We start from the raw sequence: 144179 nt of genomic DNA, 5'->3' as shown, positions 1-144179 counted from the left end.
GGGGGGGAGTCTGGCCCCCCCTCCCCACCGCTGTTTGCCTGCTGCTCCCCCTTCCAGGCTACCTATACTGGGGACTCCTATAGCTAACTGCCTATACTGGCGGCACCTATACCTGGCTACCTATACTGGGAGAACCAACCTACCTGGCTACCTTATACTGGGGGAACCTACCTGGCTAACCTATACTGGGGTAACCAACTTGACCACCTTATACTAGGGGAACCTACCTGGCTAATGTATAGTGGGGGAACCTACCTGACTAACCTATACTGGGGGCACCTACTTGGCTAACCTATACTGGGGGAACCTACCTGGCTACCTTATACTTGGGTAACCTACCTGGCTAACCTATACTGGGGGGGTTTGGGGGGGGGGGGGTTCGGTTGCACCTCAGTTATAACATGCAGTGCAAATTGTTGAGTGCTGCGCAGTCATTAAAAATCGGGGGGATGGGCAAAAAAAAAGACACTAATAATGCTAGTATCTGTATTATTATTATTATTTAGTATTTATATAGCGCCAACATATTACGCAGCGCTGTACAGTGTATATATATATATCTTGTCACTAACTGTCCCTCAAAGGAGCTCACAATCTAATCCCTACCATTGCCATATGTCTATATTATGTAGTGTAAGTACTGTAGTCTAGGGCCAATTTTAGGGGGAGCCAATTAACTTATCCGTATGTTTTTTTTTTGGAATGTGGGAGGAAACCAGAGTGCCCGGAGGAAACCCACGCAGACACGGAGAGAACATACAAACTCTTTGCAGATAGTGCCCTGGCTGGAATTCGAACCAGGGACCCAGCGCTGCAAGGCGAGAGAGCTAACCACTACGCCACCGTGCGCTTTTCATCTGTTGGACCCAGAGCTGCAGCCACTAAATAGGCCACCTTGCAGTATTAGGGAGGCTTGCCCAAGGACTCCTTACTAAGCAAATACTGGCTTCATCTATGATTCAAAGCCTGTTAGAGGCGGAGCCCTTAACCAGTGCGCTATCTATTCAGCCAAGATCATGACTGCACCAGATTGTGTACAGTATAATGTATTTGTGCAGTGCTATTAAAATTCATTAGATGCACTTTCAATGGGGAAAAATGCAAAATCGCCTTCAAAAATACATCCAAAAAGCATAATGTGCAATCATGCATTCAACCTTATTCAAACAATCCCCATCACTGAAAAAAAAGAACTCACTGTTTGCCAGCAGAGGGCAGCAAAGCCCTGTTATTTGCAGCTTAGTCAGGCCTAGTAGTGTTTTTCTACCGCGCAAAGACAATTTATTGCTAGAGAGATTTTAGAGATTTTGTAAGCTGATCAAATTTGGACTGAAAAGCAGTGCTGGGCCGAAATTACGCATTAGCGTAATTACGCATCGTAATTCACTACAAATGCACCGTAAGCGTTACGTGTAAGGCTACGGTATTACGCGTAATTAATTACGCATAGACCGTTGGGTTACGTTTTACGCGTAACAAATTACGCGTAAGACAGTAAACTCCCATTGAAATTACACAGTCTGCCGTAATCGCGTAATATTACGCTTCCGTATAATATAAAAAAGCCGCCGACTTTAAGGGTTAATAGCAAAGCCCCCTTAAGTGCTAAGAGCCTCAAATTTGGAGAATATATTAAGGAGATCAGAAGGAATAAGAGGAAAATTTTTTTTTTCAAAAAGACCTTATAGTTTTTGAGAAAATCGATGTTAAAGTTTCAAAGGAAAAATATATACATTTAAAAACCCGCCGACTTTAACGGTTAATAGCAAAGCCTGCTTAAAATTTAGGAACACCAAATTCACAGGGTATATTAAGGGGATCAGTGGGAATAAGAGGAAAAAAATTTTTTTCAAAAAGACCTTATAGTTTTTGAGAAAATCGATTTTTAAGTTTCAAGGGCAAAAATGTCTTTTAAATGCGGAAAATGTCAGTTTTTTTTGCACAGGTAACAATAGTGTTTTATTTTCATAGATTCCCCCAAGTGGGAAGAGTTTTACTTACTTCGTTCTGAGTGTGGGAAATATAAAAAAAAAACGACGTACAGTCCCCCCTCCCAGACCTCTTTAACCCCTTGTCCCCCATGCAGACTGGGATAGCCAGAATGCGGAGCACCGGCCGCGTGGGGCTCCGCACCCTGACTATACCAGCCCGCATGGTCCATGGATTGGGGGGTCTCGGAAGGGGAGGGGCAGCCAAGCTTTCCCCTCCCCCTCCGAGCCCTTGTCCAATCCAAGGACAAGGGGCTCTTCTCCACCTCCGATGGGCGGTGGAGGTGGAGGCCGCGATTTCCTGGGGAGGGGTTCATGGTGGCATCTGGGAGTCCCCTTTAAAAAGGGGTCCCCCAGATGCCCACCCCCCTCCCAGGAGAAATGAGTATAGAGGTACTTGTAGTACCTCTTACCCATTTCCTTTAAGAGTTAAAAGTAAATAAACACACAAACACATAGAAAAAGTATTTTAATTGAACAAAAAACATAACCACGAAAAAAGTCCTTTAATATTCTTAATTAACCATTAATACTTACCTGTCCCTTTAAAAGCCAGTTCCCACGCAATATCCTCGGAAATATACTAATCAGTTACACTGTAACAAAGTTATTACAATGTAACAACTTTGTTACTTTGTAACACCACCGCACCCGACGTCACTCGCCGCTCACCCGCCGGCCGCCGCATACACGCTAGTCCCCGCCGGCTCCCGCCGTCCACTCCGCCCACACCTGTCACTCATATACATGCTGGCACCCATGGGTGCCAGCATGTATATAGGTGACATGTGGGAGAGGCGGGGAGGGCAGCGGAGCCGGCGGGGACTTAGCGTCCTGCACCCGACAGAGCTCTGAGCTATATTAGCTCAGAGCTCTCGAAAGCATCTTTGTATTTGGGCTCCAAGGAGCCCCATTGGTCCTTAGCAGACCAATGGGGTTCCTTCAAATCAGAAGGAACCCCATTGGTCTGCTAAGGACCAATGGGGCTCCTTGGAGCCCAAATACAAAGATGCTTAGAGAGCTCTGAGCTATAGCTCAGAGCTCTGTCGGTCCGTGCAGCGCAGACGCGGTGAGGCGGCGGCGGCGGTGAGTGACGTCGGGTGCGGCGTAGTTACAATGTAACAAAGTTGTTACATTGTAATAACTTTGTTACATTGTAACTGATTAGTATATTTCCGAGGATATTGCGTGGGAACTGGCTTTTAAAGGGACAGGTAAGTATTAATGGTTAATTAAGAATATTAAAGGACTTTTTTCGTGGTTATGTTTTTTGTTCAATTAAAATACTTTTTCTATGTGTTTGTGTGTTTATTTACTTTTAACTCTTAAAGGAAATGGGTAAGGGGTACTACAAGTACCTCTATACTCATTTCTCCTGGGAGGGGGGTGGGCATCTGGGGGACCCCTTTTTAAAGGGGACTCCCAGATGCCACCATGAACCCCTCCCCAGGAAATCGCGGCCTCCACCTCCACCGCCCATCGGAGGTGGAGAAGAGCCCCTTGTCCTTGGATTGGACAAGGGCTCGGAGGGGGGGGGGAAAGCTTGGCTGCCCATCCCCTTCCGAGACCCCCCAATCCATGGACCATGCGGGCTGGTATAGTCAGGGTGCGGAGCCCCACGAGGCCGGTGCTCCGCATTCTGGCTATCCCAGTCTGCATGGGGGACAAGGGGTTAAAGAGGTCTGGGAGGGGGGACCCCACGTCGTTTTTTTTTTATATTTCCCACACTCAGAACGAAGTAAGTAAAACTCTTCCCACTTGGGGGAATCTATGAAAATAAAACACTATTGTTACCTGTGCAAAAAAAACTGACATTTTCCGCATTTAAAAGACATTTTCGCCCTTGAAACTTAAAAATCGATTTTCTCAAAAACTATAAAGTCTTTTTGAAAAAAAAAATGTTCCTCTTATTCCCACTGATCCCCTTAATATACCCTGTGAATTTGGTGTTCCTAAATTTTAAGCAGGCTTTGCTATTAACCGTTAAAGTCGGCGGGTTTTTAAATGTATATATTTTTCCTTTGAAACTTTAACATCGATTTTCTCAAAAACTATAAGGTCTTTTTGAAAAAAAATTTTTTCCTCTTATTCCTTCTGATCTCCTTAATATATTCTCCAAATTTGAGGCTCTTAGCACTTAAGGGGGCTTTGCTATTAACCCTTAAAGTCGGCGGCTACCTAACATTGATCCATGCGTCAACTTTTCCGCTTGGCAGCATGACCTTCCGCATTAATTGCTAGTAGAATTTTACGCGTAAACCTATAACGTAATATCCTCAATTACGGTATACTTACGCGTAATTGCGTAAGTGCTATGCGTAATTATAGACATGTATCGAAATTGACTGTCTATGCCGTAAGCGTAATTTCGTAATGCGTAATAGCGTAAAATTACGCGTAATGATCCGTAAGCGTAGCTTTCTCCATTACGACCAGCACTGCTGAAAAGGGCTACAATGTCATTTGATTGGTCCAGTTTTAAGATGCATGCAAATCTGCATCAAGTTTAAAATATTCTTAGGTGTTTGAGCATCTATATCAGCATGCTCCCCAAGTGTCCCGAATTCTGCGGCACTGTCCCGATTTGGAGGGGGGGGGGCTCTCCCGCTACCCCGGTATGACCCCATCCCCCACCCCCAGTGTCCCGGCCGGCAGTGGGCAGAGAGGTTGAATAAAATGATGGAGGTAGCGCGGAAAACTTTTCACCCCATCTGCCAGCAACTGGCCCAAAACAAAAATGATGGAGGTGCCAGCCGCACCAATGCGGGATGCCTGGCATCACTTTTCTCCCTCCCTCCCTCCCTCGGAATGTGCCCCCCCCCCTGTGTCCCCCCTGCTAGCAGAGTGTGCAGCGGAGCGGGCTGTCCTCTTACCGTCCATCCACGCGTACGGCATCCGACTTCACTCTACTTCCTGTGACAGGAAGCCGAGAAGAGCCAGATGCCAGTACTGTGGATGGACGGTAAGATGACAGCCCGCTCCGCTGCAAACTCTGCTAGCAGGGGGGACACATTCCGAGGGAGGGAGGAAGGAATGTCATGCCAGGCATCCCACATCGCCATGGCTGGCGCCTCAATCATTATTTTTTTTTTTTTACTTCTCTCCAGTGGCACCCTCCTTCCCACTCACGGCCATCCTCACCCTCCTCCCCACTCACGGGCAGGGTATATGAGGGGATATTAATTCAAAAACAAAAAAATCTTCAAAAATCTTTATGGTAGGTGTGACTAGGGTGTGTGGTTAGGGGTGTGGCCTAAGTGTCCCAATTTCCAATTTAAAAATGTTGGAAGGTATCATATCAGTTCTTGCTATGTGACACAATACAAAGGCATAGCTAGGGTGTTCAGCACCCGGGGATGAAGTCAGTTTTTGCACACCCTTGTGACCATAAGGGGGTGTTACCCATAAGGGGGTCCATCATGCTTTTCCAGAAATATTTGAGTTTTAGAATCATTTTCTACATGTCTGATCAGCACCTGAAAGAACAGGATTTATTTTCAGATCAGCACTGCACAAAATCTTTCCTGTTCTTGATCAGTAGCAGATTGGACAAGCCGGAAATGATTGATTTGACCCATCTGGCAGGAAAGTGCATTGTGTGTACCAGGTATTAGAATGTTGGGAGATATACAGAAATAAACATAATCTACTTTGCTGATGCAAACATGGCAAGCGCTGATTACAGCAGGGAGATAAAATAAAACAAAATTCTGGGCGGAGAGCAGGAGGAAGCAGGGAAGAAGATCATATCCTTTCTCTTCTTTCACAGATTCTTCGACACGGACGCATCAAGGAAAGTCAAACCTGTAATAGGGATGCTCATTCGGATTCCGCGGAAATGCAATTTCCGAAATTCCGCTCAGAAATTGCATTTCCACATCGGAATGCGGAAATCGGTAAGGCAAGTGCGGTAGGCGGATTTCCGCCGGAAAGAGCAGAAATTTCCGCCGGAAATCGCGGAAATTTCAGCCAACTTTAACATCAATCTTCTCAAAAACTATAAGGTATTTTTGAACACTTTTCTTTGCATTTTGTTCACAAGATTTAGTTTAATAAACCCTGAAAATTTGGCGTTTCTAGGACTTTACGGGGGCTTTGCTATTAACCGCTAAATTACGCGGATTTTTACTGTAATGTGAAATGCAGAGAATCTGCATCTGCCTATTTTCTGCATTTTACATTACAGTAAAAATCCGCCGACTTTAGCAGTTAATAGCAAAACCCCGTAAGCCTTAGAAACACCAACTTTTCAGGGTTTATTGAACAGAATCTTGTGAACAAGATGCAAAAAAAGTTTTCAAAAAAACCTTATAGTTTTTGAGAAAATCGATGTTAACCCATTCAGGTTCCGTGGTTTTCACGAGAGAAATGTTCACCTCCCATTCATTAGCCTATAACTTTATCACTACTTATCACAATGAACTGATCTATATCTTGTTTTTTCCGCCACCAATTAGGCTTTCTTTGGGGAGTACATTTTGCTAAGAGCCACTTTACTGTAAACGCATTTTAACAGGAAGAATAGGAAAAAAATGGAAAAATTCATTATTTCTCAGTTTTCAGCCATTATAGTTTTAAAATAATACATGCCTCCATAATTAAAACTCACGTATTGTATATGCCCATATGTCCCGGTTATTACACCGTTAAAATTATGTCCCTATCACAATGTATGGCGACAATATTTTATTTGGAAATAAAGGTGCATTTTTTCCATTTTGCATCTATCACTATTAACAAGTTTAAAATAAAAAAAATATAGAAATATTTCATCTTTACATTGATATTTAAAAAGTTTAGACCCTTAGGTAAATATTTACATGTTTTTTTTTTTTTTTTATTGTAATGGTTTTTTTTATTTATAGTAAACATTTTATTTGGGTAGTTTTGGGAGGGTGGGGGGTAAGCAATAGATTTATAATGTAAATGTGTGTTGATTTTAATTTATTTTCATTTTCAGGTGTAGTTTTACTTTTTGGCCACAAGATGGCGGCCATGAGTTTGTTTACATGACGTCACTCTAAGCGTAACACACGCTTAGAGTGGCGCATCAGGAAGGGAACGGCCAGAAAAGGCGCAGCTTCCGAGAGAAGCTGTCGCTTTTTCAGCGGGGGAGAGGAATCAGTAATCGGGCTTCATAGCCCGATGTATTGATTCCCTGACTACCGAATCCGCGGCCGGGAGTGTGCGTGCACGCGCGCGATCGGCCGCGGGGGCGCGCGGTAGCGCACATGGTTTCTGGACGTAGTTTCTACGTCCAGAAACCAAAATAGGTTAAAGTCGGGCGGAATTTCCACGATTTCCGGCGGAAATTCCGCATTGGAATGCGGAAATTGGTAGCGGAAAGCGAAATCAGTAATTGGCAATGGCGGAATGCGGATTTACCGCGGAATCGGAAATTGGCATTTCCGACCATCCCTAACCTGTAACAGCGCCCCCTAGATGCTGCACCCGGGGACAGATGTACCCCTTGCCCCCTCTATAGCTACGCCTCTGATGCAAAATAGACAATTTTACAGTGTAATGCAACTAGTAGGAATGGACAATGGGATGCAAATAATTGATGCAGGATTTTGCTATTTTTTTTTAAATGTAGTTTAAGCGACAGACGCACAATGGTTCCAGTGTGACTGCCTGTGAAACACCTAGACTTTCTGCTGCCTGAGGCAAACTTGTGAGGATGCTCCCCCACCACTCGGAATGATGGCACAGCACCCGACAATTTACTCTGCTTCATTTAATGTTCTCACATGACATCCTGCAGCTCAACACAATAGCACACAAACATGCTGTCAATGTAATCTCTGCACCGGATGCAAATGTTTCACCTTGCTTCATGAGAGAACCGGCCCTGGACACACTAATGAAATTCTACCTCGCCATAATATGATTGGTCCATTTTCAAGCTGCATATATTTGCATACCAACTTTGCATAGTCCTGCATCAAATGGAAATAACTGTCATGTCATTAACTATCCCTAGTAAATAATAGTTGCTATCCAGATCTCAGCTGAATGCAATCAGTAACCTGTAGCAACCAGAACCTCGTGGCAGGGCCGGTTCTCCCATGCAGCGAGGTGGACCATGTGCTTTGGAGGGCAGTGGTGCAGCACTCCCCAAAGTGTGTAGTCGGTGTGATGCTTGTGCTTTCTTTGGTCTCTGCCTCCCCTCCTCACAGACACACACACAGCACAGCCAGGCACAACAGTCATGCATGAATGCTGTGCCTGGCTGTGCTGTCTGTGAGAAGAGGAGGCAGGGAGACCCGGAAGAGCAGCAGCGTGTGGCAGTCAGGATAACCGTCTGCCTGCCGATCCCAGTGAGCTGAAGGAGACAACCAGCATAGCTCCCAACTGTCCCTTTTTCGGAGGGACAGTCCCTTTTTGGAAGCCCTGTCCCTCTGTCCCTTTTTCCCTCTCATTTGTCCCTCTTTCAGGACTTTGTCCCTCTTTCTATGTAAGTATATATATTTCTATACTAAAAATGTGTTTTATTGAGTCTAAACTTTATTCACATCCTTTAAATTGATATATTACTAATTTTAAAATGTTACTATGAAGGAAAATGAACCAGGACAGAAAGAACCAGTGTGGTTTGAATGATAAAACAACATATTTTTCTTATGAAATCTTTATAGTATGCGTGACTAGGGATGTGGTGGGGCGTGGCCAGGGGTGTGACATGGGCGTGGCTTAAGTGTCCCTTTTTCTCATCTCAAAACGTTGGGAGGTATGAACCAGCTGTGCTGCCCTCCTGTCCGAGAGTTAGTGTGGGGGGGGGGGGGGGGTTGTATCATCCTCAAAATGTTTGCTAGTCTAGAACCAGCTGTGCCTCTTGTAGCATGTTTAGCTTTGCTTGGCAACAGTGGCATAGCTGCATGGGCCTCACTGCAAATTGTATCTCCCCTTGCCCTATCTCCACCACCTTTCCCTACCTTCAGCAACCTATATAGTAAAATACTAGGGTAGCTGCTTCCGCCTGCATCCCTGTCAGAACTGATCCACTCTGAAAATGTTGCCTCAATTGCGTTTGTGATTCTCATTCAAGTGAATGAGAATCACTGCAGAAGCAATTTTGCCGTGAATGCGTTTCACCTTGTTCAGGGTCTATGGCGAAACGTCATAGAGGCAGAGGATGAGTAGGATTGCCAGGCAACTGGTATTACTAAGGAAATAAATATGGCAGCCTCCATATGCATCTTGCTTTGGTTCATTGAGTGAATGATAATTATTTCAGAATTGTTGCATGCAGCATTTTTAAAACTGCAAATGCATCACAAATGCAGCCAGTGTGAATCAGCCCCTGGAAGTAGATGTGCTGGCCACACGTGCGTGCGCACAACAGCCAACCATGGCGGGTGTGCTTCTAGTACCTGTTATTTCAACGGTCCAAGGGTCTAGATGTATTATAATAATGTAGAGTGAATGTAATGGTTAACGGAGGTCCCCTGGTTGGTCCCTCGGGTACAAACCAAAATCACCCACAAGGCAAGTTAGGAGGGTGCCTGGGTTTGATGCTATTCTCTACGAAATCTAACTAATAAAGGTCAGGTTGTCATCAGGGAATGTTGCTAGCTTGCCTAGGGCCTCATTTCACCTTAATCCATCTGTGCTTTGGTCCAGGGCAGAGCAGAATCAGCCACCAGGCAAGCCTCATTTCACCTTAATCCATCTGTGCTTTGGTCCAGGGCAGAGCAGAATCAGCCACCAGGCAACCTAGGCAGGTGCTTGGGGTTTAGTGGTTGTCAAGGGGCCCACCTACCACCTTCTCTGACCTCTGTCCACTTCAGCTTACCAAAAAGAGCACAAGGGGGCCCCAAATCTACTACCTTGCCTAGGGCCCCATTACATCTCTGGTCCAGGGCCCCAGTGCAATCACAACCTCTACATTACCTATTGCTACTGCCTGGCAAGTTTTACTTCCCTGTCATAGCTTGTCCAGTAGCCTTTGTGTGCTATACAGTCAGCGCAGTGGATCATGAAAAATAATATTCCACCACTGAATAACTAAGTGTGTAAGAAAACAGGCATCAGCGGATGCTGGTGCTTGTAGTTCCTCAGCAGCAGGTGGTCCGCAGGGTGCCCTGGCTTCCCCAGACAGCAGATAAGGTGTCAGTGACATCAGCTAGTGACACATGTGGTGACAGATAATTGTGTCTGGTTGGAGGCTGGAGAATGTGCGGCTGGGTGGTCTGTCTGTGTCACTATCACACATACACACGTGTGTTTACTGCTACTTCCATCCATATATCACACACAAGCACCTTACTGACACATGGAAAGCTGCCCCGGACCACCCACAGCCTGCCTCACCTTCCATTGCCTGTAACTAGGCTTCTGTCCCGCACCTCGCTTCTCCACCTCTACCAGGAATATGTCCTGAAAATAAGCCTCCCATTCCCCCTAATAACTGTCACAGCACTTTATGGCTTCCTATTTTAACTTTGGAATCTTCTCTCCAGTTCTGTCCTGCAATCTTCTGAAGTTACGTATCATTTCCTTCCCTTTAGGATCTCCTCTTGTGGGTCGCTGGATTTTTCTGGAATCCCAGTGGACACAGTAATATACTGATACCTGGAGATACCACAGTAAACACACCATTATTCGCACTGACAATTGAGGGATCATGCATTATATTTTAAGATCCCCAAAAAATTACTCGAGATGGTCCCAGAACTTTGGCATGTCATGGGACAGCTGTGTTGAGGCAAGACTTTTACAGTCACTCAAGATGATTTACGAAAATGATCTCTACTGAGAATTAAAATCTAGAGGCTGACACCAGATAGTCATTCATTCATTTACAAGCTGGATATATTTGTTTGCAAAATTTAGCATACATCTGCATCAGCTTGGATTTATTTACATCTCATTGATCATCCCTAATCAGAACAGTAACAAACTGGCACTTGGGATAATCATAACAGTATTAAGCCTGGTACACACTTTCAATTATGATTGGCCAATCACTAGGCCCGGATTTACCTCACAGGAGCTTATAGGCACAGATGTGTTGGCACTGTAGACTTCAATGTACATGAACCTACAAACCCCACCAAACTGCTCTGCAAGGCTATCCCAGTTGTCACTTCTCCCAGACTTCCATTGCCCATCATAGGTAGCTACATTTGCCACTTAGTATTAGGTAGCCAGAAGTACCCTCAATATTAAGTAGTTAGAGGTGCCTTCAAGTATTAGGTAGCTAGAGTAACCTGACCTCTGCCACCACCAAACTCCTCATCCATGCCCTCATAATTTCCCGCCTTGACTACTGCAACGCCCTTCTGTCTGGTCTCCCTATGACCCGAATGTCCCCACTGCAGTCTGTCATGAATGCAACAGCCAGAATTATCCACTCCTCCCATCACGCCACAAGCCGGCTCCCCTTTGCAAATCCCTCCACTGGCTTCCTAGTCCAGTTCAGAATCAAGATACTGTGTCTAGCCTACAAATCTGTCCACAAAACCTGCCCAACCTACATTTCCAATCTTACCCAGATGTAAACACCTAACAGCTCACTCTGCTCCTCCAATGAACTGCGCCTGACTTTACCCTGCATCACCCAATCCATGCACGCTTCCAGGACTTCTCAAGAACTACTCCAACACTATCAAACTCCCTACCTCCCCCCATTAGGGTTTCCCCCTCCTTCAACATCTTCAAGGCGGCCCTCAAAACTCACCTTTTTACTGTAGCCTACCTACCCCCCCCCCCCCCCCCCCCCTTTCAATAGTGCTCTAAACCCGCAGCTGAACTCTGGTCCCCTACTTTTTTGTGTCCCCACCTCTCCCTCTAGATTTGTAAGCCTTCGGGCAGGGTCCTTCTCCTTATGTCTCCTACTTGTTCACGCACCTCCATACGTACGTACGCCCATCCTATGGATCTGAGTGAACTCGACTTGCCTAATCTCCATGCTCCCATCCAGTGACTGACTAAGCATTACCTTGTACTCATACTGTGCTGTGTGATCTGTTTTTTCTTGTATGCCTGTATTGTCTTATTGCTCTATGTCACCCTAAAATATTGTCTGTAACCTTAATGTAGAGCGCTGCGTATGTTGGCACTTTATAAATACAATAAATAAATAAATATAGAGGTGCCCCTGACTAAGGGGAGATCTAGTCAGTTGAATGCCAAAAGTAGGTTTAGTAACTTCTTATTACACTCTCATCAGGACTCTGCATAGGTAAGGCGAGAGGGAGGCACTTGGGGAGGGGAGTAAGCTGTCTTTCATCATCAGGCGCCTGTAGGCATGTGCCTACACTGCCTTATGGAAAATCCAGCCCTGCCAATCACTGACCAATTTTACCACCTCTATGTAGTATGAGGGTCAACAGAATACTATGAGCAGATTGTGTAGGTCGGGGGTGCCCAATAGGTTGATCGCGATCTACCGGTAGATTCGCGACCGCCTAACTGGTAGATCGCCGGCCGCGTCACATACAATTTTGAGAAGCAGGAGAGGCGGCGTGGGCGTGACATCATGGCTGGGGGCGGCACCGAGCACAACGTAACTACACACGGAGCCCGCCGCCCCCCGCCGGAGCGTTCCCTCAGCCACCGCTCTGCACTCCAGCCTGCCGCGGCTGAATTAGGGAAGACAAGGACGAGCCACACCGCCGCTGGAGGGAGGTAAGTGGCACTTTCGCTAGCTACACTGAGGGCACATCTACCTGCTACCTACACGGAGGGCACAGCTACCTGGTACCTACACTGAGGGCACATCTACCTGCTACCTACACTGAGGGCACATCTACCTGCTACCTACACTGAGGGCACATCTACCTGGTACCTACACTGAGGGCACATCTACCTGCTACCTACACTGAGTGCACATCTACCGGCTACCTACACTGAGGGCACATCTAACTGCTACCTACACTGAGGGCACATCTACCTGCTACCTACACTGAGGGCACAGCTACCTGGCTACCTACACTGAGGGCACAGCTACCTGGCTACCTACACTGAGGGCACAGCTACCTGGCTACCTACACTGAGGGCACAGCTACCTGCTACCTACACTGAGGGCACAGCTACCTGCTACCTACACTGAGGGCACAGCTACCTGCTACCTACACTGAGGGCACATCTACCTGCTACCTACACTGAGGGCACAGCTACCTGCTACCTACACTGAGGGCACAGCTACCTACACTGAGGGCACAGCTACCTGGCTACCTACACTGAGGGCACAGCTACCTACATTGAGGGCACAGCTACCTGGCTACCTACACTGAGGGCACTTACACCTGGCTACCTACACTGAAGGCACATACGCCTGGCTACCTACACTAAGATAGAGTGACCAGACGTCCCGGATTGCCCGGGACGCGTCCCGGATTCGGGGTCCGCTGTCCCAGGCTTAATGAGGTCCCAGGAAACGTCCCGCTTTCAGCAGCGGGACGTCCCGGCCTCGGGACTCTGGCCACTCTCTCCTCAATGAACTGGCAGCGGCGTCCCAGTTCATTGCCTGCAGCCCCGCTCCAGCCTCCTTCTTCCGGTGTCTGTTTCCGACACCGGCAGGCGAGCAGGGCTACGGCAAGATGGCTGCCGAAGCCCTGTACTGGAGACCTATTTGTACAGTACAGGGCTTCGGGCGCCATCTTGCCGTAGCCCTGTCAGCGCGGGAGAGAAGAGCAGGAGGAACAAGACGGTCCCGGGACGGAGCAGCGCGCCAGAGGCCGGACACTTCTGCCAGGTGAGTAAATGCTTTCTTTTCCAGGTGAAATGTTTGCCCGCATTAGGTTTCTTTTCCAGGTGAAATGTTTGCCCGCATTAGGTTTCTTTTCCAGGTGAAATGTTTGCCCGCATTAGGTTTCTTTTCTAGCGAAATGTTTGCCCGCATTGCGTTTCTTTTCTAGCGAAATGTTTGCCCGCATTGTTTCTTTTCTAGCGAAATGTTTGCCCGCATTGTTTCTTTTCTAGCGAAATGTTTGCCCGCATTGCGTTTCTTTTCTAGCTAAATGTTTTCCCGCATTGTTTCTTTTCTAGCGAAATGTTTGCCCGCATTGTTTCTTTTCTGGTGAAATGTTTGCCCGCATTGCGTTTCTTTTCTGGGGAAATGTTTGCCTGCATTGTTTCTTTTCTAGCGAAATGTTTGCCCGCATTGCGTTTCTTTTCTGGTGAAATGTTTGCCTGCATTGTTTCTTTTCTAGCGAAATGTTTGCCCGCATTGTTTCTTTTCTGGTGAAATGTTTGCCCGCATTGCGTTTCTTTTCTAGCGAAATGTTTGCCCGCATTGTTTCTTTTCTAGCAAAATGTTTGCCCGCATTGCGTTTCTTTTCTGGGGAAATGTTTGCCTGCATTGTTTCTTTTCTAGCGAAATGTTTGCCCGCAGTGCGTTTCTTTTCTGGTGAAATGTTTGCCCGCATTGTTTCTTTTCTAACGAAATGTTTGCCCGCAGTGCGTTTCTTTTCTAGCGAAATGTTTGCCCGCAGTGCGTTTCTTTTCTGGTGAAATGTTTGCCCGCATTGCGTTTATTTTGTACCGACATGTTGCCCGCATTGCAGTTATTTTGTGCTGACATGTTGCCTATTGCGTTTATTTTCTGGTGTCCGGGGTAACCGTTACTACATTTATTATTTGATTGGTCATAGATGGCTATGTTTGCTGCTTTGTGGTTACGGTATACTATTAGCATCACACAGTTTCTGCACACCCATGATGCAAAGTCTCTTTTGTCCACATCATGGCGTAAACACTGCTTTCTTATGCCTCGCTGTTACATCATTACGTTAGCTCCGCCCATACAATGTCATGGCCACGCCCATTTTTCGGCGCGGCGCAACCCACCCCCCCCCCCAGTCTTCGCCACTGCGCGCTCAGTCCTCCCCACTTTTCGCCCCCCCCCCCCACGTCCCAGGTTGGACCCACAAAAATATGGTCACTCTAACTAAGGGCACATACATCTGGCTACCTATATTGAAGGAACCTATATCTAGTGGAGGGACCAATACCTGGCTGCTTATACTGAAGGGACCTAGTATACCTAGCTACATATACTGGAGGGGCACTTGTACCTGGGGGCTGTTCATGACAGCAGGGGGGGGGGGGGGGGTAGGAGTCTGCAATATTTGAAATGTTGGTAGATCTCCTGGACTCGGCAAGCTTTAAAGTAGCTCGTGAGCCGAAAAAGTGTGGGCACCCCTGGTGTAGGTCAACCTCATACTACATGGAGGGGCTAAAATTGGTCAGTGCTTGGCCAATCATAATTAAAAGTGTCTATCAGGCTTTACTGACACCTGGGATCCCAGAATGATAACATAGCAGTGTGAAGACAAAAACACATGACGCGTGAGATAATAAGGCTGGGTTCTACACTACGACAGATCGATGAACAATGGTCCGTCACATGTGTGTCGCAGGCGGTCACACTGGCACCATTGTGCATTGGTCACTGCACAGTGCTCAGGTTTCTCTGCCACCGCTTACACAGCCATCAAGCACAAACGCTGCAATACGGATAGGAGCCCTAGCGGAATCATACTGCTGGGGATCTCCAATGGACTGAAGCAAACCAATAGGAATTCTCCCTTCCCAGGGAGGCTTCTCATTGGTCCAAGAACCAGTTATATAGCTTGAAATAAACCAGAGTCTTTGCTATTTTTGTCGCCTTTGCCTAACTATCATCCTCTTCCTGAAGTATACAATAATATATTATGTGTAACGTGTGTTTAATTTTTTTGAACAATTGCTGCAATAAAAGAAATAGATGCAGATTGTCTTGTTCAGAAAGATTGTTATATCTTTATACTAAATATACTCTACAACAAGTACAGCCATGTTTCCCTACAACAAATACAGCCCGGACTCTTCTGTAGCACTTGAAGCTATAATGTCTCTGTAAAGCTCGGTTTCCGCTTGCGCCAGATCCAGAACAGGATCATTCACCAGGCAACCTAGGCAGGGGCCTGGGGCCTAGAGGGTGTCAAGGGGCCCACCTATCACGTTCTCTGTCCTCTCTCCACTTCAGCTTACCAAAAGGGCCACAAGGTGACGCCAAATTTAATACCTTGCTTAGGGCCCCATAACATTGGCATGGAGGCTACAGCTGCTGAATGGATTGGCATGGAATGTCAATGCGGGACCAGGGCTACAGGGGGCTGGAGGAAGCCCTAGGTAAGTTAAAGGACAACTGTAACGAGAGGGATATGGAGGCTGTCCTATTTATTCCCTTTTAAACAATACTAGTTGCCTGGCTATCCTGCTGATCCTCTGTCTCTAATACATTTAGCCATAGACCATGAACAAGCATGCAGCAGATCAGATGTTTCTGACATTACTGTCAGATCTGACAAGATTAGCTGCATGCTTGTTTCTGGTGTGATTCAGACACTACTGCAGCCAAATAGATCAGCAGGGCTGCCAGGCAACTGGTATTGTTTAAAAGGAAATAAATATGGCAGCCTCCATATCCCTCTCGTTACAGTTGTACTTTAAACTGGGGAAATTGATTTCACTTTAGGCTTTCTTTAAGTAACTTACGTATTCAGGTTCCATGACTTTTATTTTCTAATTTCAGTACATATTATGATAGGTTGAGCGTGACAAGTTCAGATAACCCTCAGACCAACATAAGTCCTAGTTCCTAGCACATTAAAGGATACCAGAACTGACATGTGACATGATGAGATAGACATGTGTATGTACAGTGCCTAGCACACAAATAACTATGCAGTGTTTCTTTTTTTCTTTCTCAGGTATGTAAGTTGCTGACTCAGTCCTGACTCAGACAGGAATTGACTACAGTGTGATCCTCACTGATGAGAAATTCTCCTTTTTATCTCTTTTCCTCCTCTCAGAAGCCATTTTCTTCTAGGAAAGTGTTTTATAGTTGGAATTTCTTATCAGCAAGTGTCACACTGTAGTCACTTCCTGTCTGAGTCAGGACTGAGTTAGCCACTTACATACCTGATATTTAACTCTTTCAGGCAGAGAAAGAAAAAATGAACACAGCATAGTTATTTGTGTGCTAGGCACTGTGCATACACATGTCTATCTCATCATGTCACATGACAGTTCGGGTATCCTTTAAGCTATCCATTTAAATCTACCTTGTGTTTTTGTTGTTTTTGTATTTTTATTTGAATATAGCATAACCCAGACAAATGTGTAGAAACATCCATTTGCTGTAATATAAATCTGCCATGTCAGTGTGTCAGAGTGAGGCTGGCATTACCCAGTGTCACGGCTACATCTCCTAAACAGGACCTGTCACTCTACCAGTATAATCCAATCAGCAGTTGGTAAATAAGTCCAGATTCCTGAATGGGTCAGATCTGAAGGCGGCCCCCCACCCCCTGCCTGCTGGGGGCCCCTCTCTGGCTCCACAATCCATGTCCTGGAAGGGGCTCTATTGACAAGCTCAGAGTGGAAACAGCCAGGACACACAATGCAGACAATGGTCTAGGTGGGTTGTTTGGTATTAGTTACATTAGTAACATCCCCCCTCCTCTGTTAGTAACCTGTCCCCTGGGGGGGAGAGGAGTAGTGACAAGACAGTTAATTAGAGAGCAGACCACCCAGCAAGAGGCAGCTTTCACCCAGCGGCACAAAACACACAATACTGGGGGTCACAGGGGCTCAGGAAGGCACATTAACCCTGCAGGTGCCACACCGCATCCTGACCACAGCGCAGTCCGCACAACAAAATAGCATAGAAAATCCATCCACCTGGGGGGGCCGACGAACCCCCAGCCTACAGTCTGGACCACCAGCACACAGCAGGCTAAATATGTCAGCCAATGTATGCAGATAGATAGAAATGATGGTACAGCACAGCTATAAAACATGACACCAGTCGCTGCACATTTAAGAATCCGCCGGTGTCACGCTCTGAGCCTAGTGGGGTTTAAAGGGGATTGGTAACCAAAATCACATGTTGTCACATAAATCTGTATGACACATTTCAGCTAGAGATGGCCCGAACCTCCGATTTTCGGTTCGTGAACCTCCCGTGAAAGTTCGGTTTGCGCGAACTTTCGCGAACCGCAATAGACTTCAATGGGGAGGCGATCTTGGAAAACTAGAAAAATTTATGCTGGCCACAAAAGTGATGGAAAAGATGTTTCAAGGGGTCTAACACTTGGAGGGGGGCATGGCGGAGTGGGATAGACGCCAAAAGTCCCCGGACAAAATCTGGATTTGACGCAAAGCAGCGTTTTAAGGACCGAAATCGCATTGAATGCTAAATTGCAGGCCTAAAGTGCTTTAAAACATCTTGCATGTGTATAGATCAATCAGGGAGTGTAATTAGAGTACTGCTTCACACTGACACACCAAACTCACTGTGTAACGCACCGCAAACAGCTGTTTGCGTAGTGACGGCCGTGCTGGACTGGTGCGCACCATGGCCAGAGCGCAGGCCGTGGCGGTTTTCAAGCCCATATGGTCGCCGGGTTGAGGTAGCTGAATGACAGAACGGTGACTGTCCAGCTGATCAAATTTGGTCTGTCCACAATGAAGCAACGATCTTATTATCTTGGGTGTGCCCCCCCCCCCCTGAGACACTCATATAGCCAGCGGTCATGCTTCATTGTGATACGCAAGCCCCTTCACCATGGCAAGGTAATGATCACGAAGGGGAATTGGCACATGTACATGCCTTTTGTTTTGTTGTTGCAGCCGCCATGCAGCCAGAAAAATTAGGAAGGCATGTACATGCACCAGAAAAATTATTATAGCAGCCGCTGCTAGCAGCGGCCCTAAACCTTCAGGAATCCGCCTGGAGTCCTGGACCCTGTTGGTGGTGGCAGAGAAGGCAGTCAAGCGGCTTGCAGGCAGAGATGCTGTGTGGGGAGCGACTTAGTCTTCGGGCAGGCCTGACCATGCATTGCAGACCACGTGGTCAGATGGTCCCAGATGACACCACTTGCCTTTCAACATCACGGTACAGTTTGGGTATCGACTTTTTTGAGAAATAATTGCATATCTTCCACTGCGATGTGTGCATTTGCTTTTGTGTGCTGCTTTCCCTCAGGTAGTCATCCCATTGGAGTGTGTGCTTTGTAATCATGTGCCTTCGTAAGGTAGTTGTCCCTACGCGGGTCTTGATCTTTCCATGGATTAATTTTCGGTGGCAGAGAGTACAGATGGCATTGCTCTCATCTGAGGCAGACACACAAAAATTTCCACACCGCTGAGCCCTGGGATGATGGCACTTTGGTGGTGGCGGCTGACCGAGTGTTAAGTGGGGTGCCAGAATCAGAGCAGGAGGAGGAAGATATGTCACGCTTCCGTGCGGAAGCTGAGAAAGATGAGGTGTTCTGTGTTAAATAGTCAACTACATCCTGACAATATTGCTGGTTGATGGCATGTGCCTTCTTCTGAACACTGTACTTTGGTCGCGGGCCGCACGAAATCACGACAGCGCGACCTCAAACAGACCTGCCAGGTGGCCTGCCTCTGCCTTTTGTTTTGTCCATATTGGGGGGGATGAAGTGAAAGGTATGCACTGACTTGACTAATACAATGTGCAGTCAGTCACACAGGTGCAGTTAACAGGTATGCACGGAGTGGTATTATCACACTGCGTGCGCTTACGTAGGTAGGTCGGTGGGTGCACTGAAGTGAACAACAGGTAGTAGGTATATGCAGTGATGGGTATTACATGTGCACCTGTCACACACAGACAGGTACCGGATAGGCACAGTGACACTGCATGCGCTCACGTAGGTAAGTGGGTGCACTGAAGTGAACACAACAGGTAGTAGGTATATGCAGTGATGGGTATTACATGTGCACCTGTCACACACAGACAGGCACAGTGACACTGACTTACATGGCTGTATATAATGCAAGTGGGCCACACACACGGAAAAAAAAATAGATCACAAGAACAAGATTAGCTCTCAAAAGAGCTGTTGAGGGGTGCATTTTTAGCAATAACAATCAGCCAGGGGCAAACTAACAAGCCTACAAGAGCCTAACTAAGCTTTCCCTATGAGAGTCTGCAGCAGTTCTCCCTTCACTAATTACTGCAGGCACACGAGTGAGTCCACTGCCTGACGCTGCCTGCCTTTTATAAGGGGGACTCCAGGAGGGAGTGTAGCCTAATTGGCTACAATGTGCCTGCTGACTGTGATGTAGAGGGTCAAAGCACTATGGATGTGAACCGACCTTCCGGAAAAGATCCCAGTTCGCCGCGATCGCAAACCACGGAAGTTTGCTGGCGAACCATTCGGGCCATCTCTAATTTCAGTGTTACCAAATCCCATTTTTACTCTGCGTAAAAAAAAAAAATGCTAGTACCTCAATTTAATCTCCCAATGTGTCTGGACATGAGAGGTGACATGAGCAGTGGCGTAGCAATAGAGGATGCAGAGGCTGCAGCTGTCTAGGGCCCCTGAAACTGAGGGGTCCACATGAGGCCCTCCTCCAGTCGCAGCATCAGCTCTTCACTGGAGCTGCAGTGCTAATGAGCACACAGCCAGTGTGTAAATGAGATGCAAGGAGAGGAAAAGGAATGGTTTGATAATGGATTACCACTATTGCAAAAATGTAACATTTTTGGAATAGTGGTAATCCATTATCAAACCATTCCTTTTCCTCTCCTTGCATCTCGCTCACACAGTGGCTGTCATAGGGAAGTATGTTTTGATTGACTGTGTCATATGACTATTATACATACAGTGCTAGGAGCGAGAAGGGGGCAGTGTATAATTTGCTCTGGGGCCCATGGCTTTGTAGCTTCACCTCTGCAGATGAGGAAGATCAGACTGCAGGTAGAACGAGGTGGCAAGTGACCAGCTGAAGTGAATGGTCATGGCAGAGTTGTTATAGGGAGGCAGGAGATGACTTGGCTTGTTATGGAGGGGAAAGGGAGTCATGGTTACTGCACTTGTTTTGAAGGAGTGAGGAAGTCATGCCAGATGTACTTTGTATGGAGGGGAAGGGAGTCATGGCATATGCACTGATTATGGAGGGAGAACAGAGCAATAGTCATTGCACTTGTTATGGAGGGTCAAGTGAGTCATGGTTACTGCAGTTGTTGCGGAGGGGGAAAGGAGTCATGGCTACTTGGCTTGGAGGGGGAAGGGAGTCATGGTTACTGCACTTGATATGGATGGGGGAGGGAGTAATGCAGTGGTGTAGCTAAGGAGCTATGGACCCGTTGCAAGTTTTACATGGTGCCCCCCCAAGCACTCTACACATAATAATTTATACGGTGCACCAAAACCTACCGAGGATTTCCACAGTGTCAGAGGTGCAAGTAGGGGATGGGAAACAGTTTGTTAATGCTTACTACTATGCAAAGCCTCTATAGAAGTGATTATTACCAGCACAGTGCCAATAGAGAGCTAATAATGTGCTTGAGGGTAGGCCCTTCAGGGCTCCCCTAGCCCAAGGGCCCCGATGCGGTCGCTACCTCTGCAACCCCTATTGCTACGCCACTGGAGTAATGGCTACTTGTTGTTTTGGAGGGGGAAGGGAGTCATGATTACTGCACTTATTATGGAGGGGGAAGGGAGTCAGTCACAGTTTTTTTTTTTTTTTTTTTGCTTGTCTTGGCTCCTGTTGCAAGCAACAGGAGTCCCGGTTAGCAAGGCTATTAGCCCCGTGCACGGAAAAAGCGTGAGTGCCCTAAAGCACCCCCACAAAACGTGCACGAGTAGCCACGGGCCCCACAATACAGCAGGGCCCTTCCGGTTGTTCCCCGAAGGGAACCTTCCCCCTTTGCCATCGGCTCAGGGGGTGGCATCCTCCAACACCCGAGGGGTTGGAGGATCCTGGGGTCCTCCGAGGAGGACCCCGACTGTGCCCAGTGGTTACCCAAAGGGCCTGGCCATGTGGCATCCCACATGGTCCGGGTGGCTCCCCCGAGGGGGAGCCGGGTGGGAACCGAAGTCCCCTGGGAACCAAAGTCCCCGGTGCCAGCAAGCTGGCCCCGACCTTGCGGCCGGAGTGATAAAAATTCCGCACTCTCCCTAGCCAAAAGGCCGGGGAGCTGCGTTAGTCAGCTCTGCATATGGGCAGTACAGACCAAAGCACCCTACTTCCGCCTGAGATCTGCCACATCTCAGGTTTTTTCAGGTGCACCTGGAGTGCCACTTCCAGGGGCAGTACGCCTAAGCAAAGCCCTCAGCTATTCAGCCTCGACCATTGTATAGATCCATTCAATCAGTCCCTGAGAATTATGAACCAGGACGGACACCTTTACTAGAGGACCAGAGGTTCCCATCCCCCCTGCTCAACTCGTTCAAGGTTCCTTCCCCCGGGTGACCAGGCCGGGGTTCCCAGTAGCATGTCTCCCAAAAACCTCAAGAACAGATACTACACTTGATCTTAGCCAAAAGGCCGAGAAGCCAGTCACAGTTACTGCACTTGTTATAGAGAGGGATGGGAGTGCTGCACTTATTATGGGTTGGGAAGGGTGTCAGATGGCCACCCTTGCTGAGAGGGGGGCTGGTTATGGTGACTTCCCTTGTTATATGACCCCTAGCAAATGGGCCCCCTGGCTGCAGGACCAGCACGGAGGAAAGGGGGGGGGGAGTGTAGGGATGGGGTCCTCATCATAGTTTTGGCAGAGGAGATTATAACAGGTGTACATGAAGTAGAAGTGTGTTTTTTGATTAAACTTGCTCCCAGCATGCTTTGCAGCAGCCTTCCTCTCCATAGGGGTCGGGCTTGTGATATAGATGTGACCAGTGAAGACACACTTACTACCACTGCTGCCCGGGACCCTTTTGAAGATCTCAACCATGCTCCTTTTAATGCACAAGCGCAGCCATGCTACACCCAGGCGAGCACAGCCACACCTATGCAGTAGCAGAGAGTCACCCAGCACACGTGTGTTCCTATATCTCACACTTCACAACATATTCTTTCCCACACTTTGAAAACATTCCAAACATTATGCATACTTTTCCCCACACTCTGCGCAGGATATCAGAGTGTGGGAAATGAAGTGCTGAGTGTGAGAAAAGAGGTCGAGAGTGTTGGAAATTAAGTGCAGAGTGTGGGAACGGCTGTACAGAGTTCCGGAAAGGATGTGCAAAGTGTGAACATTTTTCCTAAAATAAATTTAAAGTCCGTTTTGTCAAACTACAAGGTCTTTTTGAGAAATATTTTTTTTTTCTTGTTCCCACTATTCTGACTAACATACCTTTGCTATTAGCCGCTAAAATTGGCACCAGTGACTTCATTGCAATCTCACAAAAAATGTGTCAGAAATCAGCTGCAAACTATAAAGAAATGAAAAATGTGATTTTAAGCAAAATCGTCTTGCAATTTCATGAAAAAAAGTTTAGTAAGTGAAATTGTGCCGTGAGAACCATTTTGAAATTCTTGTCCGATTTCTGTTTTCTTAAAATATATACAAGACTCGGATCTCGGTCTATATTAAAGTATGCCTGTGAGAAAAAAAGTTGAAGATACTTACCTCAGTAGAGCATATCCTCTGGATAATACAGACGCTTCCCCATCCTCCTCCACTGAAGCAATCTAGCCCTAGGGCCCACTGAACATTTTTGATAACGACATGTAGAATATGTACTTGTGGCCGTAATGTCCAGGCACCAGCAGGGTTCGCACCTGACCAGTAGAACAAAGCCACGTCTTTGTCTTCTGCTATGATGTACCATGTTGAATTTCTGGTAACCAGTATGAGACAGTGTATGAGAGTAATAATACCAAATTTAACACACATGCTCCTCATTCACCCCTGATGCCTTGTAACACATAAATGTAACATGACATAAGGGAGGCAAAGTGTCTAATTGGGCAGAATTTTGTCATTCTTCCCTTAAAGCGGAACCAAACCTAACTTTTTTTTTAATTCAAAATATTTAGTTGCACCACTCTGACACATACAAAGATAAATTAACACTCCTTCAAGCCTATGAGCATTTCAGTGCATGCTTTTCACCCTTCTCTTTTCATAACTAGGGTTATACAGGTGGCAGCCATTAGCAATTCCTCCTTTGCCAGACACTTCCTTCTCCACCAGTCTGCCGGATTCTGTTCCGACAATATGAAAGGAAGGGAGGGGTTCCTCCAATAAATGTAAAATATTTTATATTTGTCATCATGCAGCTGAAAAAGGCTGCTATTTATTATTATAATTTAGAAAATAGATTTCATTTCTGAAATCTTGTATTTTTAATTTGGGTCCACTTTAACGGTATACTTACTTTTGTTGCCAGTGGGTTATACATTTATGGCAGTGTGTTGAGATATTTTGATGGGGCAGTAAATTGACACCTATATGCAAGCTGTACGCTGACTACTTTACATGGTATCAAAGTGTCATATCTTCAGTGTTGTTCCATGAAAAGATACAATACAATAGTTACAAAAATGTGAAAGATGTACTTGCTTTTGTAAGATACTGTAATACCAACCTCCCTCTCCAAGCCCAACACTAACCTCTCTTCTCCAATGTCTAACACTAACCTCCCCTCTCCAAGCCTAACACTAACCATCCCTCTCCAAGTCTACCAGTAACCTCTACTCTCCAATGCTTAATACTAACCTTCCTTCTACAAGTATAACACTCATTTCTCTTCTCCAATCACTAACACTAGCATCCCTCTCCAAGACTTTCCTCCCCTCTCCTCTTATTGCCTAACACCAACCTCATCTCTCCAAGCCTAAAACGAACTAACTGTTTCCAGGAATAACACCCCACCCCCCATGCCTAACATTAACCTCCCTCTCCATGAATAACAATATCCCTCCCCCCCCCCCCCCCCCCCATGCCTAACACTTATCTCCCTCTCCAAGCCTAAGACTTTCCTCTCCTGTGTCTAACACCAACCTCTCCCCTTTAATAGATAAAAAAAGTGTTCCTTGCGCTTTCAACTCCAGGAAGCCTTGACCAATCACATCCAATGAGTCTCTAGTCCACACCAGGCAAACACAGTTTATGCTGCTCCAAGTTAGGGAGTGTGCAAAAAGTATCTAAAAAAGAAGGAGCGCTCTAAGTGCGTTACCCAGGATGAGACTTTTATTGCGCTTAAAAGTGATTACTTACAGAAATGAAGATTAAAAACGCTTATCAGCGGGTGGGCTACCCGCTACACCCCTCAGCGGCAAGGCTGCACGCGCTGTGGCCAGCAGCAGCGTGTCCGATGTACCAGGAAGCTCGTCTTGCGAGGCGGTGGGCGGGGCCTAGAATCGTGGTGCGTGTGACGTCATGACGCGTTTCGGCGCTCTGCGCCTTCATCAGATCAGATCTGATGAAGGCGCAGAGCGCCGAAACGCGTCATGACGTCACACGCACCACGATTCTAGGCCCCGCCCACCGCCTCGCAAGACGAGCTTCCTGGTACATCGGACACGGTGGCAGCCATTAGCAATTCCTCCTTTGCCAGACACTTCCTTCTCCACCAGTCTGCCGGATTCTGTTCCGACAATATGAAAGGAAGGGAGGGGTTCCTCCAATAAATGTAAAATATTTTATATTTGTCATCATGCAGCTGAAAAAGGCTGCTATTTATTATTATAATTTAGAAAATAGATTTCATTTCTGAAATCTTGTATTTTTAATTTGGGTCCACTTTAACGGTATACTTACTTTTGTTGCCAGTGGGTTATACATTTATGGCAGTGTGTTGAGATATTTTGATGGGGCAGTAAATTGACACCTATATGCAAGCTGTACGCTGACTACTTTACATGGTATCAAAGTGTCATATCTTCAGTGTTGTTCCATGAAAAGATACAATACAATAGTTACAAAAATGTGAAAGATGTACTTGCTTTTGTAAGATACTGTAATACCAACCTCCCTCTCCAAGCCCAACACTAACCTCTCTTCTCCAATGTCTAACACTAACCTCCCCTCTCCAAGCCTAACACTAACCATCCCTCTCCAAGTCTACCAGTAACCTCTACTCTCCAATGCTTAATACTAACCTTCCTTCTACAAGTATAACACTCATTTCTCTTCTCCAATCACTAACACTAGCATCCCTCTCCAAGACTTTCCTCCCCTCTCCTCTTATTGCCTAACACCAACCTCATCTCTCCAAGCCTAAAACGAACTAACTGTTTCCAGGAATAACACCCCACCCCCCATGCCTAACATTAACCTCCCTCTCCATGAATAACAATATCCCTCCCCCCCCCCCCCCCCCATGCCTAACACTTATCTCCCTCTCCAAGCCTAAGACTTTCCTCTCCTGTGTCTAACACCAACCTCTCCCCTTTAATAGATAAAAAAAGTGTTCCTTGCGCTTTCAACTCCAGGAAGCCTTGACCAATCACATCCAATGAGTCTCTAGTCCACACCAGGCAAACACAGTTTATGCTGCTCCAAGTTAGGGAGTGTGCAAAAAGTATCTAAAAAAGAAGGAGCGCTCTAAGTGCGTTACCCAGGATGAGACTTTTATTGCGCTTAAAAGTGATTACTTACAGAAATGAAGATTAAAAACGCTTATCAGCGGGTGGGCTACCCGCTACACCCCTCAGCGGCAAGGCTGCACGCGCTGTGGCCAGCAGCAGCGTGTCCGATGTACCAGGAAGCTCGTCTTGCGAGGCGGTGGGCGGGGCCTAGAATCGTGGTGCGTGTGACGTCATGACGCGTTTCGGCGCTCTGCGCCTTCATCAGATCAGATCTGATGAAGGCGCAGAGCGCCGAAACGCGTCATGACGTCACACGCACCACGATTCTAGGCCCCGCCCACCGCCTCGCAAGACGAGCTTCCTGGTACATCGGACACGCTGCTGCTGGCCACAGCGCGTGCAGCCTTGCCGCTGAGGGGTGTAGCGGGTAGCCCACCCGCTGATAAGCGTTTTTAATTTTCATTTCTGTAAGTAATCACTTTTAAGCGCAATAAAAGTCTCATCCTGGGTAACGCACTTAGAGCGCTCCTTCTTTTTTAGATACTCTCCCCTTTAATGCCTACCACCAACCTCCCCTCTCCAAGCAAAACACTGACCTTACCTCTCCACGCCTAACACCAACCACCCCTCTCCATGAATAACATTAACTCCCCCTCCCTCCCCCCCCCCCCCCCATGCCTAACACACTAACCTCCCTCTCCATGAAATAACACTACCCCCATGTCTAACACTAACCTCCCTCGCCAAGCCTAACACTAACCACCCCTCTCCATGAATAACATTAACCCCCTATGCTAACACACTAGCCTCCCTCTCCATGAATAACACTACCCCCCCCCCCCCCCCACCACCCCATGTCTAAAGTCCCATCTACACGCGTAGATGCAGCGACGATGTTCCTTATCAATCGAGCCGCTAATGCGGCTCGATTGAAAAGATCCGACAGGACGGATCTCCCCACCGCCGATTCCCTGCTCGCTCCCCGCGAGGGGACAATGGCAGGGAATCGAGCGGAAGATAAGCGGCGCCGGCGGGGACGAACGGGGAATCGAATCCGGCGAGCGGGGACGCGGCGGGGACGCGGAAGAGGGGATCCGGCGGCTAATCGACGGATCGGAGCCTCATCTACCAGTGTAGATGAGGCTTAACACTAATCTCCCTCTCCCCACACACATGTCTAACACTAACCTCCCTTCTCCATGAATAACACTAATCTCTTCTCTCCAATGACAAACACTAACTTTCTCTTTCCTCTGCCTAAAGCCTGGTAGAGTTGGGCCGAACGGTTCGCCTGCGAACGGTTCCATGCAAACTTCAGTGGTTCGCGTTCGCGTCCCGCAGGCGAACTTTTGCGGAAGTTCGGTTCGCCCCATAATGCACCATGAGGGTCAACTTTGAACCTCTACATCAAGGCTTTTCAACCTGTGGTACGCGTACCACCGGTGGTACTTTGCTGTTGGCCAGGTGGTACACACCAGATTTGCCTGAGACTTTATTGCCCGCATGCCACTTGTCCTGGTCCTGTCCTGCCTCCACAAAGTTTGGCTCCTCCTCCCTCGCTCCTTGCTGTGCTGCTCTGCAGCATACTTCAGACCTCAGGTCAGTGGGGAAGAGACAGCCAGGCGCACAGTGATGGCGCAGATACAGAAAGGGACATCACTGCTCACTTCCTGTACTTGAAGTATACACGCTGTCACTGTGCACCGCTTGCCTGACTGTCACTTCTCTGCGGCTGGGCAAGGAGTGAGCAAGAGGGGAGCCGAACTTTGTGGTGAGTCACTGCCTAGCTCTCAGCTCTCTGATGGTGGGACTAGGCTACCTATAATTATGCAGGGGGGGGGGGGGGGGGGGGGCGAGCACTGTAATGACAGTGCAGGAGATTTGGGCGCAGCCGGCGCCATCATAGGCAGAAATAGGAATTACGGCTATAGCGGTGCACAGTCAGTAACTTCGGCGCCATCAGAAGACAGTGCTGAAGTTGCTTTTAAAACACTGCAATTCGGCTTCCAGCAATAGCCGTATACCAGCTGTATCCTGCGCCCAAGTCTCCCGGCGGGCAGTTCATATGTATGCGAGGGAGGGGAAAGAGAGGAACTTGCAAGGCTACCTATATTGGCAATCTACCTACAGATTGCCAATACTGACAATATGTAGGCTTGCAATCTAATTGTAGTCGTTTTCCCCACCAATGCCTCCTACTTTTCCCCTCCCATATGCCCTCTTCTTTTCTTAAAGTGTAACTGTAAAAAAAAAGTGCCCCGGGGGGTACTTACCTCAGGGAAGGGTAGGCCTTTGTATCCTAAAGAGGATAGTAGAAGGGATCCAGCTCTGGGAGCCCCAAAGTTCTCCTTGCCGGTGTGTGCGCATGCGCAGTGGTATTTGTTTTCCTTGACTGCAGTGCTTGAGTTTAGGTCTTTAAAGAGGTTCTGTGGGATTCTAAAAATCAATCAAACAAGCTAACACTTATCTGGGGATTCTATCGGCCCCCTGCAGCTGTAATGTCCCGTCCCGTCCTCCTACGATGCTCCGTTTCCCGCCGCCGGTCCCGGTTTAATATTCGTCTAAACAGACGAATAATGTTAGCACCTGCTCACGTCATCAGGAGCTTACTGAACAGCCGCAGTGTAATAACTCGTGTGATTACACCAGGACCGGCGGCGGGGAACGGAGCATCGGAAGTGGACGCGTGGGACATTACCTCTTCGGGGGGCCGATAGAAGCCCCAGGTAAGTGTCAGCTTGTTTGATTCTTAGGCTGCAAAAGAACTCCTTTTAAGTGAGAAGAATACGGTGGCTGCTATATTAATTTCCTTTTATACTATATGAGTTGTCTGTCAGCCCTGCTGATCTATGTCTCTGCAGAAGTGTCTGAAACACACCAGAAACAAGCATGCAGCTAACCTTGTCAGATCTGACAACAGAACCTGATCTGCATGTGCTTGTTCAGGAGCTGTGGCTAAAAGTATTAGAGGCAGAGGATCAGCATGATAGCCAGGTAACTGGCATTGCTTAAAAGGAAATAAATATGGCAGCCATAGTTAAATAAATAAATATGGCAGCCTCTCACTTAATTTCTCCTTCAACTACTCACTTTTTTCACCGTAGTGGTCCTTGAAACAGTTGAAATTTGACAGTTGGAAAATGACAGTTTAAATAAGACGGTTAGAAAAGGGCAGTTGAAATTTGGCAGTTGAAAAATTGCAGTTAGAAAATTACAATCAGAAAATGACAGTTGGAAAATGACAGTTGGAAAATGGCAGTTAAAATTTGACAGTTTAAAAATGACAGTTAGAAAATGGCAGTTAAAAAATGACAGTTAGAAAATGGCAGTTGGAAAATGACAGTTGAAAAATGACAGTTGGAAAATGACAGTTAAAAGTTGAACTGTCATTTTTTTAACTGCCATTTTCCAACTGTCATTTTTCAACTGCCATTTTACAACTGTCATTTTCCAACTGCCATTTTCCAACTGCCATTTTTTTACTATCATTTTCCAACTGTTGTTTTTTAACTGCCATTTTCCAACTGTCAAATTTTAACTGCCATTTTCCAACTGTCATTTTCCAACTGTCATTTTTCAACTGTCATTTTTCAACTGTCATTTTCCAGCTGTCATTTTCCAACTGCCATTTTCTAACTGTCATTTTCAACTGTCAAATTTAACTGCCATTTTCCAACTGTCAAATTTTAACTGCCATTTTCCAACTGTCATTTTCCAACTGTCATTTTTCAACTGCTTTTCTCCAACTCTTATTTTCCAACTGCCATTTTTCAACTGTAGTTTTTTAACTGCCATTTTCCAACTGTCAAATTTTAACTGACATTTTCCACCTGTCAATTTCCAACTGTCATTTTCCAACTGCCATTTTCTAACTGTCATTTTACAACTGCCAAATTTTAACTGTTGTTTTTCAACTGTCATTTTTAAACTGCCATTTCTCAACTGTCATTTTCCAACAGCCAAATTTTGTCAGCTTTTGAAGCGGACCTAAACTGAGAGCTTCCTCTCTGCTCTAAGGAGAGAAGCAGCAGCATCATAACTTTAAAGAAAAACATTTCTTTGTTACAACTTACAGGAATCTTACAAAAACCCTGCAGTGTTTACTTTCTGGTGTCCTAGGAACACAAAAGGGTTAACCTCCTGTATTTACATACAGTATTAGCCCAAACTATGGCATAGAGTGGCACACCTGACAACCCTAATTTCCACTTGCTGTTTACTTGTTGATAAGGCCTAATTAGACAGGCTAAGCTATCTAGACCAGGGCTTTGCACCTGTGGTATGCTTGCCACCGGTGGTACTTTGCTGTTGGCCAGGTGGTACACACCAGATTTGCCTGCCACTTTTTTGTCTACCTGCCACTTGTCCTGGTCCTGTCCTGCCTCCACAAAGTTTGGCTCCCCCTCCCTCGCTCCTTGCTGTGCTTCTCTGCAGCATACTTCAGACCTCAGATTAGTGTGGAGGAGACAGCTAGGCCAACGGTGCACAGTGATGGCACAGATACAGAAAGTGACATCACTGCTCATTTGAAGTATACACGCCGTCATTGTGCACCGCTTGCCTGGCTGTCTCTTCACTGCGGCTGGCTTACCAATGATCTGAGGTGCGAACTATTCCGCAGGGCAGCACAGCAAGGAGTGAGCAAGGGGGAGCCGAACTTTGTGGTGAGTCACTGCCTAGCTCTCAGGTGGTGGGGCCAGGCTACCTGTAATTAAGCGCGTGGGGGGGAACTTGTATGGCTACCTATATTGGCAATCTACCTCTAGATTGCCAATACTGACAATATGTAGGCTTGCAATCTAATTGTAGTTAATTTTTTCCCCACCTCCTACTTTTCCCCTCACAAATGCCTTTTTCTCCTAAAGTGTACCTTGTAAGAAAAAAGTGCCTCGGGGGGTACTTACCTCAGGGAAGGGGAGGCCTTTGTATCCTAAAGAGGTTTCCCCCTTCTCCACAGGAGATGGGATCCAGTGCTGGGAGCCCCATAGTTCTCCTCATCGGTGTGCACAGTTTGTTCAGGCTCCAGCAGAAACAGCCAAGTCCGATTGCATCCAATCTACTGTGCAGGCACACTGGTGGTACTTGAAAGTTTTCAGGCAATAAAAGTGGTACAATTTGTGGAAAGGTTGAAAAGCCCTGCTCTACATCACAGTCAGCAGGCCCAGTGTAGCCAATTAGGCTACACTAGCCCCTGGAGCCACTCCCCCCCTAATAAAAGGCAGGCAGCAGCAGCCATTACGCTCACTCGTGTGCCTGCGTTAGTGAGAGTAGGGCGAGCTGCTGCAGACTGTCTCTCATAGGGAAAGATTAGTTAGGCTTAGCTTGTTCCTGGCTGCATACCTGTTCTGTTCAGTGAGCCCACCATACCTGTTCTGTTCAGTGAGCCCACTGGATACCTGCATACCTGTTCAGTGAACCTGCCACTGCATACCTGTTCTGTGAACCCACCACTGCATACCTGTACTGTGAACCCACCACTGCATACCTGTACTGTGAACCCACCACTGCATACCTGTTCAGTGAACCCACCACTGCATACCTGTTCAGTGAACCCGCCACTGCATACCTGTTCTGTGAACCCACCACTGCATACCTGTTCTGTGAACCCACCACTGCATACCTGTTCAGTGAACCCACCACTGCATACCTGTTCAGTGAACCTGCCACTGCATACCTGTTCTGTGAACCCACCACTGCATACCTGTTCAGTGAACCCGCCACTGCATACCTGTTCAGTGAACCCGCCACTGCATACCTGTTCTGTGAACCCACCACTGCATACCTGTTCTGTGAACCCACCACTGCATACCTGTTCAGTGAACCCACCACTGCATACCTGTTCAGTGAACCCACCACTGCATACCTGTTCAGTGAACCCACCACTGCATACCTGTTCAGTGAACCCACCACTGCATACCTGTTCAGTGAACCCGCCACTGCATACCTGTTCAGTGAACCCGCCACTGCATACCTGTTCTGTGAACCCGCCACTGCATACCTGTTCTGTGAACCCACCACTGCATACCTGTTCTGTGAACCCACCACTGCATACCTGTTCTGTGAACCCACCATTCCATACCTGTTCAGTGAACCCGCCACTGCATACCTGTTCAGTGAACCCGCCACTGCATACCTGTTCTGTGAACCCACCACTGCATACCTGTTCTGTGAACCCACCACTGCATACCTGTTCAGTGAACCCGCCACTGCATACCTGTTCTGTGAACCCACCACTGCATACCTGTTCAGTGAACCCGCCACTGCATACCTGTTCTGTGAACCCACCACTGCATACCTGTTCTGTGAACCCACCACTGCATACCTGTTCAGTGAACCCGCCACTGCATACCTGTTCTGTGAACCCACCACTGCATACCTGTTCTGTGAACCCACCACTGCCTACCTGTTCAGTGAACCCACAACTGCATACCTGTTCAGTGAACCTGCCACTGCATACCTGTTCTGTTCAGTGAACCCGCCACTGTATTCCTGTTCAGTGAACCCGCCACTGCATACCTGTTGTGTTCAGTGAACCCGCCACTGCATACCTGTTCTGTGAACCCACCACTGCATACCTGTTCTGTTCAGTGAACCCGCCACTGCATACCTGTTCTGTTCATCAGCCAGGCGACCATATGGGCTGTAAACCCACCAAAACCTGCACTCTCGCCATGGTGCGCACCAGTCCAGCACGGCCGTCACTACACAAACAGCTGTTTGCGGTGCGTTACACGGCGAGTTTGGTGTGTCAGTGTGAAGCAGTACCTTAATTACACTACCTGATTGATGTATACACATGCAAGATGTTTTAAAGCACTTTAGGCCTGTCATTTAGCATTCAATGTGATTTCTGCCCTTAAAACGCTGCTTTGCGTCAAATCCAGATTTTTCCCGGGGACTTTTGGCATGTATCCCACTCCTTCACCTGGGGGTCCAGGTGTTAGACCCCTTGAAACATCTTTTCCATCACTTTTGTGGCCAGCATAATTTTTTTTTTCAAAGTTCGCATCCCCATTGAAGTGTATTGCGGTCCGCGAACTTTTACGCGAACCGAACCTTACGCGGAAGTTCGCGAACCTAAAATCGGAGGTTCGGCCCCACTCTAAAGCCTGGTACACACATACAATTATGTGGCCCGTGCAGTATGAGACATTGGTGATTAGAGAGTGTTAGGGTGAGAAAAGGTTAGTGCTCTTCTAATGAAGTTCTGTCCCTGCCACGTTAAATCAGCTGTTAGCCAGTCAGCTATTAAGTTGACAGGCTAATATGTAAGTACCAAAATCAAAAATTACCAAAACCAAAAATAATGTCCTTCTATTCATAGTCTACTGTCCCTACCATATTCACAGTCTAATGTCCCTGTCATATTCACAGTCTAATTCACTTTGTACAGCACCATGGAATATGTTGTGCTTTATAAATGAATAATAATAATGTCCCATCATACTCAGTCTACTGTCCCAACCATACTATTCACAGTCTAATGTCCCTGTCATATGAATAGATTAATGTCTCTACTATATTAACAATGCAATGTCTCTACCATATCCACAGTGTAATGTCCCTACCATAGTCTATAGTCTTGTTCAGGAGTCTATGGTTAAGGATTGTTAGTGGCAGTAGCTCAGCAGGGCAGCCAAGCAATGTGCATTGTTTAAAAGGAGATACATATTGCAGCCTCCATATCCCTCTTACGTCAATGTCCTTTAGGTGATGGTCACCTGGAATGGTAATTTGCGATGTATCTGTGTAATAGCTGCAGAAACATTAGCTGTACAGCCTTTTCGGTTTTATATAGAGTGGAGGGAAGTAATGAGCAGAGGAGAGCTCTGAGTTTTTGGACACCTGTAGTGATGCCAGATTGTGCCCAGGATGATGGAATAGGATTGTCTCAGGTTAGGGAACTTCAGAGTCTGGGCTGTGGTGTTTGTCTGAATAGGCTGGAAGTCACCATGCAGATAAATCATTTCCAGTCACAGTGAGGAGCTGCAGGAAGTGGAAGGGTTAAAGTCTGTTGACAGGGTGGCAGTGTGTGTGTCTGCGCTGCCTGGGTGGCCTGCAGCCATTGTTGTGATAAAAGGCTGCTTGTCCCTCCCTGGTGGATTATACAGGTCCTCTCTATCACCCAGAGTCCAGGCCTGGGTGGCCAGAGTGTTTACTGAGTCTCATCAACTGCCCACAGGCTACTGTGACTGGAGCTGATCTGTGTTCCCCGATTGCTCAGCAGGGATATGGCTGGAGCTATAACATCTGCTGGATGTGGTGATTCATATGTATGGACCAGAGGACAGTCACCCCTCCGCTCATCCTCCTCTGCAAGTCAATGCAATTATGAGCCGTCATAATTGGAATTGGGATGTACAGAGCATTCAGCCTCCCCCACACAGATCACTGTCATAGCGGGCAGTTTATGAGGATCTGTCTGGGAAGTAACAGCATAGCATTACCTCTGCTGGGACTATTAAATGACCACTATTGCGAAAAGTGTAAAATTTAAAATGCATGTAAACACATTCAAATAAGAAATACATTTCTTTCAGAGTAAAAAGAGCCACACATTACTTTTCTCCTATGTTGCTGTCACAATAGGTAGAAGAAATCTGACATAACTGACAGATTTTGGAGTAGCCCATCTCCTCGTGGGGAGAGGGTTTCTTTATTTTCAAAAGCATTTAGCGTGTGATGTAAAAAAATGTGTTTTTGCATTCTCTTCCTATGTCAGGGCTGGCTTTGGGTGCAGCGGGATCCTGAGTGAAAATGAACAGGGGGCCGAGTCAGACAAAACAGCGCAGGAAATTTGGTTGCACCAGGCACCGCCATAGGCTGTAATGGGAATCACGGCTACAGCGGCGCTCAGACAGTAAATTACTATAAAAACAGGGTAATGCGGCCACCAGCTAAATTACCCTTTACCCCCCTACTGGGACTTTTGCAGTAGCAGTAGCATGTACACATTTCACTACACCTCAAGTCACAACAATGAATTCAAATTATATTTAAATAAAGGGGAGGCTTTGGAAACCAATTGCAAAAAAATAGTCTATTATCTTTAATGTTCAAAAAGAGCAAAAATATCCAATCAGACTCATCAATAGTGATAAACATCCAAATACGATCATAAACAGCTTAGGCCCATTACAGCTTGTTTTTTAGGCGACATGGCTATTTGCAATCTGATTCCACTCAGTTGTACTTGAAGAAGGGCTATCTAGCATGAAACAAGCCAGCGCTGTCGCCTAAAAAACAATTGTAACAATTAGAGCTATAATGGGCCTAAGCTGCACCTGGAGGCACCCGATAAAAAAGCTGGTGCCGGGGTTACCGGCTATGAAAGTTGCAGTTATACATAGCCGGCGCGCGATATAGCCGCATTTTGCATAGTGGGTAGCCCTGGTACCAATTATTTTCAAATGTCCTCCTAATGCCGCTAGTCACAGCTATTCTGGTGCCCAAATGTCTTTGTAATGCCGCCAATCGCAGCTTTGCAGCGGGGAAGATTAAGGGTTAGGCACCACCGGGAGGGGGGGGGGGGGTGTTAAGGTTTAGGCATGGATAGAGGGAGGGTTAGGCATCAGTTGAGGGAGGGTTAAGGTTTAGGCATCGATAGAGGGAGGGTCAAGGGTTAGGCATCAGAGGGATGGTTAGGGGTTAGGCATCAGTAGAGGGAGGGTTAAGGTTTAGGCATCGGCAGAGGGAGGGTTAAGGGTTAGGCATTGGTAAAGGAAGGTTTAGGCATCAGTAGAGGGGGTTCAGGGTTAGGCATCAGCAGAGGGAGGGTTAAGGGTTAGGCATCATTAGAGGGATGGTTAGGGGTTAGGCATCAGCAGAGGGAGGGTTAAGGGTTAGGCATCAGCAGAGGGGAGCGTTAAGGGTTAGGCATCAGCAGAGGGAGGGTTAAGAGTTGGGCATTAGTAAAAGGAGGGTTAAGGTTTAGGCAGAGGGAGGGTTAAGGGTTAGGCATCAGCAGAGGGAGGGTTAAGGGTTAGGCATTGGTAAAGGAAGGGTTAGCCATCAGTAGAGGGAGTTAAGAGTTAAGCATCGGCAGGGGGATGTTTAAGGGTTAGGCATCGGTAGAGAGGGTTAAGGGTTAGGCATCGGTAGAGAGGGTTAAGGGTTAGGCATCGGTAGAGAGGGTTAAGGGTTAGGCATCGGTAGAGGGGGTTAAGGGTTAGGAATCGGCAGAGCGGGGGTTAAGGGGTGTCACCCTTCTGATAGTGACATCTGTGCTGCACCCCCATAGCCACTAACAAGAAGATTTGGGGGCTCTAGGGCCTGCCCAGTCTGTCCTTATGAAAGTTCCAACCCTGTCCTGTATTTATACAGAACTGACATGCTGCACAGTGTTTTACAGAGTTCACAGAACTATTCATTTCAGAGAGGAGATATCAGCAGGACTTCCAAATACAGGCTGCACCTGAGTTGACCAGCTACATAGATGTGCAGAGCCCAAAACACTGGCAAATTACACAACTTGCATTCAAAACAAATGCAGCAAATGGAGGACGTTAGCTTCCAAAACAGACTTGTCCACGGCGATGCCGTGCCCTCACACAAGAGACCTAACCACTAGCTAACAATTAAAACATAGCAGGAATCTGGAGCTGCTAGTCCCCCCGGGGACTTAAATACACACCTTGAATACAAATCAGATGGTTAAGTCTCTTCCGTGTGAGCATGTCATCGCCGTGGGAAAGTCTGGTACTTAGCAACCTGCATTCAAACTGTTTGCAAACTCTTTGGAACATGCTTCATTTGCTGCATCTGTTTTGAATGCAAGTTTTCTAATCTGCCTGTGTGTGTGGGCTCTGCACATCTATGCAGCTGGTCAACTCGGGTGCAGTCTGTATTTGGAAGCGCTGCCAATGGGCTGTATTCAGGGCCGGGCCGAGGCATAGGCTGGAGAGGCTCCAGCCTCAGGGCGCAGTGTAGGAGGGGCGCAGAATTCATTCAGCTGTCATTCCTAATTGTGTTTGAAGCAGAAAGAAATAAGAAAAGGGGATACATAGCAGTGACTGCAAGCCAGATAACTAGATATTAAGGTGCTGGGGAGGTTGTAGGCCCTGTGGCCCTCTTAGTCTAATAGCAATCAGTGTATGATGGCTGGGGTGGGAGGGATGAAGGGGCGCACTTTGGTGTCTCAGCCTTGGGTGCTGGAGGACCTTGTCCCGGCTCTGGCTGTATTCACAATCACACATGCGGTAATGGGGTTTTTTTTTACCGCTAAATCTGCTGCAGCCTCCAGAGAAGCTCACAATCTAGTGTTCCATCCAGTCATAGACACACAAGTCCTGATGAGGCATCTCTAAAGATCTATGGGGATCTCCAGTAATAATATCATAAATATTCCAGAAACCCTGAAGAGAATTTTTGAAAAATTCTCTGTTGGTAGGTGGTGAAGGAATTCAGCCCTTGTCTGGGTCATATAGGAACATAGTCGGGTTTGCTAAAATATTAGTAAATTAGCAAGTCTCGTGCAGGACCCACAGTGAGAGCTCGTTCACACTAAGGGCGTTTTTGCCCTTTTTTTAAGTGCAGGCGTTTTTCAAAATCTCCCACAAAACGCTTGTGCAATGAGTCTCTATGAGAAGGTTTATATCAGCGTGTTGCGTCCGCTTTGCGGTCCACAAAGCAGTGCCTGTACCATTTTTGGGGTGTTTTTGCTATAATGAAGGTCTAGGAAACGCTCACAAAATCGCTTTGTGCAGCTATTGCGTTCACGTTTTTAAGAATAAATACATTGTATTTATTCTTTTCCGGCTCGAGTTCACTTCCTGACTTGCGTCAGGGAGTGAATGAAAAAAAACTCTTTAGAAAAGCGCTTGTAACAAAAAAAGCGCAGTGACGCTAAAAAAACCGCATGCAAAACGCTTGCGTTTTTAGATGTGAACAAGGCCTGAGAAGATTCTATACTAACGCCAGATTGTCCTGGACATAAAAACACTCTAGCTGTGGTTGCAGCTGCAATTACCAAACCTTTCATTTACAAACCTCTACAATCTATTTTGACCCAGGTGAGAGAGGAAAGTCTTAATAACTTAAAAGTAAACAATTCTTAATTAATCAAGCTCATCTTTGCTGGATGACTTAAAGAGAAATTCTGACCAAGAATTGAACTTTATCCCAATCAGTAGCTGATACCCCCCTTTTACATGAGAAATCTATTCCTTTTCACAAACAGACCATCAGGGGGCGCTGTATGACTGATATTGTGGTGAAACCCCTCCCACAAGAAACTCTGAGGACCGTGGCTGTTACCAACTGCCAAAAAAGCATGCAGCAGCTACATCACCTGCCAACAGTAAAAATGTCACCATGTGATAAATGTCAGAATGTAAATCAGGGATTTAAAAGATTTTACAATGGGCAAACACTGACCAAATCATTTATACATAATTATTGTAAAAATGAAGCACATTTTTTATTACATTATTTTCACTGGAGTTCCTTTTTAAACTGTTCCTACTGGAGATGTTTGAAGATCTCCAGAGATTCCTTTGAAAATCAGACACAAAATCTGGCCAGGAGCCCCTGCAGCAGGTATTTCCTTTAGCACAGACCTCCATAGCTGCAAAGCTGTGATCTTCTTACATAGCAGCAACAGCATTCCCTCCCTGCTGGTGAAGCCAGATTCTTCTTTTCTTAGGGCTGGGGAGAGAAGTTTAAATATAGCAAAGAAAGTTAACAACTTCTTCCAGGTTTTTATTGCTGTCTGGGTCCACATATGTAATTTTCAATGTTTATGTTGTTGTTTGCAGTAAAAGAAAGACAGGAAGTGCAGTGCTAGGACAGGAAGTGCAGTGATAGGACAGGAAGTGCAGTGAAAGAAGGGCAGGTGCAGTGAAAGAAAGACAGGAAGTAAGTAGAGAAGTCTGGAACTTTTGACACGCTGGTATTGATTTCTGTGTGTCACTGTTGGGATTTCTGTTGGGATTTGGGAAGATGTCATCCTGTTTAACCACTTGCCGACCGCACGCTTATACCGTGCGTCGGCAAAGTGGCAGCTGCAGGACCAGCGACGCAGTACTGCGTCGCCAGCTGCAGGCTGATTAATCAGGAAGCAGCCGCTCGCGCGAGCGGCTGCTTCCTGTCAATTTACGGCGGGGGGCTCCGTGAATAGCCTGCGGGCCGCCGATGGCGGCTCGCAGGCTAAATGTAAACACAAGCGGAAATAATCCGCTTTGTTTACATTGTACGGCGCTGCTGCGCAGCAGCGCCGTAAGGCAGATCGGCGATCCCCGGCCAATCAGCGGCCGGGGATCGCCGCCATGTGACAGAGGACGTCCTGTCACTGGCTGCACAGGACGGATAGCGTCCTGTGCAGCCCGGATCACTGGGGGGACAGGTAGGAGAGGGAGGGGGAGGGAATGTCGCCGCGGAGGGGGGCTTTGAGGTGCCCCCCCCCCCCCCGCAACATGCCACCAGCAGGAGCGATCAGACCCCCCCTGCACATCATCCCCATAGGGGGGAAAAAAGGGGGGCGATCTGATCGCTCTGCGTGCCCGCTGATCTGTGCTGGGGGCTGCAGAGCCCACCCAGCACAGATTCCATCAAACAGCGCTGGTCCTTAAAGGGGAACTTCAGCCTAAACAAACATACTTTAATCAAATTACATTAGTTATGTTAATTAGAATAGATAGGTAATATAATCTCTTACCCACCCTGTTTTAAAAGAACAGGCAAATGTTTGTGATTCATGGGGGCTGCCATCTTTGTCATGGGGGCAGCCATCTTTTTGGTTGAAAGGAGGTGACAAGGAGCATAAGACACAGTTCCAACTGTCCTGTGTCCTGATTACCCCTCCCAGCTGCACACGCTAGGCTTCAAATGTCAAATTCAAAATGTAAAAAAAAAAAAATTACACCAAAACAGCAGAACGAGAACAACACAATCAGAAATCCCGTCATGCTTTGCACAGCATCAGGGGAAAAAAGCCCGGGCAGTTTTCTTCTGTGCAGCTAAAAATGAGGCTTGTATAAGAGAAACAAAGTTCTGATGCTGTGAAACTGTTAAAGAAACACAAAGCCTTTTCAGTGCTGCTGAGTCGATTTTTAGTCCGGAGGTTCACTTTAAGGGGGGGTAAAGGGTGGGTCCTCAAGTGGTTAAACAATAACAGTAGCCTGGCAGTCCTGCTGATCTCTTTGGCTGCAGTAGTGGCTGAATCACACACCTAAAACAAGCCTGCAACTAACCCATTCTGACTTTAGTCAGAGCACCTGATTTGCATGCTTGTTCGGGGGCTGTGGCTTAAAGTATTAGAGACACAGGATCAGCAGGAGAGTCGGGCAACTGGCATAATCTATATCTTTCTCAGTTTAGGTTCCCTTTAAAGGACAACTGAAGTGAGGGGGATATAGAGGCTGCCATATTTATTTCAATTTAAGCAATACCAGTTGCCTGGCTTTCCTGCTGATCCCCTGCCTCAAATACTTTTAGCCAAAGCCCCGGAACGAGCATGCAGCAAATCGGGTGTTTCTGACATTTTTGTCAGATCTGACATGCTTGTTCCTGGTGGTTTTCAAACACTACTGCAGTGAAATGCATTAGCAGGGCTGCCAGGCAACTGGTATTGTTTTTAGGGAAATACGTATGGCAACCTCCATATCCCTCTCACTTTGGTTGTCATTTAACCAAGAAAATGTCTCTATCCTGTTTTGGTGCTCAAAACATAACACGTGCATAATCTCGGCCAAGCTCAGAGAAGGTCTGTGTGGGAGTGTACTCTTTTTCCTCTCACCCTCTTCTGTCCCACCTGACTCCCGCTCAAAGGACTTATCACAGGCACAGCAGAGAGGATGCTTAGATGAGAGAGAACCCTCAGAGGTGAAGACAGCAGAGTATCTGCCTGACTTATAATACTGGAGTAAAAGCATTTATTGGTGTCTGACAGCTGGACAGGGAGCCCCCAATATTTTTAATATATTAAATGTTAGATTTGAGAAAAAAATCCAGTAAAAATCTGTTAGCAATTAGTGCCACTATCGATCAGACTAAGCATTTTAGTGACGCAGCGTGATGTCAAACTTGCGGCGCTCTGACGGCCTGTAAATCCTCCCCTCCACACACGTAGCAAAAGAACATCGTCCTAGCCTGTAGGCTAGTGGCACATCTGCAGTGTTGTCCGAAGGATCAAGTACCAGTCCCAGCCTGGCAACATGCCTTGTACCTGTGTATGAGGGATAACAGGTAGGCCTTCTCCATGCAGTTTTTGGGTTCTTTTACTTTTCTTCACTAAAACTTGGTGGTCTCTGAAACTGGTTGTTGTCCTGAGTGGAAGTCAAAAGTTAACCAGGTTTCCAGTCTCTTCAGATGCTACAGCAATGTGGTGACATCTCCTTATTGTTTCTATGTTGCACATTTTCCTAATTCAGCTCCTCTTGTGCCAAACAATTGTCTCAGGTTTAATTGTAGCAATCTGTGTTATTCAGAGAAAGCAGCAGGACATGAGTCTGCGTGTGGGGCCAGCTTGTCTCATGTAAATTCGCTGTTCCGTTTAAAAAAGCATCTATTAGTTGTGATCAGTAGGTGGCGCTGTGCGCCAGGGAACTCAGGAAGGCTGATCAGACACAACTAGTGGGTGAAGCCTGGGGAACAGAGCAGGACCATTCACACTACGACCACAAAATGCTAGCGATTAGCGCTAGTGTTTTGCCGCTGCAGTTTTTATGCGCTAATCACTTTTTTTGTTTGTTTTTTTACTAGACATTTTCATGATTTATTCTGCGATCGCGATTGAAATACATTGCAATCACTCTAAAATGCTGCATTAGTTTGCGCTACGCATGTGCATTTAGCACTAATCGCAAACAATTGCGGCAGTGAGATCACTGCCATATAGATTACATTGCACTAGCGCTTTATAAAGCGCTAGCATAACTCCCAACTTTTTGAGATGAGAAAGAGGGACACTTAAGCCACGCCCTTGCCACACCCCTGATCACGCCCCCGACACACCCCTAGTTTACCGCTAATCACTGGCAATCGCTAGCGCATAGCTCCCAACTGTCCCTCTTTTGGAGGAACAGTCCCTCTTTGGGAGCCATGGCCCTCTGTCTCTCTTTCCTCCTCATTTGTCCCTCTTTCTATGTAAATATATATATTAATCTACTGAAAAATGTGTTTGATTGACTCTAAACTTTATTCCCATCCTTTAAATTAATATTACTAATTTTAAAATGTTAATATAAAGGAAAATGAACAAGGATAAAAAAGGACCAGTGTGGTGTGAATTATAAAACATTTTTTATATGAAATCTTTATGATATGTGTGACTAGGGGTGTGTCGGGGGCGTGATCAGGGGTGTGGCAAGGGCGTGGCTTAAGTGTCCCTCTTTTTCATCTCAAAAAGTTGGGAGTTATTGGCCAAAGTGCGGGGATCTCATCTTACAAAGTTAATCAACCCCCAAGTCGGCTAGCTAATGGTACAAGCTGTTAGTCGGTATTTCTCCTGTCTGGCTTTCAGTGAAATTGCTGATGTTGCGGAAACCCAAGAGATGCTGATGACGTGTTTGACACTTACGCTGCCTGGCGGATCACAACATATTGTATGGCTCTCACAGAATTACATTTTAAAATTTGTGGTGTTTATGGCTCTCTCAGCCAAACAGGTTCCTGACCGCTGCCCTAGAGTATAAATGTACATGTATGTGAGCATTTTATTCATTACCTGTCCTGTGTGGCTGTGCCCGTCCGCCTTCTGAATCTGCCGCTCTTCCATTAGCGCTATACACACCGCTGGCGTGGCGCGTGAATGACGTTACATTGTGCTCTACGCCATCGGCATGTATAGGGCTAAAGGAAGAGCAGAGGATTTGGAAGATGGACAGGAACCGTGACCTGTGACACAGGACAGGTAATGTATACATTGCTCACATACATGTACATTTATTCACTGCAGCACCGGGGGTTTCGTTGCATTCGTCGCTCATCTCGATATTGCTCACCATTTCCTCTGTGCACCCGATCGACCACAACATCTTGGGCATGCACTTGGCAGCACCGATTTTCATCCGATTCAATAATTCTCAAATCAGATGGTCAATTGGCCGCCAAGTCGCTAGTTGTATGGGTACCTTTAGTGTATGGTCACCTCTGCTTTATCCAACATACATATCCAACAAACCTCAGTCTCTGTGTTCCCAGGACTGTTTGGTCCTTTGTAGGCCCTTACATGCTCCTAGGATTTCTGGTTCACCATGAGCTTGCTGGGTAGTCTGTAAGGGGCCATTCACACTGGGGTGATTAGCGACCGTTTACCGCTAATCACTGGCAATCGCTAGCGCATAGCTCCCAACTGTCCCTCTTTTGGAGGGACAGTCCCTCTTTGGGAGCCATGGCCCTCTGTCCCTCTTTCCTCCTCATTTGTCCCTCTTTCTATGTCAAGTGACAGGCAGCCTATTGGGCCAATCAAAGTGCGGGGATCTTGTCCTACAAAAACACTGGACCTTACAGGGTCCAGAGTTGAACAATTGGAGCAGCCGTTTGTTTTGGGGTAGTGCGAGTAAGTTAGTAGTGCTACAGCAGTAGTGTGCCTACTTTAAAAATGTTATTTGTGCTGCCACAATAAGCTGCGCTGCTTGAGCAGTGAAGCTTAGTGAATCAACCCTACTGATTTGTATGTGAGCCAGATCTAGCCATCAAAAGAGCCGCATCTGGCTCCCGAGTCATAGGTTCCCTACCCCTGCTCTAGGAGAAGAGCAGCGAGGCGGTGGGCGCAATGGACTCGGCCAATTCCCAAGAGATTTCAGCATGAAAATGATCGGGAATCTGCCTGCGGTGTATGGGCAGCTGATAGATCTCTCTCCAATCAGGGAGAAATTTGTCTCTTCTTGGAACCTGCCCAACATCGCCTGATGTATAGTTACCTTTATAAAAAAGCCAACAGATCCTTCTACACACTAGGCACGCAGTATTCCCTGAAAGCCTCTTTTTGATGGTGCGGTGGGCTCGCCGCAACACAACACTGCCACTAATTTACAGTGTGAAACCAGCCTCAAAACGCTGGCCTTCCCTGCCTCACTAATGCCCTAATCCTCTTCCCTGAGCACCCATTTATTGGTCCCCTACCTAGTGTGTCCCTATCCCCCCTTTTAGTCTGTAAGCCTTTGGCAGGGCCTTGTGTAGCCTGCTTGATCATTCACCCTCATTATCGTGTACCCATCCCATTGACTAACTTGCATGACCTGGTCTCTGAGACCATCACTCCATTGACAACACAGCATTGCCCCACACTCTCCTGTGCGTTCTTGTTCTGACCTAGTGCTGTCACCTCTAGTTATCGATGTCTGTGACCCTATTTGTTGTCCAGCACTGCATAATATGTTGGCGCTTTATAAATAAAGTAAATAGTAATTCCCTTGTTTTCTAGAATGCTTGCAATCAAAAATATATTTAATTAATGAAGTAATTTTGCACTTTCCTCCTACTACCAACTACCCATTCCTACCCATCACTGGAGTCTTGTGGTTTCTAAATAGAGACTAACTTTGTGGCATGACTAACATATAGATACGATCGGGAGAAGCGGTAACTGTTGTGACATAGACAAAACATTCCTCAGCACATTCCTGTGTGATGTCAGCAGTTGGTGTGTCACCTATAGGTGATCAGGACTTCCACACCACTGTAAATCTACCACTGCGCAGCTACGACATGAAAGTTTCCAAGTGAGGTTTTTTTTTATACTGTATACTGGTACCACAGCAAAATGCTTAAAGAGGAACTCCAGTGAAAATAATGTAATAAAAAAGTGCTTCATTTTTACAATAATTATGTATAAATGATTTAGACAGTGGTTGCCCATTGTAAAATTTTTCCTCTCTCCGATTTACATTCTGACATTTATCACATGGTGACATTTTTACTGCTGGCAGGTGATGTCAGTGGAAGGAGATGCTGCTTGGTTTTTTTTTTGGGCAGTTGGAAACAGCTGTAAACAGCTATTTCCCACAATGCAATGAGGTTCACAAACAGAAAACTGTCAGGACCATGGTGCTGACATCATTCTGTGGGAGGAGTTTCATAACAATATCAGCCATACAGACCCCCTGATGACCCGTTTGTAAAAAGGAAAAGATTTCTCATGTAAAAGGGGGTATCAGCTACTGATTGGGATGAAGTTTAATTCTTGGTTACGGTTTCTCTTTAAGTCCCGGTGGCTGTAATTACCATTCCCACTCCAGGCCGCCATGGACTATGGGGTAGGCTGTAATTTGGCTGCCGAATTACGCTATTTTAATTTGAGCTCTGTCTTTTTACAGCGCCCATATTACTGACTGAGCACTATAGCCATAATTCATATCACAGCCTATGGCAGTGCTGTTTTTGCCTGACTCTGCTATACACACGCTAGCTTAGCACGTGTACATATCTCTAGATACTTAACGCTCCGTTATTGAACTCTCAGAGCAGAAGGTTAGGGGCCTAAGTTTTTAGTTTTCCTGTGGTGTAGTGGAACTTGCTGCTACAAAATTCCTTTTGGCTCCTGAATTGCGTGTTACAGTGGTCACCCGTGAACATGAGCAAGCACACTGCCAGGAAGTGCAGCACTGAGGCTTGTGGGCTACACTCCTGCCTTGCAGTGTTAGCGTTCCACATCTGATTCTCACCCAGGGGCGTAACTAGAGAGGAGCAGTCCCTTGAGACTGCAGGGGGGCTCAGAGGTGTAAGGGGGCACCAACTACTACTTTACTCCCTCTGATAAATGGTTACATCCTTCAGATCAGGTGTTTTTGTGGCTACACTTGGGTGTGAAGATCATGATGGCCAAACTTGTTTTATGACCCTTGTGAGATGGACACCAGGCTGTGAGGGTCACAAGGGGTTGGCAATAGGGGCGTAACTAGAGGGGAGCAGCCACTAATGTTTATGGGTGTGAAGATCATGATGGCCACACTTGTTTTATGAACCTTGTGAGATGGACACCAGAGAGGCGCTGGGTGTATTACATACCTGCAGATGTTATATCGCCTACATTATTTCCTGATGAAGCAGGTTTAAACCTGTGAAACGTGTTGCACAATTTCTGGAGTAAATAAAATGTTATCTGTCAAAATCAACAGTCCCTTGTGTCTGCTTGGAGAAGGTTAGTCCACCACTGCCTCCTCTCAATTTTAAGTCTTTTAGTATATTTTATTCTTTTGGCGCCTCTGTTTGCTGTATAACAAGCCCGTGAAGGGTACCCAGGGGAGGCAAGGGAAAGGGTGTGAACATTGGGGGAACCCATTAATGTTTTGCTGGGGGACCCCATGAATTGCAGTTACGCCACTGATCTCACTAATCAGACTTTGTATGTTCTCCCCATGTTTGTGTGCGTTGCCTCAAAAATCAACTAGTTTCCCCTGAAAACGGACCTAAAATGTTGCAGGAACGTTGGATTGTGGTCACTGTCCCAAAAAAGGAAAAGGAAGAACGCACAACACACACACACAACACACATGCACAACACACGCACACGCACACACATGCACACACATGCACAACACACACACACACGCACAGCACACGCACACACACAGCAACAGACACGCAATAAAACACTGGAGCCAGAGATTATAATTATATATAATATATATTTTACTCTTTTAAAAATAAGCCTCAGTTGAACGGCAAACTTCTGTACAAACTACAAAAATAAATCTTTTCTCCTTTTTAATATAAATAATTTATAGAGCACAGTGACCGAGCTTCAGTCTATAAAATAGACACAAACACAGAGAATAACCCTTTGCAGCGCAGGAGGCGGGGGCCACAAGAGGGTCACCTCCGTCGAGATTTCACCGCTGTGGCTCCCACGGTTCACGCGTAAAGGGTTAAATTATTATAAACTTTTAAACAGGTTAGAGAAGCTGCCAGTTCACAACAATAGAAATATATACAGCACGCTAATAATACAAAATAATAATTAATATTATATTAAGTAAAACTGTCTGAATACTATCGGCGTCCCCTAAACAGGGACAAATGTGAGAAAGTCCCAAATGGGACAAAGAGAAGGGGGGGGAATAAGAGGAGGAACGATTTCACAGCGAAGACACAGTGGGCATTAACCACTTCAGTGCTGGAGGAGGGGTGGGCAGTGAGGGCTGGAGCAAGCCGTCATGTGTTACAATTAATGGTAGTTAGCAGTGCTACAAACTCCTGGTGGGGAAGCGGGAGACTAGACCACTTTATACATATAAAAAAAGAGCTTATTTTAGACCAGGATTGTGGTTTTACAGTAACTGGCATTACAGAATATAGGGGGAGGAGTTTGGGGTGTGGATTGCATCCCAGCTGATCAGGATGAGCAATGATTGGCGGTTGTCTTGTCACGTGACATGGGATGGGGTGGGATTCACACCTTTGTGAGAGGCAAGGGTCGGTAATTACTGTGCATTGTAGACAAGATATAAGACAGTCACATGACAAAATACAGTAATAAATGTGGTTTGTGCATGAAATAAGACGCCTCTTGTAAGAAATAGAGTGCTCAGCTGAACATGAGATAATGTAGATGCGCGAGTATAAAGTAACAGATGTTTGTTTAACCAGAATCTCCACTTGGAAACTGATCTTACATGGATGTTTTACCAGATTCATACAACTGTCCACCTACTAAGAAATAATGTAGGGAGACCCCCACATAGCTTATCAGAGACTGGGAAGGAAAACTGACAGGAGACTAGGGCTTGTGCCCACTGATGCAGTGGTGTCAGTTACACATCAGTGTTACAGACACAACTGTGTTAGTGGGCTCAGGCCCTGGGGGAGCATGGTAGTGCTGAGAGTCACGTGATCAGTGGGCAGCCACTGGAAACACGGTGGGATGAGTGGGAGGAGCTTTACCTCAGTAACCGATTAGTTCACCATTTTCAAAAATGAGGTGACAAACCTATTTCTCACAAATATATAGAAACTGGTTGCTGATATTAAAACTAGAGATGAGCACAAATTATTCCTAACATGGTACACGGCTTCACTCAGGAGGGTCACTTAACACAGCTACTGGTTCAGTTGTTATACAGGTACTGAAAGGTTTCATTTACCAATCTTAGCTTCCTGTGTGAAGCTAATGAACATGAGGAGAAATGTTTGCTCATCACTACTTAAAATAAAAAGCATGTGAGTCAATGTGGTTACATGGGCTGAGCAGGAGTAGTCACCAAATATGCAAGTCTCTATCACCTAGGCAACAAGAACCAGCAGTTAGATGATGGAGATTTAAAGTGATAGTACACCTTTGATTTAACAAAAAAAAGACTTACTGTGACATGCATCAGTCATTTTATAATTCAATGTAATTAAATGTGATCATTTTTCAGTCAGCTGTGCATGTACTAAAAGTACAACTTGCACAGTAACTCCCCTCCTGCAGAGAGTAGATAGAATGCAATGAAACTTTGAAGAAGCATCAGCTGTAATAATCAAAAAACTGACACACCCAATCCTCCCTTTGATATCAGGAAGGCTGAGCTGTGCATGTGGTTGTCTCTGTAGATACAACCAAGGTAACAAATTTGAATAGGTCTGACAATTCTCTTGAGATGTAAACATCTGAATTAAGGGGATTGTTTTTCCATCCACAACAGGTGAATATCACTTTAAGGCAAACTCTCTGCTGGCCTCTGGTGGTAAAAATAGTCTGTAGTTAAACATTTTCCTTGTTTTGGTGAAGAAAGTAGCAGACTTGCGACTGATAGTTGATCTCACAGTATCATACATGAAATCTATGTGTGTAGCTAACAGTAGAAAACTGTGCATACAGCCCACACTGACCCTATATATACAGAACATGTTACATTTTACTTGGGGGGGGAGGGGGGGGGGGGTGGTAAGGGGGAAGTGCCCTTTCCCTGTCACTATCAATAACATTTATCCCCGTCATGAAGGCACAATGTAGACAAATGGATCGTTTCTTCTTTCGGATCCACTCCAGCAACAGAGCGTTAACAATAGCAGCAAGTCTGGCAAGTTTGATTTGCGGGTTTGCGTAGGGGGCGAGTGGAGGTGTCGGCGGGGTCATTGCTTGTACGTTGGCTTCCGGTAAGCAGCGCCCCCTACAGTATATTATCATTGTCAGCTTATTAAATAGACTTTTTCTGTTGAATTCCATATTAAAATATATGATAAAACATGTAGTCTCTAATACTTCTCTTGTATTAATAATATTATTATTATAATTATATTCCGTGTCCGTTTATCTCTTCCTTTTATACAAGTCTTTGTGGAGTTTATATACAAGGATGCAGCTTGTCGGAGTTGGAGGCGGAGACTTTGGCTTCCACCTGAAATAGAATAGAAAACAAAAATTCAGAACTGATTCTCTTTACACACATTTATCTTCATCTAAAGCATACATGTCAAACTCCGGCCCGCGGGCCAAGTCTGGCCCTCAGAGCCGTTAAATTTGACCCTCAAGTGGTTTCCCCACTTTACATTATGTTTGGCCCACTCTAGACCACCAGGGAAGTCATATTGGAGGTGAAGCCCTAGAACACCAGGGAAACCGTATGGGGGAGGTAGGGGGAAAGTGCTAGACACCAGGGAACTGTGTAGGGGTTGGTGGGGTCCAATAGACACCAGGAAACCAGGGGTTGGTGTGTGTGGGGAGGGGGGGGGAGGAAGGGGGGCACTAGACACCAGGAAACCTTATATGGGACGAAGGTGGCCAGTGAACATTGAGGTTGGTTCGCGACTAGGTTGCAGTTTAAAATTTCGAACCCACTTTGTATTTGGGTTTGACACCCCTGATCTAAAGTGTGGTAAAGGCTTTGCTTTCAGGGTATAAACAGTTTATGTATTCATTACTTTCCCTTTTAGAGCTGATTTGGTGTCACTGAGCCATACTGGGATGTTGCTCAGGAAAGCAGTGTTGCTTCAGGTGTGCTGTTCTGCAGCATACAGTCATGCCCTTGTAAACTGATGGTCTTGTAGTTCCGCTTATGACCATTTGATGGCAGACTTTGCTCAGAATGGCTACTAAATTTTCATACAGTTTTTATTCATATTAACAGTCAGGAAAGATCCGATTCCAGACAGTGCATTTTTTTTCAATAGTAATGTAGCAAAGGTGCTCATTCATGGTACAATCTCCCGAACGACTACGATTGGATTGGGTACAGTCAGTTGAAGACAAATGATTGTTCTGTTGATCCTTACTGATCAGATCTGATCTGGATCGATTCTATTAGTCTGATCAGATTGCTTATTATTATCCGCACCTATGGTAAGCCCAAACGATTGTTTCCGACCGATCACTATGATTGGATTGTTGATCATTCAGGTAATTGGATCGTTAATGGGCACCTTTAGGATACTCTCTGGAATTGTGTGGCATCTGTTAGGGCTTAAAGGGAACCTGAAGTGAGAGGGATTTGGAGGCTGCCATATTTATTTCCTGTAAAGCAATACCAGTTGCCTGGTTGTCCTCTGCCTCTAATACTTTTAGCCATAGACCCTGAACAAGAATGCAGCAGATCAGGTATTTCTGACATTTTGGACAAGGTTAGCTGCAGGCTTGTTTCTGGTGTAGTTCAGACAGTACTGCAGCCAAAGAGATAAGCAGGGCTGATCTGTATATCCTGCATGCAGGAGAGGCACAGTGTAGCAAATCTGTATATACTGGCATCTCTATATACTGGGACACAGGGCAATACATATCCTGCACCACTGGAGAGACTCTGGGCCAGATTTATCAAAGCATTGCAGACAGTTTTTTTTCTTCTTAAATTGTTCTAACCAGCAGAGGAACTGTTCTGCATGATAATAAGAAACTTCTTAAATCCTACTTAAAAGCGGCAGTTTAGCATGGATTTCTAGAGCTGCACTAGTTAAGAAAAGTGCAAATCTATCCCTAAACTGTCACAGATTAAAAAGTGCTTAATAGCAGTTCTACAGATGGTGCATCAGTGCAGGCTAGGCATGATTTGTAAAGGGCTCCTCCCCCCTGATGAATACCTCTGAGATCCTGCCATTATCAATACAGCAGATGTATTACCTCGGCAACAGCAATTTCCCTCGCACACACTGCACTGGCTGAGAAACCTTCCTAACTCCTCCTATTCCTAACAGTTTAAGAAGGAATCTGCACTATTAAGTGATTTCTTAATATGTCTGAGACAATTCTGCACAGATTTCTAAAATCCTACCACTATATTGTCTCAGACACTTTCGATAAATCTGATTCTGATTCTGATTCTAAATGTCCCCCACAGAGTGGCATACTGCAGCCTCATGGGCCAAACTGCCTATAGTAGTGTGAGGACGGCCTGCATTGTAGGTTTATACTTGCCCTGGGACATTTTACATTTTAGTCACGTTAGCAAACTACCTCCTGAATCCCTCTCTCAAAGCATCTGAGGTAAGAGCTGTGTGCATTGCAATAAAGAGGTAACCACCAGAATCCAACTGTTGTGTTCCAAGTCAGGCCTGGGTATGTTACTGAGGCAATACAGGCACAGAGCAAGCAATATATAAAATGGATGGCTTAGTACAAGAGGTTACTGACGGAGCCTAAACCTGCACCACATAGATTGGCCACAGAGAGCTCAGTATGGAAACTGACCTAGTGCACAGCAGCGGAGCCAACTTGTTTCTTCACTTTCTCCAGATCCTCCAGCTCGAACACCTCAGGGTGCCTATGTTTACTCCGCGCCCATCTGGACTTGTACTCTGTACAGTCTGTCTCATTGTCCTCATAGCCATCATGGCTGTAACTCCGCACTGCTCCCGGCAAGGCGGGATGCACTGCGACGGTCACTGAGGCGGTAGCGGTCACCGTGGTGATGGAGCCGCTTGGCCCAGCAACCTTAGCACAGTAGGCTGGGGGAGCAGTCCTGTGACCTTGAGGCCTACTACTGTGCTGAGTCCTAGAATTGGGGGCCGGTTTAGTCCGTGTATGGGGCCCCTGTGAGGTGGGAGGCTGCTGCTGCCTTTTTCTCCAATCTGTCAGCTCTGAGCCAGAGTTCCTGGTTAGTTCTGATGATGGAAGAGTCTCTGTGTTATTGGTTTCCTGCGTGTCCTTAGCAGGCTCATTCTGGCCCCCTTTACATGGCTTCACCAGCTGCAAGACAAAACATCAAATACACAGGTCAGCTATAATGAAGAGATTCTGGCAATACAACAAAAATGAATTCTATACAAAGAAATGAAGCGAAGAGGTTAAAGAGTCCATTTATTTAAAATGGTGAACATCAGGGCAGGGGGAGAAAAACACCCGACCAACATCCACCCATTCCTAAAATATAAGCCTTGACCCCCAAATTCCCTAAACTTCATTCTGAGCAAAGCAGCTTTGTGTAAAGTTTATACTTGTATGTGAAGATAAATTAGGGAGATGTATGAAGATGAACAAGGAACAAACCTGAAGATTGAAGTACACCTGAAGGCTGCCATATTTATTTCTTTGAGAACAATGCAAATTGCCTGTCTATCCTGCTAATCCGGTGTCTCCACATATTTGTTTGCTATAGACCCTGAACAAGCATGCACATCAGATGTTTCTGACTGAAGTCTGACTGGATTAGCTTCATGTTTGTTTCAGGTGCGTGATTTAGCCACTACTGCAGCCAAAGAGATCAGCAGGATGCCGGGCAACTTGCATTGTCTAAAAGGAAATAAATATGGCTGCCTCCATATCCCTCTCAGTTCAAGAGTACTTTAAGTAATTTGCAAAGTTTTGTAGAAAAATCTGCATTAAAGGATCACTACAGTAAAAAAAAAAGTCAGCAGTTAAAATCTGACAGAACCGACAGGTTTTGAAGTAGTCCAACTCCTCATGGGGGATTCTCAGGGTTTTCTTTGTTTTCAAAAGCATTTCCTGAACGTCACTTTAACTACCAAAATAGCAAGATGCCAGCATTCTTTCTCTTACTTGCACTCTATTTTGGCAATTAGACCTAGCAAACTGCCGTTCAGGAAATGCTTTTGAAAACAAAGAAAACACTGAGAATCCCTCATGAGGAGATGGACTAGTTTAACAACTTACTTTTAACTGCTAACTTTTTCTTTGCTGGAGTGGTCCTTTAATGTTTTCTGCAGCTGCGGATGTGCTTATAAGATAATTGCAGCCTGCTGGCACTTGTAGTTCATCTACAGCAGACAATTCATAGGATTCCCTCCCCATTTAGTAGAAGTAGGAAAATCTCACCATGATTTTGGGGTAGGAGGGGTTCTTGCTGGCCTCCAGCAGGATGTGTGATGGCTTGGGTGGGATAATATAAGTGCTTCGCTCATAGAGTTGAGGGTCATCTTCCTCTATTCCAGAAGTGGCGGTGGTCTCTGAGTAATATTCTGAGGAGTCCTCTATGTCACTGAAGGCTCTTCCCCCAGACTTGTGGGTGACGTAGAAGGCGTGGTGATTCAGGGGTGGCGGCTCCGGGGTGGGGGTTGGAAGGCGACTGCTGTTGTCAGCAGGAACTACCTGAAAACCAAGGCACCGCTGTCAGATACCGTCACATATAACATGCAGAAAAATCCACATTTGTAAAACTCATTGATGGTGATACTGTATATCTTATTACTGCACATCCATGAACCTCCAAGTATTCTTGGACTGATTCTTTTGCTTACAACACTACAACAATCATGTGACATAACAGTGGAGTGTATCTGCATTACTACTGCTGCCCTTCAGGTCATGTGATTTACCTCTGCAGGGGGTCCAATCAGGGAGAGCAGAACCGGCAACAAGACCAGGCCATTGAGCAGTCCCAGGATAGTAAGAATGGTGAGCACAGCAAAGAAATACCTGCAAGTAAAAGATACAAACAGTCAGGAAATATAGTGCATAGATTTCTCTATAGTGACTGTATGAACGATAGGTTTAGTAATAGTAGCAACAGAGCTGATAAATGGTATCATCCTGATTCAATCTACGATCACCCACACACTACGCTTACTTCACCGATCTAACAATGGCGAATGTGCAAAAGCAGCCGTTAGAAACCGTATCCGTGAGTGGTCCACAATTTACTTGTTATTTTTAGCCTTCATATTGCAATAACTCAGAAAGAAGCTGCGTTCCAACACTTTACAATTACACATAAGAATTTTTATGAATGCGGAAAGTGGCACAGTCTCGTAAAGCTATTAAACTGTGGTGGGGAAGTATCATGGAATGTGGCGCTGACATGTAAGGGATGAAGTCCTCACAACACAAACAATTATTGTAAATGTATTCTGACATGCGATTTCCAAACAAATATAGAAATCTGTAGAAATGTGAAAATGTAGATTAGAGGGTCAGAGATTAATACACAGGGCTGGGCATGCCTGTGTTGGGACTGTGTGTTCTGGCGGTGAAGGGGTGAGTTGGAGGTAAGGGGCAGCCCTGTGACTTGTACATTTTAGGTTGGAGTGGAGGGTCTGTGGTGTCCCTAGGGGCTGGATGCCTGTCAATGCTGCTGCCCCCCTGCTTCCTGAACACTCCTCTCCCTCCCCCTCTAGGAGGGGGGGATGGGAGATCATTGGAGCCTGTGAGAGCGGAGGATAAAGAGAACAGGGAGAGAGAGAGAAAGAGGAGCGTCCTTGGCACCATTTAAAACCGGCGAGTTGACGTGAGCAAAACTGGGTCACCTGCTCCCATGCCAAGACAGAGGTCTAGCCAGACAATTTCTGTGGCTTCCACCGTATCGCCAAAAACACACACACACACAAAAAAGGAACAGCTCAGCTTGCACGCAAGCCAGCCTCTGGTTCTAACACACCACCCTAGTGCCGGAAGGGTTAAGTGCGGTCGGTGCCAAGCTGTGAATCAGTATAAGTTCTTAGAAGTGGGATGTGATGTTTATGTTGGGTCGTGTAATCTCCCTCAGTCAGTGTTTAGTTTAGGAGGGGGTCCACATACGCAGGCCTGCTGGGGTGGTGCTGGGGGGGAAGCTGCTTCTCAGATCTCTGTAGGGCTTTAGCTGTTTATACGGAGCTCCGCACAAAACCGTCTGTTTACATGAGGGATAGTTGTGCTATTTCCTGATCAGCTAGGACTTGCCTGGCTCTGTCCTCCTCCCTCTTCTAAACAAGACCTCCCAGGTTGAAAGGAATGGCTCTGGATGAGATTCAGACTGCCTCGTCTTATGAAGAAAAAAAAAAAAAAAAAAGAAAGAAAGAAACTGCACGCAGGCTATCGTCCTGTGCCAGAAAAGCTCGCGACCCCGGAATCACTCAAAGAGTAAAACTACGTCAGAACGACGTGGGGAATTTTTTGTTTCAGGTTCAAAACTGCATTCTAACCTTTCCATTCCTGGGAGATGAAGGAGAATTCTGCGCATTAAGTAATGACATGAAAAGTGAATAGGTTTCCTGCTGGGTGGTTGGCGGGGGTCACCTAGGTGAGGCGATTAGTTAGAACAGTCCTGAGTGGCCCATAGGGGTGGATTTTGCTGATTCTGCAGTGTTTTGCACAGATCAGGGTGTGGACAGGCTGGGAACATAAAGGAATTTGGAATCGTACCTTAAAATGAAATCAAATTCAGATCCGGCGAGCATCAGGACTCCGAGAAGTGTGGATATAGCACCATCCAAAACTGGAGCGAACATGTGTTCCAACGCGAGGACGGAGCGCTGATTCCTGTCACCGATGGCCGTGAGGAAACCCTGGAAGATGAGAGACCGATATTATTAGCTCCTGCAGACATCTACGTGGTTAATCTTTGGTGCCTTTTTTTTATTATTAGAAATTTTTTAAATTCTATGTTTTTTATTTGAGTCGAATGTAACGTATAAACTATTTAGAACATCCTTTAGTGTATGGCCAGCTTTTGGCCGAAAATGTAGTTTACACTGCCAGTGTAACTAGTCTGACAGTAGAAACAGGTATCTGGCCTCAGTTCATCTATCTTTAGGGAATAATAGAGGCTGCCAACTCAATCTCCTTCTAATGGACAACCTTTCCAAAATGATACCTTTTAGTGGTTTTATAAAACAAAACCTAATGCTACAGATCTAAATCTATACATGTAGCTCTATAAATGTCCTTAAAGAAGCCCTGGCCCATATGCAATTAACTCTTTCTCCTAAATTTTCTCCTAAAATATATATATATATATTTTCTTCTATTGAAAATAACTTTTCAGCACTTGCTTGCTGGTGATTTAAAATGCATTTTATTGACAAGTTTAAAGAAAATCACTTAGGAGAAAACTCATAAGAAAAAGTTAATTGTATAAGGGCTCAGGCCCTTATGAAATTCAATTTTTCTCCTAAGTTTTCTCTTGGGAGATAATTTGTCATCATCTGTTCAAAATAACATTTTAGCACCCTGCAACTGAAAAAGTAACAAAAAGTAGGTGAAAAAGTACTACTAAAATTACTGAGTATTTTCTTGCTCTGCAATGTCTATATGCTGGTCCATAGATGAAAGTATGACCATGAACGCAGGCTAAAGTATCATGTCTATGGCCAAATTAAGACTGAAAGGAAAAGATTAGATCTCCAAAATGGTGACATACCAAAGCCACATGGACAGTGAATTCAACACCAATCCCAACCGAAGCAATGAGGATCACCACTGGGATGGCATTAAGTTTAACACCGATGAGTCCCATAATTCCAAAGAGTTCCACTGTCATCATCGCCAGGATAAAGACCTGCAGACACAACGAAACATGTTTCACCATTAATATCCATTTCAAAACTTCACCAAGTAAAAAGTTACAAATGTTGGCACTAAGCAACATAAACATGAACTAGAATGCACTCACAATGATGCCAGCAGTCCAGGGGTTGAGAAGGAGAATGGCGCACACTAGGAAAGTGCAGGCTAATACAATGCTGATTGCCAGGAGAAACCAATGGCGAAGGCCGATGTATTGCTCCCAGAAGAGGAAAGGGTACCCACTGGGGTAACTGTACACCCCTTGCTTCACAAACTCCTCACACACTGAGCGGACGCTCTCAATTGCCTCAATGAAGTCTGAAGTTTGGCGAAGGCCATTCAAGTAGAACGGAAACTGAGCGAATTCGATTGGCTCTGCGGCTGGAACTAAAGAGAGGGAAGCGCACATGAGTGACCTTTATAAAATACAGCTGTGGTCCATTGCTAGTAATCCACATTTCATAAATAAACCTACTTCTCAAGTTCTCCCCAGTTGTATCGTAGCGATCGTGGATCCACTCAGGTGGCTGAGGGTAAAAGTTGGCCTGTGAAGCAGCATAACCCAGGGGATCATTGCTGACCCAAACTGTCAGGTAGATATAGAAGGCATCTTGTGGGATGAGCCCGCTGTCATCCACGAGTCGGCGACTGGTCAGCTGTTTAAGATAAAATACTGGATCAGAAACCGTTCACTGAGAAATGTATATGGGTCAAGTAAGTAGCAGAAGAAGAAACAAAGCTACAATGTGCAATAGAAAATAAGGGGGGGGGGGCATACAACTAGCGATTTTGCGGCCCGATCGGCCAACCGATTTGATTATTTTATGGAATCAGATGAAAATCAGTGCCATGTGACTTGATCGACTGTGGGAAGTTATCGGTCTAAAGCATTGATCAGACATGCAGGAAAATCTCGGTCACACATGGTTGTGCCGGTGGACAGGCGGGAATTTTCATAGCAAGGGCACCGGGGGTACGGGACCTTCTAACACTTGAGGGGCAGCCAGGCAGGCGTGTATGAGCAAGCAACAGATTTCTCTCTGATCATATTCGATCTGAGAAGGATCTGTCTCATGGTTAATAATAATAATAACAACATTTCTATAGTGCTTTTCTCCCATAGGACTCAAAGCGCATAGGCTCGCTCAGATTCAGTAGTTGGTAGTAGGGTGAAGTATTAACACAACAAAAATTATATTTCTGCAAATGCCAAACTGAACAGGTGGGTTTTCAGTCTGGATTTAAACATGTCCAGAGATGGAGCTGTCCTGATCTGAGGTAAGGAGTTCCATAATGTGGGAGCGGCATGACAGGAGGCTCTGGGACCAAAAGGTTCCAGGTGGACTCTGGGTATGTCGATCTGTCCATACATTGCCAGATGTATAAGCACTTCAACAGACAAAAAATAAACATACCTGGTTGAGATTAAAGGGATCCTTCTTATTTCCAGTCTGAATGAGCAACTTATAGGCCAGGATGCCATCTTCAGTGCCATTGCGGTAATTATCCTGCGTGATCCGGCCAGACTCCCAGTCCTTATCAAACGCATTCTGCAGCCCTAAAGGACACACACAAATTGTTTTAGTATACAAAGAATTAAAAAATGGAAGCTCAGAGAATTAAAGACATAAAACCCTGTCCCAACAGCAATAGCAAACTGACAGTGCTTCTAAGCACCAGGACACACCTGCAACCTTTGTCATCCCAAGTGACGGTGATGGATTTGGGAGATTATCCAGAGTGTGTACAGGTGTCCCCTGACATCTGCAGACTGGTTGTTACTGATCAGGCATGCTGGGAAACTACACCCTATTGTTCTTCCCCAACACAGCTCACTCCTGCTCATCTTTCCCCCTCCCCCACCATAGGGCAGAACAGGCTGCCCAGCAGAAAGCCAACAGGCATGCTGGTGTGCGGATTGGTTGTCTGAAAAGATAATCATTTTTGGCTGCCAAGGTGTAGATTGGGCTTAAGCCATTGCTGCTCTAACCAAATCTAAATACATTTTTGGGAGCAGTCAGGCTAAATGTATATGGGGCACCAGTAATTTGGGTGCCAGATTACGTGTACCCCCAAAAATGCAAACTGTAAAAGTCCAACAATCAAGAGACCTGCAAGACATACTGAGATTTGTGGTTCTCAGGCTAAAATACAGGAGGTTGGGTTCCTTATATTCCCCCTCTCACCTCTCAGCCAGTCCTGGAAGTAATGGAGCCACATTTTAGGCATTTCTCTCCCCTCTTCTCGCACCACATATTTGACCGATTCGAAGGATTCGTGAAGAGAGTAAAGTGCAGCCTGGGCTTTCGGGTATTCAAAGCCACCTTTGGTGATGATGAACATGTTGTAGAAGGAGAAATATTTGAACTGCGCAGATATGAAGTTGTATTCCTTGGTCTCGCGGGGCACAATGTCTGTCAGGTAAAGTCCATCATGGACCATGGTGGTTCCATAGAGGCCGAGGCCCAACAGTGCCATAAACAAGGCCACCACAATTCCCTGCACAAGGAAAAGAGCAGAGTAATAAGCATCACAATTCAGTACCATTGCTACCATCACAGCGATTAGACAGAAACTGTGGCCAGTATAATCACCTTGGTTTCTGGCTTGAGCAACAGTGGAGCATACTTCTCACGGGCAAACTCCGAAAGGCTCCACTTCAGGAACGGCAGTGGGACACACTCTCGGCCTTTTTTGGTGTCATCCAGCTGTGCCAGAAGGTCCCGAGTGGAGCTGGAGGAGTTAAACAGCTGAGAGCCCAGAGGATCCATGGTTGGCACAATAACAGAGGGTGAGGTGGAGATCTGAGAGGTGGGTGGAAGAATGGTGACAATATGGTGCCCGGAGGAGTCACACTGGGTGAAGGCCTGCACTGTGGTGGTGATCTGAGTGCTGGTGGTTATGGTAGGGTTTCCATAGGAGGATGGGTGGTAAGTGTGATTATCATTGGCATCAGGAATTTCCTGCGGCTGGATCTGGATTACCCTGGAGGAACACGGGCTGGAAAAAAAACAAAAACAAATACCAGTCACTACAGAGAACAGGGTGACACAAATCTCCAGTTTAGCAGAATAATTTCTCCACTATGAATTTTGATCACTTGTTAGTGCCATTATTTCCCAAGAGTAATAATCAAGTAAGGGGGTTGGCAATATGTTCACCACTTATCCAGTTAATAGTGGGCACTGAACTTGTGAACCAAACACACATTCATCCTGGTTCCACTATAAGGTGAATACAATTATTACACAACCTACCTATAGAAGCAGCAGAGGATATCCAGCCTCTGATCCTCTCGACGCTGCAGGTCCAGGCTCAAGATGGCGGGAAAGATCAGCAGCACCATTGCAAAGTTGAAGACAACCACTATGGCAGCCTAAAGGGTCAAAATGAAGAAAAAATGCTTTAACAAATAGTGTTCTTCATAATACTGTGACACAAATTCTTTAGTACTCGAACCATCAATGTGCCTAAAAGCTGCAGTAAAAACTGATTTCCCAGCCACACTTGGGATACATGTGACACAACTTTGGAATAAATAAAGGGCTTTGGTGCTGACTATTACAGTACAAACAATATATGATCATTTTACAATCAGTTTAGCAACGAGCTGATCCAAAAATGTATGGTTGTCAAAATAACAAAAGGTTGCTTAGGGAACAACTTTAACTTCTATCCATAGTTTTCTTACAAGCTTTGGAAACCTACATTTCTTCGTCAGGCATTATACAGAAGTGGATGGTAAACAGAAATGGTTCTTTATCATGCATGAGAAAACAAAGTCTTTTCATCTTTGACAAAAAACATTTTTAGTTTTGTTTTCAGGGCACTAACAACAGACCACACCTGGTTTGTAACAAGTTATGAATTAGTCAGCAGACAGAGAACACTGTTTGCATGAACCGTGACTATACCACTCAACCCAGGCATTATATATGACTAAGTATACATACATCCCAAGACCTTCTGTTCATCCTTATGTTGTGGCCTTATCTCCCAGACCACCCAGAGAGGTGATCTCATGAGCTAGCCCTCCCCCTCAGCTGCCCCCAGGGAAGTGACATTTCAGTGCACCCAAACTCTTTGTACTAAAGTCACCTTTCACCTGAGCTGCTTGAGCCATTACCATCAGAGACCTCAGGGTGGGTGTCACCTTTCACTGGCTCCAGAGGCACTGAGATAGAAAGATGGAGATGGACATACCCCCTAGCCCTGTCTCTGCCCTATCAGTGCTTGACCTCTCCCCCCCCCCAAAAAAAAAAATAGAATTTCTGAGAGAAGACAATAAATCTCTGTCTGCACACTAAGCACATTAGACACATCAAGCACGCTATACAGTCAGACACAACCTAACAGCCAATATTTTACATCCTCTAAGTGAAAGTTTGGCTTGAGTGATTATCCTTGAGAGATTTATTATGGGATCATTTGTGACTGACCCAAATATCTTCACACATTCAAGCACAAGACCAGAAAAAAAGAGAAAATCTCACTGAATTCAAAAACAAGCCCTAAAAGGTTCTACTCATTGCCTACAATACTGCATGGGTTTCCTCCCAAAAACAAACAGGTACATTAAATGGTTACCTACAAAAAAAACTGGCCTAAAGTTGGCCATACACTTATAGATTTCCACCAAATGTTCCAAAAAGATTGATTCCTTTCTGAAAATAATTGTTTCAGAAGAAATTATATAACTATAAACTATATAAATACTAAATAATAATAATAATAAATTGATTCCTATCACACACTGCTCATCAATTTCTAATAGATTCCAGCAGGAAATCTATTAAAAACTGCTCAAACCCCAGCGTGGCACTATTTAAAGGGATACTTAGGTCAAAAACAAAAAATGATTTTTACTCACCTGGGGCATCCCTCAGCCCCCTAAAGCTGTATGGTGCCCTCGCAGCCTCGCTCCGATCCTCCTGTCCCCGCCGGCGGCTACTTCTGGGTTCGGCGACAGACGCTGACAGGCTGGGAACACGGCTGATTCTCCGCTTTCCCAGCCGCTATATCACCCTCTATGCTGCTATAGCGTATAACCTATACGCTATAGCAGCATAGAGGGTGATATAGCGGCTGGGAACGCAGAGAATCACTCGCGTTTCCAGCCTGTCAGCGGCTGTCGCCGAACCCGGAAGTAGCCGCCGGCGGGGACAGGAGGATCGGAGCGAGGCTGCGAGGGCACCATACTGCTTCAGGGGGCTGAGGGATGCCCCAGGTGAGTAAAAATCATTTTTTGTTTTTGACTTAAGTATCCCTTTAACGTTATAGGCTGAAAATCTACCGCCGCTCCTGCCTCGCCTCCAATTGACTTAGATCTTTCGTCCTGTCTGATCGATACCTTCAATCAATTTTTAGTCAAAATTGACCGAAAGTTGATTGATCAGACATTTTGGGGGAATCGATTCTTTGCACATTGATCAAATCTGCAGGGAATCGAATCGGAAAATCAATAAGCGTATGGGCACCCAAATAGTTTGTACAAAGCATACATTGCGTGGGTTACCCACAAAAACTGGCCTTAGACTATGTTAGGGACATTTGATTGAATATGGTAGAGATTCGATTGCGAACTCCTCTGAGGGACAGTTTAGTGACATCACTAAACACAATAATAATTCTCCTGTAAATATTCTATGCAAAACAAAAAAATAAAAAGTTGTGCTCTATTTTAACTCCTATAAAATGATTTCTTGGCACTTTACACTGGCCACATTATAACCGGACACACTTTCCTGGTAACCCTGTTGGTACACAAGACGATAATGCTAAAAGGGCATAAGATAATAGAAATGATCTTACCTGTAATGAAAATGCCCTCAGCGCTGGGATCGGTACCAAGGCCGCCATAAAAAAAGCAATCATGTTATTGATGGATGTCAAGGCAACGCTGGTACCCGTCCGTCTCAGACACTCTCCTGTTCTTTCCTGACAGGGATGAGACAGAAATATAAGAATCTTGGGCTTGGCAGTGCCAAGGTGGAGTAAAGTCACAGGGTGCCAGATAGATGTAATAACATATATATCCAGTACATACCTTCAGTGGAGTACTGCGGCTGGCCTCGGTGAAAGCATGTGCCAAGAGGAACATGTCATCCACTCCAATGCCCAGTGCAAGAAATGGCAGCACCTGTAAGAGAAGAACAGAGTCTATCAGGGACGTCAGCAGCGCTTGGGACCGTTCTGTGGACCTTCAGTGACTGCAGGTCCACATCTGTATCATAGATAAATCCCAATGCATTGAGGGGAAAATGGCCAGACACAAGCAAGTAGATATTTTCAATCCAAATACTATAATCATTCATCTTTTTTATGCAGTTTTAACCACACTTACATAAAACAAAACAAGATTTGTAAAGCATTAACACACACATAATTTTTTTTCTTAACAAAGTATAACTATACTTATCACATAAAGGCACTAAAGCAGCTCTATACCTGCTGTGTGAATAAAACACAAGAAGCTACTACACACAGCTAACTGTTACTGATTACCCAGAAGGCTCATGGTGACACAGAACCACTGGGAAAGTGTAAAGAGCTCAAGGTGTGATTTGCATATTCAGCAGTAATGCATCGTGGGAGATCTCGCTTGCTTTCATAAAGCTAAATAATAATAGCAAATATCTGCTGTATTAAGAAGGCAAATTCATATTTATATTTACGACATGCTAAGAGCAGCAGTAATGGGACGGGAACGAGAGACACAGGCAGCTGCCAGACCAGCAGGCAGCACCAAAATAAAGGCATAGTACAAATCTAAAGACTGCTGTTAATGGTACTCATATCTTCAGAAGGGCAAAATCAGTGCACTTCTCCTTTAAGCTGATCACATTCACATGTGTACCGTATGTAAAATCTATAGCCCACGTCTCAGGACAGTGTTTCCATGTACCTGGGTGGTAGCAGCATTGAAGGAGATGCCAAGTAAAGAGCAGAGCCCAAGACCAGAAGCCACCGAGAGGGCGACGAGGAGGACACCGGCCAAGCCCACTGCACCTTGAGACTTGCTGCAATCCCAGCGCAGCATGGTGACACAAGCATACGCCAACTACGGAAACAACAAGAGGATTATTAGTCTGTAAATAGAACACAAGTTCCACATTATAAATCTAGTCTGATCACTACTCATGCATGCATTATAGCAACATTACAGCAACAACAATTCATGCCTTGCAATCACTACAGATCAGTAACACTATGAACTAGAAACCACTCTTACCATCAGCAGGTAACCTCCAGCAACCCGGATGGCGCTGACATCAGAGAAGGACTTCATAATGTCATTCAGTGTGGTGGTGGAGAAAGCGTGGATGTTCTGAGATGCATTCTGGGGAATCGACTGCTGCGCTTGCTGCGGGTAGAAAAATGTACAATGTTACAATTTATCAAGAAACCGCTTCCAATTAGAAACCAATAAAACATTTATAGCACAGATCCCAGTGCACTGCTCACCAGTGTTGGACTAGTAGGTGGGAAAGATGAAGAGATCCATTTGCTGACCAAGCGGCAGTAATCTGTGAAGACTTGCTGCAGGTTTCTATTGGGGATGATAGCACAGGGTTTCTGCTGCTTGGCCAGCAGGTGAATTTCCTCAGTTTTTCCACCTCCCAGTCCGACACTGCTGCTCACATTATTACTTTTATTGAGTGCAGTTATCTTGAAATCAATGTTTTGTTCCTGTGTGTGGCCACTTTTGTATATGAATGTATTCCCACCAGTTGGAGCCCCTTGTAATGGCTGTAGCAGGTGGGACTCCTGAGGGCTCAATCACAGGAAGTCCATCATCCACTAAACACTGAACCACCAGTTCTGAGTGGAGTAACCGTTATGACCATCTACGTACATTCTATTGAAGTAACTGATGTGACAAAAAATTTCTTCTCACCTCCACAAACTTTCTTTGCCAAGACTCCAAGATGCAGGCCGCCTTCTCCTCATTCCAGTTGATGTCATGGATTTCGTAGTCATCTTTGAAGTGTTCGTACAGCTGCCCGGGACTCATCAGGAGGTACATGGTCTGCAGAGCTTCAGCACTAAGAAATAAAGCACGTGATGTTTAGAGAAGGAGCAGAAGAAGCAGCAGAGAAAGACAGAATCGAGTTATGAAGCACTTCGCACCTCTTCAGCTCTCCATTTAGTCCTTTGGCCATCCCACCTAAGATGAGTTCCTTTTGCCAGTACATGAACTTCTTGGAGAAACCATGGCAGCCGTTTTGAAGTGTGGCAACAATGTCTGGGCTCTAGAAGGGAAGAACAGACAAAAAAAAATACAGTAAATATTGGACAATTACGTTAACAGCAGTTTCAAACAGAAACCATTAAACTTTATGAAGTTACAGCAGTCAAAATCAAAAACTATTGTTCCTTGGCAACTTGACGATATCGTTAGCTGAGTCTTGATAGCCTATTTAAATATAATCACCTTTTGTGAGCTCTTGTTAGGGGCACTGTCTGGGCACTCCGAGTCAGTGGGGTCAAGGCATGGCCGCTCCATGTAGGCCTGACCCACTTCTGCCTTATCCAACATCTCCTTGAAGCCATCCAGGCTGGTAAACTGCCCCAGCTCCTCCATAAGCTGAATTGGATCCAAGTTTGTCCACTGGATGTCTCGCCTTCCCCTGGAAAAACAAAACATTTTCCTATGAGTACTATCCACATACACTCTGATATCATCTGTGTCTCTATAGGGAGTCAAAACACTGGAAAATGCCAACCACAAGTTAGGAGGACTGCTTGCTTACTACACTGAGGGAAGTCGAGCTCCAGTCCTCAAGTGCCAAGGTCCTCACACATTTTGGAACAGCTCAAATGAATTGATGGGACTTAATCAGGAAAGGTGAACTTCCTCAAGCAAAACACATTTCTCCATTTCTCAGTCCATCCTAAATGCTGGCATGGATATGGCCGTCGAGGACTGGAGTTCGCCACCCATGAGTGTGACTGCCCTTCTAACGCAGAGACTGATGTGACCGATTTTGTGTTCTCTGAAGAGTGGAATGTTTGCTACATACTTGTATAATAATAGTAGTATTAATAGTAATAACATCAATAACTAATCCTCGACTTCTAGAGGGAGACGTACACTTCTATGGAATATATTGGAGCATAACTGTGAATATCATTTTGGGTTGACTATACGGTTAGGAAGGGGCCTGTGTGGATGTCGTTACTTTCTGGAACATATTGGTAATTTATAAATAGCAAAATTAAAATGAGTAAAGTATTCCCTTTATATGCTTAGCTCATGTGGAGACACCAAATACTGCCCCGGGAATCGTCAGTTAGAGTCATGTGATCAGTAATAATTTCCATAGAGATGTAGCAGATACACAGCAGTATGCAGGGCCAGAGCCGACTTGCAGACTGTTTACATTCCAGTTTAAGGACTCTCAGGAAAGTTAAGGTGGAAAAAAATTGATATTTAATGTCTTTGTTATTTAAATGTTCCCCCTGCCGCTCACTCCCCATCACCTCGCAGCATCGGCGTTTGCTTCTGGGGGCCGGATCCCCCCTTAACCAGTGAGGCGTGCCAGATGCCCAAGAAAAAGAGCATGTATTATCCTGTTACACAGAGGAACAAAGCTGTGTGCTCCCATTACTGCAGCGCGCAGCGCAAGTCAGGGCAATTAACAGCAGTGCCGTAACATCTTGATAGAGCCAGGGAGCCTGCAAGGCATGCTGGGTAAGGAGATGCGAGAGGCCAAAGCTGCTCCGATGTCTGGGAAGAAGACATTCTCAGGAGGAAGTGGGACTCGTGCTGATCGCATACATAACTTTCCACGTGCGAACAAACAGATCAACTCATCCCAAAATATTAAAATGCAACATTTCTCATCTAATCTAAAGAAACTTCACGCCTAAATAAAAACCGCCTTCATCAAACCACCCCACCTATACAGAATAGTACAGTGTTTGTCTGCAATCAAAGTGTAGTAAGTTATACCCACTAAGGTCTCTTTTTTTTTTTACCTTCAGAATGCAGTCAGCTTTCTGACTAATGCCACAATCATCAGAGGACTGCCAACTAGATCACTAGACTAACAGATCCAAATACAGCAGAGTCACTTTGAGGAACAATAGTCTTTGCCCGGAAGACAGCAGCTAAAATGACAATGCAGCTTGGATAAGTCTGAGGTTTTCAGTGTTTGTAGCGGTGGCATCTAGGGATGGTTAATGAGATGCTAATATTTCTGACTTACATGCAGATTTGATGCAAATCGGTTGCACTTTGAGACTGAGCCAATCAAATTCCAGCCAATTTCGACTGCATACAATCTGCATTAAATTTCCACGCAAGCCAAAATTATTTGCACCCCTTGATCATTTCTGCTGGCAGCAATCTGATAGCACACCAGATTATATCCAATGGAATTGAAAGGTCGCTTTAACGGGACAAAAGCGGTTTCATTACTTCTACAGAGTTGCTTCTTCAATGAAGGAGATAGCAAGACATTTTAGAAGTGCTCCTTCACTCACTGGAATAGTCGGGGGCTTTCTATGTACCTTGACGTTTTTGTAAATGCCCTAATCTAACTAGCCTGTGTCATCTCAGATGTGACTCTTGATCTGTCCAGTTTGGGAAGCTACTCTGTAAGAAGGAAGAAACGTCTATGAACAGAAATGAATATACTTTATTTTTCTTAGGACGTTCCATGACCTGTATAAACAAGAGCACCCACAGAAACAGCCCTTGCTAACAGCTATGTAGTGTGGGAGCCTATCTGAAGTGTCTATTCAGACTCTATGCAGCCTGGTGCACAGCCACACTGCAGCGCTGGTGTGATTGCCCAATGCACACTGAACCAGATTGCTGCATGTGTGGCCTGCATGAGTCATGTGATTAAAGAAAGTGAGCAGGACCAGTAGGATCCTTGGTCTGAAGAAGGCCCCTAGCTCCGAACCATGCAAACTCCAGCAAGCATGCACAGATCTCATACACCCTCATCCTCAGTCCCGACTATGAGATTTTCAGACCTCCGCGACAAGTGGAACTTCATCTTAGCCTTGAATGAGTTAAACAATGCAAAGAGACTTCACTCATGAAAAGGGGGCTCCAGTGCCTGTTTTCGGGCCCCCCAAACAACCAGCTTAGAGGGAGTACGGGTCCCTGCGTCCTCCTCTTTGGAAGCTGAGAAATTCACAGTTCTTCGCCTCCAAAAGATGTGATGACCCCGCAGGAGAAGTTCTGTGTTTTCTCAAGCCCCCTGATAAAAAGAGGTGAATGAGGGGGGAGACGGGAGGGAGGGAGGAGGTCCACAGAGGAGAAAGAGAGGTAAAATGTGCACCAGCAGGGCGGGGGTCCCCTTTCACCAGCTTACCCGTCCTCCAAAATATCCCCGTACAGGGGCAAAATACCAGAAAATTGGGACCGGCGGCCCTTAAAGGCTGATGGAGATGGTATCTCTGCGAAAGGGACACACAATGTCCAGCCCAGTGCCACACAGCTCGAGAAGAGAGGACCCGGGGACACAAGCGCGCACACTCGGCCAGGAGAGGGAGGGGGCAGTGCAATAATTCATTAAAACTGGCCAGAAAAACAAGGGCCGTTTCTCGCAGGATTCCCACATACCAAGCGGCTGGCAGTTGCTTCCACAGTGAAGCCCCCTTTATCTGCCTTTTCTTGCTTCACTGAAGCCAACTCGCCTCTTTTGTCTTCTGCACACATTACTGCTCCTTTGTTGAGCGGGCTTCTCTCGCTCTCCCCTCTGCCTCTCTCTTAAAAGAGGGAGAGATCCCCGGGGCTGAAGTGAAGCGGAAGAGGGGAACAGCCTCTACCTAACCAAAATACATATAATAAAATAGAAGATCCCCAGTCTGCCTCCATGACAGGCCCTGCAATCATCTGTGCTGACAGGCATTCTTCCATCAGCCTGCAAAGAACTACAGGTCTAAGCAAGCCCGGGGCATTTGGGACTTGTTGCTGATTGGCCGCAGATAGCTGAGTCATCTCACATTTACAGCTACAAGTTTACCAGAATTTGGTGCGCTTAACAAAGTATATTGAACGCATAATTTTTCTTCGTTTTTGTTAAATACGTGACCCTTAAAGGTCAAATCTGGTCTTTTTAACAGACACAAATATGAATATATCAGTTACATGCAAACGTTCTCACTATGCATCAGTTGTTTCTATATGGGTACAGCCATATTGTTAATGACATGTACATGTTCAGCATTTATACCTGTGCTTCATTCATCCCTCCCAGACCTGCTTTATTTAGCTCTAATGATGTAAACATTTACAAAGAGCTAGCTCCTCCCACATGAGCTTTATTATGCAAATACCTCTCTTGCCTAGACATATGGTTAAAGTTTTAAGCAAACTTTTTTTTTAAATAATTGTGACAGGAAAGGGGAACTTTTGTTTTGGTCCTGCGATGTAGTTTTTTTGACATCCTCATATAGATATTGATCCATGGCATCTGTAACAGTATTGCTATATGCGAGAACCATAGCAACCAGTCAGATGTCAGTGTACGGGATTGGATCAGTGAAAGTGGTTTTCAGTGGCTGTTATTCATCACACGTTGCACACCATTCATTTACTGGCTGCGGTTTCAGAGCATCATTTCGATGGAGGTCACGAAAGATGAGGCATTGGGGGGATGAGGGGGGATAGAGCAGCAGTACGGATGGAGCACTGAGGCTGTGACCAGCGCCATGTCCTCTCTCTCTCTCTCTTTCTCGCAGTACCTCCTTTCTCTATCCCATCCTTTATTCCAGCCAGGCTCTGAATAATGGCAGCATTTCAATTTGTTTAGCAACTGCCTGCTATTTGCTGGATCATTAGCATGAGAATACACTGTGTTACCATTTGCTGACAAAGCAGCAGCTCTGCCTGGGCCCCATATAGATAAACACACTTGTAAACAGAAAGAATGAAGGCTTTTGTCCTAGCTTCCATCTTCAATCCCCTCCTCCTCCCCCAACCCTTTCCACTTACCCTCCCCTCCCTAAAAAACCTCCCCAGCCCCTCGACCTTAATAGACACATAATTACCAGAGGGAGAGCCAGGCCCGGTGGCCAGGAGGAGGTGACATTGGCCTGGTCAAGGTGGCTGTGGACTGGAATGCATCCTAAGCTGGGGGGGGGGGGGGCAGAGCGTGTCCGTAATTTCAAGGACTTCCCATAAGCCTTTTGGGTGGCAGCCAGACATACATTTGTTCTTTTATACAGTTTACTCAAAGTTAAATTTAAGTTGTCAAAGCAAAAGGTTTTGAATCAGGATGATGCCATTTATTGGCTAACTTGAAAGAGTGAGCTTTCGGTAGATAAGTTTTCCTCAGACTCTGTTCCTGTATGTCAAAGCAAGTGCCACGCTAGAATGACGGGCAGTGACAGACCTGTTCACCCTGGGCCGATAATGGGTAATGCTGTGACATAGTGCAGCCATTTCCTGATCCTGGCAAGCTTGTGAGAAAGTCATAGATGATAGATGTTTGATCTGGCCATTGTTGCAAAAGTGGAGCAACGACTCAGAACAACCAATCAGGATTCCTGACTTATTTTACAGTTTATACTTAGATGGTTGATTTTGGCAGTGTTGTCTGTACAGTGATTGATCCTACAAATGGTCACCAGACCTACATAGGAGCTTATCAGTTATCCTCTGACTGGCACCCTGCAATCAGCAGGCTGTTTATTTTAACAGGAAATAAATCTTGAGCCCCATCTACACGATACGATTCTTTGTGCGATTCGATTACGATTCTATTTACGATCCGATTAAATCCGACATGTCCGATCGGGATTCGATTCGGCAATGGCAAATCGAATCGAATCCCGATCGGATATGTCAGATTTAATCGGATCGTAAATAGAATCGTAATCGAATCACACAAAGAATCGTATCGTGTAGATTGGGCTTTACAGATACAGATTGTACATATGACACAATAATGAACTTACGGTAAGTAGGCGGAGCCTCCTTGCAGCTGTGAGCCTTCCCAGAAGCAGTCCAGAGGAGTGATGACAACACATGGGAACAGTTTCTCGATCATCTGCAGAAGAATTGTTAAAAATTAAATCTAACTTAACTAAAGCAGGGTGTGTGCAGCCACCGCCCCGACAGCGATACAGAGTACTATCTGCTCCCCGCTTACTAAAAACATCTAGCATGCATTGGTGGTTGTTCTGGCCATATATAGCATGCAAATATTATGTGTAACTACAACAACCTATCTGATGACATACTACAGGTATAAAAAAGCAAACCTACATCCTCCTTGTCTGCTGAGGAACTACAAATTCCAGCACACTTTAAAAGTGGATACATAAGCCTATGGGTGCAAACTGCAACGCCCCCTCCAGTGTACTCACCCTCTCAATCATCCCATTCTCGATAATTGGAACGCCAGATTTGTAGCAAATCTTGTTCAGGTCCCATGACCTATAAAAAGGAAAAATGATCAGCAACAAATTAATGGACGATGATCACAACAACATAAAAGAGGTGATGAGTAACAATTTTGTTTATCAAGAGGTTGTGCGGAAGCTGAGTTCTTAAGGAACCATCGTTTTTAAAGGACATCCGAGGTGAAAATAAACTGATGAGAAAAACAATTGTATTTATCCTCCTCCTCCTAAAAATGAAGTTTTTAGCCATCCCACAGTTTTATTTTATATTTAAATCTAGTTGTTAAGTTTTTACTGTTTCATTGTCTCTGCTCAATGACACATTCATTGAAGTATACCAGAGCTCAAATCTATGAATTATTGACCCTATTTATCTCTCTCCTGCTCTCATAAACCATTTACTGACAGCAAAGTGTTTTATGGATGTAATTACTTATCAGTGAGGGTTATGCTATAGTCTGACCCAGTCCCCACTCGGACAGAAAACTGTCACTTGCATACCTGATGTTTAACTCTTTCAGACAGAGAAAGAAAAAAAAGGAACACAGCCTAGTTATTGGTGTGCTAAGCGCTGTACACACACATGTCTATCTCATCAGGTCACATGTCACCTCGGTTGTCCTTTAAACGGCTCCAGCTGAGGAGATAACAGGGATTGATTTGCAAAACTACCCTTATGAATTATCTTCAAAATAATTTTTTTTAGCACATTATAAGGACAACTCAACCTAGCGCCCCTACAGAAAGAATGCATGTCATCGCTTATGGCACGATTACACCACACAACCTTGTCCAGGAACTGTTGCACTTACTTTCCATACATTGACACCTGCACTTTGCTGGCCGCAAGCGCTGCGTTCAAATGGACAAGCATGGCTTCCTGTGTCAGAATGTTCTCTCCTTCCTTTTTCGGCGTCTGGATGAGCATTTGGGAGGTGTAGATGGATTCCTCTCCCAACTTTTCTTTCGTGTATCGGAGCTCCTGGCTGACTCGGCTCCCAGCTACAGAGGAAAGGAGACAAATTAAGCATTAAGATTTAGCGCCTCTATTTAAGTGGCTCCATATGAAACATAAAGAACTAGAAGACATGTTTTGCACATCACTACACTGGATTTAGGTCATGCCTCACGGCACATGAGGGATTATGGGTACATATAATGATAGTTTTAGGAAGCTGCAGGCCTTAAAGCACACCTGAACTGAGAGGGATATGACAGGAGGAAGGGAGGGAGGATAACATTTATTCCTTTTGAACCACACAGGTTTCCTGGCTGTCCTGCTGAACCTCTGTCTCTAATACCCTTAGCCATAGAACCTGAACAAGCATGCCGAAAGGAGGGCTCTGGCTAATACAGGTTGGTGGCTGGAACTTGCAGCTGCACCTGGAGTGTTGCCCATTGCCATCCTATGGACCCATGAAGACATTATTGTCCCTGCATTTTTCTGTGGTGATCCCCTATTACAGCATGAAATATTTACATTTTACAGGAGGCCCTGGTATGAGGTTATGAATATCTCCCAGCAGCCAGCGAGTTAAAGCCAGTATGTCATAATGAGCTGTCAGTCTATGGGAACCACATCACCCGGGTATTCAGTCCTCCGCTTGCGAACTTTGTGAGGAAGAAAGAAAGTTTCTCGTCATTAGCGCTAATTTGAAGCAGCGCGGGTCCATCTGGGGCTTCAAAGCCCATTGAGAGACGCTGAGGAATTTCAACTCCCTAATTAACCCAGGGAACAGACATGAAAAGAGGAAGGCAGGGGGACCGAGGAGACCAACTTCAAACAGTGGGATCGCTGCAGAGGCGGGAGGGGCCAGAGGACACGAAGGAAGAAGAGACACTAGAGGTGAATATGTCCCTAAATGGGGCCGGTGACAAGTTTAAGTTACACCAGCACCTGTTGGGGACCGTGCGGAGGGACTGACAGATTACACACATAGTAAACACAGAAGGTTCCTGGCTGCGCAACAATTGTTACGGCGCGGGATCCAGGAAGGCCTCCGCTGGGTATATTGAAAGCAGCATCTGGACATTTCACTCACCTAAAGAACTTTTTTTAAAAACTTTTATAAAGTTTTTCCACTTCTTACACTAAGGAGCAAAATAGAATTCTCATCTTTTTAGTCTTGATTGGATCAGGAAAAGGCTCTAAGATTTGGTATGTGTGGATGAGCCTTTTGACAGCTTGACACTGTTGGTTTTGGCACCTGAGTGTGTCAGTGCACTGCAGTGTCGTCCCCCCCCCCCCCACATAAAATACTATTCCACCTCCATGTGCCATCAACTCAACATACCCCCCAAAGTAACATAATACATAAAGCCTCTAACAAAGTATTATTCCCTCCTCTAAAATAAAATGATTGATCTGTCCGAAACGGAGATACACAGCTCAGACGCGGTCTCGTTTGACCTGAGGAAGTGGGCAGGTCCTGTGAAACGCGTTCTTTTAATTAGTGTATAGCAACCAAAAATCTTAACCTCTTATCACAAGGTAAGACTGTTCCCATTATTTACCTTCACTCACTACATATTGCATCTGTGCAGAGGCGCCTGGTGCATCACTGACTACATACTGTTTATACCCGTTTATTGCCGGATGAAGCGGGCTATACCTGTGAAGCGCGTTGCAGCACTTTTTAATAAAGGTATGGCCTTACACCAGGCATGGGCAAACTCGGCCCTCCAGCTGTTACGGAACTACAAGTCCCACAATGCATTTGCCTTTATGAGTCATGACTGTGGCTGTCAGACTCCTGCAATGCATTGTGGGACTTGTAGTTCTGTAACAGCTGGAGGGCCGAGTTTGCCCATGCCTGCCTTACACCATTGGTGTGTGATGGACGTATAAGAGGTCTTTCCTACCAGCACCTCAATATTAAGGTATCCTTTATACAAAATATGCAGTGCAGCCGTAGGGGACACTACAGCTCCAGCATAAAGCCTAGTACACACTGACCAATGCCCACTTCACATTTGCTTGACAATACAATCAAATTACTGGATTGCCTGATAATTGCAATACAACTGCATGTTCTACTGCAGAACGGAAAAAACAAACAGTTGGTGAAAGGAGCTGGAAAGCACTGATCAGGTGTATGTGTGGCACTGTGTGTGCATGTGTGAGCAATCACTCTAATCAGAGGGCACAATGGCCTTGTCACAGGAAATGAATGAGGAACAAAACGGTGAATGGAAGGCCCATTGTACATGTGTGTATGTTGATATGGCATTCCTGTCAAACCATTACTGATCACTACACACATCAACAGGAAAGGTCGATCTCTACCTTATGATGTGGGGACCTGCTCTAATCTCAGGTGTACAGTCGGCCATATACCATACAAAGCTGATTGTAGAATCCTCAATGGCCAGGCCAAACACAGCTCATATTAAGAGTATCCAATGTCCAATCCATATAAGGGTCGCCTGAGCAATATCACATTATGAACAGCTGGCCCTATTTGTTTACTGTGAGGTGCAACAGTTGTAGTGTAAATGGTCATAAAGATGCCAGCAGCTGGGCAAGTTTCCAGTCAAGGTATTTTATGGACAGAGGGAGGGAGTCACGTTTGCACAAATTACATAATGTGCATTAGCTTAGTTGTGCTCTGAAGCAGCCAGAGGAGCCATATTGCTGGAGACGGGCTTCATCCTCTAGCTATAGGCTCTCAACCTTATGAAACATTATATTAAATTCTAAACTTTGCCTTCCAGTGTAGAAAGCACAGCTCTATTTGTTTACCCAATCATAGAACAGCACTTTACAGAGAGCACTGAACCAAACATATCACTAGGTAATTCTAGTTGCGCTTCTTTTACAAGGGTCAGTTTTGAAATTAAGACAGTTAACCTACCAATGTTTTTGGGATGAGGGAGATATCCGCAGTCTCTGGGGAAAAACAAATGCAAACTTGGGAGGAACATACAAACTGCATGGAGAGGATGCCCACACTAGGCTGGATTTCTTGGAAGGCCACAAAGGCCCGGGCCATGAGTCGTTGCAGCCCAAGGGGGCGGCTGTACATGAAAGAGGTATTGCTGCCTAAGGAAGAGGAGCCTGCAGATTGAAAAGAGAGGCTGCAAATGGGGAATAACACATGGAAGAGGGATGCGGTTGCACAAGAGAGCTGTACATGAAAGAGCAGCTGCTGTGCAAGGATGTTACCTATGGATAAGGGGGATGCACAAGGAATGGGGGGACGCTATTACACACGGAAGGGGAGTATCAAGAAAGTTGGCATAGGGGCACTAAAGTATAAATCCACCTGTGCTGGGATTCTAATATGAAACTAGCAAAGTAAGGTGATAGTGCTATGCACTAGTCAGTATGATGTCCAATGTGAAAGGTGACAGGCTTGCACACTATATGGCACTTCCCTGAAGTTCCTGAAGTTATGGCACTTCCCCACGGTTAGACTTACAACCAATAGAAAAAATGTGCAGGGGAGATACAGGACACAAAAAAACCCTTTAGAAAACGTATTAATAGATAGAAAACATAAGTCTCCCCAGTACTAAGCTCTGCATCCCAAGGCTGCAATACGTATCAATCAGACCCACAAACCGCACCAGGGTGTCTCACCTCTATCCGCCTGGGCGCCACACATACGAAGATAAGAAGAAGATTGTATTGGAGGAAACTTAGTAATTACAAGGGGCCTAATGTCACCCCCTCCGCTCTTCCCTTACCCATCTGGACCACCCATAGAGCAGTGTCATCTGCTCGCCATGTGAACTAGACGGGTGTTACAGTCATCGGTGAGATGCAGACACACACTCCCACGCAAGACAGAGCTGCAGCCCAGACCAGGCGGAAAGAGGTTTAATCGTCCAAAACCGAGGAACGAAAGGTCAAAACCCCAAACAGGAGGAATCTCCAGAAATAACAGTAAATGTTTGTGAATGGCAACCGACGGGGGCCTTCCAGAGATGCAGGCTGAACTGCCAGCTGCCCTACAGTGCCTGGGGAACTACAAGTCTCAGCATACCCTGGCACCCAGATAACGTGTAGCTCCATGGCTGCTGAAAGGTTCTTATGACTATACGGCTGTAATAAAGGAAATGTAGTTCATCAACAACTGGCACATCTTTTGGACATGGTGGAAGTTAAAGTGGAACTCCAGAAATTCTAAACGTCTTTTTCCTAGTTTTGGGCAGAACAGGGCAGGACAGCACATCTGTCAGGCTTTTATTACTGTCTGTGTCTCTGATGGAAATATAAATTCTTCCTGCAACATCAGGAGTGACAGAGAGTTAGACCTCTCTGATGGTGACACAGACAGCAATAAAAATCCAGAGGGAGAAGCTAAGCTTCCTTTGTCCATTCGAAACTAGAAAATATTTTTTTCCAGAAATTTGTATTATTGATTGATTCCTATATCTATATGGTACTGAAACGTTCTGCAGCACTTTGCAGGAAGCACTCTGCCCCATAGAAGCTTGCACTCTAATCAGTCCCCACCACAGTTCTTCAGCTACACCAACACTAGGATATTTAATCTGGCAGTAGGTATTCCATGTAAAGCAAACCAACCTCCCCAGACATGGGTTGATGATTGTAGACAGGTTACCAGCTTTGTGAACACACTGTTATCACATACCCCAATGGGGAAAATAATTCTGATGCTTCTCTGAAACTACAAGTCCCACAATGCCGAGCAGATGACTGAGTAGGAGCCAATCAGTCGCCTAGTAACAGCTGGAGCATTATGGACCCTCCAGTTATAAGCAATGTGTCCATCACAGTATCAGAGCTCACTGCTGGCTCTCCCACTGATAAAGCTCTTGTTCCAGTGTCTCCCCACAAACAAGGACACAATAAGACCAACAAGAGATGTGTACAGAACACAGTGTATCAACACAACGATGACTGCCAGCTATACCCGATTCCAGAGAGCAGAGAGGGAGCCATAAGCAATTTCCCACCGAGATGAAAATGTGTAACTTTACAGCAAAATGATACATCTAAAAATCCTTAATTACTACTAATTATAGCATAGTAAATCTTTTCCCTTAAAGCCCAACTCCGGCCAGTGTTTTTAAGGTTTAATATAGAGAAGGAGACTGTTAGTACTAGAGATGGTCAACGAGAAGCTAATAATTGCAGAATGCATGAAAATGTAATGCAAATTGTATGAAGTTTAGAACTGGGCCAATCAACATTTACCTCCTGCTTGGACTGGCCATCTTCAGTTTGTGTCATTGTCAATTTTTAATTGTCTGTGTCCCTGCTGGAGATGTTCTTACTTCCTGTCCAGTGCCACCCAAAGCTGTATCCAGAATTTCCAGACTAGCCCTTCTTTTCTAAAAAAAAAACTGTTTCTGTGCTGCCACTAGAGACATTGCATCACATCCTGTTCCTGTGACAGGAATCATTGGAACAGGAAGTGCGAACAATGCTCTTCAGCAAAAAAACAACAACCCATTCTAAAGGTGCCCATTAAGGGTACAATCTCCTGAATGATTGACCGGATGATTGATCAGATTTGGGATCATTAATGATGCCGACCTACAACGAACTATCGATTGCTCCGTCACTCTATATTTCTGAATGATTCTTTTGGTCTGGTCATATTGCTTATTATTTTCCCCTGCATTAGTGGGCATGAACAATCGTTTCTGATCAATTGCAGTGATCGGATGCTAGATCAATCAGGAAAATGTACAGTTAGTGGTAGCCTTAGAGGTGGCAACACCTTTTAATTCAAGAATTACAATCAATTTTACACACACACACACACACACACACACACACACACACACACACACACACACACACACACACACACACACACACACACACACACACACACACACACACACGCGCACACACGCTAATCTATTGATCTTCATTCAATTTCCATATGAACTGACCAGAAAAAATGCACCACTCCCAATCTTTCATTATCGAAAAAAGGGAAAATTCAAGAATAAAAAAAAAAGCTCTTTCAATTTTCTGTACAACGTATCAGTTTATCGAATTGGCGTAAAATTGTATCATTTTACTATATCGTGTTTGGCCGCCTTTACTCAACACAAGAACAAAATCTGGGGGTGGAGTTGGGCCTTGAACACCCACCAAGGTCATCATAATGGTGACAAATTTGCTTTAGTAGAGCCCTATGGCTCTAACCGCCATCACACGCAGTCACTTGAATTTTTCATCTCGATGTGTGGCCATTCCTCATCAATGTGTCCTGTGTGGTGACACATACTGGCCCCCCTGCAAACAATGGCTGATCATCCGTGGTAGCCGCAAGCTCTATTTCCAACTTAAATAATGCTCCTGACTAAACGTTCTTTCTATTAATAACGGCACATTATTATTTTCTGGAGGCAATGCCACCAACTGTGACCAATTATGAACAACTGCTTGTACACCAACACACTTCCCAACAGAAATCTTCTGCTGCAAACATGCAGTGGTTGATAGGAAGACTTTAAAGAAAAAAGATCATAGAGAGAGGGGGTTTTCCAGAATGTGAGCACAGATGCTAACCAGGCACTAACAATAAAAGCATAGCAAGTGCTATGACAAGGCTATATGGACTACAATACTCAGCATGTCTCGGAAGCCAGTGGTAGGCTTAGGTTTGTAGCTCCTCAGTAGGGAGGCAGCTATGTTTCGGGCGGGTATACTGGGAAACAAGATGGACTCCACCCGCCATTGACCAATAAGCTTTAAGCATAAATGAATAGGCCTTTTTGCTTCAGCCAGTACAAGAATCCGCTATGGTCCACTCCTGGTTGACCGGTTCTCAGGAATGGCTGACATTTCCTGTGACAGGAATCAGCACACGTGCGTATTCTACCCCAAGTGTGTTTTTCGCCATACATCAAATCCCGAAGTGCGTCTTAAAACGGGCAGGTGAGCGTGTTATGTGTACGAGCAGCGCTGCTTTACAGCCGAATTCTGGCTTGGCGTTGTTTGAATTCCCTGCGTCATTAACTCCTTTGTTTCCACAGGGCCTGGGCGGCATAGTTTCAGCGCCCAGTAAAAATAAAGCGAGGGGGAACTTTATACGTTTCCAATATTTGGACATGGCTGCTGCATTAAATCTGTCAATCCCGGGCTCCTCGCAAAATAAACAGTGCATTCCACTGGCTGAAGGCATAAGCAGGGAAAGGCATGGGACAGAAGGGGTTAAGGTGATTTCTTTCCCCCCCTTTTTTTGCTAGTCTCCTCGCACCCAGTCATGTTTAAACAGGAAATATTCCCACCCTACAGTTAAGTTTCCCTTCAGCAGCAGATGTGATAACAAGAAGCCACACACATGCACACTTTCCACGGATCTCTGAGGCACTGCCAGCGCACACACCGTCTTGGCAGACGCTCCAGTCTAATGTAGAAAGAAAAAATACCAGTCAAGGCAGCAAGAGAAATTAGGAACAGCTAACTTATCCTTAATATCCAGAATCTGCTGCTCTGAAATGTGTCTGTGTGCACTCAATAGCAAAGGCATTGCTAATCAAGGCTGCACTGTGATTGGTTGTAGCAAAGTGGCGGCCATGTTTAGCTTGGCTAGGTGGCTAAATATTTAGCCCTGGTTTTGTGGAAGTGACAGAACTAAGTAAACAACGCTCAATGGTATTAAATGTCAATCACAGTTAAGTGGTCAGTCTACTGTGCAGTATAAGTAGTATTTACAAGTGGACCTAGTCCTGTATCTATTGGTGTTCTAGCTGTGAAATCCATCAGCCAGATTTCTAGGCCCTGTTTTGACTAAAGGTTTAAGTTTGAGGCATTGCCACTAAAGGTGCCCATTTATGGTGTGATTTTTAGCAAAGCCGCGTATTTTTGATAAAGTTTTTCAGAGCCAAAGAAAAGATCGTAGTTAAACGATCCACCGCATTAAAGAACCAACACAATCCTCAATATCTCAACTAGTTGCAATCGTAAAAAAATTGATAATGTGATCATTCAGCATCAATTGGGCCCACCGGCCTTTGTTTTCATACAACATAATCGCAATAATCCAATCAAAAATACGACTGTTCACTCAAAATTGTACCGTTAAAGGACAACTGAAGTGAGAGGTATATGGAGGCGGCCATATTTATTTCCTTTTAAGCCATACCAGTTACCTGGCTATCCTGCTGATCCTCTGCCTCTAATACTTTTGGCCATAGACCCTCAATAAGCATTTGTAGATCAGGTGTTTCTGACATTTTTGTTAGATCTGACAAGATTTTCTGCATGTTTGTTTCTGATGTTATTCAGATACTAGTGTAGCCAAATAGATCAGAAAGGCATCCAGGCAATTGGAATGGTTTAAAAGGAAATAAATATGGCAGCCTCAATATCCCTCTAACTTCAGTTGTCCTTTAAGCCTTGAAGTTTGGGGAGTTCCTGCCTACATTGGTGTGGAATTTGAGCCCCAGGAAAGAGGTTAGGTTATTTATAGTCTCAATTATGCCACTACCTCCCAGTAAATCAATTGGCTTCATAATGAAGAAAATTATTCCAGGGGACCAAGGGGCTCAGGATGAAAATAACCAGAAAAGTTAATTTTACATCACAGAATTGTAGACCGAAAGAAAATAGTAAAGAAATTTAAATTACAACAAACGTTGAGCAGTTGTTCAAAGCAGCCAATCAGATTTCAGGATGAAATCTGATTGTGTGGGCTCTTGTCTGTTGCTCTTGGCAACTGTCCCCGTTTTCTCGGCACCTGTCTTGATAAATCACCTCCAGATCGCTGCGTTTGACACCAAAGCAGCATATTTTCAATAACACACTGAAAAAGATTGGCAAGATTGCCAGATAGCTGACATAATATTCAGCTTTGTGTACTACATTTCATCCCTGTGGGTTTTCTAAGTAGAATACAGCAGAAATGAGAGAAGAAATTGTGGAGGGACCACCAAGAACTGCAGGTCCATCACATTGTTCTGTGGATTAAGGGATTATTATAACAGGCAGTGAATAGCTGATGTATGTTGCAGTATCGTAGTGTAATGTGGTAACAGGAAGCCCAGAATTACCACTCCTAAGAGAATACTTTGTATGATCGGCTTGCGATGCAGATTTCCAAAGATCGAATTTACAACATTTAATAATACAGCACACTTTGGAACTCATAATGACACATTTTTGTTCTTTCCATTTTGCTAAGGCAGTGAACAGTAAGAATCTGTCACAGCTTAATTGCTCTCTGTGTCCCATTTGGGGAGCTGTTTTGTCACTTCCTTCCCACAACAGGAAGTTGCCCCACTGAGAGATAAAGGCCCTTACCCAATTAGCTTTGTTTTTCTCTTGAGTTTTCTCCAAAGAGATCATTTTTCATCTTATATAAAAAATAACTTTTCAGCATTTGGAAAAGAAAAAAGTAGGTATAAACGTAATACCAAAGTTATTTTGCGTATTTTCTTTCACAGTGGGAGCTTTAAAGGGATTTTATTAAAAAAAGTTTTAAAAACATCTCCTTGGAGAAAACTCAGGAGAAAAGCGAACAGTATATGGGCCAAAGTGTGTTCCAGTCACAATTTCCAACTGCTACCCAAGTACCAACTGCCCCAATAGCAGGAAAGGAGGGCAAGTCTTCCGATGGGGGCTTTGACGACCATAAAAATCTGAGAGAGTAAAACTAGCCCACCCCCACGCTTCTCAAAACTGAAAAGGTTTTGTTTAGATTTCTTATTCTGCAACAAACTACCATGAGGTTCTGGACCCTGTTTCGTGACTGGGCTTTGCAGTACTTTATCAGTCTCGGGTTCCAGCGGGGAGTGTTGATGACTTGGCGGAGTACGCACGCTGCAGTCTGCAAAGCAAATGAGTCACTGAGAGCTTCTGCTTAACATTTACAGAGCAGGCAAGCGGTGCCAGAAAGACACACAGAGAACACACACCAAGAGACACCTGTTACCACGTGTGGGTACTTAGCCTAAGGGCAACAGTGGGCAATAAGTGAAATCAATTAGTGAATCCTACCCAAGGGGCACTGCAACTCCGCCAGCCACACAGAGGATTTCATCTATTTAAAAACCATTCCCTCCAGATTCTGCAAACTACCGAATGTGCCTCTGGGTGGAACAGCCTCAGGTCACATGACCCAGACAGCACGGGAGACTATAGAGAGTGGAGGTAGGGATGCCCCATTGGAAGCAGGAAATTTGGCCACCCTGGTAGCGAGGAAAATTCGGGCGCCATGTTAGGGCTCCATTAAAACCTATGGTGGCGCCCAATTCTTCCTCGCTAGCAGGGCATGGGGGGGGGGGTTAGGTGTCAGGAAAGAGGTTTGTGCAGGACAGGGGGCCGTTCAGGAAGACTGTTTGCGTGGGGGATGATTATAGTTGGGCGTCAGGAAGGCTGTTTGTGCAGTGTACAGTTAGGGTTAGGCATCATGGAAGGTTGTTTGTGCAGGGGGGATGGGTAGGCATCAGGAAGGCTGTTTGTGCAGGGGGGGATGGTTAGGAAGGCTGTTTGCCCGGGGCACGTTTAGGGTTAGACGTCAGGAAGGCTGTTTGTCCGGAGGACGGTTAGGACTAGACATCAGGAAGGCTGTTTTTTCGGGGGACGTTTATGGTTAGGCATCAGGAAGGCTGTTTGTCTGGGGGACGTTTAGGGGTCAGGAAGGCTGTTTGTTCGGGGGACTTTAGGGGTCAGGAAAGCTGTTTGTGCGGGGGACAGTTAGGGTAAGACGTCAGGAAGGCCGTTTGTCCAGTGGACGGTTAGGGTTAAGCATCAGGAAGGCTGTTTGTGCGGGGGATGGTTAGGGTTAGGGGTCAGGAAGGCTGTTTGAGTGGGGAACGTTTAGGGTTGGGCGTTAGGAAGGCTGTTTGTGCAGGGGGATGGTAGGGTTAGGCATCAGGAAGGCAGTTTGTGCGGGGGATGGTTAGGGTTAAGCGTCAGGAAGGCTGTTTGTGTGGGGGACGGTTAGGGTTAGGGGTCAGGAAGGCTGTTTGAGTGGGGAACGGTTAGGGTTGGGCGTTAGGAAGGTTGTTTGTGCGGGGGACGGTTAGAGTTAGGGGTCAGGAAGGCTGTTTGAGTGGGGAACGGTTAGGGTTGGGCGTTAGGAAGGCTGTTTGTGCGGGGGGATGGTTAGGGCTAGGCATCAGAGGGGAGGGAGCTGTGTGAGAATAGGCTTAGGTTTAGCTATAGTAAAATATTGGTATCTACTAATATCTGGATTACTGGTTGCCAAATTTTCTAGTGCCCTTTTTTATGTACGTTATAACACTGCCCGCCTACTGTGTTCAGATCAGATGTTGGTGATCTGAAAAATTCTAGTGATGAGGAGTATTTAAGCAGTGGGGTGGCCTGGTACATTATTACTATCCTTGGATAAAAGGCTCCCGCCTGAGGCAGGTAGGCTGTGTGTACTCTGCACAAATTTCAGGCTTAATTTTCCATTTTGACTGCTGTGTACCTTTTAAACCGAGACAAATTAAGACTCCCCCAAGGCTGATTTCCATCCCCCTGACGCCAATGCCAAGACCCCTCCAAGGAGACCTGCATTTGTGTTCCTAGGCCGAATCACCTTTAAGCGTTCTGGGGACTGGATTATCGGGATTAGGGCCTGTGTGAAAGGCCTCACATCGCTTTAAGAGGATGCGTCCCGGGCTGCATTTTTTACCTGCTCCAGACAACACCGAGGATTGAATAAATCCCGAAACTCAAGGTCCCCTTAATAAAAGGACAGCCAATCACAGCTCCCGCGGCCAAAGAATATTTGCATAATCCTGTCTAAAGACAAAATATGTCTCTATACAAATGCACTTTTCTCCAGGACTCAGTTCCCCCCCATTATAGTCAGAGACAATCACAGTGCGAGTTCTCCTGACCAGCAAAAGATTTACAAATTGTCCTGATATAAGAAGGCAACTTCCATGTCTGCTTTAGGTTGATGAAGTGCTGTTTTAAATTGTAGCTTGTCTTCTGGAGGCTCTTAATCATGTTTAAGGGCAGGATCTGCTGAAGTGCTGCTTACATCAGCCGCCTGACCTGCCTGTCAGATGACTGGCAGCTTAAATGATGTACATAGATTTTTTTTTTTTGGGTGAGCAATTATGTCGTGTTATTTGTTGCTTCAAATCTGAAGAGTCTGTACTTTGTTCTTCCCTAAAAATGGCTTTAGTAGAAATATAGCGCTTCAAGTTTTAAGTTCATGCGTATCCAGAGATTTGTAACGTTTCTATTTGTTGTCATTAGTAATATTAGCAATGACTAGCCAAAGTGTGTATGTTAATGAGAAGAATTGGGAGAGGGGGCAGAGAGAAGGAGGTGGAAAGACAACCAAGAGGCAGGAAAGGGGTGATAGGAGGGATGGAGGGGGAAAGAAAGAATGGGTGAGTAGAGAAAAAGAGAGACAGGAGAAGAAGGGAGAGGGGGCCCAGAGAAGGAGGTGGAAAGACAGCCAAGAGACAGGAAAGGGGTGATAGGAGGGATGGGGGGGGGGGGGAGAGAGAGAGAAAGAATGGGTGAGTAGAGAAAAAGAGAGACAGGAGAAGAAGGGAAAGGGAAACACAGGGATGTAGAAAGAGAGGGACAGAAAAGGGTGGGGAGATAGAGGGACAGGGAGGGGAAAGACTGATAATGGGGAGAAGGAGGAACAGAGGAAAGTTGGGAGAGGGGAGAATGACGACAGGACAAATAGGGGAGAGATAGAGTGGGGGGGGGGGGGGGGTAGAGAGGGAGAGAGAGAGGCAAACAGGGGAGAGGAGAGACAGTAGAAGGGGGGGAGCAAGAGTGAGGAGAGATGGGGGGGGGGGGAATTATGAGAGGAGAGAGAGGAGTGGGAATGAGAGGAATACAAAGAGAGAGAGAGAGAGATGGAGATGGAGATAATGCTTATTATGATTAGCATCTTTATACATGAGCACCATGGTATACAGACAGCAGAAATGCACACTGAGGGCCCTTTTCCACCAGCGCTGGCTGAATCGGAAAGACACAAACCGCTAGCGATTTTACAATCGCTACGGTTTGCTTTTTAACATAGGAATCGCAGTAGGTCATTTCCACTACCGCGATTCGTTTTTGACGGGAACGCGAACGCGCGGCGGAGCGATATTTGCCGCGATTTTGCTATGCAGTGCATAGCATAGCAAAATCGCGGCCGCAAACGTCGGGGGATCGCCGGGTAATTGCGATTCAGCAATCGCTAGCGTTCAGCGTGAACGCTAGCGACTGCTAGTGAAAAAGGGCCCTGAATTCCCATCCTATAGGGAGGTGCTACTGTGTTCGGTCTTTAGCAGGAAGTTGTACTAGGCAATAACCAATGCCAGTCAATACAGAAGCCGATTTCTGTGACAGTTCTCTACTTTGTTAAAAAAAAAGTTTGATTCATTATTATTTTTTTGGTTCTACAAAGAAACAAGATCTCACAATCAAATATTTAACCAAATCCAGGATTAGAAATTCAACATTCTAAACAGTCTGAAACAACCAACCAGGCCAGCATGATAAAAACAAGATGCAAATACTCTATCCATCCTAACGCAGATCTCAATATACCAAATTACAAAGCAAAGTGGCCACATTTTACACTTTTATGTCAAACAAACCTTCCTCAAATGGCCTGAAGCAGCACAACTGAAGGAGTTAAGAGCAAGGCCTGTTGAAGATGATCATGGCTTGCTGTTCTCTCTCTTATATACTACAAGTAAGCGCTGGTGGAGGGGTTCTTGACCTGACATCAGCTGATCTAAGAGCCCCTAGACAGATAAAAACAAGACCCTGTATGTATAATAATCACATGATACAAGCCACCAAAACCAGCCTTCCAAGGAGAGAGACTGGGTAGACTGGGTATAGGCAGAGTAAAAGCAATGACTGGTAAGTGATTACCCCAATTCAGAGCACATATAAAGGCGATCATTACCACTACAGCTGGAGGTGGGCCCCTCTGGTCCAGGGTCCCTGGTGTGGTAACAACCTCAGCATCACCTATTGCTATTTGTCAATTCTGAATTTACAGTCTCTATCTGTCAGCGTGAGTCCTAGGTATGTGAGGGTTAAGTAAACAAAGGGTCTTATCTATTTGTCATAAATACCTCCCAACACTTGAGGGATTAGCAAACATCCTTACAAGACTGTTACAATTAACACACGCTTGATTGATGTTGCCCCATGTGGATCAGACCCATCGCTGGGCCAAGGCTGTGCAGACACACAGTCAGCCTATAGGCTGACGATGTGTTCTGTTGCAATGTGGGGAGGAGGGCTGACGGAGCAAAGCAGATGTGACATCACGTTGGCGAGCAAGCGGTGAGCACAAAACTTTCAGCCGAATCACTAGACGGGTGGCGGCTGCTGTAAACACCAGATTATTAGCAGAGGCAGTCGTTATTGGCTGACTCAGCCGACTATAATCTAGCATGTGTACATAGGGCTCTACCAAAAGCTAGAACGTAAATTCCCAGCTACCATATCAACATTATAGTGCACCTAAAACAACCAATCAGATCGGTAACCACTCCGCTCATATTCGTTTCCAGTTCTGGCCTCCTGGGTTTTATTATTAATAGTAACAATATTTCTTATTATTCAGCACCAGCATCTTTTGCAGTAAAGTTCCTCGGAATCTGGAGAGTGGAGTTACGGTTTCCCCTTCTTCGAGATGGTTTTAAGGCGAAGGATTTACAGCGGAGGGTGTATTGGCAAATTCTTATCCTAGGCAAAAAAAAGACATTTAACCACAGTCTCAAACTTTCTTCTTCCTCCCTTTCCCACACCCTATATAAACGCTCTACAGTGCAGCCGTCTCCAGCCAAGCACTCCAAACCATAAATACCAGGAGCAGATGCCTGCTTCTCCGGCCTGAAAGGGACTTTAACCACTCAGACTGGGGCCTTTGTGTGCAGCCATGAATGTCCTGCTAGATTGTTCTCCACCAAACAGGACAGAAGGAAGAGAGGGGGAAAAAAAGAAAAACAAGGCAACCCCCAACATTATTAGAGGCTCTCACTTCCCCCTGAGTTCAGTTTCTGCAGAAACTGCTCCTCAAAGGCTTCTGAATGGAGGTCCAGGCCCCAGAAACTGGTGCTAACTGGAACATATTTTGGCTTTCAAAAACTTTACAGACCACAGGCATTGATAATGCAGCAAAACAAAATAGAGAGGGAAAAAGGCATTTGGAAATGCCAGAAAAAAACTGTTGTGGAAGTCTGGTGATATGTGCTGTGAGAAGAGGCGGACCCTAATCATGGCATAAACATGTCAAGCAATCACAGGACCTCTTATGGCAGGGCTCTTGATTTCTTTAGATGTCTTTTGATCTGAAATATTAGGGGGATCAGCTTAACTAGACCATTTACTAGACTCAAATTTTTCAAATAAAATAGCAGACTGAATACAGAGATGTCCAAGTTATCATGGAGGAAACTCCTGAGCAAAAGGAATGACCTTCTATGAGGAGATAAAGCCACTTCCTGTTTCATAACAAATAAAGCCACTTCCTGTTTCTTGGGAGATACAGCCACTTCCTGTTTCTTAGGAGATACAGCCACTTCCTGTTTCATTAGTGCAGTCCTCTTCTCAAAGAGAAGAACCTTTATTTTGCATTTGCAAGCAATGTAGTGACAAGAACTTTTTTGTGATAACAAGCTGAGATCAATGTGCAAAGAGAACATTGATACAAAACTGATGCAAACTGATGAAAACTGACAGGACAGGGCTGGAATTGAACTGTACATATTGTATGTGTGAACCCAGCCTTATACGCCAATGTTCTTTATGTAGTCTTAAAGAGCAACTCCAGTGAAAATAATGTAATAAAAAAAGTGCTTAATTTTTACAATAAACATGTATAAATGATTTAATCAGTGTTTGCCCATTGTAAAATCTTTCCTCTCCCTGATTTACATTCAGACATTTATCACATGGTGACATTTTTACTGCTGGCAGGTGATGTTACTGAAAGGAGATGCTGCGTGCTTTTTTGGCACCTGAAAACAGCTGTTTCCCACAATGCAACAAGGCTCCCACAGTGTGATGTCAGGACCTCAGAGCTGTGAGGCGCTGACATCACATGTGGGAGGGGTTTCACCACAAAATCAGACACACAGAGCCTCCTGATCATTCGTTTGAGAAAAGGAAACGATTTCTCATGGGAAAGGGAGTATCAGCTACTGATTGGGATGAAGTTCAATTCTTGGTTACGGTTTCTCTTTAAGACCAATTTTTGGCACAAACAGGTTATGGGGATGTGGGAGGAAAATGGACTGAGGGTAAGAAACTCACACAAACACAAAGAGAACACACAAACTGCATAGAGACTGTGCCCTGACCTTGATTCAAATGCTGGAAGTAAAACATGCTAGCCACTTATGCACAAACGTAGGGTATGAGTATTGAGTTATATTGCTACCAGTTGCTACCAGTCAGGCTTCGGCCTACACCAAAAGCGAACTGCTCCCCCCCCCCCCCAGTGGTGGCAGGAGACTCCATTCAAGTGAATGGAACTGTGGATCACTAAAGCAAGTGATCAAAGCACTATTTGTCACAGTGAAAAAGAAGAAGAAAAAGAAACCAGATTGTTTCTTTAGAACTATGGTGATCTTAAAGGGGTGACCTGATTTTTTAAACAGGCAAGCATAGTAGTGGCGATCTATTAGCAGATAGTCGTTTCTTTATAAATATGATAATATTTGGGCAGCACGGTGGCATAGTGGTTAGCGCTCTCGCCTTGCAGCACTGGGTCCCCGGTTCGAATCCCAGCCGGGGCACTATCTGCAAGGAGTTTGTATGTTCTCCCCGTGTCTGCGTGGGTTTCCTCCGGGCACTTTCCTCCCACATCCCAAAAACATACAGTTAATTGGCTTCTCCCTAAATTGGCCCTAGACTACAATAAATACGATACATGCATACATAGACATATGACTATGGTAGGGATTAGATTGTGAGCTCCTCTGAGGGACAGTTAGTGACAAGACTATATTCTCTGTACAGTGCTGCGTAATATGTCGGCGCTATATAAATACTAAATAATAATAATAATAATAAATAGGCCTCTAAAAGGAAAAAAAATCAAATCTAATTAAACATGATAGAAACTGAGCATCTTGTGGGAGATTATGGTAATAATCCCATTACAGCCATTATTAGCTGAATATCACCCAGTCATTAGCCAGCCTCTGCCAGAAATATCTGTTTAATGAGAGGCAGGGGGTCTGTGACACCAAAGTTATCTGTTCTGCCATTAGCTCATGTGACAGGTTACTGTCGCCTCACGCCCTTTTCAAAGCCCTCACCCCCCAGACACATGTTTACACTTTGTCAGGCCTTAATCTGCAATCTGTTCTTTATTTCAGAGACTAATTTTCTGGAAATTGAAGTTCATATATTCCAGATTTTATGTGAAATATGTCTGCGTTGCCAGGCCCCAAGTTAGGTGCCCGCAAGCGCCCCAATCTCATCGCCTGGCAAGGCTAACATCAGAGATAGCATGACGCAAAGGACAACCCTTCCTGAACACCACACAAGGCTGTGCAGCAATCTGAGGCAGCTGGAGGCCTCTGAACATCTGTCTTTACCACTCTTCTTATCAGGAATGTCATTACTGGAACGCTTTTATCTGTGCTGACAGCCCAGGTTAATTGATGCATTCATTATTTTGGCATTTACACTAATAAGGTCACAATCAGAACTATAAATTAGACTTGTTGACCTCTCTTGGCAATCCTGTTCCACCACTGAAGTCACATGAGGTCAAGACAAAATGGCTGCCACTGGAAAAAGCAATGTCATGGATATTGCGTAATAAAACTATCTGGACGATTTTTAAGTGCTGGCATTATTGATAGCCCAACAGGTAAAAGAGCGGAATCCCAGCACTCCACACTACTGCGCAACAATAGAATATGCTTAATGCTTTTACCTGTGCTATGCCTTTAAGACCACACACAGACTCATGTATACAGGAAATAGCAGTGTATGCTAGGTAAAAGCGCAAGTCATTCATTTCAACAATGCGACCATCAACGTCAATCAATGTAACCATATACGTCCATCAAACTAAGCAAAACGAAGCAGGTTGGAGTAAAAGGCCCTTTACCTGACAGACGTTTGGTGTTTGTTGCATATTATTGATTACCTCAGATTGTAAAACTGCTGTGAGGGGATCCACAAGCTAGCTGCATGTATTGCGTCTCCTGGTGCTTGCACACGGGTTACACTGATTATTATTAGTCCTCTCGGTTATAGTGTACCTAGCTAAAGCAATAAAGCTCAAATCTGTCACAGCATTGAAAACTGGTGGTCGGCTCTTGCCACAAGGAACAGAAAAATCTAATAAAAATCCTAAGAATTCCACATGTTACAAATATAATATATATACTGTACTAGTTCATCAAGCTGTAGCATTAGTATGGTTGGCATAAAATTGAAATAATCTGTCGCCAAAAGAGTCCAGCTCTGACCTATCTATCTGAATGCAAGCTTGTTCCGTAGCTTCACATCAGGAATTCCCAGGCATGCTGGGAAATGACCACAGCCAGAGCTGTCCTTAGCCATCTATAGCATGTAAATCCTCCTTAGTGTTTTTTCTACTCCACATAATAACCGCTTCGGCAAACATATAAAGAAAAAAAACTCAACATTTTAAGAGGCAAACAAGTGCGGTAACCCATAGCAACCAAAGAGTTTTCAGTGATCTCAGTATGGTACACAGAAATGTGGTTGCCCCAGGTCACAGAGACCTGCATATCACTAATCTACACTGTGCATCACTGCAGGACACAAGCTTTACGATCACGATCCTATATATATATATATATATATATATATATATATATATATATATATATATATATATATAATATATATATATATATATATATATATATATATATATCTACTGATTTATGTAGAAAATCCTTTCCTGGCACATATACAAGGCCTATGTCCTATATAGATGTGGGTTATTTTTAACCCATGCATAGTGCAGTATACGTTTAACAGACTACCCATCCCCCTCCCTTACGAGACACAGCTGCTTACCATCTCGGCAGCTCCAGCAACAAGCCTTTTGTGGCCCTCCTATTAGGTCCTAGACCACCCACTACCTATGATGACCACCCAAGTTCGGAGCAGTCCCCTCCACCACCCCCCCTCCTGCTCTTCCTGCTTACAGAAAAGAGCCTATGAGAGGCCTGAGCGCTAATACTCGGTTTGTTTTCTCTGACTTGTATATTCTATGTTGCTGACTGCCTGTGAAAAGCATGGAGCCCTTGTGTGCCTTCCCTCCTTCGGACCTCCAAAGCCCATCCGCTACAAGAGGTGCCCCCATCTTAACAGCCTTATCTAGCTAGAAGGCAGGGAAGGGGGGCAGCTGGGGCTCTTTCTGAGGGGGTCTCTTTTGGTTTAAGCCCTAGGCCTGACCACAGGTCATGAACAACAATTTAAAAGAGGTTATAATCAGAAGCATAAAATATACTTGGCAAGCAAAACAAAACAAAAAAATACCAAAATACAAATTAGTAACAAAACTTCACATGAGAAATGCAATCCAAAATCTTTTCACATTTCATAAAAGAGACAGAATTTAGCAGATCGAAGACAAGAAAACTCCTTAGCTTATAAAGGTGGATACACACCATGCAATTTTACCATCAGATCGACTACTCCATGGATATTTTCCAGGATGTCCGATCTGCTTCTGATCGACAAAAGAGATTGATTTTGTGCAGTACTGATCTCAAAATCGATTCCTTCTCGCGATCGGGAGCAGATCAGACATGCTGAAAAGTATCAATGGGTCGATCTGATGGAAAATTGCATGGTGTGTATTATCCTTAATATCTCTGAATCTCTGAAGACAGCTTACATATTTGTGTCAGATACAGGAAAATCTCAATACACGGTACAATTTTCCATCAAATTGATGGATCCATTAGATAATTTCTGACCAGTACGATCGGATTCCGATTGATTTTAGGTACTTAACCCAAAATCCATTGCAAAATTGATCGGAAACAACTTGGACTTCTACACACGATGCAATTTATCAGATCACCAGTCTATCTTATTGAACATTGTATTGTGTGTATGAGGCTTTACTGCACAACTATTAACCTGGAGAACCAAGGGAATTAAAGATCAGCCAGGTATAGGTGATGGAATTTCATATGTAAATAAATAAATGTTACAATAACCAATATATAGCACAATAAGAGCAACGCTTGGTTGGTTCACATGTTCAGAAGGGGTGCTACAATATCAATGCTTTTAATTCTTTACAAATTATGTGAAAGTTACTAGGGGAAATGCCCAGCAAATCAGAGGTTAATGCTCTACACACCCAAACCCCATGCTTGGGACACCCTTCCTCCTGCCAAGGCTGGCCATACACCACACAATCTCGATTGTACAATCATATCAACTCTTTCCATGTTGAACGAAGAGAACATAGTGTAAACAGGTTGTTGAGGAAGACTCTCATACTACAAAGTTGTGGTAGGATGGTACAAGATCATAAAATCGAGATTGTGTGTATGGCCAATCTGCTCAGTGAACCAATAGAAGAGGAACGTCACGGAAACCCAGGAATAGGGATGGCTAGAAATGACAATTTCCGATTGGACGGAATTCCACATTCCAACCAGTGTCTTTCCAATTTCCGTAGAAATCTGAACTTCTGCTTTTCAAGTAAGTGTTTCTTTTGCCATTTTTGTTGATAAAGTTAGGCCATTCTTTTTCAATTTTTTAAGTTGTTTTTTTGCTGAAGCCACTATACTTTGCAGATGTGCACTATTATGCATACCACCGCACTTCCCCAATCTCTGATCAGACTAATACTTGCAAGACCTGTGATTGGCCTAACATTTTCACGGTATTCTGATTACGGCACAATACTGACTCTCTGATTGGCCAATACTTCAGAGTCTTCTGATTAGCCTATAATTACCGAGCCTCGGTAATTGCGTATTCCACGGAGTTCCGATTTCAACCGTGGAAAGCCAATTTCCAATTGGAAGCTCTGAAATCGGAACTCAGAAGCTCATCCCTACCTGGGAGTACATGGAGTTATGATATGAATTCATTGACTTTAAACCCTCCAAGCATAATCCATATATTTTAGATGGAGAAGACATGGCAACACTGAGTTAAAGAGGTTCTGCAGCAGCTGTCAGACTTCCTGCGTCAGGGCATACAGTCTCCCCTCCATTTGGAGAGTTATCCAACGCGGTTAAAGAATTTTGCAGAAACACCTCTGGGCTTGTTTGCCGAGGCGCTCTTCCTAAATTTTTTTTTTCTAACCAGGCAGAGCTGTGAATTTGAAATGCACCCCTGCTTGTATTTACTGCCACGGTTCCCCAGTAGCAGAGAAGTACAACTGACGCTCTGTCCGCAGCACAGAACACCTCTCTGTTACACGCGCCTCTCCTGCAACACTGCTTCCCCTGTACGCTGTGTTTTCCGTGTTTTTTTCTAAATATTACAGTACACTAGATGCAGGCACAGCTTCCAGCAGAAAAAGTCTCTGCTCTGCACAATAAATCAGATGTTTCGCTTAAAGGCTTTTGTGCCTGAACTGAGTGGGGAACAACCCGGCACAGAAAGCACCAACAAACTTTTTAATGGCCCCATAATTTTCCTGCTTTACCTCCACCTCCTGGAAATAGCTGGCCGGGAACAAGCCGAGTTTCCAGGAGGTTCAGCTCAGAGCTGAGAATCTGTTTCTGCAGCTGTTGTGGGACTACAAGTTCCACCCTACTTGTAGGTCTGTCCCAGCAGCAGAAACACAGGCCAGCTATCGCAACATCTGTCAGCTCCAACATCAGCTAATGAAGGTCATGGACATCAACAGACTGGCACTAGCTTGTCATTGCTCACCTTCCACCCACAGCCTTTCGATGTCCGTCTCGATGGACGCCACCCTTAGGCCCACAGCCAGCGCTCCGAAAACCAAGAGTCCGACAAAGAGTACTTTTCCACAGTGTCGCTGGATGGAGCATCCCAAAGTGAAAAGCAGTGCCTGGAATTGAGCTCGCAGCCATAGAGGGGCTTTCTGGCCCACCGCCTTACCCTGAAGAAGACAAATAAAAGTGAGAAGCGTCAGACATTTGGTGGTATTCATAACAGACACAACAGATGGCTGAACTCATGTAACTTTCTGATAATCATCATGGAATTAAAAACCTGATTGTTGGCATACAAATGTGAACACTGCAGAGTATCAGACAGCAGGGTGTACAGATCACTACCTGAACAGGAAGTGGGGAAAAGTTTGGCACGGGAGGACCAATAACACTGACGCACAGACCTGCCATGATGTTTTGTATGCTGTGCCAGCGAGAAGATTAAACGCAGATGTCAGCATACAGCAGCATGTGTCATGCCCTGACCTCCAATTCCACGCAGGTTGTGCTGACTTTTATGGGACAGGACTTTATAGATATTGCACATGAGCTTTCAAGGTCATAAAAATCTCTTCTGACGATGGGAAAACGCAGACAACTTATTAAAGCGCCTACGAGCCCACCTGGTCTGCCAGGCCTTTGTGGGTTGCATTCCCAGCATGAAGCAAAGAAATGGGAAGGGGAGGGGGGGGGGGAGGGATAGATGACAGGTTAAGAGGAAGAGAGGATTATGGGAAGAGGAAGTGGCTCAGAGCTATGACAATCTGGACTATGCCACAAATTAGAAAGAGGTCCACAGAAATTAAAGGGTGAAGAGGACAGGGTGGTCACACATTTCTGTGGCTGGCGGCGACAGAGTTTGCCAGTCCCCTGTGGCTGGAAAACTGAACTGGTGCCAACCACAGAGGGGCTGAGGTGGGGGAAGGGGGGGGGGGGGGGGTGACCCTGGCATGCTGCGGCAAAGAGGTGGGTTTTTTTCTAACGCAGGTGGTCTTGCTTATGTAATGCCCACAAGACTTCCTCCCTCTGACTAACGTCAAGTCACAGCGCTGATACGCTGCCAGGGAAAGACACAATCCAAAATCGATAAGTGATGAATGGACCCCCCAACTTGACAGCCACCGCCTGCAGAGCGTTGGCTCCTGTTAACTCCTCTCCTGCCAGACTCGTCTAAACCTGACCTTCACCATCACAAGGCATTAAACCGTAAGCCATGCAGAAGTCTCCGCTTCCCAGCTGAAGAACTTTATATAAACTCCTGACTATGTCACATTCCGTAGATAAGGACAAGCTACAGTAGACACAACAATTCCTTCCACGAGGAGGAACCAGCGGCTGTCACAGCTCTACCTACTGACAGACTTCATAGAAAAATCGCCAAAACTTTATCCAAGCGCTGCTCTCTTGTCTCACAACAAACTACCACCTGAAACGTACACTCTAAACTGTCAGCTCTTAGGTCCAGCACAGCAGCTAGCCGGTGATGGAAACAGGGAACAAACCATACAGTCAAGAGGGGGATTTAAGCGACCACCACTCTCTAAGGTTCAGACTGAGCAGAAAAAGCTTTTAACACTTTGCTTTCTGGGACGGAGATTTGCCAGATTCCAGAGGCCGAATCCCTTCTCTACCCCCTCTGCTCTCCCACCCCGGCGATAAAACCAAAAAGCAAAATACAAGAGGAGTCATGCGGGGTGGGAATGGCTTTTCCATTTGCACATGTGCTGGGTGGGAGTGCGGCCCCCTGGTCCCACACAGGCTCTAAGTGAAAACAAAAGTTTAATACTTCGAAAAAGCCACAAATACTTCAACCCTGACAGAGGAGAAATAAAAGCACACAGAGCTTTGGCATGGCAATGAATGATTGAGCAGTATTAATGTTCGGGAGGGAGGCTTAATACATCTGAGATGTAACAGAAAACTTTAGCCATAGCTTCTCTTAAATAAGCAGTGCAGTGATATTTTAGAGTTTAGAGAACCACAAATCCCAGCTTGTTCAGGAGGACACTGAAACTTGTAGTTCCTCAAAGGCTAAAGGGGAAGCTGTTGCCTACAGCTGGCAGGGATGACAGACAAGCATAAAAATAATCACAAAAATGAATAAACAGATTGCAAGCTCTTGTGTAACACAGGCCCAAAGGACAGCAGTGAGACAAGAATTTGTAACCCTTTAGTGCAAGTGACACACCTGAATGGCACACAATGACACCTTGGGTGCCCATGACTCGCTACTCACCTTGGCGATTTGTTTAAGTGCAAAGGCAGCGTGGCAGTAGCTGGGTCGGCGAAGCAGGTCGGCACTGGGGGTCAAGTAAGAAGTTTTGTAGCCATGGGGTACATCTGTGAAGCCACCTTCCCCCGTGTTGGGGGGAACAGAGGCCATTGGAATCCTATAGCAAGTGGCTGGGTCGGTTGCTACCAGCAGCGGTTTAAAGGGGGTCTTAAAAACAGGGTGAAAATCACCAGCTCAGGCAGCCAATCGATAAAATCCATGCAGGAATTATCAGCATCCGAGGAATATCGGAGACCAGGGGGGCTTCCATCTAAGTCGGCAAATCCTTAGATCCTGGGCTGCTCTTCATGCTTCTTCCAGTGTAGAGGGGCGAGTTAGAAGCAGTGTCCGGGGCAAATATCGTGTCCCACAGTGACGGCAAGGCAGGAAATCCCAAGAAGAGAGCAGAAGCCTTCAGTTCTGTGTCTTGATTCTAAGCATCTGTGCCGAGGGCTACTCTTCACAGTCCCTGAAAAGAGAGAGAGAAAGGAAAGGGAAGGGGGGGTTGCATGGAAATGTGCGGAGAATCTCATTGGCTGAGGAAAAGGCAAATTACTCTCTAAACAAGTCCTATTATTAGCTGCTAAGCAACAGCTCCCCAACGTGAGGAGGGAGAGGAGAGCGGAGACCACCCAGGCTGCAGCTTCTCTCTCAAATCAATGTGGGGACAGAGGAGGAGGAGGGAGGGGGGGCTCAGCCAGAGAAGCCGCACACTGCTTTACAGGAATCCTGCTTCACAGACCTCCAAATGCTACAAATTTCTTACCACCCTGATCTGTCCAAACAGCCCTCACCCCACCCTTCCCACATACCCCTTCACCTCTTATTTAGTGTAGCACACAGACAGCTGCAACATCCAGCTATTGTAAGGGAAGGACAAAACAAAAAAAACACACACACAGGCAAACAGCGGACAGGGGGACCCCAATTTTTACGCACCCGCAGTTTAAAATTTCCCTTTGCAAATATATGTATATAAAAAATATATTGCGACAGAATCAGTGGTGCAAGTAGTTTAGTAGCAGATGAGAGTTGTACCGCACTGAACGTCAATAACACCAGAATATATGGTGTTATGTCTGGTACACACCATGCAAATTCCCATCCAAAAGACTGGTCAAATCGATTATTTCTGACAGGTCCGATGTGATATCCGATCGATTTTCCAATCACTTCTATATGAAATCGATCAGAAAAACGATTGGACCTGCTGGAACTAATCGATCCGCCCATCAATCTGACAGGAAATTGCATCATGTGTACCAGGTATTAGAAAAGCCATACACAGGCAGATCGCAATCATAGTACCGTATACAAACGATACTCTTTGATTAAAATATTGATTGGGAAAAAAGGTTGATTTGCCGCACGGCAACTTCAAATTTCTATGAAATTTTTGCAGAAACTGAATTAAATTCTATCACAGTGCATCTTGACAACATTTCAGACCCCTCAGTGTGGTTTACGGGGGCTGGCTCACAAGGGCGGCAAAGGTGGCGTTTTTGGCGGCCAACAAAAGCAGATTTTTTCATTTTTTTTTTTAAATGATGGTGACAGCAGTTGGTGTCATTCGTGTAAACATGGCGGTAGATCCTGTCGCCTCATACGCTAGGTGTAGCATCTAGAAGTCAGTTGTTTTGCTGGCATTGCGGCTGATCGCCAGCAAAAGCAAATAAACCAATGGCAAATTATCGCAAAAGCCGCGGATGTTGTTTAACGGAGGCAGACAGAAAAAAGAACCACAACGAACCCTTAAAAGACCAGCAAACAAAACGCTTTCAAACGAAACGCTGGTAAAGGATGTTAGAAATGAATGGTGTTTGTGTTCACAAAAATGAAGGTGTTCAAACGAGAACTGAACCAACCCCCCAAACAACCTGCTTGGTTCGCCATTCATAAGATTTAAGCCTTTTCAAGGTGGTCATGTGACCGATTAGTTGCCCAGAAATGACTGGATGTTATCAGCTTATTTCACATAGCGGAAGACTCTGGAGTTAAGCACTTTAATGTAATTATTTTTGTATTTATATAGCGCCGACATATTACACAGTGCTGTACAGAGTATATTGACTTGTCACTAACTGTCCCTCAGAGGGGCTCACAATCTAGTCCCTACCATAGTCATATATGTCTATGTATGTATTGTGTAGTGCATGTATCATAGTCTAGGGCCAATTAAGGGGGAAGCCAATTAACTTATCTGTATGTTTTTAGAATGTGGGAAGAAACCATAGTGCCCGGAGGAAACCCACACAGACACAGGGAAAACATACAAACTCCTTGCAGATGTTGACCTAGCTGGGATTTCGAACCGGGCATCCAGGGCTGCAAGGTGAGAGAGCTAACCACTACGCCACTGTGCTGCCCATGATTGAGCCATGTTTGGGTACCTTTAATACAATACAACTTATTGCTGGCCGTACAGACATCGTTTTTTTTAACCGGCAGACCTTAACACCAAATCAGAAGCCCACACTTGAAAAGTAGTTCTCCCAACATAGGGTACTAAAGCTGGCCACACACTACTAGACTGGTGCTTGATGAGGTGAAACAATACAGAAAGAATGGCACTGCAGTTTTCTCCCCAGACATTTTTTACAACCGGGTGGCATGAAAAAGTAGCCGGGTGGGGCAAGAGAGAATGCAGGGCCGGTGCTTTTGTGAGCAGCTCTGCTTACAGCACAGGAGGAGGTGAACCGATGACAGCCGGGTGGTTACCAAAACTAACCGGGTGGAGCACCCCGCTAAAAGAGCCTGGGTAGAACACTGTACTGTAAAGAACCTCTTCCTGGATAGATGGCGAAAACTTTTCCTCCATACGTTGGTCATGTTCCCTTGTCCTTTGCAGAAGTATGTGGACAAAAAGATAATTTGCCAAGCTTGTATACTGCCCTCTGATGTATTTATACATGTTAATTAGATTTCCTCTAAGTATTAATGTACACATGATGTAAGATAAATCAATGAACAACAGATACCGCCGTATCGAACAACAATTGATAGAAAAATGTAGCCAAATGCCAAAGAAGAGCAACCGATATTGGGTATTCTGCCTGATCCAACTGGCAGATCAGTTCAAAACCGAGCAGATATTGTGCAGTTGGCTGGGTTTGTACAATGTCGTTGTCACTCAAGTCACATTGTTTCAGAGCACATACTTAGGCCGTGTGGAAAACGTCACTTCCGCTTGTGCATGCAGCATTGAAATTACATAATCATTTGGAATATCGGTGAGTATAAACCACGTCGTTTTAACTACTCATTTCTTTTTGCCGGGTACTATTGTTTGAGCGGCGTCGCTCGTTTGTGTGCACCGATGATAATCTAGCGTGTGTACAGACCTTAGGATGCCTTATTTGCAGACTAAATAAGCCCAGTTCAGTGGTGTACCTAGGGTATTTGACACCCGATGCAGATTATTTACAGACACCCCCCCCCCCCCCCCCCATCAGGCAAATTGGGAGCATGCTAAGTGCGTTGTGGCAAAACTTTGGGGGAAAGGAGCTGCAAAAAGAAAGTCTTTCTTATAAGGCCAATTTCTTTAAAGGTGTGTGTACAGCAGCCCCCAACTCTCTATGGCCACCCGGCCTAGCGATCCACCAGGCAATCAATTCAGCCGAGCGACTGGCGATAGCTTTGTTCTCCCCGCTCATCACATGATATCACACCTGTGCTGCTCCAGCTACCTTCCCCCCCCCCCCCCCCCCCCCAACTAATGCATTGCAAAAGAACACACTGTTAGCCTGCGGGCCAACTACAGGCCTGTGCAGCCTTGGCCCAGCAATGTCTCTCCAGGGATCGGGTCCCAATTCCCCATATAGGGCAACATCAAATTTGGCGTGTGTATGGGCCTGTAGTACCTCTCCTTCATGCTGATCAGTTATCTTGATCACCTACTTATATCACTCAATATCAACAGGAACACTGCCACCGCAACTTTGCGTACTGCCCAATGCAGAGCACAATTATGTGATGAACTAATAAAATGGAGAATTCCGTTTAAGATTGGCTTATTGACATTCAAATCCTTGCACAATCTGGGCCCTGCATCAAAAAGGTCACCCCCAGAGTCCACCTCAAAACCTTTGGAGACAGAGCCTTCTGTCATGCTGCCCCTACCCTTTGGAACTCCCTGCCACACCCAATCAGGACATCTCCCCACCTGGCTATTTCCTAAGTAACACAGTCAAAGACTGCAACCCTGTATTGATCTAAGACATATCTATACGCTTTGAGTCCTATGGAAGAAAAGCGCTTTACAAATGTTATTGTATTGTATGTGCTAGTCAGTTATCTGCTGCCATCACCAAAGAGCAAGTGAGGAAATAATTGCACAGGCAGTACAGCAGGAGAGTGGGCAGGCCAGAGAAGGGGAGGAAAATAATTGCACAGGTAGTACAGTGGGATAGTGGGCAGGCCAGAGATTGCACAGGTAGTACAGTGGGAGAGTGGGCAGGCCAGAGAGGGGGAGGAAATAATTGCACAGGTAGTACAGTGGGAGAGTGAGCAATTAAGAGCCGGTGAGGAAATAATTGCACAGGCAGTACAGCAGGATAGTGGGCAGGTAAGAGTGGGTGAGGAAATAATTGCACAGGCAGTACAGCAGGAGAGTGAATAGGCCAGAGAGGGGGAGGAAGTAATTGCACAGGCAGTACAGCAGGAGAGTGAACAGGCCAGAGAGGGGGAGGAAGTAATTGCACAGGCAGTACAGCAGAGAGTGGGCAGGCCAGAGAGGGGGAGGGAAATAATTGCACAGGCAGTACAGCGGGAGAGTGAGCAGGCCAGAGAGGGGGAGGAAATAATTGCACAGGCAGTACAGCGTGGAAAGTGGGCAGGACAGAGAGGGGGAGGGAAATAATTGCATAGGCAGTACAGCGGGAGAGTGGGCAGGCCAGAGAGGGGGAGGGAAATAATTGCACAGGCAGTACAGCAGGAGAGTGAACAGGTGAGAGCGGGTGAGGAAATAATTGTGCAGGCAGTACAGCGGGAGAGTGGGCGGGCCAGAGAGAGGAAGGGAAATAATTGCACAGGCAGTACAGCAGGAGAGTGGGCAGGCCAGAGAGGGAAATATTTGCACAGGCAGTACAGTGGGAGAGTGGGCAAGTGAGAGCCGGTGAAGAAATAATTGCACAGGCAGTACAGCGGGAGAGTGGGCAGGCCAGAGAGAGGAAGGGAAATAATTGCACAGGCAGTACAGCGGGAAAGTGGGCAGGCCAGAGAGAGGAAGGGAAATAATTGCGCAGGCAGTACAGCGGGAGAGTGGGCGGGCCAGAGAGAGGGAGGGAAATAATTGTGCAGGCAGTACAGCGGGAGAGTGGGCAGGCCAGAGAGAGGCAGGGAAATAATTGCACAGGCAGTACAGCAGGAGAGTGAACAGGTGAGAGCGGGTGAGGAAATAATTGCGCAGGCAGTACAGCGGGAGAGTGGGCAGGCCAGAGAGAGGAAGGGAAATAATTGCGCAGGCAGTACAGCGGGAGAGTGGGCAGGCCAGAGAGAGGGAGGGAAATAATTGCACAGGCAGTACAGCGGGAGAGTGGGCAGGCCAGAGAGAGGGAGGGAAATAATTGCACAGGCAGTACAGCGGGAGAGTGGGCAGGTGAGAGCGGGTGAGGAAATAATTGCACAGGCAGTACAGCGGGAGAGTGGGCGGGCCAGAGAGGGGGAGGGAAATAATTGCACAGGCAGTACAGCGAGAGAGTGGGCAGGCCAGAGAGAGGGAGGGAAATAATTGCACAGGCAGTACAGCAGGAGAGTGGGCAGGCCAGAGAGAGGAAGGGAAATAATTGCACAGGCAGTACAGCGAGAGAGTGGGCAGGCCAGAGAGAGGGAGGGAAATAATTGCACAGGCAGTACAGCGGGAGAGTGGGCAGGCCAGAGAGAGGAAGGGAAATAATTGCGCAGGCAGTACAGCGGGAGAGTGGGCAGGCCAGAGAGAGGGAGGGAAATAATTGCACAGGCAGTACAGCGGGAGAGTGGGCAGGCCAGAGAGAGGGAGGGAAATAATTGCGCAAGCAGCACCTGCACAAAAACAAGGCTACATAGCTCAATACAGCAGGGAGCAATACTAAGCTAGTGGCAAACGTAGGGATCTCAGATCTGCCAAGATGTGATATTCAATCCAATGGAGCAATGTGGCAAGGTGGTAAAAGTCGTGTGCCCAGCATTAAAATGATTTTCGTTAAGTACAATATTTCCATCCATCCAAACATCTAACATATTACAAAATATCTGTAACATATACTGAAATCAGTCAAAGGCTTCATGTCTCAATCTAATGGCAAGCCACCCTGGCAGATTAAGCAAAACCAATCATCTCATAAGCAGTACTGCCTGATTGCAAAAATAATCTTCAATGCCAAAAAATAGCCATCTTTATAAGCACCGCCACATTGCTCTACTGAAGACGGGCTAAGTGCTGCAAGTAATAGTTTCAAAATAAACAATATAAAATATAAACAACCTATATTTTTAACCCCCCCAATAAAATGCTGCAGTTGGTGACAGTCTGAGTGGCAGAAGAAACTGCGTGAAATGTCAAAGTACATTTTCAAAGTATAGAAACTTTATTTTACCATCTCATAAAATGTTCTATTGCAGGACAGACTGAATAGCAAAATTTGCTTTAAAAAGTTCATTAAAGTTCGGTTAAACTGCAAACCTTTTTTTTTTCTTCCTTTTCAAGGGGATCTGGAGCCTGAATGTGTTTATCATAAGAATGGAGCATTTGTTGTTTTTATTCAGCTTTGGAAATAGAAAAAAACAGGACATAGCTGGCCCAAAGCTTGCCTTCTCTTCAGCTGATTTTTTCAGACGTGTGTTTATAGAAAGGAGATTGCAGTGTTGAGATGGATTATTTATGTAAGGAGTTGTGTATATTTCGGTGAAAGGCCGGGCCCCTCTCTTCCCTCCCACCCGCTAAATGCTCCATTTCACATCTCTGCACAAACAACGTGTCACAAAATACAACCCCAAACCTCTTCCACATCCCCCTCGGACAGCTTGCAGCAATTAAATAAGGGGGAACAAAATGATGGATTTCTTTAATCTCCTTTTATCTGTCAGGAGCCCATGGGGAATTTACATACCACCACTGGGGTCCCATCACCAGGCTACGTTTTCATTCCGACACACTGACTAGATCTGTGGGTGAACTACAAGTTTCAGCATGTATACTACTGTGATGTGAAATTTACAGGGAAGCCATAGGTATTCGAGCATCAAGAGTACAACTGCAGTGGCCTATACAGGATTTGGTGGTGGTTTCTTGCATCTCGTCACTCCAGAGCTTCAGGCTGCAACCTTCTATGTGCCCTGCCCCTTGTAGTCCAAACACCATAATGATGCCCTGGAAAGCAGTATCCAGTGCGCCAAGTTTTCATTGTCCCACTGCATAGCAGCACAGCGCGTCATCAGTTTACATGCGTATGTGCAGCCTGGCCCAGCGATGTCGCCCAAGGAGATCAGGTCCTAATCCCCAAAGGGCGACATCTGTCAAAGGTGTGTAGGCACCTTTAGGCATTAGGCGAATGTAGGTTAATTTGAAGATGTAGGCTATTTTGTTGGACACCAGCCTCCCTACAGGTCTGACTAGAGATAGTCAATAAGATGCTAAGAATTTAGAGTTGCAGCAAATGGTATGTTAATTTTCTGAAAATGTGTGCAACTTGCAATCCAACCAGTCAAATGCAGCAGCTAAGAAGTTTCATTGGACCAATTCCAAGCTGCATGTTTTTGCCTAAAGTGAACATAACATTTGCATCAACTTCAAATTATTGGCATTTAATTGACCATCTTCCCTCAAGGTCACATGACCACAATTTTAAAACCGAATGTTTAGCTGCAAAACACTCATATGACATAGAGGTTGTTTGGGCACTCTGCTTTCTATAGGTAACCATACACTGAACAATTTTCCCATTCAATTCCCAGATGATTTGAACACTGATGAAATCTGCCAGAAATCTATGTCCCAGGATGTTTGACCAATCGTAATTTAGATAAAGTTCAGAGGAAAGGCAATCAAAGTTATTGATCGGACAGGTAATCTAGATTGATTGAAGGAAGCGGGAGCAGCAGATTGACGGCCCATAGCAATGCACTGCATCGAGCTGTGAAATGCTGCGGCTTGATTGCTTTTCAATAGATTTCAGCTTGAAAAATCTATGTGAAGTGTGTGGAAGGCATAGATCCCTCTCAGATCAGTTACAGATCAGGATTGTTGCCGGTGCTGTAATGCATAGGCTAGGTATCCATGTCACAATTTTACAGACGACCGGCGATTTTTTGAGCGCCGAATGCTCATTTCCACTATATTGCGACGTGGGTACAGACGCACGACCACGCGAACATCACTTAGCGACGCAATAATGACCGCCACGGTGGATTGGATCGATAAGATCCCGACTGGTGTGCAAAATATCAATATCGCTTGAAGTCTTGTTCGCTCCCGACGTGTAACGTTGCATGATGTGGTGCATACCCGCAGGCAGGAAGAGGCGTCGCTAACGACCATCGTCAAGGGGACGTCGCGGGACCCGTCGGGTACTGAGTACGAAGCTATATAGATAGATAGATAGACAGACAGATATTTGCAAACAAGTTGAATGGACAAAAAACATTGATACACAGATGTAGTGATGCCAAGATACGATAGAAGAGGGCCCTGTCCACATGGAATAAAGGTGCCTATTCATCAGACGATATATATGGGCAAATCGACCAAGAGACAGATCTCTCTCTGCTCAAATCCAGATCTGTTGGCTGCCCATACACCGCAGGCCGATTCCCAATCGTTTTCAGCATGAAATCTATTGGGAATCAGCCTCGACGTCACATCCGCTGCCTCCGGTGATGTCTCTCCTAGTGTAAAATGTGACTCCCCTCCCCATACAAATTGGTCGCATCATCGATCGGCCATGCTTTTGGCAGCACCGATCTTCATCTGATTCAATTAAAATAATCGCATTGGATGGTCGATTGGCTGCATAGTCGCCTGATGTATGGCCACCTTTACAGTTAAAGTGAACCAGAGACTAAGCACCCTCATGTATTTTACCATATGTATCAGTGGGAACATTAGAGAAGACACCTACCCAGCTCTCTGTTTCATCCTTCACTGCTCAGCTTGCTTATCAGCCCTGATAAAATCCCCAACTGAGCATTCAGTCTGGCTTTGCTCAGGAATCATTATAGCCGAGTCTGTCTTCTCTGATGTATTTTCAAGCCCAAGCCTGCCCATTTGTGGCTCTGCTATAATGACTCAGCTATAATGATTCCTGAGCAAAGCCAGACTGAATGCTCAGTCGGGGGATTTTATCAGGGATGAGCAGTGAAGGATGAAGCAGAGAGCAGGGTAGGTGTGTTCTCTAATGTTCCCACTGATATATATGGTAAAATACATGAGGGTGCTTTGTCTCTGGTTCACGTTAAGGGAATTACTAATTACAGTACATTGTTCACAGTGGAGAGCTGCAGTGTGACTTTATGGAGGCATCTATCGCAGAAAGTTACACTGCAATAGTCGGGTCAGATTTCAACTAGCGTCGGGTGTACTTGTGCAGCGCGATTATGCATTAGAATCCCTGTAGTTGTGCCACGCACGGTTATTCGGATGAGTTGTCTGGAATTCTGCAGCAGTGCTTCAGTTTTTTTCTTTTCACACACGCAGATTCGGAAGCAGCCTCTTTATTTCAATGGGCTATGATTCCGGATCTGGATTTGTGAAATAATAATTATTATAATTGATTTATATAGCGCCACTGCGCCAGCATGAAGCACTGTGGCTTCATCTCTATAGGAAACAGGCCCTTAGTCTATGCGACATTCCCAGAGTGCATCTCATGCAATGGGATCCAATGGACTACTACAGTTATGCGTCACCGCATAACACAGTAACAGTGGCAGTGAAGCATACTTTATGTATGCTTCGCTGTATGCGACACAAAGGTCGTATTACCTGTGGTATGACTTTTTTGTTCCTTTGGGTTCCTGTTTTTCCAGGGAACGCAGTGCAGCTCCCACTGTGAACCCAGCCTAATGCTTTTATTCACTTCACAGTTAATGTATACCGACAGTAATATGGATGCTGTCATCCTTACTCTTTTTTAACAAATGCCAGATTACTGGCTGTAGATCATCTGACTATAATATTTTCTAAGCACTCTTTCTCACCAGCGCCTTGGCACTCATTTTTCTGGTGGTCTTCCCATCAGGTTACCATGGTGTTACCGCTATAAAGACGAACGCTGTAGTACTCAATGGCGCTATCGATGACAGATCATGCGGGCCTTCGGTGTCATGTTTGGTAGAGCTGTACAAAAGAACAAACAGTGTTTCAGTTGCAGTGAACGCGTTCTAAATGCACACAGTGTTTTGTTGCCAGTTTTCTGCCATTTGCGGCTGCTGGGCAGAGCACATGCAGACGCTGGGTTTATACACAAGCGGTGCTGGCAATGTGGAATGCAGTGGAAGCAGACCATCCATGCAAACACCATCATTGCGTTCATGTGAAGTAAGCCACTCACCTGAACAAGGACAAGGATGCCTTCCCTCCATGAGCTACAATGAGCCTTGAGAACCCATGACACTGTCACAGTGTCATCTGTTGTCCTTCATTGGACCACTTTGTAATACTGGGAACATCCAACAAGAGATCGTATGACCCAGTAATAACTGTTGTCAGAGTCCGATTGCTCATTTTTCTATAAGGACAACTGAAGTAAGAGGGATATGGAGGCTGCTATAATTATTTCCTTTTAAAGGACCACTGTCGCAAAAATCTTAAAATCTAAAATATATGTAAACACATATAAATAAGAAGGTTGTTTATTCCAAAGTAAAATGAGCCATAAATTACTTTTCTCCTATGTTGCTGTCACTTCCGGTAAGTAGTAGAAAGCTCACATTATGGACAGGTTTTGAGCTAGTCCATCTTGCCATAGGGGACTCTCAGCATGACCTTTATTCTTTATAAAGACGCTCCCTGAAAAAATGATTTAGGCCTGAAACCCACTAAAAAAAACGCTATTGCTAATCGCAATCGCTAGCGATTTGTATGAGTCTTTTGTAAGCAATTTCATGAGTGTTTTCTGGCGATTTAGGGAGCGCTTTTAAAAAGTGTAAGCGTTTTGCCAGTGATTGTGTAGCAATTAGCGTTTTTAATTCTGATTGGTCCTTTCAGTTAATTTTAATTTGTTTACAGTGTGCACTAATTTCAAAACGCTAGCAAAATCGCTCTGTGCAGGTTTTGATGAGCGATTACGCCAGCGTTTATTTACTTTACATTGCAGAAACGCTAACACTTACCGGTAACGCTAAACGTGAAAAATGCTGCATGTCCTGCGTTTTGCCATTTGGTAATCACAATCGCTCCAGTGGAATTTGGCACATCCATTAACATTAGCTGAGCGTTTAGGGAAATCGCTAGCGGTTTGAATCGCTCCCTAAATGCTCACAAAATCGCTCTAGTGGGTTTGAGCCTGGAGATAAAGATGCTGGGCAGCCTCCCTGCTCGCTGCACACTTTTTTTTCGCAGTTGGATGGAGCAACTGCCATTCACTAAGTGCTTTTGAAAATAAAGAAAACTCTAAGAATCCCCCATGAGGAGATGGGCTAGTCCAAAACCTTTCGGTTCTGTCAGATTTCTTCTACCTATTGTAAGTGACAGCAACATAGGAAAAAAGTAATTTATGGCTCATTTTACTCTGAAAGAAACATACTTCTTATCTGTCATCTGTACATAAGTTTTAGGGCCCGTTTCCACTATCGCGAATTCGCATGCGTTTGCCGCATGCGAATTTGCATAGCCAATACAAGTGGATGGGACTGTTTCCACTTGTCAGGATTTGAGCATTTTCGTCCGCGTGAAAAATCCGCATGGCAGGGCCATCAGAATTCGCATACCGCTATGCGGGTGTATGCGAATTTTCATGCGAATTTGCGCACAGGCACTGCCATGGTTAAATTTGCATACAGCGTCATTCATGCAAATTTACATGAAAATTTGCATACATCCGCATGCGAAATTCGCATCCGCATGCAAATTTTTACCACGGCGATTCGCACCACACAAGTGGAAACAGGCCCTTAAGATTTTCGCAACAGTGGTCCTTTAAGCAGCACCAGTTGCCTGGCTGTCCTGCTGATCCTCTGCCTCTAATACATTTAGCCATAGACCCTGAACAAGCGTGCAGCATATCAGGTGTTTCTGACATTATTGTCAGATCGGACAAGATTAGCTGCATGCTTGTTCTGGTGTGTGGTTCAAACACTACTAATGTCAGAATGATCAGCAGGACTGACAGGCAACTGGTATTGCTTAAAAGGAAATACATTTATTTATTTATAAAGCGCCAACATATTACGCAGCGCTGAACATATGGCAGCCTCCATATCCCTCTCACTTCATTTTTTCCTTTATACAAGAAAATGTCTCCATCCTGTTTGGTTCTCAGAACATAACAAGTGCATGATCTCTGCAAACCTCAGAGAAGGTCTGTGTGGGAGTGTATTCTTTCCCCTCTCCCCCTCTTCTGTCCCACCTGACTCCCGCTCAAATGACTTATCACAGACACAGCAGAGAAGATGCAGAGGATGTTTAGCCAAGAGATAACCCTGAGGGCCTGCTTCCACTAGAGCGAATCTGCAAGCGTTTCCTGCATGCAAATTCGCATAGACCACACAAGTGGATGGGACTGTTTCCACTTGTCAGGATTTCTGAGCGTTTTTCTGTGCAGAAAAAATATGCACGGCAGAGCCATCAGAATTCGCACACAGCCTTGCCTCCATATGCTTCTCACTTCAGTTGTCCTTTAAGCACATCACCATTAAGGAACTTAGCCTGGGGTGGGGTCATGGGGGTACAGACGCCCCCGGGGTGGGATCATGGGGGTACAGACGCCCCCGGGGTGGGGTCATGGGGGTACAGACGCCCCCGGGGTGGGGTCATGGGGGTACAGATGACCCTGGGTGGGGTCATGGGGGTACTGACGCCCCCGGGGTGGGGTCATGGGGGTATTGACGCCCCCGGTGGCAATGAAGAAAGGAGACAGAACATATAAAAGAGCGTGCCAGCAGACAGGTGAGCTACACTGCAACACTCACCACAATTCCGGGGAGCACACATTACATAAGGGAGGGTTGGAGACCGTCCGGGAGTCTGTTGGACTAGGAAATCAAACAATGCTATCAGTGCACACCAGACCAAAATCTTTCCAGCATTCCTGATTTAATGTTTCGATTGATTTTGGCTGGAAATTTGGTGGCCATGTGTGGCATCAATCTGTGCAAGATTTGATTATTATGTTCGAATCTGCAAGATATTGAAGCCTCAAATTCAGGAATGTTTGGGCACCTTTATGCAGCAACTTATGTAATAAAGACCAAGCACATTTGTCCTTGTTGCTAGTGGAATTTAAGAGTCTATTGATCCTGCCAAACACACCCCAGTCTAGGGATCAATAAACACCCAGTTTGTATATTTTTAATTGTCTATTTATATTACAAAAGTTTGCAATCTTCAACTGGGTCATATCAGATCATTGTGGAGAATGCTTAAAGTGTACACGAGGCAAAGCTCGGGTACAAAAAGAAATACTTACCGAAGAAGAGGGAAGTCATGGGAACTTATAGAGGCTTCCCATGCTGTCCTCCGTTCTCCAAGCATAGACCAAACAAAGATTATGGACAAGGGTTTGTTGGTATGAACCTCAGGGTCGCGCTCCTCTTCAGGCACGAGTATGGGCGCCTCTGTGCAGTAAGCCACAGCCTCTTGTTCATGAGGGTCGCCGCACTCACGCGGGTGCAGCATGACCGTACTTGTGCCAGAAGAGGAGCCCTGATGTAAGAGAAACCGTGACCAAGAATTGAACTTCATCCCAATCAGTAGCGGATACCCCCTTTTACATAAGAAATCTATTCCTTTTCACAAACAGATCATCAGGGGGGCTCTGTATGGCTGATATTGTGGTGAAACCCCTCCCACATGTGATGTCAGTGCTTCACAGTTCTGAGGTCCTGACATCATACTGTGGGAGCCTTGTTGCATTGTGGGAAATAACAGCTGTTTCCAACTGCCAAAAAAGCAAACGGCATCTCCTTCCAGTGACATCACCTGCCTGCAGTAAAAATGTCACTATGTGATACATGTCAGAATGTAAATCGGGGAGAGGAAAGATTTTACAATGAGCCAACACTGACTAAATCATTTATACATAACTACTGTAAAAATGAAGCACTTTTTTATTACAATTTTTTTCACTGGGGTTCCTCTTTAAGAAGGGGCACGGGCATGGGAAATCTCTGGAGGATCTCATAGCTCACATTTCAATAACTTTTCAGCAATCTGCACAGCGATCTGATATGAGACTTGGTGATAATTACAAACATTTGCCGCAAAATAACAGACAAGGTTTAACAAATGCAGTCCAAATTTGCTGTGTCCCTGAAATTCTACAGCTGTATTAAACCAGGGCCCTCGTGTCCCGGGAAGCCTGAACCCACAGCGTCAGAGCAGCAAAACAAGCATGCTACTTAGTCACTCTGCTGCCTCTATTCCATGGATAGACCTCATTTCATCATGTCAGGGTCAGCTACCTCACACGTGGCATATTTTCTTGTACCTGTGAGGCAGCAGAGATTTCTCCCGGCCAATGAGCATGCAATGTAAATAAAAGGTTTGCAGGAGTTTTGGGAACAGCTGCGCTGAAGAATGCCTTCTCACCTTCTGCTCACTGCCGCTATAAATTGCAGATCCAGTGACAGGCGCAGCGCCAGTGAGTGTCCAGCAGGGGGGGTTGTGGCTCAGGCGCTGGCCATGTGCTCTTATGTCAGGGTAGACTGCTTGCCGGCTGTGACTCTCCCTCAGGGTTCTGGGTGGAAACACAAGACAAAAGTGTGTCAATTTAATATAGGGAGGAATGCAGAGGAGACCGCAAGAACACCACGCCCTGGAACGTCACATGAAGTCCCTTTGAACAGCATCTTTTCACTTTAGAGTTTACTTATAAATTGGTAAATGTCAGATTGGTCCAGCATCTGCCCACTCACCCCAGTTCCTCTCTTAGCACATTTGCTTGAGGCCAGTTTCACACCGCTAACCGGCGTTAGCGTTGCGATGTCAGGGTCACATCGCTCTGCAGCGGCACAAACCAGCTTTCGGCTATTTCCACGTTAATACATGGCAATCCTCATCTGGCAGCAGGCAGTGAGGATCTCTAGCACTCGCTTCCTGTGGCTGTAAACACGAATTGCACGGAACTGTATTGACAAAATACGCTTGCATGCATGCGCACCGCAACACTACCACGCACATTTTTAAAAATATATGCGTTGCCATTGACTTAATGACCTCAAGTCCACCGCAAGTCGCTGCACAAGTTGACCGGTAACATAAGTATGTGGCAAAAATGTCACTTCCGTGAAATGAAAGGCCCCATAGACTTTCATTTATGTAGCGTTGGCATGCGGTAAAAACAGGGCAACGCAATGCCACAGTGTGAAAGGTGCCTGAATCTTATTTGGGGTCCTTGCAGGTGATGGTTGATAGCATATGTGGGCTCTACGCAATCTGATCCGCCTGAATTTACCCACACTTTAAGCCACATACTCATGCTGGTCCGAACTCAGCTGCAGCGGACAATAACGACCGACATGGCGGAGAATCGGGCAGACAGACCAGCGTGTGTACAGCGACCGCACGACAATTGCTAAAGATCCGGCATGTCAGATCTTTAGCGAAGCCCTTATCGTGTTCTCGCTGCGCACTTGGGACTAGGCGAGTCAGTTTTGAGCCCATTGAAAGTGGACAACCAAACGCAGTTTCACAGTTTCCACATGATTTCAGTTTTTAGAGATCGGCCGATCTAGATTGTATGCATGTGGTGTAACTGTCGATGGGTGTGTGGTCAGGAGCACTCCTGTTAAGATAGCCAATGCAGTTTTTTATTGGGGGGGGGGGGGAAGGGCCCAGGGTTTGGGGAATTAGCTGGTGATTGGAAGTGGTTATTGACTAATAAAGTTTTGTAATTTTATAGTTCATTGAGTGGCGGTCACTCTTTTTTGCGCTACTTGATCATTTTTCTCAATTGTAGAGCCTATTATTATTGATCTATAAAGTGCCAACATATTCCATGGCACTGTACAAAGTAAGAAACAAACATGGGGTCACATAATCATACAGACAATGGTATGCACCAGACAGACACAGGTACAAAATACAGACCTGGTATTTACAGTGATATAATTAGTGAAATGTGAAAAAAATTGCAAGATACAAAATTAATGACAAATTTCAAGACACAAAAGGGTGAGAAAAGAAAACAAAAAAGTCTGTTTTGAAAATTCCTGAAATGTGCTGTGACCCTGCGTTCTGTAGTCTCAAGGGCTTGGAAAAAGGCACGCATGAAAAAGAGGCGCCAGGAAAGTAGGCCACCCAAATTCCGTAAGTAGAATATTGCTAAATTTACAGATATTCTACAATGCTTAAAGAGACTCCATAACAAAAATTGCATCCTGTTTTTTATCATCCTACAAGTTCCAAAAGCTATTCTAATGTGTTCTGGCTTACTGCAGCACTTTGTACTATCACAGTCTCTGTAATAAATCAACTTATCTCTCTCTTGTCAGACTTGTCAGCCTGTGTCTGGAAGGCTGCCAAGTTCTTCAGTGTTGTGGTTCTGCTATGAACTCCCCCTTCCAGGCCCCTCTATGCACACTGCCTGTGTATTATTTAGATTAGAGCAGCTTCTCTCTTCTCTCTTATCTTTTACAAGCTGGATAAATCGTCCTCTGAGCTGGCTGGGCTTTCACATAGTGAGGAATTACAGACAAGGACAAAGCTGTTTGCAGGAAGAAAAGAGCAGCCTGACACTTCAGTGCATGAGAGATGCAGGGGGAAAGAAACACACAAATGATCTCTTGAGATTCAAAAGGAAGGCTGTATACAGCCTGCTTGTGTATGGATGTATTTTCTATGTGTGGACATACTGTACATCAACCTACTTCCTGTTTTGGTGGCCATTTTGTTTGTTTATAAACAAACTTTTTAAAACTGTTTTTAACCACTTTTAATGCGGCGTGGAGCGGCGAAATTGTGACAGAGGGTAATAGGAGATGTCCCCTAACGCACTTGTATGTTTACTTTTGTGTGATTTTAACAATACAGATTCTCTTTAAGTGATGATGATGGTAAAATATGGCTCCCCCCCCCCCACCGCAAAAAACAAAACAAACAAAAAAACTAATGCCCATTCAAAATCTCAGGTAGTGTGTGAAAAACAAGTGCCCGCTATTTGTAGCCAAGTTTTTCGGCCACAGGACCCGTTATTTATCAGGCGCCCATTTTTCACAAACTTACAAATATTTTTAATGGGCACCTAGGGAGCGCCCAAATCTCTCCCTCCATCAGCACCCACATTTACTGCTTCCCAGAAATAGAGGTTTTTTTTAGCCTCATCTTAAAGCTGTCCAGAGAGGGGCCTGGACAATCTCTCTAGGAGAGGCGCTCGATACTATTGGCTACTACTACTTCGGCACTTTTTATTGGCCCCAGGAAGCTGACTTGGACCCTCGAGACGCGTTGCCTGTGCGTAATAAACCTTGTTTGTTACATGTGACTATAGTTATTGAAGTAAGCCACCTCATCTATTTATGTTTTATTGGTTTTTAACCTAATTTTATTCAAATTGGGCGGCTCTTCACCCCTGCTGTGTTTTATACCCCCCACCCCTGCTGATAGTGGAGGCCCTCCCTCTGATTACGTATGGTGGCACCATTGCGATACTCAAGTTGGGTTATTTTAATTAAGAGAGCAAGATCGTGTACTTGTTAGGGGCTCTGTCTTTGACATAGGAGACCAGGGTTCAAATCCTGGCTAGGGTCAGTACCTATATAGTAAGGAGTTCAGGGCAAGACTCCCTAACACTGCAGGTTGGCCTCTTGAGTGCTCCCTTAGTGGCTGCAGCTTTTGAGTCCGAGTATACAAATGTTCAGATTATTATTATAGATTATTATTCTCAATACCACATTTGAGCTCCAAACGTACATTATCTGGGCTCCCGTTGTCTCTGTGTAATGTGTTTCTCTCCAGGGCGTTCGGACACCCAACTCCCCTCATCATTCTTACACTGTTAATGGCAGAGGACTCAAACCTGCTACAGTCAGTCATTGGGTGACTGGGGTTCAAATTCTGAAAAGGGGGCAGAGCCATAAACAGCCAATCAGATTTCTTTGATTGATAGACTGCATCCATTCCGACATTATTGTTGCCAAGGACCCCAAACCTCACAAAAATGGTCACTGACTGACTGTGTGTGTGTCAAGGTTACAAAAAGTGGGCAGAGCCAACCACCACCATCACATTTTCAAATGGGAAAATTTACACGGCAGCCATTCTTCCCTGGTAATGGCAGGGTTCTCCAACTTGGCACAGTTGGTCACTGGGTGACTGGGATTAATATTCTGGAAAGTGGGTGGATCCTGCAATAGCCAATCAAAATTAAAATATTGTTTTTAAAGGGGAATATTTCAATTGCTGCCATTCTTATACTGTTAATGGCATAGGCATCAAACCTGTTACAGATGGTTATAGGGTGACAGGGATTCAATTTCAAAAAAGGGGCAGAGCCACAAACAGCCAATCAGATTTGTCTGATTGATAGAAAAATGTAAACTGCTTCAATTCTCACATTATTGATGCTAAGGACCCCGAAGTTCACAAACTTGGTCACTGACAGATTGTGTGTCACGGTTAGAAAAAGTGGCCGGACCCAACAACAACCCAATACATACCTGAGCAATGCTGGGTCTTAAGCGAATGATAATGATAAATTAAAAGAAATAAGATTGCATTAATAGACTATATAACAATGTATTTCACAGGGTCAAACTCATTTTCTCAGCTAACTAGTGTTTTAAACTTCATAATATTTAATTAAATTGTACCTGGAACTAGAAACTTAAAAAAAAAAATATGTATATATATATATATATATATATATATATATATATATATATATATATATATATATATATATACACACACACATACATATATAATATTATTATTATTTAGTATTTATATAGCGCCGACATATTACACAGCGCTGTACAGTGTATATATATATTGTCTTGTCACTAACTGTCCCTCAAAGGAGCCTACCATACCAATCCCTACCATTGCCATATGTCTATATTATGTAGTTTAAGTACTGTAGTCTATACAATACACACACACATATATATATATATATATATATATATATATATATATATATATATATATACACACACATACATACTCTCCTAAAAGCATAAAATTAGCAACACACCTTTAAGGTGCCCATACACTCGTCAGATTAGCAGCAGATAGATCATCAGATAGATTTCTGATCTATCTGATGTGTTTAGGACCATTTTTTACTAGGAACAGATTTCCAATAGATTTCAGTTTGAAATCTATTGAAAATCGATCTGATGGCATTTTTTTGCCATCAGATTTGCATTGGGGCCAATGCAAATTGATAAGCAATCTCTTCAGATCGATTTTGATTTTCCACCCTGGCCAATGGATTGAAATTGATCGAAATCGGCCGCAAATCAATCGAATTGGCAAACGATTTGCAATCGATCGATCGGCCAGAAAATCGGCTGAGTGTATGGGCCCCTATACTTTCTCTCTGTGAAATCCCATTTCTCAGGTACATCCACCTCCTGCTTGTCATTCCCTGCATTCAACAGCAGTAGATAAGCCTCTCAACCCTTCCCCATCCCTCCTGTCACCTTCTAATGTAAATACCATACACTGATAGATTTGCAGCAGATTCGAACATCAGATAGATTTCTGTCAGATGCCTGTCAAGTTGAATCTGGCAGGAATCTATCTGATGTGTGCCAAGTACAGATTTCAGAATGGAATCTATTGGAAATACATCTAAATGCATTATTGGGCCATTAGATCCAATGCAACTCTATGGGCCATCGATCTGCTGCCAGCAGCAGATCGAGCTAGATTTTCCATCCAGTCAGAATGATCAAATCGATCGAAATCTGCCGCAAATCGATCGCTTGGCTGATTCGATATAATCAACTTCCGATCGATTCTATCGAATCAATAGATTGATCGATGGTTGAAATCGACCAGTGTATGGTCCCCTTAAGGTAGCTAGCAGACAGAAATTAGTGGTTTAGAGCCAGAGAGTGTCAGGTAATGTTATTTTCTATATTTGTTAACCACTTCCGGATTCTCGGTGCGTATATATACGCCCCTGAATCCTGACGTGTATACCATGGAGAACGGCCGCTCGTATGAGCGGCCGTTCCATGTCAGCTCACGGAGGGTGTCTCCGTGAACACCCTGCGAGCCGATCGGCGGCTCGCAGGGTAAATGTAAACACACGGGGAAGATCTTCCCCGGTGTTTACATGTATACGGCGCTGCTGCGCAGCAGCGCCGTAGAGGAGATCGGTGATCCCCGGCCTCTGATTGGCCGGGGATCACCGGCATCTGATAGGCTAAAGCCTATCCCATCAGGCGCAGGACGGAAATCCGTCCTGCGCCGCTCACAGGGGGAGGGAGAGGGAGGGAAGGGGAAGGAGGCCAGGAAGCGCTGCGGAGGGGGGCTTTGAAGAGCCCCCCCCCCCGCAAGCGCAAGCAGCCGGCGGCGATCAGACCCCCCCAGCAGGACATCCCCCTAGTGGGGAAAAAAGGGGGGAAGTCTGATCGCCCTGGCTGCTAGCTGATCTGTGCTGTGGGCTGGAGAGCCCACGCAGCACAGATCAGCACACAATTTCATGGTGTGGAAGTGGTTAAAATGGGTTATGACATTTATCAGGTGCTAGTACAGGCACGGTCCCCATTGGAGTGGGGATGTGCGCTGGTGCGATCTTCTCTACGCCAAATGATGGGGTTAATTTAAATAGTGCTGTTGAGCGGAGTTTCATATGCTGTGATTTATAACTTTAAGCAGATTTTGTTGTTGGGCCACCATTATATATTGGTGGCTTTTCCTATTTTGAACAGTAGTTGCGCTATGCGCTATGGGTATTTGTAACATCAACCTGGATTTGAGCGCTGGACGTCTGTTGCTTTTTTTTGCTGCCGCCGTCCGATCCGGCTGCTCCTTGGTGTCTCCCGCCCCTTCCCCTGCGTGCGGGGGGGGGGGGCTTGGCGGACACGCCATTGGTGGGCGCGCCCGTCGTGTCTGCCTGCTCTGCCCCCCCCGCTTGCGGAGGCCCTGGGGTGGGTCGGGAGATGCCGTGCCTTGCGGCCAGATTGGACGGCGGCCTGCACTTAGCTACAGCGTCATCCACGGAAGGGCACGCCTCCTGAAGAAGCCGGCAGAGTCCGGCGAAATCGATCGAGGACGCCGTCCTCCACCATGATGGTGCCACCTCCGCTCTCCCATGCCGTCTGACTCAGGTCCCCGGCTCTCTTCTCCACACAAGACAAGACAAATAACATTTATATCGCGCTTTTCTCCTGGCGGACTCAAAGCGCCAGAGCTGCAGCCACTAGGGCGCGCTCTATAGGCAGTAGTAGTGTTAGGAAGACTTGCCTAAGGTCTCCTACTGAATAGGTGCTGGCTTACTGAACAGGCAGAGCCAAGATTCGAACCCTGGTCTCCTGTGTCAGAGGCAGAGCCCTTAACCACTCCTCCCTGTTCGGCCGAACCTGAATGGAGTCTCCCCTGGTTATGCTCCACCAGAAGCTGCAGGAGCCTCATATCGGAGGACACAAGAGCCCACTGGGCACAGGCTTTGCTAATCAAATTCAGCTGCAACTGCTTGACTGCACAGAGATGTTGCTAATGCTGTCCATATATGAACCTCTGCTTCATGTATTTTGTCACTCCACATGACTGACTGACCTGCATATGCTATGCTTGCTACAACAAGATATGCCATGCTGCACTGATACATGCTGAACTCTTGCTTCATGTGCCTTGCCATTTTGTTTGATTGGCTGATCTGCATACACTGTACGCTCTATAACAGGCTACCCTATGCTATGCTGATACACACTGCTGTGGTGTTTCCTGAGCTTGTGGAGACGTGGAGAATCCTGTTTGCCTTGCCGGGCTGGCTTGTGTGCATGGACTGTGCTGAATGCAGAACCCTATGTGATGTGGAGAAATCATCTATTTTGATATTGAGGAGCACGCCTGTGGGCAATGATTTAAGTGGAACTCTTACAGATTAACAAAAAATTCCCTCTGGCGACTCTTTCAGGGTCATTCCAAGACCAACGAAATTGGTTCATCATATCCCATTTTTTGAAACTACTGGGACGGATTTGGTTGTCTCATTTTCTTGTTTCACGACTGGAGGCTGCACAGCCACAGTACTTGTTCATGTGCACATGACCTAAAAAAAGAGTATTCAGTGGTTAGAAGTGGGAGGTTTCGGGGTTCAGGGAAGAATAGGCCTGGTTGATGTGGGGGATGGGTTACCATGGTGGAATTTTATCCTTTATGTTTTAATAATTAGTAAGTGCCAAATAAAGTTTTGTATTTTTTGAATAAGGTTTGTTTGTACTCAATCAGGTCATACCCCTCCTTTATTCTATCTCACAGTTTGCTTTATTTTCTATATTTGCTGAAAGTGAGATGGAAGCCCCCATGATAACGACACTACACATTCTACAGTTCTAGCCTGCAAGCCTAGAGGATACTGTGCATTAGTAATTGCATTAGTAAAACTAGGTTACTCAGGTACCATATGTAGAATGTGACAGAGACGAGATCAAGTGGGAGGAAAAACAAAAGTTTAGTTTAATTTTGCTTTAAAGAGAACCCGAGGTGTGTTTAAAGAATGTTATCTGCATACAGAGGCTGGATCTGCCTATACAGCCCAGCCTCTGTTGCTATCCCAAACCCCACTGGTCCCCCTGCACTCTGCAATCCCTCATAAATCACAGCCGTGCTGTGAGGCTGTGTTTACATCTGTAGTGTCAGTCTCAGCTGCTCCCCCGCCTCCTGCATAGCTCCGGTCCCTGCCCTTGTCCCTTCCCTCCAATCAGCAGGGAGGGAAGGGATGCAGGCGGGGACCGGAGTTCTGCAGGAGGCGGGGAGAGCAGCAGACTGACACTATAGAGATAAACACAGCCAGCTCTGACAAGCTGTTTGTCAGCAGCGTGGCTGTGATTTATGAGGGATTGCAGAGGGACCTTAGGGGGGTTTGGGATAGCAACAGAGGCTGGGCTGTATAGGCAGATCCAGCCTCTGTATGCAGATAATATTCTTCAAACCCACCTCGGGTTCTCTTTAAGAGCCTTTAGTTTCATCCCTACTCTATTTAATTTTCTTATAATTCATTTAAAATGATAATACCCCTTTGGAGCATAATTCACGGTATACAGAGATAAGAGGATATAATACTCCCAATGGGCTTGATTCATTAAAGGGAATCCGAGGTGAGAGGGATATGGAGGCTGCCATATTTATTTCCTTGTAAACAATGCCAGTTGCCTGGCAGCCCTGTTCATCTTCTGGCATAATAAGGAAGTAGTGTCTGAGTCAAAACCCCTGGAACAAGCATATGGATAATCCAGTAAAACCTGAGTCAGCTGAGTCAGAGTACCTGATCTGCTGCATGCCTGTTCAGGGTCTATGGCTAAAAGTATTAGAGACATAGGGTCAGGAGGACTACCAGGCAACTGGTATTGTTTTAAAGGAAATAAATATGGCAGCCTCCATATACCTCTCACCTCGGTTATCCTTTAAGCTGCGTTGCTAAAGCAGCACAGCTTAATGTGAAGGAGCAGCCGCTATGCGCGCTTTACTAAGCATCGCTTGCTGCCATGTAAGGAGCATGCCTTTCCTTAATTACGCCAGCTGCTTCCATAGCAAAGCATGTAACTTTAAAGGAACACTTAAAGGAGTCATCAGGGAAAATTAATAAAATAAGTGCTACTTACCGGGGGCTTCCTCCAGCCTCAAGCTCCCAGCATGTCCCTCGCCGCAGCTCTCCCCGCAGCCGTTCGCCGCAGCTCCGTCCCGGTCCCCGGCAATGACGTCAGGGCAACCTCCAGGTCGGCCTGTACTGCGCCTGTGCGACCGGGGCTGTCAATCACCGCCACGTGGGCCGCAGCGGACTGCGCAGGCGCAGAACTACTCCCACTCCCAATCACCGGCCCACGTGGCGGTGATTGACAGCGCCGCTCGCGCAGGCGCAGTACAGGCCGGCCTGGAGGTCGCCCTGATGTCATCGCCAGGGACCGGGACGGAGCTGCGGTGAACGGCTGCGGGGAGAGCTGCGGCGAGGGACATGCTGGGAGCTTGAGGCTGGAGGAAGCCCCCGGTAAGTAGCACTTATTTTATAAATTTTTCCCCTGATGACTCCTTTAAGCCAGGAATATAAAAAAATCAGTTTTACTTGCCTGGGGCTTCTTCCAGCCCCCTGCAGCCGCCCTGTGTCCTCACAGTCACTCACTGAGCCTCCTGTCCCCCCGCCGCCAGCTAGTTTCGTTTTTGCTGACAGGCCCGACAGGCCTGGCCACGCATATTTTTCTACGCGTTCCCGTCCGCAATACCGTCCTGCGCCTGTGCAGGATGCTTTTGAAGATGGGAACATAAAGAAGGATACGCTTGGCCAGGCTTGCGCAGGTGCAGAAAGCCGACCTACTCCGTCAGGGCCTGTCAGTGAAAACAAAACTAGCTGGCGGCGGGGAGCGGAGGCTCCGTGAGTGACTGCGAGTGCACGGGGTGGCTGCAGGGGGCTGGTAGAAGCCCCAGGCAAGTAAGACTGATTTTTTTATTCCTGGCTTAAGTTTTCCTTTCATTTTAGGACCACAGGCTTTACTCCCCCTAAAGACCAGGCCATTTTTTGTAAAATAAGCCACTGCAGCTTTAAGGCCAAGCTGCAGGGCCGCACAACACAAGTGATTCCCCCCCCCCCCCCTTTTCTCCCCACCAAGAGAGCTCTCTGTTGGTGGGGTCTGATTCCCCACCAGTGTTTTTTTTCTTTTTATGTATGTTTACTTCTTTATTATTGTAATACATTTTTTTTTTTTTTAATTATTTACCCATCCCTCCCTCCCACAGCCAGCCAATCACTGTGATCAGCTGTCATAGGCTTCACCTTATGACAGCCGATCACCGCCGAGACTCTGGAGGGGACAGCCGTGTCACACGGCTGTCACTAGTCAAGCGCTGCTGTAGATCACAGCGCTGTACACAGTAATTAGATGGTGGTTTCGCCGTCTAACAGCCTCCGAGCGGCAACTGGGAGACTGAAGGCGTAGCTGAGCTCAGCCTACCAAGCAGGAGATGCGCACGCAGCGTGCACGCGATCTCCTGCAAAACGAAGCCCCAGGACTTTACGCCAATCGTCATGAGGCGGTCGGCAAGCAGTTAAATGCGGGCGGTCCTGTGAAGTATCGCTACCATGATACTTCACTAGCGGCCACTACTATGTCAATTAGCATTGGGAGGGATAGCGATCAGAATCCATCAGAGAGAGATCTGTCTCTTGGTCGATCTATGATGTATCGCTACCTTCAATGCTGTAATAACACTTTCTGGTAATCAAAAGTGTACACTCAAGTTTTACTGAAGTCACAACAGACTTGTTTTAAGTTTCTGGCTATAGAACGGTCTCTGCTCCTCTCCTAGCAACCCGCATCCAGCAACAGTTGTCCTACAATGAGACACTTAAGATTTGCCCCTTTTGAGTAAACCAGTCCCCTCGTCTATGTTGTTACCATCATACATGCACATGTACACCAATAGTAAAAGAGTCTACTGTCCTCAAATAGACTGTCTGCTGATATGGAGAGCTGGAACCAGCTAAAAGAAACACATAGCAGTCTTCTGAGCATCATTATAACCCACACTGGGAGTGATGCTCAGAGAAGGCAATGAGGATCATCACTGCATACAAACAGGAGAGAAACTTTGGCTCCCCCCTCACTAGGTCTGTATGTAGTGATAACCCGTATTGCTTTCTCTGTGTGTCGCTACCAGTTATAAGTATATTCAGAAGGTCGCTATGTGGTACCTTTTGCTGGTTGTGGACTCTGCAGGTACAGGTAACTGGCAGCATGTCTTGCTTTGGACATGAAATTAGAAACAATAACAGCCCGTAACCACTACATGATTTCTACAATGTTTTTCCAACGGCCAGCGTTTTTTTTTTTTAGTGCCAAGCAATCGTTTCCGCGATCTCGCAGCGTGGGTACAGATGCGTAATTACACAAACGTTTGGCAACGCACGCCGATAAAGATCGTCACAGCGGATTGGATCTTTAAGATCCCCAAGGACTCCACGCAAAGTACTGCGATCGCTTGACTTCCCGTTCACGCTGTTGCGTGTGCCCGCCGCCGGGAAGATGGATTGGGGTACGTTTATCGTCGGGAGACGTAGATGGGATCCATCTTCTTGCGTCATCAGGTGAGTATTCAGCTTGAAGCGGACCTGAACTCAGAATTTCCTCTATGCTCTAAAACATGCACAACAGCATAATAACCTTTAAAGTAAAACATTTCTTTGTTACAGCTGATAAAAATCCTGCAATAACTCTGCAGTGTGTCTATTTCCTGCTTTCATGGAAACAGACATATTGTTAACAGCCTGTGTTTACCAATTATCTCTTTGCTGTGGCAGTCAGCTGACACAGCTGAGGGATCAAATTAAAACTTTAGGGGGTATTAGACAGGCTAAACTCTCTAAATACATACAGGGTGCCTTTCTCCGTTCTCCTTCTGTCCTTTGCAAGAATTCAGGTCCAGTTTAAGACACACAGAAGGTAAAACATTGCCCCCAAGACAAATGATGGCTTATCTGAAAATATGTGTTACTAAGACCTGTGTTTTTAATATAAGAAATAGAGAGAGACAGATACTGTTGCAGACCTGTAAGAAGCGACCTGGAGTTCCTCTTTAGATTGCAGGGGGTGAGGCCCAGAACCATCAGGGCTTTTTAGTACAGAAACCTAAAATTCCCTACTGAAAAAGCTGTGCCAAGTACAATATTGCCGGCTATGCTGCATCCACATCGACCAAAAGCAGAGCTGCATGCGTGTTTTTCTCAAAAATGTGTGTGTGCTGCAACCTCAATGCTTACAAGCAAAGGCACAAATACATAGCAGCACAGCAGGGAAGGCAAATACAAGTGTGCCTGCTTTTATTACGTGTATTTTGTACTCTGCTGGATGCTCTAATTCTACTTTGCGCTGAACTACTTATTTATCTATGGCCTCCACTATTGTTCGTTTTATATTCTGTACAGGGCTGCGGAAGAGATTGACTAAAAACCACAACAAACACACCAACCTCTTCCCCTATCCCCTACACACACACGCCTTGGTGGATAGGTTCTCGCGATCACTCTCTGGGCCGTGTACAAGCGCAGGTGCAAGTGAAAGTATGCCCTGCGCAGTAACATGGAGGCGCCCGTATATGGGTTTTTCCAGCATGTACGAGCAGCCCTGTGCAACTGTGTAGGCGCATGCCCGATAGCACAGTGCAGTCACACTCGTACATGGACACACAAGTGCGTCCGCGAAGAAGAAGTGTGTCCCAGTGAGCAGCGGCGGGGTGCAAGAGGATTGGAAAATCCTCTGGACCATCCAGACTTCCCTCTACTGACGCAAGTCTCTAAACATTTCTGTTTTTTTAATCACAAGTGTGCTTTAGAGCTGGTTCACACGGACATCTGTCCAGCTTTAGGCGGCATCGCATTCGGTGGCGTTGCGGCAACATCGCGTTTGGGCTTTTCGTGGCTTTAAAGGGGAACTGAAGAGAGAGGTACATGGAGGCTGCCATGTTTATTTCTTTTTAAGCAATACCAGTTGCCTGGCAGCCCTGCTGATCCTCTGCCTCTAATACTATTAGCCATAGCCCCTGAACAAGCATGCAGCACATAAGGTGTTTTAGTGGTTCAGACTTTAAAGTCAGATCTGACAAGACTAGCTGCATGCTTGTTTCTGGTGTTATTCAGATACTGCTGCAGAGAAATAGACCAGCAGGGCTGCCAGGCAACTGGTATTGATTAAAAGGAAATAAACATGACAGCCTCCATATACCTCTCTCTTCAGTTCCCCTTTAAGTTGCAGTCTGCATTTTTCTTCCCCATAGGAAGACATTAGCCACAGAGGTTAACCGCCCCAGGGCGCTACATGCAGCGTCCAGGGTCGCCTTGTCGGATCAGAACATGCGTTCGCGCAAACGCCGGTAAAAGCCTGGTACAAACACTCCCATTCACTTGAATGGGAGCGTTTAATGCTGAGTCCCGAACGCCGGTGGGAAACGCGGGGCAGACACCCGTGTGAACCAGCCCTTAAGCTGGCTATACACTGTAAGATGTGTGGTAGGACGGGTAAACAATTTATACCCATTTCCATGATTTAAAACCTTGCACTGTTAGATATTTATTTGAAATGTTTATCTTTATTTTGAAATAAGATATTTCAGAAGAAATCTAATAAAATACTGCCTTCACTAACTTTATACAACGCAATGCAATACAGAGCTATGTGGCCATCAATTGCAAGCAGCATCTAATTATGCTAATAATGGTTTTTTTGATGTTTGTTATTCCTGTATTGTTACTGTGGCAAAAACAGATTATAGAGAAGGGGATGCAGTAATCTCAGGGGCAGCAATGGCCACTATAGCCTACAGCCCAACATCACATATTGCACTACATGCAGTCTACGCAACACACATACACACAGAGATGGAGGGAGAGGGAAAGAGACTGGCACACAGGACTGCTTGCAGGCCATGACATACACATAGGAGTATTGATAGGTGTAGTCTAAACACAGACTGACTTATATATACAAAATGTACAGAAACCCCCCTCACACCTGCACAGCTCAGATTCCTTCTTCGCCGCAGTTCGTCCGAGAGACCATCAATCTGCAGAGGCACCAGGAGCAGTATATACCCTACACCTGGGGAATATGTGATAGTTATTACACAGCATACCTTCTCAGCAATATATATTATACGGTATACTCTACACCTGGAGAGTATGTGATAGTTATTACACAGCATACCTTATAAGCAATATATATTATACAGTATACGCTACACCTGGAGAATATGTGATTATTATTACACAGCATACCTTCTCAGCAATATATATTATATACAGTATACTCTACACCTGGAGAGTATGTGATAGTTATTACACAGCATACCTTATAAGCAATATATAATATACAGTATACTCTGCACCTGGGGAATATGTGATCGTTATTACACAGCAGACCTTCTCAGCAATATATATTATACAGTATACGTTACACCTGGAGAATATGTGTTTATTATTACACAGCATACCTTCTAAGCAATATATACAGTATATCCTACACCTGGGGAATGTGAGTTTTTACACAGCATACCTTTTAAGCAATATATATATTGTACAGTACACCCTACACCTGGGGAATATGTGATCGTTATTATACAGCATACCTTCTCAGCAATTTATATTGCACAGTATACTCTACACCTGAACAATATGTGATCATTATTACAAAACTTACTTTCTATATGATACATATCATACAGTAACCTAATAAGTGATATACTATAATACAGTACACATTATACCTGGATGCTACGTGATACATATACTGTACAGTACACCTTATAACTGATCTACTATAATACAGAACATATTACACATGGATGATATGTAGAAGATATTAAAAATTACAACTTACAAATTATATACATTATACACTCCTCCTTATGTCTCCTACCTTGTCACGCACCTCCATTACCGTACACCCATCCTATGGATTTGCGTGAACTCGACTTGCCTAATCTCCCTGCTCCCCTCCAGTGACTGACTAAGCATTACCTTGTACTCATACTGTGCTCCGTGATCTGGTTTGCATGTATTCATGTATTGTTTTATTGCTGTATATCACCCCTAAATATTGTCTGTAACCCTAACTAATGTACAACGCTGCGTAATATGTTGGCGCTTTATAAATACTATAAATAAAATAAATAAATACACTACACTGGATGATATGCAATAGATATTACATAGTACCCATTATAAGTGATAAATTATACAGCAGCGGACCTAAACCTTTTTTGCTCCAAGGACTACATTCCTGCAAAACTATTTTTCCACAGAACGTGAGGAAAGCAACAGTGGGGAAGAGTTATGTGTATAATAAAACATAATAAAGTACATAACTCATCAGAATCACCTTTATTCGCCAAATACACCGATTGTCGTACCTGGAATTATTTGTGCTTGCATGGCAATGGCAGTAGTGTATATGACAGACATAGCATTGACAGCCTTGAGAGATTATTATTATTTAGTATTTATATAGCGCCGACTTATTCCGCAATGCTGTACAAAGTAGATTGTCTTGTCACTTAACTATCCCTCAGTGGGGCTTACAATCTAATCCCCACCATAGTCATATGTCTATGTATGTATCATGTAACGTATATATTGTTTTCTAGGGCCAATTTAGGGGAAGCCAATTAACTTAATTGTATGTTTTTGGAATGTGAGAGGAAACCGGAGTACCTGCTGGAAATCCACACAGACACTGGGAGAACATACAAACTCTGTGCAGATAGTGCACTGGCTGGAACACGAACCAGGGACCCAGTGCTACAAGGCAAGAGTGCTAACCAGTGTGCCACCGTGCTGCTCCAGATAAACATTGATACAAGCATGAGAAGCATACATTTAGAGCAGCTGTGCCCAACCTAAGGCCCGCGGGCCATTTGCGGCCCGCGAAGCAAACTTTTGTGGCCCGCGGAAGTATCCTGAGGAGGAGGATCGGGGATTGTGTCATACTATGTCAGAGGTTTACACAGCGTAGTCGCATTCTCCTCAGTAGTGCTGTGATAGTTAGAGACCCTTATCCATTGGTTGCTGCAGGAACCACCCTACAATAGGAATCAGCCGTATTCTTATTGGAGGAAGGTTCCTGCAGCAACCAATGGGCAAGAGTCTCTAACTATCACAGCACTACTGCAAAGAACGCGAGAAACCTATGACGCAATCCCCGATCCCACTCTTCAGCACAAATTTTTGCTTTGGCTCTCCTCTCCCAGATGAATTGCCACTGTTCCGGCCTCTCAACTCAGGGGACAGTGTGACATCACACCCTACCAGCCTGTGAAGCTGAAAAAAAACTTTGCTTCATGCTGACCTTCACCCGTGGCTAGGCCGCAGCAACTAATTGAGACCACGGCTTCTGCTGAATAGTAGGCCTCAACTACCCTCAGCTCACACAGATTTGTGCTGGGCGGGGGGGGATCACCAAGAAAGCCTCTACACACGCACCCAGATATCCCAGAAAATGGGCATCAAATGATGAGTACAACAATTGTTTGTTTGCCGTTTTCTTTCCTTTTCCAACACCATGTTAACTGTTGCTAGAAAAATGTGAAGAGTTATATTTAAATTTTGTATGTATGTGTTCCGGACCGCAAAATTTATCTTAATATGTAGTGTGGCCCTCTGGCAAAAAAAAGGTTGGGCACCACATAGGGACTAGCATTAGGTACTCTAAAACCACTAGGGTAAGAAGCAATAGTGCAGAGGAGTGCTTGGAAGTTAGAAGTAGTCAACTAGGGAATTATGCTGTCCAAGGGGCTTGAGTGGCAGGGGGGACTGGAGTTCAGCAAGAGGACTGCTTAGGGGGAAGAAAGTACTCCTGTGCTTGGTAGTGTTGTAACTGTGGTCCGATGGGAGGAGCAACTGCCTGGGTGCGAGGGGTCGTGCAAGATCCTGGTGGCCTTCGTCTTCATTCTAGAAGTGTGGAGGAGGTCTAATGGAGGTAGGGGCGATCCAACGATCTTTTCCGCTGTGCTAATCACCCTTTGAAGTTTGTGTTTGTTGCTAGCAGTTGCTCCTGCATACCAGACAATGACAGAGGAGCAGAGTTAGGATTTGATGGTAGCGGTGTAAAAGCTGGTACAGCTTTCGTGGCAAACTGCATTTCTTCAGCTGGCGCAGGAAGAGTAACCTCAGCTGTGCCTTTTTCTGAAGTTTGGTGATGCTCTACCCCCATCTTAGGCCGTTATGGTTATGCCAAGGAAACAAATGCATGGTACCCAGGAGACCTCAGTCTCATTACTGAGGACTGGGTATAGGGTAGAAGGGCGTTTCCTGAAGTCCATAATCAGTTCAACAGTCTGACATGTTGAGGATGAGCTTGTTGTCCTTGCACCAGTTGGAAATATCATCTAATTAAAACATTTTATATTACACACTTAATTTCTGTCATTATACTCTAATATTCCCTTAACCTCCCTGGTGTTATGATTATTTCCATTTTTGGGGTCTAAAAGCCATGCAATTTTTTCACAAGCTTTTAGACCCTAAAAACAACAACAACAAAAATACCACAGAGAGATCTGCAGCAACTCCAGCATATAACTCACTCAGGCACGGGATTACCGCTCTGGGCTGCGGATTTACGTCCCGAGCCTGACTCGGGACTACCACTAAGGAGGTTAAAATACGACAGTATTTTCAGCCTCTTTAAAGGGGAACTGAAGTAAGAGGTATACGGAGGCTGCCATATTTATTTCCTTTTAATCAATACCAGTTGCCTGGCAGCCCTGCTCGTCTATTTCTCTGCACTAGTATCTAAATAACACCAGAAACAAGCATGCAGCTAGTCTTGTCAGATCTGACAATGTCAGAAACACCTGACCTGCTGCATGCTTGTTCAGGGGCTATGGCTAATAGTATTAGAGGCAGAGGTTCAGCAGAAGGGCCTGGCAACTGGCATTGCTTACATGGAAATAAATATGGCAGCCTCCATATCCCTCTCACTTCAGTTGTCCTTTAAAAACGCAATTAGGCACTGTGCTTCTAAATTAGGCCCATTTTTAGGTGCAGGTGAGACGAGTCACTGCTCAGGAAGAAGTGGCAGAGAAGGGCGCTGTGGGTCCATGCAGAGTGTGCAGCTCAGGGGAGAAGCAAATCACCTCTCCAGAATTCAGCAACGCACACAGCACATCTTTAACCTAGGTCCTGGTCTCTGTAGTGGCACCAGTGTCTATCATCACATAATGACAGTGAGTTACGGGCCCCCAGATGTAGCCCTCCCTCCTCCCCAGTATAGGTAGCCAGACGTGACCCCCACTGCCACTATAGTTAGCTAGAAGTAGTCCCCTCCTCCCCAGTATAAGTGGCCAAAGGAGCCACAAGTATTAGCGCCCCTCCAAGGCTGTGGAGTCGGTACAAAAATCTTCCGACTCCAACCCCTTAGTTTATGAAACCACGACTCTGACTCCAACTCCGACTCAGAGTACCCAAAATGGCTCCGACTCCTTAGTCTAATACTTAACAGGGCTGTGGAATTTGTACAAAAATCACCCGACTCCTGACTCCGACTCCTCAGTTTATGAAATCAACGACTCCGACTCCCAACTCCGGGTTCCCAAAATTGCCCCAACTCCGACTCCACAGCCCTGCCCCCCTCCCCCAGTTGTGCAGAGTGCTGAGCGGAGCAGTAGGAGTGACCTCCTTCTCTAGGATCCAGTGATGGACACGCACAATACATCTTTCTACTAAGCGTCTTGGTTTCCATGGCTGCAGCAGCATCTATCATTATGTAACCTGCCAATGACCTCGGAGCAAGAATGTCATCTTCATATATACTTCATAGTACATAGGATACCTTCAGTATTCTGATAATTTAGCACATTAATGTAATACCATACGCAACATGTGTACAGAGTTTGTATGTTCTCCACGGAAACAGTATAATGAGGGGCACTATAATAAGGGGTCATGAAAAAAACAGCCACAGCTACTTTTAAAAGTCCATGCCTCCTGCAAATGACATGCAGGGGTTTCTTAAGATCCAAAAAACATTTTCAGGCGTTCATTGAGGTACAAAAAGTATTTGCAGGGTTCCTCCAGGTTAAAAAGGTTGAGAAAGGCTATTATAGAGGTACATTTTTTATGTGTTCTTTACTGTTACTTTTCACTTTTTAAATGAAATACAGCATATGTTGCAATTTATATCAAACTAATTACATGAGAATTTTACTGTTGCGTTTCTATAACATGAACAAATTCTGATGACTTCCTCATTCATAAAAGTGCTGTGGATTTCCACACTTGCTCCACCATCTCGCTCGGCAAGTTCCTGCTGTCCCGCGGGGAAATATCAGCGATAAAGACGGTGGATATTTCCTTCAATTTATCAGGCATCCGATGTCATAACATACTTGCAAAATCCGCTCCTTCACAAATGTTTTCTGTTGGTTCTGAATGAAGAGGTCTTTCACTCACGCAGCCTGACCTACTTTTTCCCCTGAAAACTGGATGTGTGCTGGAATGCGGTGTGTGTAAAAAATAAAGGTCTTTAATAATTATTACAAACCAGGTGACATCAGATTTTGTACAGTCTTGGCGTCTGTCTCCTCTCCATGGTGGCATTGCACGCAGGGCTGAGAGTTCTTGGACCGATGTCTGATTTGTGTCATTCTGACCTGAGTGATGCTTCTGTGCGTGGCCAACGCCAACATCACACATGAAAGCAATTCCGCAATGCTGCGCCTGAAACATATGCTTTTATTTTAGGGCTGCCTGTAAAGAGCCCAGCAAAGTCTTCCTCGGTTTATTTGAGGGGACGGGGCCAACATTAGTGGTTAAACTCTGCTGACCCAAGTGTGTTTCCCAGCCACCCACATAGCAGACATGTCTGTAGCTGCACTCGTCTACCCGCCCTGCACGACAGAAAACAAATCTCTGTGGCTGCGATCCGCTATCTGTCCTGCACTAGAAAAAGCTGTGCTGTCACTGTGATCAGCTATATGCATGTAGGGTGAGTATAGGAAAGAATCAACCCATTCTAAATATTCACATTTTGTTGCTCTGCAGCCTGAAATGAAGACACGCAAGTGTTTCCAAGCTGTATTTACTCAGTACAAGCTGGAACAGCCAAGTTAAAGATAGAATAGCAACAATTCGGAGGGAAAAATAAAAAAACACAGAAAAAGGCCCAGTGCACACCAAAACCGCTAGCAGATCCGCAATATGCTAGCGGTTTTGGGAGCTGATTTCAGAGCGATTCTAGGTATGTTTAGAGAAGTTTTCTAAACATACCTAGCGGTTTTGCGTGCGTTTTTGTGTAGCAGATTACACATATTGTTACAGTAAAAGCTGTTACTGAACAGCTACTGTAACAAAAATGCCTGGCAAACCGCTCTGAACTAGCGTTTTTCAGAGCGGTTTGCGTTTTTCCTATACTTTACATTGAGGACGAAACGCTTCCGAAAACCGCAAACGCGCAGCAGGAGGCGCGTTTGCGGCTTGGCAAAAACCGCCGGTGTGCACCATCCCATTGCAATACATTAGACAAGCGTTTTTAGAGGCGGATGCGGCCGGCGGATCGCTCCAAAAACCGCTCGGTGTGCACTGGGCCTTACTGAGATGGATAAAGGATCATTGCCCTCCTAAACGCAATGAGGTTTATGTAATCACCTTGCTTCAACATTATCCAACAAACAAATCTTCCATGTATAATCAACTGTAATCATTTTGATAAGTTCTGCATAAAACAGCTATTTCAAGAGCATTCCAGTGCTTGGTAGGGCAAGTGAAAACAATCAATCATCTAAAGGTGGCAAGGCACTGTCAAAACATCTCAGGAATAAAGTTATGGACAAGCACAAGTAAGACAAAAATACAAAGGGGAAAAAAAAGATTCAATTTTAAGAATTGTTACTACTAGGGCCAATCCCAGATCAGGAACTAGGTGGAAGAGTGGGGAGTGAAGGAATCTGGTCTGAGATGCTAACAAGAGGTCTATGGTAACTCAGAGGCTGTTACAGGAAATCACAGTGGTCATAGTCTGCATGTGACATATTCAAAAGAAAATAAGGTGTGGCTCAAACTAGGAATGACCTTACTTGTTTACTGGCTGCCAAAATGTGTACTGACAAATTTAAATGGGCATAGTAAATTCATATTGCATCAGCTTGCCAGAATGTGCAGGGTCTTAAACTAACTCCACTACTGTGCTCAGCAGGAGTTGGCCCACGCAAAATACTTTGCATCTCAACAGGGGGCAGCATGTAGGCCTCCCATGCCCTCACCCTAACAGTCTCATAGTGGTCATAGTCAGCATGTGACACAGTAACACAAGTGCTCCATAAATAAGGCCTTGCCTGGGAGGGCTGCAAGAAAAAAAAAATCTACTTTGCTGAAATTAACTTTGCAGACTCTGAGATGAACGGAAAAATGGTATGGTGGTTAAATGAAACCTAAACAGAACCACACGTTGGAGGAAAAAATCTGCTCCACATAACTCACCCACTCTCAGCAGATTACCGATGGGATCACCAGCTACAGATGAAGTCCTGCTTTCTCTCTGACTACAGCGGCGCCTCATGTGATCTGGCAGCACGTAACAGGTCACATGAGGCACCGCTGTAGCCATTGATACAAGTTGCTGTAGGGGCGGATAAAGATCTAATCACTGGAATGTTGAGAGTAGGTGAGTGAAGTGGCGCTGCACATCTAGGGAGGGGGAGTGCGAGGAGGGAGACATTTGGGGAGGGGAGCCGCTTCATGAAAGAACCATCCCTGTGTGTGGATGAACCCTTCTCTTGTTCCTGGATAATTGCAACAGAGTGGTGAGCGCTGTTGTCCTTTTTCTACGAGACCAAAAGAGAACCATCTGGCCTCAGCAATAAAGGGTACGTAGCCAATCCAGGTCACTATCCAGAGAAAACCATACCTACAGTTAAGCATAAAGGTCACAGTATCCTGTTTTAGAGGAGTTTTTCTGTGCAGCATGGGCAGGGATATTTGTCACGATGCAAAAAGTAAGTCCACTAACAGTCACAATCCAATATGGCTGAGCTTAAAAATACTACAAAGTCAAGAAGTGCAAAGTTGACAAAGAAGTATCCAAACAGACTTAATGTTGTATTTAACATTCAGGGTTCCTATACACTAATTTAACGTCAAGGAATGAAAGCTGCCGCCACATTTTCAGAAGAAAGGACATGGTTTGATGGAGGGTTTAAGAAAAGGTTGATATGTAACGATCATAAGAGATAGTAAGAGGCTGGAGGAATAGTTGAGAAAAGGGAAGGTAAGTGAAGGTTAGGAGAAGTAATGTTGGTGGGGGGGGGGGGGAGAGATAGATTAGAGGTAAGTGAAGGTTAGGGGAAGTAAGGTTGGGGGTGGTGGTGGAGGGATAGATCAGAGGTAAGTGAAGGTTAGGGGAAGTAATGTTACAGGGGTGGTGGTGGAGGTTGGGGGAATGGTTCAGGGGGGGGGGGGGGGGGAGGGATGGATCAGAGGTAAGTGAAGGTTAGGGGAAGTAAGGTTGGGGGGGGGGTGGAAGTTGGGCAAATGTAAGTGGGGGTCAAGAGCCACATTATGTTCAGGGCCTATTTGTGTTTTCAGATCTGCCTCTATTGTTTTTCCTTAAGCAACACCACCTCTTAACTCTGTGTACAGTACCTGTGTCTTCCCTTCCCCCAGGGTTGCCACTCGGCAAGCATGCCGATACAAATCCGCAATTAACAAGCGGCAGCCGAATAATTGTACATTCTGATCTTCTGCCCTCTGGTCATTTGGCATCCCAATTAATAAGTAGCTGAAGGGCTAGAGATGGCAAGGTGCAGTCATTCAGGAACTGCTTATAGCAAGTTTCCTGAGTACAGACTGTGTGCATATCACAGGGGATAGGGAGAGTGGGAACAAGCTCCTGTGTGAATTAAGAATTAATGGAGTATGAGATGGAAGAGCATGACGTCCAATCAGAGGCTATCAAAGTTTAGGCCAATTAGCACTTAACTATGTTTATTGGAAATGAACATGGTTGCATGATTTACACCTAACAGCTATCATCAGTAATCACCAGGGCAGTGAAGTTGGTACAAAAATCATCCAACTCTCCAGTTAATGAAATCACTGACGCCGACTCCTCGACTCAAGCTCCTTAGTCTAATACTGTACTTAGTCTTAAGGTGGCCATAGACTGGTCGATTTGCCATCAGATCGACCAACAGATAGATCCCTCTCTGATCGAATCTGATCAGAGAGGGATCGTATGGCTGCCTTTACTGCAAACTGATTAAGAATCGATTTCACGTGATTTCCTGTTAGGGCTTCCCTCGTCGCCATGGCAACCATCAGAATTATGTCATCCACGTCATGACGTCAGGGGGAGTCCCAATCCACCCCTTAGTGCAGCCTGGCGGTGATTGGCCAGGCGGTGCAATGGGTCTGGGGGGGCCCTCGGTGATCGAGAGTAACACACAGCTAGCAAAGTGCTAGCTGCGTGTTTAAAAAAAAAAAAATTGTCAAAAAAGACCCACCAGGGGCTGAGCAATCCACCGTGGCAGTAATGGACGAGCTGAGCTCGTCCATACCGCTAAGGCGGTTAATACTTAACAAGGCTGTGAAGTTGGCACACAAATCATCCGACTACAACTCCTCAATTTATGAAACCACCAACTGACTCCAGGTACCCAAAAATTGCTCCTACTCCACAGCCCTGGTAATCACAGTGCTCAAATTGTTGTTTTTTTCTGTGCGATATGGATCCTTAGTAGTTAAAAACCCATTTTACAATTTTAATCACATGACCATGTGTTGAGGTGTTAGTTTAAAGGGGCCCATACACTGAGTCGATTAGCGACCGATCGATCGAAATCGATCGCAAACCGATTTCGATCGATTTCAATCGATCTGACATGCTGGAAAATCTATGTTGATGTGTTGAGATTGCTTATCATTTTGCATTGGACCCAATGGAAATCTGATGGCAAAAAAAATGATCGATTTTCAATAGATTTCATACTGAAATCTATTGGAAATCTGTTCCTAGTAAAAAATGTTCCTAAACACATTAGATAGATCATAAATCTATCTGATGATCTATCTGCTGCTAATCTAACGAGTGTATGGCCACCTTAAGGCTCCTTTCACACTGTGCACATAGCATTGTCATAAGATCGCAAAGGGGCCAAAGTCGCCACTGTAAACGTACTGCATGCTGTGCATCACCCTGGCGGAACACACTGCATACAATGTGATAGCCCTATACGAATCATTGTATCGCATTGTGGGGCGATAATATGGTCCATCGTGATACAACAGACATAGGGCTTGATTCACTAAACCGTGATAACTTAAAGCACAGCCGCGTCAGCGTTTTTGTGCACGTTTTCGCGTGCAATCGCAAATTTATGCATGCAATCACAAATTTACGAATTTGTAAATTCGCAATTGCACGCAAAAATTCACGATTGCACGCAAAAACTCGAAAATGCTAGCGGGCCGTGCTATGAGTTATCACTGTTTAGTGAATCAAGCCCAAAGTGTTAAAGGAGCCTCAGGCTCTGTGTGAAGAGTTGCCTCTGGTTTGATTGCATCATCGTGCAGTTCAGAATTCAAGCAGGTATGCACAGACTGAATCTACTGAAAGAGAAGGGCTGTCTCTGTGTGTGCGTGTGTGTGTAACAGCATGGGACAAACATAATACTGCATACATAATACTGCATACAAATCGGGGATGAAACCATGCTGGCCAGGTGAGGAGAAGCGGGGACCCTCTGGCACACAAATGCATGGTGGTCCATTGGGTGGGGTTTACTTCAAGCCTACACACAAGGCAGAAATGGTGAAAGGATGGCACATGTACATCTAGTTATTATGATAAATAGGATAACCCTTGGGTGTCCAATCATATAGGTCCATTGAGGACATTGGCAAAATGGACGTCAGAAGCGTCAGCTGTGGCCATGTACAACCTGGCTCTGTGAATAAATATTTCTGCTTGTAAACAGTAGGTATTGTCCAGTTGCTGATTTTTTTGTCCTGTTTACAAATTTAAATTAGCATTAAAGGAGTACTGTAGGGGAGTAGGGGGAAAAAATTTTGAACTTACCCGAGGCTTCTAATGGTCCCCCGCAGACATCCTGTGCCTGCGCAGCCACTCACTGATGCTCCTGCCCCCGCTGTTGGTTCACTTCAGGAATTTGCGACTTTAAAGTCGGAAAAGCACTGCACCTGCGTGGCTGTGTCCTCGCTCCCGCTGATGTCACCAGGAGTGTACTGTGCAATCGCAGACCGTACTGGGCCTGCGCAATACACTCCCCAGGTGATATCAGCGGGAGTGAGGGCGCGGCCGCAGTGGTTTTCCGACGTTAAAGTCGCAAATTCCGGAAGTGAACTGGAGGCAGGGACAGGAGCATTGGTGAGTGGCTGCGTGGGCACAGGACATCTGCGGGGGGACCATTAGAAGCCCCAGGTAAGTTCAACTCCTTTTTCCTTCTATCTCCCTACCGTAGTTCTTTAAAGATTTATTTACCACGACTTGACAATGGGCTCGTATGTACAGTTTTTGTTCATTTTGGAAATTCTCTTAACGCCCTCTGTTGGCTGAGGCTGGTAGTGCAGGGTTCTGCTATGTGTTCCACTGGTACATCCTGCGGAGATAATTAGATATGGGATTTAATAGCATGAGTGTGGTGCTCCCACACTGACCCAACAGCAAGCACGGTCTCCCCATCCCACAGCCGCCAGTATCGTCACTACAGTTTAAATCTAATTCAACATTTTTTTTTTCCCGCTACATCTGGAGAGAATGGGGACAAGTTGGGCAATTTTAGATTCGTTTTCATGTAAGGCCAGCACAATAGTGTTGCTGTTCAGGCCTCTTTCACAGTGCAAAGTTAAAGTCGCACGTTAGAAAATGTTTCAAGGCAGACTAACGCACAGTAATACTAAGTCTGTGCGACATTCACAGTGCACATGTTGCGTTTGTGTGTACCGTTATTAGAAAGTGCTGCATGCTGTGCGTTATACACCTTATTAGCTGCGTTAGACTGTTTGCACATGCTCAGTAATGACTTGGAAGCATACTTTTCATTGCCTGTATGCTCTACTGTATGCGACAATAACAGGGCATTAAGTTGCGTTGCGACTTTTTAGGGGGCGTTGCGTTGTAATTTGTGTTGCGACTTTAACGTCACATCAAACTGCAACGTCCTACTGTGAAAGAGGCCTCAAATAGCAGATTTTCTTGTATTGGAAGATCTTACCTTCCATTTCCTGTGCTTTTTCCCCTGCATCTGCTCACAACTTGATTAAAAAGGATTAGTTGCACTTTATAGAGGAACTTCAAAAAGCCAAGACCCCCTTTCTCATGAGAAATCTTTACCTTTTCTCCCCTCCCACAGTGTGTTGTCATTGCCAGTTTCCTGTCTGTGAACCACATTGCACTGCGGGAGAAACCAGCTTTTGCCAGCTGCAAAGCAAGCCGTATCTCCCTCAATGCATTTATCTATCTATCTATCTATCTATTATCTATCTATCTATCTATCTATCTATCTATCTATCTATCTATCTATCTATCTATCTACTGTTTAGCCATCACATTGTTAGTGGGTGCGTTTTATAGGTAAGTTAAGAGCAGGGCAGTTGGTGCTGTTTTTTTCCCCCTTCACATCTGCCAGCAGTAAACATGATGACCTAAAGGCTCATATCAAGTAAGAATTGTGGGTATTTGGAATAGTCAGGGAGGATTGATAGGACATGCAATTAGGAACAGTATTTTTAAGTTGGGGGTTATGGCAATAGTAGTAAATGTCAGGGAATGTCTTAAAGGACACCTGAAGTGAGAGGGCTATGGAGGCTGCCATCTTTATTTGTTTTAAAGAGAACCTGAGGCGGATTTTCTAAATCTTAATAGGACACAGAGGCATGTTCTGTGCACAATGACATGCCTCTGTGTCCTTCTGGGGCCGCCGTCAGTCCTCCCTGGGCTCTGCTGTGCCCCTTGAAAAACAGTGCCGGGCTACCGACAATCTGCTTGTGGCTACTGGCTAGCCTTCTGTTTACCTGCAACTTGGCAATCACTGTGAGCCTCCCCCATTGCATGGCTCCCGCCTCTGTCCCGTCGCTCCCCGCCTCCGTAAGCTTCCTCACATTGAAAAGCAAGCTGCGGCCCAGAAGTACTTTTAATAAAATGAAGCGCTCATGCATGTGTAAGCTCACAGGGGCAGGGCTCTCTCTCCCTTTTGTGTCTTGGAATTCATTATACATTTTATTCATCATGTTACCTGTGTCACTGTCATTATCAATTCTGTATTTTGTCACCAATTTTGTATTTTGCATATTGGTGTATTCCATTTGTCTGTATTATGTACCCCAGTGCAATGGAATATGTTGGTGCTTTATAAATCAATAATAATAAAATAATGGAGGAAAAAAGGGTGTATGCAAGTGGCTTTGTTATACACTGACCTTTCTTGCACATGCACAGTCCAGAGATACCCGTACATGGCACGACTGTGGACACAAGAAACTTATTCAACAAGCTCTTTTGAGAGCGCCAGCGCTGCAAGGGTGGGCCGCAGAAGGATCCAGGAAGCATCGCGACTATCCAGAGACTTCCTACTGCTGAGGTTAGTATCCAATTTTTGGTTTATATTTTTCTTCAGGTACACTTTAAATTACAAAATGCAGTTGTACTGTGAGTCCAATCAATGTTACACAGGCAACGGAACGCTCTAGAAATTATTTACATTACCTTTAAGTGGCACATCCGAGCAAAAAAAAAAAAGAAAAAAAAAAAAAAAGAAAGGATCTACTTACCTGGGGCTTCCTCCAGCCTATCTGTCCATTGCCACTACTCCGGCGTCCAGGGATCCCCTCCGTTGCAGATGGAGATGATGACCTCGCCAGGCGGCATCTACTGCACCTGTGCGAGTGTGCTCCCGTAGGAGTACTGCACCTGTGCGAGTATGTTCCCGTAGGAGTACTGCACCTGTGCGAGTATGTTCCCGTAGGAGTACTGCACCTGTGCGAGTGTGCTCCCGTAGGAGTACTGCACCTGTGCGAGTGTGCTCCCGTAGGAGTACTGCACCTGTGCGAGTGTGCTCCCGTAGGAGTACTGCACCTGTGCGAGTGTGCTCCCGTAGGAGTACTGCACCTGTGCGAGTGTGCTCCCCTAGGAGTACTGCACCTGTGCGAGTGTGCTACCGTAGGAGTGCTGCACCTGTGCGAGTGTGCTACCGTAGGAGTACTGCACCTGTGCGAGTTTGGTCCCGTAAGAGTGCTGCACCTGTGCGAGTGTGCTCCCCTAGGAGTACTGCACCTGTGCGAGTGTGCTCCCGTAGGAGTGCTGCACCTGTGCGAGTGTGCTGCCGTAGGAGTACTGCACCTGTGCGAGTGTGCTACTGTAGGAGTGCTGCACCTGTGCGAGTGTGCTACCGTAGGAGTACTGCACCTGTGCGAGTTTGGTCCCGTAGGAGTGCTGCACCTGTGCGAGTGTGCTCCCGTAGGAGTGCTGCACCTGTGCGAGTGTGCTCCCGAAGGAGTACTGCACCTGTGCGAGTGTGCTCCCGTAGGAGTGCTGCACCTGTGCGAGTGTGCTCCCGTAGGAGTACTGCACCTGTGCAAGTGTGCTACCGTAGGAGTGCTGCACCTGTGCGAGTATGCTCCCGTAGGAGTACTGCACCTGTGCGAGTGTGCTCCCGTAGGAGTGCTGCACCTGTGCGAGTGTGCTCCCGTAGGAGTACTGCACCTGTGCAAGTGTGCTACCGTAGGAGTGCTGCACCTGTGCGAGTATACTCCCGTAGGAGTACTGCACCTGTGCGAGTTTGGTCCCGTAGGAGTGCTGCACCTGTGCGAGTGTGTTACCGTAGGAGTACTGCACCTGTGCAAGTGTGCTACTGTAGGAGTGCTGCACCTGTGCGAGTGTGCTCCCGTAGGAGTGCTGCACCTGTGCGAGTGTGCTCCCGTAGGAGTACTGCACCTGTGCAAGTGTGCTACTGTAGGAGTGCTGCACCTGTGCGAGTGTGCTCCCGTAGGAGTGCTGCACCTGTGCGAGTGTGCTCCCGTAGGAGTACTGCACCTGTGCGAGTTTGGTCCCGTAGGAGTGCTGCACCTGTGCGAGTGTGCTACCGTAGGAGTGCTGCACCTGTGCGAGTGTGATACCGTAGGAGTACTGCACCTGTGCGAGTGTGCTCCCGTAGGAGTGCTGCACCTGTGCGAGTGTGCTCCCGTAGGAGTACTGCACCTGTGCGAGTTTGGTCCCGTAGGAGTGCTGCACCTGTGCGAGTGTGCTACCGTAGGAGTACTGCATCTGCACCGAATGTTCCTGGCTACGTGGGAGCTACCGCACGCTCACGCAGCAGATGCCGACCTGGCGAGGTCACCATTTCCAACGGAGGGAACCATGGGACACTGGAGCTGCGGTGAGGGACAGATAGGCTGCCAGGGGCTGGAGGAAGCCCCAGGTAAGTAGATTTTTTTTTTTTTATGCTCAGACTTACCCTTTAACACAATCTTCTTAATCAATGAATTTTAATATAATTAATATAATCTAACATGATAGCTTGGAAGTTTTTAGGGGAACTATTGGATTCAATTAGATCTCTGTGAAGTCCCGTTCCCTGCTTGTAGAATAGTGGCAAGTCTGAGCAGGAAGTGGGAACATCTGAGGAATGGTTTTCTACAAATACAAAGCAAAGGCATGCAGCTAATCACGTTTCAGATGAGAACATAAACTTCTTTTAGTAAAAAAAAAAAAAAAGTGACATTCTGGCTAGATCGTGTACTGGTTAAAGGGAACTTAAACTGAGAAGGATATGGATTTTTCCTTTTAAAATAATACCAATTGCCTGACTGCTGATCCCATGTCTCTAATACTTTTAGCCACAGCCCCTATACAAACATGCAGATCAGGTGCTCTGACTGAAGTCAGACTGGATTAGCTGCACGCTTGTTTCAGGTCTGTGATTCAGCCACAACTGCAGGCAACGAGATCAGCAGGACTGCCAAGCAACTGGTATTGTTTAAAAGGAAACATCCATATCCCCTCTCAGTTAAGATTCCCTTTAAGGGCTCTGCCTCTGACACAGGATACAAGAGTTCAAATTGTGGCTGTTCTTATTCAGTAAACCAGCATCTATTCAGTAAGGAGACCTTGGGCAAGGCTCCCTACCACTGTTAGGCTCGGTTCACATTTGTTTTAAAAACGTATCCATGGCTCAGTTTTTGGGCCCGGACCAAAACAGGAGCCATGGATACAAATGTTAAAAATAGCATCCGTCTTCCCCCACTTCAAAAACGGATCTGTGGGCGATCCGGGGGATCTGCTTTTAAAGAGACTCCGTAACAAAAATTGCATCCTGTTTTTTATCATCCTACAAGTTCCAAAAGCTATTCTAATGTGTTCTGGCTAACTGCAGCACTTTATACTATCACTGTCTCTGTAATAAATCAATGTATCTTTCCCCTGTCAGACTTGTCAGCCTGTGTCTGGAAGGCTGCCAAGTTCTTCAGTGTTGTGGTTCTGCTATGAACTCCCCCTTCCAGGCCCCTCTCTGCACACTGTCTGTGTGTTATTTAGATTAGAGCAGCTTTTCTCTTCTCTCTTATCTTTTACAAGCTGGATAAATCGTCCTCTGAGCTGGCTGGGCTTTCACATACTGAGGAATTACAAACAAGGGCAAAGCTGTTTGCAGGAAGAAAAGAGCAGCCTGAAACTTCAGTGCATGGGGGAAAGAAACACACAAATGATCTCTTGAGATTCAAAAGGAATGCTGTATACAGCCTGCTTGTGTATGGATGTATTTTTCTATGTGTGGACATACTGTACATCAACCTACTTCCTGTTTTGGTGGCCATTTTGTTTGTTTACAAACAAACTTTTTAAAACTGTTTTTAACCACTTTTAATGCGGCAGGGAGCGGCGAAATTGTGAAAGAGGGTAATAGGAGATGTCCCCTAACGCACTGGCATGTTTACTTTTGAGTGATTTTAACAATACAGATTCTCTTTAACCTCCTTGCCGGTTATCCCGAGCTGAGCTCGGGGTAACTCGCGCAGGAGGATTGCTCTGGCCCTGCTGGGCCGATTTTCATAATTTTTTTCCTACACGCAGCTAGCACTTTTCTAGCTGTGTGTGGTACGCGATCGCTGCCGCGCCCCCCCCCCCCCCCCCCAGACCCCTGCGCAGTCTGGCCAATCAGTGCCAAGCAGCGCTGAGGGGTGGATCGGGATTCCCTCTGACTTCATCCCGCCCCATGGCGACGGGGGAAGCCCTGCAAGAAATCCCATTCTCAACGGGATGTCCTGCTTGCGCAGATCGCTGGCGGCGATCGAAGAAGATAGGGGGATGCCGCTTGTCATTGACTATCATGTAGCTAGCGCTAGGCTAGCTATAGGATTTTTAAAAAAATTTTTTTTAAAAAGTGCTGCGCTGCCCCCTTGCCGAAATAATTGGAACGGCAAGGGGGTTAAAAACTGAAAGGAGGGTCCTGATTTGAAGGGTTTTCATGGACCACGAATACATGCAGGGGTAGTGAAACCTAATGCAAAAACGAATCTCCCAGCCCTGTCTGTGGGTGGGGGGCGCCATGCTGGAGGGGGTAGCAGGCAGGAAGGGGGCAGCGGGGAGGGGAGTCTGACCCTTCCTCCAGCTAGTTTATTTTTTTAAAATCAATCCGGCGGCGAGCAGGGAACTCAAATCACTCACTTCCTTACGTTACACCGCTCGCCACGTCACTTTCTGCAATGCCGCCCTCTGTACTTCAGTGGGCGGCATTGCAGGAGGTGATGCGGCGAGCGGTGGAACATGGAAGTGAGTGAGTTCCCCGCTCTGCAGCACAGATCCGTTTTCTGAAAACCTTCTGTTCAGTTTTTTGAAAACCGGAGCCCAGACCGCGGATTGCATTCTGTAACCGCATGTAATGTGGACCGAGCCTTACTGCCTATAGAGTGTGCCCTAGTGGCTGCAGTTCCGGCGCTTTAAGTCTGCCAGGAGAAAAGCACAATATAAATGTTTTCTTTTGTCTTGATCATTTGATTAGAAGTACAATCTAGGGCGAGTCCGGTTTCAGGCTCTATGGGTGTACTGTAGGACAGCTATCAAAAATATACATTCTATAACCTTTGATCAAATACTCTTACCAAGATTGCAGACAAGTCTGTAATAGGCCGTGGTAATAAATTTAAAATTTTGCTACAAGAATGTGCTGTATATTAATGGCATTGGACTGTACCACATACAATGCACGCACATGTAGGTCAGGAAATGTGCACCATAGAGCATTTTTTCCAATCCACATGTACTATGCTAAAGGGCACTACTGAACAGTAAAAACATTATGTGAACCACCCAGAAATGTAAAATAACACCAACAGCATCACAGTTCAAATCTTCCTTTGCTCCAATACTTGTTGCAGCCTTGTCAGGGAAGCAGTCACTTCAAACATCTGACAGCAGTCACTGCAATCACCTCCCCTAGAGCTGCCTCTATAATTTGTCTGTCTGCATTTAATTTGCTCACCTCTAGTTGTACTGTATAGCTGCCTCTCAGTGAGTCAGTGAACTTCTCTTCCTGGCAGCTAGAAATTGTCTATAACCAACGTGTTTACAGAATCCAGAGAGGCTGTCAGAACAGTCTGCTATCCTCCTGCGACAGCACCTCTAGAGGAGAGCACAATAACTGCAGCCTGGAAGCAGCAATTTGGGAAAGCTGCAAGGAACTCAGATGTGAATGGGGTTGACTAGGCACAGAAAATAAAAGAAAAAAAGAAAAGAGAGTAAATGGATACCCATCTGTTATTTTGCCAGTAGAATAATGTAAATAATTCTGGTGTGCTTACAAACATCCTACAGTGGAGAATTGAGGGGGGGGGGGGGGGGGGGGGACAGGGTTGTGCTTCCGAGAAGGTAAGACATTACACTTCTCATTTACATTACTTGTCCTAGTAGTATATCTCCAAGGGCGCCTCCACCAGTGTTTCCAGTGTAGCCTATACCCCAAGGGGTTCTTAGTCACCAGGACTTTGGTGTCCTCCTAACTTATGCAGGTGAGCAACCAACCAGCATCCGCACCAAAAGTCCTGGCACACCAAGTAGGGATAGGGTTGCCAGGTGTCCGGTTTTACACCGGACAGTCCGGTTTTTG

The 144179-nt window shown here is 45.5% G+C and overlaps 1 protein-coding gene and 1 pseudogene across 4 annotated transcripts; both read right to left on the bottom strand.

Moving 5' to 3' along the window:
* Positions 1-22126: 22126 nt before the first annotated feature.
* Positions 22127-22298, bottom strand: LOC137523220 (U2 spliceosomal RNA; annotated as a pseudogene).
* Positions 22299-46856: 24558 nt separating this feature from the next.
* Positions 46857-138692, bottom strand: PTCH2 (patched 2). Of its 4 annotated transcripts, XM_068239517.1 has the most exons (28): positions 138502-138692; positions 125087-125173; positions 111003-111150; positions 106454-106592; positions 96248-96752; positions 93986-94178; positions 72024-72213; positions 71176-71245; positions 70765-70856; positions 65279-65474; positions 64975-65096; positions 64742-64889; positions 64076-64207; positions 63749-63904; positions 62891-62983; positions 62656-62781; positions 60102-60220; positions 59439-59844; positions 59031-59343; positions 58260-58402; positions 57320-57500; positions 56951-57231; positions 56699-56836; positions 55702-55844; positions 53901-54000; positions 53401-53673; positions 51817-52314; positions 46857-49537 (listed from the first exon to the last, which is right to left on the bottom strand). In XM_068239517.1, exons 5-27 carry the CDS (start codon positions 96392-96394, stop codon positions 51817-51819), a joined length of 4260 nt encoding a protein of 1419 aa, XP_068095618.1. In that variant the 5' UTR covers positions 96395-96752; positions 106454-106592; positions 111003-111150; positions 125087-125173; positions 138502-138692; the 3' UTR covers positions 46857-49537. The 4 variants fall into 4 exon arrangements, with proteins under 4 accessions (XP_068095618.1, XP_068095622.1, XP_068095619.1 ...); XM_068239521.1 differs by lacking the exon at positions 96248-96752; XM_068239518.1 differs by lacking the exon at positions 125087-125173.
* Positions 138693-144179: the final 5487 nt, after the last annotated feature.

The sequence above is a fragment of the Hyperolius riggenbachi genome, chromosome 6, assembly GCF_040937935.1.
Source record: "Hyperolius riggenbachi isolate aHypRig1 chromosome 6, aHypRig1.pri, whole genome shotgun sequence".
Lineage (NCBI taxonomy): Eukaryota > Metazoa > Chordata > Amphibia > Anura > Hyperoliidae > Hyperolius > Hyperolius riggenbachi.
Note: the sequence above shows the minus strand (reverse complement) of the source record. Positions and strands in the feature narration are given on the sequence as shown.

Bases quoted from the DNA above. Each gene is read 5' to 3' on its own strand.
- PTCH2 (XM_068239517.1), bottom strand. From the start codon at position 96,394: ATGGCCTCTGTTCCCCCCAACACGGGGGAAGGTGGCTTCACAGATGTA. The intron at 64,890-64,974 runs GTGCGAAGTGCT...TTTATTTCTTAG, and splicing joins CTAAATGGAGAGCTGAAGAG to TGCTGAAGCTCTGCAGACCA. The intron at 57,232-57,319 runs GTAGGTTTATTT...CCCTCTCTTTAG, and splicing joins AACTGGGGAGAACTTGAGAA to TTCCAGCCGCAGAGCCAATC.